Consider the following 144,179-nt stretch of genomic DNA (forward strand, 5'->3'; position numbering starts at 1 on the left):
TATTTGGTAGGCTCTGAGCCATAGCCTTTGTCATTGCAGGATCTTGATAAATGATAATTAGTTTTGGGTTGTTGCCAATCATGGTCTTCTACAACAACTTAAATAACCAAACAAAAAATTCAATTTTTTCATCACTTAAGGATGCACATAAATAGGACTATTTGATCATAATTGTTAATCCCAACCAATGGTGCAAGTATCATACTATACTGATTAGTATTGTAAGTTGTATCAAATACAATTACATCACCATAACATCCATAAGGTCTTTTAGAAACAAAATCAGCCTAAAAAAATGCTCTAGTTAACAATCATCATCTGTATCTATTTCGAAAATGAATGATGGATCCCTTTCTTACTCTGTTAGAAAATATTCTTTCAATAGTTTTGTATCTTGTCCTGTCATTTTATTACGCAACTTAGTTTTATGGTTATAGATATCCTTCTTTATACATCCAATATTCTCTACACCTCCAATTTGAAATTCAAGAATGCTTACTTGTCGGTGAGTTATTACATTTACTAGTAAAATCTAATGCGTTAGTATTTTTTGGCTTCAAAAACACTACGATATGACCTCAAAAAATATACTCTTTCAGGGGTTGCTAATAGATGACTATGTTCTAGAATAAATACAATGATGACATATTTCCCCAATTTTGATTTGAACACAGCAAGTTTTGCCCTACAATTTTCTCTTACTATCCCTCGATACTTTTTTTTTCCATCAACTTTTTTATAAGATACTCTGAAAAGACCCACCCCGGGAACCTTCCCAGGATCCCTCGGGTGGCCCCGCCTAGTGAAATCCCACTGGACAATCCTTAGAGAATATCCAATGGAATCTCATATTAAAACGTGGACAACAAACACAAGCGATAACAATAATACCTCAATATGTATATAAAAAAAAAATGAATAAATCCACAATAGCATAAAGTCTACAACCGGCCTACTGTACTATAGGCCATAACTACACGCATAAGTACCATGGTCTCTACTGAGTCCCATATCTAAAATCAGAGCATTCTAAGAGTATCAACGAAGTCCAGGAGTACAAATAAGTAATAAATAAATCTAAAAGATAACAGTAGATAAAGGAAAGATAAATACGGCTGCTGTTGTGAAAGGAACAAAACGATAAGCTGAGCGCGAAGTAGACTGCTACTAGCTGCCTGGGCCTAGGGGAACGAATTTAAAACAATAAAACGTAAGATAAAGAAATCTCAGTGAGTGGCATAGTATAATAGAAAAATAATAATTTATTTCTGAAAAATCTTTCTCTCAAGACCTCTCGTTCCACTCGTTTGAAAAGTTTTCCGTTTAAAAATCATTTCACAAAACCCAAACTTGTATCCCGATTTACTATATCATAAAACCGATACTCAAATATAAAATGGACGATCATTGTAATATTATAAAATGTCTCAAATCAAGATATAAATATTTGAGCATAAAATATAATAAATACAGTTCCACCAAATAAATATGAAAATGCAGAAATCACCACAATGTTTGTAAATCAACAATATGTTCAAACGTACACAATGTACCAAACGATGTACCAATCTGTAACCCGTGAGAGACACCCATCTCATGACCCTCAATATACGAAAGGTGCCGTGGAAATATCAATTAATTGTCGGGACGTACCCAACCTCACGGTCCGTGGCAATAATAAACCGTTGGATGATACCAATCTCATGGCACCGTGGTAATAATAATAAACTGTCGGATATACCCGACCTTACAGTCTATGGTAATAATAGATAACCGTTGGATGAAACTAACTTCATGGCACCGTGGTAAACCCAGCACGCTGTAATATAATACTGAACAAAACTCTGGTACTATACAGTACATCAATCTAAAATAACCGATACAGTATCCTACCGTATTATAAATTATAATTTAATATTCACGCTCAACCGCTTGTCTAAATATTTCAAAAAAACTTCAAATCATGATTTCTTACTAAAATAAGAAAATACCACAGTGAAATATATTCACTATAAACCGATTTTAAGCATCTAAAAATTTATAAAATATTTGAACATACTTAAAATCATACAATTTTTATTATGCTTTCTCATATCGATTAATTTCCAAAGTGATTTAAAACCTCAATTCAAATACCAAAATATTTAAATACCACAAGTTCATTCATGAAATCATTAGAATTGCCAAACGTTTAAAATATTGACAAAAGTCATATAAAATTATAACACATATACGTAAAAGCAGATCTTCATGTATCCATAGAATGAACATTCAAATCAAACGATAGGTATAAGTAAAATACTCAAACCACATATATATATTATACTATATACCCAAAACATTTTTAAAACTAATAACCACTCACAGTACTGTAGATGCTCACGCCTGCTCCTCTACAAGATCGCCTCCAGGCTCAACTCGAGTGCCTGTAATATAATAAAATATTTCTTAGGCTCCAAACAACTAAACCAGAGACACTTGTATAGCCCAAATATCTCAAGATGATTTACAGTACTACAAAATTGCATAAATTGGACACCAGACAGTCTAATTATACCGCGTGTCCTTAGGACCCGGTACCTAAAATTGGAAATTTTCACCCGAAGCCTAATATTTCAAAATCGAACCACTTAATGGGTCCTAATAATATCCAATTTTACTAATTCAACTCCAATTTTAACTAATTTGACTTATTTTGTCCAAATATAGTCCCCAACTTATCCGAAAATTAACTAATTGACCCAAAAATGGAAAAATTATCAAACGACCTCCAAAATTCACAAACTTTATATTGATGGAAAGCCCAAGAGACAAGGAACCTACTAGTATGCTCACCTTGGTCCAAAGTTTCCTCCGGCGGCCGGAAAATACTATTAAAGCATTGGTCGAATTTTCTATTGTTGGATCTTTCAAACGGTGAGGAATCTAGACAAAATAACCACGGAAATGAGCTCAGAGGGGTCGAAATTAGTGGAAAAGGTGCATGGGTTGGCCTGAAACGGCCAAGAAATGAGAAAATCCGGCCACCCACTTCGCCGGACGTTGCGGATTCGCCGGCCCGATCTGGGCGCGTCCAGCTCACCTTCAAGTGACCTTTCTAGTTGGATGGCACGTGTAAGTGGTGTTTGGCCGGAAATGGACAAAACGGCGGTGACCTGGTTCGACGGTAAACGGGTCGAAACGATCCAGTTCGGACCCACGGGTCTGAGGAGAGAATTTATTGGGTTTTAGGGAAGAAATTGGTATTTTGGGCTTTATTTCTTGTTTGACATGCTTACCTAGGCTTATATAAAGCCTTGGGTCACTAACAAACAAAAACTGGGGACTGGCTTGGACACTGATTTAAAACTTATGTTTAAAATTTCTCAGAACCATAACTTTTTTATCTGTAACTCAGAATTTGGCGTGCCACCAGTCTATGAACTCTTATCGATGAGATCTACACAATAGTACCTCAGTCAAACCAAAAATATTGGCTATTGAAAAAGTCAACTTGAACTCATATATTGTTCACTTGGTCAAACTTGTTTAATCATATATATTTTTTTGTACGGGGTGTTACATACTCCTTCCTTATAACATACAAATTTTTTCATTATAACTTCATTGGTATCTTTACATCTCCTATTAGAACTACGTCGAACACTAAATCCCGCCTCGTTTGAATAGTTAATGTAAAACTAATGAATCACATCGATTGAATCAAACTTTAGTCTCACCTTTGGTTTGCAGTTTTCTGATACTTGGGGAATGTAAAGATCATCAATGGAATTCAAATATGACAGTAGTGATATGTTTTTTCAACTCCTATAGAATGATTAATTGCTTCTAACTCTTCATCATTTATGCTAACATCTAATACAATAAAATCAACATTACATTACTATCATATTCCACATGATATAATATACTTACATATAATACATATCATATAAAAAGGAGAAAGATATTTCAGAGTAAAAACTATTCTTTACTTTTAGTCCAAATTATGGAAATCAAGTTCTGGCTTAGGTCCTTAAAAAGAAAAGGTATTAAGTTCTCGAATACTAAATTTATTAGCCAATGGAGCTTTGAATGGCTATAAGATAAAATATTAATCAACCAAATATATTCTTAAATCTGATAAATTGAAAAAAGATAGAACTACAGAGCTAAATGCTAGATAAACAATTAAGCAAAAGATTTCATCAATATGCATAAATCAATAACCAAGATCAACCTCACACATCCACACTTTTGCTAACAAAGGTTCCAGTAAGTTCCGAACTTATAATGATCAAATTTGCTAACAAAAACTTCAATTAACAAGTATGAAGGACATTCAATTTTATTTACCAAAAGATTGCAAGAGAAATAACTTGTGATCACATTTTCCTTTATCCCCTATTTTCACTACCCTTATTTTTACTGAACTCGGCTACCATAGTTCAAAAAAACCAAGTGCAACCTTTTATATTTAATACAAGATCAAAGACCATATGTGGAAAAAGCTTAGCTATCCTTAAGTAGGACTAGTTCAAGACCAGACATACACATAATATTATATAACAAATCTCCTACCTCATAATTCAAGTTCTTCACAGCAAGGTAAAGCAAAACAAATAAAAAGACAAAGTTGTTGGGAATTAAATAAGTTCATTTGGTCTTATCTTACACGATAAGCACTACACTCCTACTAACATGACAAAGTACAAAAACCTAGGTTCAAATGTATGATATAATAAATAATTGATAATAATATCCAATTATGATTATTTTTCTTCTATAGCTTTCCATTCTAAATTAATTCTAACCTTTGTCACTGTAAAGTATAAAAAAATTCTTGAAAGGCAGTCTTATAGTGTATGTAAAAGTAAATTTGCCCTGTTCCAAATGGAAATTTTTCGCTAAATTTGCTGGAATTATTAAGAAAAAGTTTGTAAATTTACAATAATTACATTCACAATGACAAAGTAACATTTCAAAAAGTACGGCCATGGCATGTCAAGCAGTTCATCAAACAGGTATATGACAAAAACCAAAATAAAAATGATTGGGATGAACCTTCGCTTCCCGCTATTGGAGATGGATTCTTCCTCCGATGGGTTTTTCTCTATCAATGGTTTTTTTTTTTTTTTTTTTTCTTTTTCTCCTTTGATGGGTACTTCTCCATTGTCAATGAAGGCTCTCGATGATTGGTTTCGGACGAATGGGTTTCCTTTGACTTCTATTTGACATTGAATTCAGGAAGTGGGCGATGGTGTTTGGGATGCGAAGGAAAGGGAAGGGGAAGGAAGCTCGCGAAGTTTTGTTGGGAGAGAATTTCGAATTTGAAGAAGCTAATATGGACTGTTGATTAATCCAACGATAAAAATTTAAAAAATAAAAAAATAAATAAAAATAAAAAAGGCTTAAGAAGAAGCGCATTTTTTATCAACCTCTCAATGTAAATATATCATATAGCAAATTTCTAAGAGTATCCATGTAATATTTTATTTTTCATTGTTTAAATAAATTGAAAGTGTATTATAGTCTTTGCAATTTATTCTTACCCAGAGACTAAGGGCATTTATGGTATGGGCTTTAGTGAAATGTACCCTTTATTACGGGGTATTAGTGCGCTATAAAGAATACAACGAAGTTCAAAACAAACACAAAAGACAAGGTTAATATTAAATATATCCTAGAAATCAACAGGTTGCTATAAAATAAATTTTGTCTACATAAGTTTGCGAGAAGCATAATCACTGTACTTAAAGAATATATATATATATATATATAAATATACACCAAAAACAATGAAATTTTCATCCATATCTAAGCATCTCTGCATATTAAAAAAGTTAAGGGGACATATTGAGAAAAGAAGAAAGAAATAGCAAAAGAGATGCTAGTTTCTGTATTTTTTGGTGGGTGTTTGGTGTTGTTCTTATATGTTTATGAATACTTAATAATGAAGCCAAAAAGGCAAAGATCAAAGCTTGAGAAACAGGGAATCAGAGGGCCTTGCCCTTCAATTTTCTTGGGAAATATTCCAGAAATCAAGAATATCCATCTCAAGCTTCACTCAAAATCAACAGAAACGGCAATAGAGGCTCACCATGAACAAGAGCAAGAGCAACCCATTATTTCAAATAATATTTCCCATGATTGGCCTTCTACCATCTTCCCTCATCTCAAGCAGTGGCAAACTCAATATGGTACTCTCTCACTTTCTCTCTTTCTCTTCAGCTACTTGATCTCTGTTTTGTCATTTCTTACATAGCCATTTTTGTGTTTTTAGAATTTGAAGAGTTTTGTTTAGAGTTTTTACTTTTATTCTCCTTATCTATTTCCGTACAATAACATTGTTATTATTTTTACCGTGCAAAAACCTTTATTTTTTTTATTTGTGATGAAAAAAAGAAAAACAAAAAAACAAAAAAACAAAAACAGCAACAATTTATGGTCTATTCTTAGAGTTTTCACTTTTTTTTCATTTTTCTTTTTTCTTTTTTTTATTTTTTCCCAGAGAGAGAGAGAGAGAGTAGAGGAAGACAAAACACTGGGTGGTGAGGAATGAGAGGATAAAGATAGCTAAAGAGAGAGAAGAATTGATAAAGGTATGAGAAAATGGAAGTTTGAGGAAGACCTAGAGAAGATCATTTTTGTAAACCGAATAGACCTTTCACATTTTTTGCTTGTAAGGCTTAATCTTCTAGTAAATCAACTTGCAGGGTATGGTATTATAACTTCCAAAAAGAGGCATATTAGATAAAGAAAAACCACTAGTGGGGATCAAATATGAGCAAAGATCATATTGTAAAGTGGGTTGATATCAAAATTTGGTAAATAACTTGCTCTAAAACTAAGTTCCTAAACAGCAAACAGAAGAAAACTGAGAAATATTTACCCAAAAAAAAAAAAAAAACCGAGAAACAGTTGAAAGGACTTTAAGAAATCATGGTCATTATGCTGTTATTAAGGCATTTATACCACTCAGAGCAAGCTAGATGGCAAGGATAGGAAAAATAATTAATTAAATAAAGTCAACAAAAGTTGACTCATTGCCTTTGTTATTATAGGTTATAGAGATGAGCATGCTCATTCAGGTATTAATATTTATTATGTAACTGTGGGACAGGGCCAGTTTTCATGTATTCAACTGGAAGCATACAGATATTATGCATCACTGATGCAGAGATGGTGAAGGAAGTTAGCCTGTGCACATCGTTGAACTTAGGAAAGCCTTCTTATCTATCCAAGGATCGTGGACCGCTGTTGGGCCAGGGTATTTTAGCTACAAGTGGATCCATATGGGCTCATCAAAGGAAGATTATTGCTCCGGAGTTATACCTTGATAAGGTTAAGGTAAAATCTCCCTATGCTTAATGTTGTGAATCTTGTCAGTGGATGAAGATTGTGCTTGTTTTTGTATCTAATTTAAGCTAAAATCTTGTTTAAGAGCATGGTGAACCTAATGGTGGACTCTACAACATCATTACTAGAATCTTGGGAGAGCAGAATCAAAAGTGAGGGAGAAATTGCAGACATTAATATAGACCAAGATTTGAGAAGTTTGTCCGCCGATATTATCTCAAGAGCCTGTTTTGGTAGCAATTTTTCTCAAGGAAAACAAATTTTCTCAAAAATCAGGAACCTTCAGAAGGTCATGTCCAACCAAACCATCGGGGTTCCTGGATCAAGGTACTACTAAAAATCCTTTTATAATACATTTCAAAACATCATGCATGGAGTTTCTGTGTTAGACTCATTACTGTAATCATATTTTAGTGTTTTGTTATTTGTTTCACAGCATATATTTTGCTAACAACATTTGAATGAAGTAGACATACTTTTTATATGTTGTGCTGACAAACATAAGTATATAAAATCATATAGATACATGCCAAACAAGAGCAATAAGGAGATGTGGAGATTAGAGAAAGAGATAAAATCAATGATATTATCAGTGGTGAAACATCGAGTTGAAGCTTCTTATGAGAGGGACCTTTTACAAATGATACTGGAGAGTGCCAAAAATTACAGTGATGGCGATAGCCTAACTTTAGGAATAACTCGGGACAAGTTCATTGTGGATAACTGCAAGAACATATACTTTGCTGGCCATGAGACCACTGCCATTGCAGCGTCATGGAGTTTGATGCTTTTAGCTGCGAATCCAGAATGGCAAGATCGTGCTCGTGCTGAGGTGCTTGAAATCTGCAGAGATGGAGTTCCAAATGCTGATATGCTTCAAAGCATGAAAACAGTAGGCTCTATTCGTGACATCCAAATTCTTTGATTTATAAAGTTTATATTTCTTCATGTATACACCACCACCCAAAATGATGGTGAGTCTGTTCTGTCTTGAAATCCTCACAGCTTACCATGGTGATTCAAGAAACACTGAGGCTTTACCCACCAGCAGTGTTTGTAGGAAGGGAAGCCCTGGAGGATATGAAGCTCAAAAACATTTTGGTACCAAAAGGAGTGAACATTCAAATTCCAATCTCAATGTTGCATCAAAACCCCCATATATGGGGCCCTGATTCCCACAAGTACAATCCTGAGAGATTTCAGAATGGAGTTCTCGAAGCTTCCAAAATTCCTCATGCCTATATACCATTTGGACTCGGAAATCGTGTTTGTGCTGGCCAACACTTGGCCATGATAGAGCTGAAGGTGATTTTATCTCTTATACTATCAAAGTTTTGCTTTTCTCTGTCACCAGCATACCAACACTGCCCAGCTTTTAGGTTGGTTATTGAACCTAAAGATGGAGTTAGACTCCATATGAGAAGACTTCAACTTTGGTGAGAAAACTGACCAGACAGTTTGGAGCAGTAATCAGTATGTTATTGGATGTCCTTGTAGCTCATATAAATATGCTTTTTATTCTCCTTGCTTTGTCATGTAAACAACAAAAAATGGAAATTCACAATTACTGTCTTTGTTGGCTCTCATGCTTTATTTGTAGAGTTCATGCATTAAAAAAATAAAATAAAATACATAGGAAAGAATTAGATTATGTAAGGCTGATGGATCTGATGGATGCAAACGATGCTGATATGATAAAGTGTGCTTGTTAAGGAGTATTTGTTTTCGAGCTTTGCAAGGGAAATTCTAATTGCAGTATTATTTGGAAGACGCGTGTATAAAGTCAAATAAGCTTCATGTGCAAGAAACAAAAAACTCACCCATTGTAAAATAATCCTTCTTACACAATAGAAACTTGGGGCCGCTATAGGGCCCATGTATTCCATCTTCAGGTGGTCCAATTCGGGCCCATAAAAAAATGATCATTGCACCTATTAACTAATTGGAACTACTTTTAAGAAATAAAATAAAATATATGTGCTAAAACTTTTTTCCTTTTTTGTGCTAAAAATGTGCTTAAACACTTAATAACTCAATTTCACACTTTAAAAAAAAATAAATAAATGATCGGTTCAATAGAATACTTCAGGAGTAATTTTTCACAATTTATGAGCATAAGAGAGACAGTCAAATAATATTGAAAGAATTGAAAATCAATTTCTAATAATCAAAATTGTTAACCACCTCCAAATTAGAAGACTAGGTCAGTGTTTTAATTTATAACTCAATTGAGCAAATGTTTTTAAAATAAAAACATTCAATTTCAAAAATTAAAAGTGTTTCTTAACCCAAATGTTCCCTTTTAATTTTATTATATTGTCATTAATGGACTAATTTGCAAATTAAAATGACAATAACATTGCTAGTGGTAGAAGTTATATTACAATGTGGTAGGGAATGATTATGATTTCAGCTACTTGGCAAATTGATTTCTTGATAATCACATGATGAAATTACAAAAACAAAATAAATAAATAAACATAATACAAAGCAGCCAATCATTGGAGAAGAGTTGCTTCACATGAGATACTTTAAATCCACCGAAAGTTTCCTTTGTATGTTATTTATTTCATACTATGGGATTAAAAAAATGTTATATTTTGGACCTCAAACGATTAATTAAGAACCAGTTGAAATTAAAAACATTATTAACTGCACTAAATACAGCCAGGTAATCAATTAACTTAATTTGACAAATATTAAACCAGTTAAACAATATCTATGATGTCGACCTGACCATTATTGTGTTTTTTTATTGCTTCACAATTGAAATGCTCACTAATAAGAAAAAGTAAAAATTATTGAAGGAAGATGACAATTATTATATCCAACAACTATAGAGAAACAGGAAACGACCAAAAAGATACTATACAGTAAAAACAGAAAAGAGAGAGAGAGAGAGAGAGAGAGAGAGAGAGAGAGAATATTAATTTCCATATGACATAATAGTTTTTTTTTTTTTTTTTGTTTTTTTTTCCCTTTTTCTTTGCAATGCAAGTGAAGTAATAGTTAAATTAAAATATTTTGCTCTCATAATACTCTTTCACCAGATATATAGATCACAATAACTTAATTAATTAACACTTTTCGCTTAAGTTATTATAAACGAACTTATGTATTTTTTTTTTTCTCTCTCATAAGCTACGTTATATAAAATATCACAAAATTGTATTTTATTTATTTATTTTTTAAAAATTCATTGTACTACTATTGATGACATGGAACTGAATAAATTATAGTATATTTATATTTTATATTTTTGTATCAATTTTTATTTTGTCCTGACCGTCCCGAAATCCTGGCTTCATCCTGGGAACCCCCATAAAATGAATGTTCAATAAACTAATAACCTAATTTTAAATAATATATATATATATATATATGTATTTTTGGGTGTCAACTCAAGCTAGTGTACTATTATTTTATTTTATATATTTATTTACTTTTTACCTTGCTGGTGTGGTAAATTGAAAAATGATAAATGAAAAAAGGAAAAGTGTATTAAATTGAAAACCTCATTGGATGCATAATCACTATTTTTTTATAAAATTATTTAGAGCCCAATAAATCTATAAATTACTAATTGACTAGATATATATAAGAAATAGCACAAACATTCATAAAATATATTAAAGAACTTTATTTTAAGTCATAAATGTATTTTGGTCAAAAATAAATATTTATTTATCAATTGATTAATAAAATTATTTACTGATCAATAAAGAAACTACTATCTTAAAATAACAAATTTTTTGTTCCCAAAAATATTAGTTTATAGGATCTATGGTAATTCCCAAAAATTTTGGGCCATCAATGTTGAAGATTACACTATAAGCCCAATTAAAATAGGTAGCAAATAGACACCTAAATATATTAGTGAGCAAAGGGAGACAGAATCCTGATGCTCCAAAAAAATAAAAAAAATAAAAAAAAAATACTGAATCGACAATTTAAAAGTGTGGATATGAAAGATAAATCACTAAATCAACTTTGCTCATATAAATTTTAAGCTTGTCCATGTTCTGTCCAATATCAATTTTCATACACTTGAAAATAACAAAGGGCCAACATTTGGGCTTATGTGCACATAAGTTGGATATGCCTCAAGGGGAATTTGGTCCAATGCCCTTATTTTAAAGGGCTTAATGAAAAATACTCCTTTTTTTTTAAATCTTTTTTGTCTACCCACATTTTTTTCAATATTTCAACTCTACCCTTACCCTTTAAATCACTTACAATTTCTTTCTTCCTCTTACCAGTATCCCACCTATCACATTTCGTATCTAATTTCCCTCCCTCCCCCCCCCTCTCTCTCTCTCTCTCTCTCTCTTTATTTCTTATCTGTTTTTTTGTTATTTTATTTGATATTTCTTTTGCTCCATTCCATTTCCTTTTCCTTCTTCTCCACATGATTCTTTTCCCTCACTCTCTCTTTCTCTAGGATCCATTTCCCTCTTACAATAGGAGCTCTTAAATTCTTCCAGCAACTTCTTTCCTCTCCCGGCGACTTTTCTTTCTCATCTTCACGGCTTCGGTTATCTACAGAACTTATTAGTAGGGCAAACGGTGGTCGGAACCTATGCCATGTCAACACAACCCCTTTTTGCAATCTTCCCTCAAACCTATCCTCACTCACGATACGTGTTCTTAGGGAAGATAACAAACCAACCACAGCAGGTAAGCATTGCCCTTTCTCCTTTCATCCCTTTTCGACTTTTCTCGATTTAGAAATTCTGTTCTGGTTTATACTTTGAATGCATGAATAAGGAGATAGTATTATGTTTTAGAATTCCATCATTATCATTAAGCTGTTAAGTAGAGCATGTTTTTTGCCAATGGTTATATGGAAAGCTTTGGTGCGGCAGAGGTGAAGATTTTTCTTATGGAAGTTTAGCATGTCATTCTTTACAATGACCCACTAACAAATTTTTTCATCAAATGTTAAAAAGTTAACCAAGTCTTTTTTCATTAGTTTTCATTATATTATCACTTTGGACCTGGACTTCCAATTAATTTATGCTGGCCCTTCGGACCTGGACTTCGTCAGTGGATATGTTTCATAATAGGGTCCTATAGATTTGGTGGCTAATTTTCTTCTGTTCTAGTGTTTAATTGGCCAAATTTCATATTCATTATGTGCTCTTTTTTATATTTTCTTTTTAATGCTCATTCTTGATGTGATTTCTTGAACAAGCTATTGGTACTTCAAAGAGGCATAATGAATTAAAGAAATTGTTTTCCCTATAAAGTGGATACACTAGTCAAACAAAAGAAGAATTTGTGAAAGAACTAAAACTTTAAGCAGCCGTACAAGAAAATACATTTTTCATAACTATTATTATGATAATAAGTGTTATTTATTAAATCTGATTTCCATGTTCTGTGAGGTTTTTGTGTTCCTCAAAAGGTGTCATTTACATATATTCTATACAGGGGAAAGATGGGCGCATCACTTCACAGGTCTTCAAAAAGACAGGCAATACAATTAAAACCTCCATACCTTATGGTAAAAATTGTTTTCAAAATCTTTTTATTTTGCTTTTATCTTATGAATACACTTATTTATATGGTGAAAACTGACACTAACTTTTGTAGCTTGTGCATGTATGTTTCATTCTAATATAAAGAGAAATCTACCTCTTATTTTGTACATGTACTTTATCTTATTTTATGTTTCTCTTGGTTATTTATTAGCGTGCATTTCTTCCTCCATATTCGAAGTACAATTTGTTTGTAAGTTATGTCCTGTGTCCACTGTCTTCTTAGTGTTTACTCGTTGAAATTTATCTTTTAAGCATATCTTGATTTTGCAGCCCTTTTTTGACATGTTTCGATATGGAGGACCTATTGCATCTATGCATTTAGGTAGGTATGAGTTGCTTAATTTGTGTCCTCATTCTGATTGAATATTTCTGAATATTTAGTTTTACCTTTTTTCATTTCTTTGCCCTATTCTAGGCATGCTCTTGTTTCTTCAAAGATAAAGACTGCCAAGTAGAATGCTTGATACAATGTCTTGAAGTAACACATCAGAATACATTTTTCTAGTTGAGTTGTTGAAGAACTTTTTATTTTTCCTTTTTTACTTAATCATGCTTTTCTATTGTTTGATAATATTAATTTTAAAAGTCAAGATGTTCATCCTTTTTGTTGATTGATAATTTAAGTTTCTTCCAATGAGTTATGGGTGCATTGCACTTTATGTGATTAAAAATAACCTCAATACGTTGTCTTCCGAGGTTCCTACACAAGCTACTATAATTGGCTACTGCACAAAATATCATATGCATCATTGTGGTATATATTCATACAAATTCTTTGACATTAGCATGAAGGTTGAGTGAAATCCTTTAATGAGTACATAGAAGAAGGAATTAAGCAGATAACCTTGAAGAACTATACAAGAAAATTTATGTTGTTGTCTGTGCTGATCCCACGGTGAAGAAATCTGATAAGGAACCACCCAAGGGCACTATAAACGTTTATGGTACACTTCCCTATCACCTTTTTGATTAAAAATTCAAAACCCACCACTTATTGGTGGAACATTTTCTCAAAACTTTATAATTTTTTATTCCTATTTCATTTTTTGGTTGCAAACCCCATTTTACGTCATTTCCTTGTTTTTTTTTTTTTTTGTTTTTTTTATTGTGAGCAAAGACTAAAAGAACCAAAATAATGGTAATGAACATAGAAATGATAAAAATAAACAATAAGCATCCCACTTACTATTTCATTCTTGTTAAAACTATATGTTTTCTTAAAGCTTAAATTTTTGATGTTGATAATTATTTAATGTTAACTAGTCTTATGTTTGAATGTGCTTAACCTTATATAATGTTGTCTAGCAAAGAAAATATTTAGTTTAAATCCTAAGCCAATATCTACATATGTAATTTTGTCTAACATATATGTTGTACTTGGGAAGTGGAGTGAGAAAATGGAAGTGAGGAAAGTTGAAGCTAAAAAGTTGAAGCTCTGAAATTTGGCTTCTCATTCTAACGGGGAACTGGAGAAGTAATAGAACTCGACTACAAAAACTATTGTCAAATATTTGTTAAGGCTGTTGAGTGTTTGCACTAATGCCTTTTAATGTTTTCTCCAAAATAGTTTTGTCCTACAAAAAATTGGAATTCTGAAGCTGTTGTTAATTAGATTTTCTATATCTATTCTTCAAGTTTTTGAGTCCACTTTCAGCTATTCCTTTGGTAGCTTTAGTTGGATTTGGGCTCTATGAGTTAAGTTTTCCTGGGGTAGTGTTATTCTGCAGCATTAATCATGGTTTACGAAGTGAATTGTTTAGCGATATTGTTTTCAGTGTCTTTCTTTGAGTTCTAAGAATGAGTTTTTCGATTTAAAGTATTTGCATTCATACCGCTTCATAACACTTAATATCCAATGTAAATGCACTTTGTTTTTCCTTTATTTTTTTGTATCAGCATGCATTTTTCTTTCTATTTTTATTTATATTATTATTATTACTTTAATATCTTTTATTCAAGTAAATTATTCTTGTGTCAAAGAGATACTTCACAAATATTGTTCTCCATTTTCTTTGTTGATATTTTTTGTATTTATCCTCTTCTAATTTAGTCATTTCTCATACATGTTTATTGATTTAAACAGTCCATTGGGGCTTTCATTTATTGATTTAACTCAAACTCCAGTTATGATGTTGTGGAATCATTTCCCTCTGCACTTCATGTTAAAAGATGCAATGATAGGTTAACGTATGATAATAATAGAAAACTATGGGAGCTGTGCAAGGAAGACATTTTATATGAGTTCCTCGGTTTGGCTGCGAATCAATTATGCTTTTTGGAACTTAGCCACCACTATATTATCTATTGTATTGACAAATACACACACATTAAGGGGAAAAAAGCCAAGAAAAGATATTAGAAAATAGGCAAACTCACAATGAATGTAAAATAAGGTGTTCATATGAAAAAACGAGTAAACCAATTGAAATTGCACAAATAGATATCAACATTTACATGCACTTCAAAATTTAGATGTTGCTTTTCCTCATTTTATCATTAGCCAGACTAAAAAATTTAGATGTTCTGAATTTTGGAGGTCCATTTGGTTCCTATATTGGTCAAAGTAGTGCAATATTATTATTACCTATATTCTTCTTGTTCAGTTCATATTTGCTGACCTTCAAATTAAGGTCAACATTGAGTTCCTTTCATTGTTGTATATTTGTACATTCTACACACAGGGAGTTGGCATTTTGATCTCTGACTTGGTTGGAACTATTAATGGATCCTCATTATCTATATAACAATGTTCAAATTAATATCTATGCTTTAGCTTTCTACTTTATTTTACCGAACCACAGAATTTCCACCTTTATCTAAGAACCTTTTTTCTCCTGTGCACTTAATAACTAGTTTTTAGGATTTTAAAAATTAAGCAATTTATTTGTCACATGTTCTGAAACAGTGTTAAATTTTAAGAAATGCTCAATCCTCCCTGCTATTTGTTATGTGGGATGAACTTTTTTCTTTTTAGGGTGAAAGGAACTAGTGGAAGATTATTCACCCAATTTTATTTGTGTTGTCAGCATATTATGATATCATCAAGCTCTTCCACTTTAGGTTTCTATTCAAAATTGTAAGGACCACAAGGACCACAGCTGTTGTGGTTTGGATTATTGGTAGGTCCATGGTAGGAGCCACATTTGATGATTATTATCTTCTTGGGGACATATTAAATGTTTTATATGAGAAGTCTACTTGCTGTTGATGTTTTATGATATCTAAATATCCACAGTTATAGTCTTTAGTTAACTTTTAATGCTTTTATTATGTGATTACTGTGTTTAATATTATATTGGTTTTGTTATAATTTAGCAGTTTTTTTTCCTTGCATTAGAAGGCATGGTATGTTATAATTATCATGAGGAGGAAGGGCAATACTAGAGTTTGTAATGTTTTTGAGCTGTTTTGTTTGCAGACATGATTGAAGAATTAATCAACAAGGGGTATGAACGTTGAAATAACGCAGCTGCAATGCAAACTCTTGTTACTAATTGGTTGGAAAATATCATGCAAGAGTGCTCAAATAATGGCAGAGGCTTACGTGTTATTCCATTGAACTTATACGAGTTTCAAATTGTTGGCTATGGCATGTTCGTTTGAGTAGTCAACTTAGAAAATAAGACATGCTCATGCAAGGAATTCGACATTGATGGATTTCCTTGTGTCCATGCAATTGAAGCATGTAAGCATCGACATATTTCTCCATATATCCTTTGCTCAGTGCATTACTAAGTTGACTCACTCTGTGACGCATATTCGGAAACCATATATCCACTTGGAGATAAATGTCAGTGGCATGCTCGAGATGATGTCATAAACCAGCTTGTACTTCCACCTAAGATTGGCAAACAGTCAGGAAGACCAAGAAAGAAGAGAATTCAATCTCAAGGAGAGGAGCATCTTCAATATAGATGCAGGGTATGCAAACAGATTGGTCACAACAGCCGATCATGCTCGGCCGCCGTACCTCTTGATCGCACTACCAACCAACAGCACCATTCAACTGAAGGACCATAAATTGCTCTACGCTATATTAAGCCAATGGGGGCATGTTATGCGGTATTCATGTGTTAGGCAATGTAGTAGGGAATGCAATTAGTAGCTCAACCGCTAACATGTATTTTGGCATAATAGATGTTGGTTTTATGTGTTGCTTTGTTGGCAAAGTCATCCGTCGTATTGTGTTTTTAAAATATCATTCTGTGTTCAGGTTTTTATAGGTTTCTTACTGTTTCACGGATGCTATTACTACCCAATGGTAATTACCGATGCATCGTTGGTAATTGACATTTGTCCACCGTTGTAAAAAAATCACCACAATTCCATCCGACAACTTCAATCGTGTGTGTTTCCACCGAGAATATGCTAAATCTAGCTTTATTAATGATAATTGTTGACAAAGTAAGAGAAAAAATGACATTAATAAGTGAAAGCATTCAATTTGTAGTTGCTGGAAAAATTACCGTAGGTTTTATCGCTAATTACCGAAACCCCTATGGTAATCACATTTTACCAATTTTTTTGCCCCCACAAGTCCCCTAATGTGTGTTATATGCACAAACATGCAAAATATACATTTTTCAATCATCTTAAAGAGAAAAAACCCCAAAAATTCTGAAAAAGTTCTCAAATTGGGAAAAAAACTTGATCACCGTAAGGCCTTCGGTAAATACCGATGAAACCTACGGTAATCAGTTTAAACTTGCTGGAAAAATTACCGACGATTTCATCGGTAATTACCGAAGGCCCTACAATAATCATATTTGACAACTTTTTTGGCCCCCATAAGTCCCTTAATGTGTGTTAAATGCAACAACATGCAAAATATACATTTTTCAATGATACCAAGGAGAAAAAACCCAAAACGTTATGAAAAAGTTCTCAAATTGGCAAAAAAACTTGATTACCGTAGGGCCTTCGGCAATTACCAATGAAACCTACGGTAATCAGTTTAAACTTGCTGGAAAAATTACCGACAATTTCATCGGTAATTATCGAAGGCCCTACAGTAATCACATTTGACAACTTTTTTGGCCCCCACAAGTCCCTTAATGTGTGTTAAATGAAAAAAATGCAAAATATACTTTCTTCAATGATCCTAAGGAAAAAAAACCCCAAAAATTCTGAAAAAGTTCTCAAATTGGCAAAAAAACTTGATTACCATAGGGCCTTCGGTAGTTACCGATGAAACCTACGGTAATCAGTTTAAACTTGCTCGAAAAATTATCGATGATTTCATCGGTAATTACCGAAGGCCCTACAGTAATCACATTTGACTACTTTTTTGGCCCCCACAAGTCCCTTAATGTGTGTTAAATGCAACAACATGCAAAATATACATTTTTCAATGATACCAAGAAGAAATAACCCCAAACGTTATGAAAATGTTCTCAAATTGGCAAAAAAACTTGATTACCGTAGGGCCTTCGGTAATTACCAATGAAACCTACGGTAACCAGTTTAAACTTACTGGAAAAATTAACGACGATTTCATCGGTAATTACCGAAGGCCCTACAGTAATCACATTTGACAACTTTTTTGGCCCCCACAAGTCTCCTAATGTGTGTTAAATGCAAAAACATGTAAAATATATATTCTTCAATGATTCTAAGGAGAAAAAAGCCCAAACGTTAGGAAAAAGTTTTCAAATTGGCAAAAAAACTTGATTACCATAGGGCCTTCGGTAATTACCGATGAAACCAACGGTAATCAGTTTAAACTTGCTGGAAAAATTACCGACGATTTCATTGGTAATTACCGAAGGCCCTACAGTAATCACATTTGACAACTTTTTTGGCCCCCACAAGTCCCTTAATGTGTGTTAAATGCAAAAACATGCAAAATATACTTTCTTTAATGATCCTAAGGAGAAAAAATCCCAAAAATTCTGAAAAAGTTCTCAAATTGGCAAAAAAACTTGATTACCATAGGGCCTTCGGTAGTTACCGATGAAACCTACGGTAATCAGTTTAAACTTGCTAGAAACATTACCGACGATTTCATCGGTAATTACCGAAGGCCCTACAGTAATCACATTTGACAACTTTTTTGGCCCCCACAAGTCCCTTAATGTGTGTTAAATGCAACAACATACAAAATATACATTTTTCAATGATACCAAGAAGAAAAAACCCGAAACGTTATGAAAAAGTTCTCAAATTGGCAAAACAACTTGATTACCGTAGGGCCTTCGGTAATTACCGATGAAACCTACAGTAATCAGTTTAAACTTGCTGGAAAAATTACCGATGATTTCATCAATAATTACCGAAGGCCCTACAGTAATCACATTTGACAACTTTTTTGGCTCCCACAAGTCTCCTAATGTGTGTTAAATGCAAAAACATGTAAAATATATATTCTTCAATGATTCTAAGGAGAAAAAACACCAATCGTTAGGAAAAAGTTTTCAAATTGGGAAAAAAACTTGATTACCATAGGGCTTTCGGTAATTACCGATGAAACCTACGGTAATCAGTTTAAACTTGCTAGAAAAATTACCGACGATTTCATCAGTAATTACCAAAGGCCCTACAGTAATCACATTTGACAACTTTTTTGGCCCCCACAAGTCCCTTAATGTGTGTTAAATGCAGCAACATGCAAAATATACATTTTTCAATGATACCAAGAAGAAAAAACCCCAAATGTTATGAAAAAGTTCTCAAATTGGCAAAAAACTTGATTACCGTAGGGCCTTCGGTAATTACCGATGAAACCTACGATAATAGATTTATACTTTCTGGAAATATTACCGATGGTTTCATTGGTAATTATCGAAGGCCTTACGGTAATTAAGTATTTTTTGCCAATTTGCGAACTTTTTCCTAACGTTTGGGATTTTTTCTTCTTGGTATCTTTGAAAAATGTATATTTTGCATGTTGTTGCATTTAACATTCATTAAGGGACTTGTGGGGGCCAAAAAAGTTGTCAAATGTGATTACTATAGGGCCTGCGGTAATTACCGATGAAATCGTCGGTAATTTTTCCAGCAAGTTTAAACTAATTACCGTAGATTTCATCGGTAATTACCGAAGGCACTACGGTAATCAAGTTTTTTTGCCAATTTGAAAACTTTTTCCTAACGTTTGGGGTTTTTTTCTCCTTAGAATCATTGAAGAATATATATTTTGTATTTAACACACATTAGGAGACTTGTGGGGGCCAAAAAAGTTGTCAAATGTGATTACTGTAGGGCCTTCAGTAATTACCGATGAAATCTTCGGTAAATTGTCTAGCTAGTTTAAAAGGATTACCGTAGGTTTCATCCGTAATTACCCAAGGCCCTATGGTAATCAAGTGTTTTTTTACCAATTTGAGAACTTTTTCCTAACGTTTGGGATTTTTTCTCCTTAGAATCATTGAAGAACGTATATTTTGCATGTTGTTGCATTTGACTCTCATTAGGGGACTTTTGGGGGCCAAAAATTTGATAAAATGCGATTAACACTGGGGTTTCGGTAATTACCGATGAAACCTACGGTAATCAAATCTTTTTGCCAATTTGAGAACTTTTTCCAAACTTTTGGAGTTTTTTCTGTTTAGGGTCAGTGATGAATGTATATTTTGCATGTTGTTGTTGGAAACACCCATTAGTGGACTCTTTGGAGTCAAAAAATATGTGAATTGATGTTACCGAAAGCGTATCGGTAATCATCTTTGCTTGAATTTTTATCACTACCAAGGGTCTTCTTTTCTCTTATTTTGTCAACAGTTATCATTACTAAAGCTAGATTCTGCATATTAAGATACCGTTAATATAGGATGTTATAATATTAAACATACAATCTACATTGAAAATTTATTAAAGTACAAGTCAACAGCATATTTTTTTCTAAACAAGCTAATGTCTTCCGGGCCAAATAAAAGGTTCTCCTCACTGCTCTTGTATTCAATAAATTTCAAAGCGAAGACGCCACAATCACCCCTACAGAATAGCATTAATGAAAACCAACCACGTGAATTTCCACACGTAAGCACAATTAAACAGCAACAATAGAAGTGGTTGGAAATGACAACACATTCATACCCATTGTCTTGGCAAGGTGCATCTTTGATCATGGTCATCGTGAATGGCTCTAGAGTGGGAAGCACTTCCGGATTCTTCTCGTAATATCCCCCTTACCTTAATAGGTAAGGCAGCATATACTTAAGGCATTTCGCATTGTCCAACTCTTTATTCTGGACATATTTATTTCCCATATTTGGATCGTATAAATCAATATGTCGAGCCTTCAAGTCCACACATGCTGCCAACCAATGGGCGCCTCCATTGTTGATAGGGATGTACACCTGAAAATTAGAACGTAACGTCATTATCCACAAATTGGGAAACTTAGTCAGAATTTTTTTAAATATATGGATAGACTTACATAATCACATCTCCACTACGGCATGCTAAGTTTGGGTGACTTCCCACGCACATAGCTATGAAGTGTCGAATCACATGAATATGTGCTTCAAGATGCCTCCCATATGGGATAACGGCCTTTGATGGATGATTGTCAAATAATTAAATAGATACAATATAAAATGTCATCAATATAACATTCATGAATAAATACCGACAGATGTATTATCACTTACCGCACCAAACTACATAAATGAATATAAAACTTACCATCTCAGATGAGGAAGAGGAGAGTGGAACGTGCCCTGGAAGTTTGGTGGTTTTTTTCTCAGCTTTGGATTGTTGCCTAGTAGTTCATCAACGCTTAGAGTTGGGTGCTGATATGCTGCCACCGCGTCTCTTAGTTTGCATCTTCTTAACTCCCTTCTTCGATTGAGATCGCAAATTCCTTTTTGGTGCCATTATAAAATACAACCTATAAATGTAACTTGACAACATTAATAAATTTTTAACTACCTTTAGCCACATAGTCAACTATGTATGCATATATAAATAACCATAATCCTAAATTACGAATACATAATTTATATAATTCTAAACAATACAAAATAACCATTTCAATTTAAATTGCCAATGCTGCTCATTTTCATCTACATTTAAAATGTATATATATGTGTATATATATATAACTACGTATAAAAACTTAAAATAACATAAAATTTGATCAAACACATTTATTTATCCAACCAATTCCACATTTTTTATCACTTCCAAAATTAATTTATATCAGTTTTAATTTTTAAGCTTGTGCCAAACTATAAACCTTAATCAACTCCATATTTTTTTCTCCTTTTGAACCCCAAAACTCTTTATTAAAAAAAAAAAAAAAAGGGCTGACGTCATCGATTACTTCAGCAAAACGGCAAGTGGTCCGTTACACACGCACAAAAACGACACGTCGTTTATACTTAACGACATGTCATCTTACTAGGAGGACGTGTTATGGGCTGGCCGACCAAACGACATGTCGTTAGTAACAATGACACGTCGTTCACTTCTCCTTCAACCTCCAGCCGGTCGGCCTAAACCCATCCGAACCGGGTCTCGTACCCGAATTCCGACCCGGAATTTTCTCCCACCTCCGGCCACCGTTTCAGGCCAAACTGGTCCCATTTTTTTTGTCTCCTCATTTCCTATTGATACCCGGTGTCAATCTATCCTAAAACTTAGATTTTAATAACTTCCATATAAAAACCTTAATCTAACATAAATTTCAAATTTTTAACCCGTTTTAAACATCAATAAAGTGATTCACATTCCTAAACATATCACATTGTATTCAAAAAATGTTATATATTCTTAAAATTCCAAGTATTTGATGTAAATATGAAATCCACACAATATATACATCACACACGGCAATAAACAAAACAAAACAAAAAATTAACTGATGATGCTTATAAGTGGATTAAAAAATAGAAAAAAAAATAGATTTTTGTTTTTTAGTTGAAAAGTTAAAAGAGTTTTTTGTGATGTGGGATATGATGTGGGATGGGGTGAAGAAAAAAATTTTCATGGAAATAAATTGGAAATTAATGTAAAAGGATATGAATGTCTTTTAAAATTATTTTAAGATTATAATTGATATTAAAGGATAAAAAAAAAACAAATAAAAGAGGAGGGGTATATTTCGTTAACGCCTTGCCAAGGAGGGTAAAGGGCCAAATTCTCCTATGCCTCAATCATCTTAAAATTTTACGCTTGTTCTGTCCAATATCAATTTCCATTTACTTGTAATTGATAATTGGCCAACATTTAGACTACCATACACATAAGTTTGATATTCCTCAACCAGGTCATTTTTAACCATGTTCATGTTTTGTCTTTTCGAGCTCAACCTAACAGTAAGAGTGTAGGTGAGAATTCAATCCATCATTCCCAATTTATGAAATAAATAAATATATATAAATATATATATATATATATATATATATTTATAATATTGGTTATTTATCATCCAACACATCCATTAAAAATAAGAGTAAATATTAGAGTAGCATCTTTAAATTTGTTATTTTTTTAATACTATATTTTTATTATAAAAAATATCAATACAATCTCTTTACATTTTATTTTTATTTCAATATAAAATAATTTTTTTTAAAACTCTTATCGATAGAATTAGAATTTGACCCATTTATTATTATTATTATTTTTTACTTTGGTTTTTTCACTTCAATAACTGTTTTTATAAGAAATTAAAAATTTTAATTAAAAAAAACAAAAACACACACAAAAACACATATACATACTTATTTTAAAATTACTAAATCTTTAAAACACTGGTACTGAAATCTTTCTTCCCAATTTATTGAAAAAAATATCAAACTATATATAATAATCATGATAAACTTAAAGATTCAAACACAACTTCAAAAGTCGAACTTATCAATATTTAATACATTTGAAACTATTTCTTTTTTTTCCCCCTTAAAAAGGAAAAAATTGTTAATTATGGGTTTGATTAAATTATTCCATTCATTAGTTTTCATTATTTTTATTTTTTAAAATGAGTAAAAGAATTTAATTAAATTAAAAGTAAATTGATCAAATTCTAATTTCATTTTTAAAAATCTTAAAAAGTAATGCTATGTTGAAATGAAAATGAAATATAAAATGATTGGACTTTTATTTTTTATAATAAAAATATAGAACTGCAAAAATAGCAAAACATGGAGAGCTATAATGATATTTACCCTAAAACATAATGCTCCTGACCCAAATTTTGATTTTAATAACTTAATTAATTTGGCAAGTGACAAGATGATATATCAAAGTTTTCGCAACTAATTTGAAAAATGACATGACAATAAATTAAAGAGTAATGAGTACCATTTTTGTTTTACGAACTAATTTGGCAAATGATGGGATATTATTAAGGATAATGCTGCAGCCTACAGCTACCAATTTTGTTATTCTAAATGATTTTGGCAAAATTGAGGAAAAAAAAAAAAAAGATTTGGCTAAGGACAAAATAAGTATTCTATAGATGCCAATTTAAGAGTGATTTGGCAAACGACAAGATAATATATTACTAAAAATAAAAACCACGTTACTACCTACTTATTCGAATTTCTTATGCAACTAAATGTGAATAATTAAATCTTCAAAACAGATTACCGAAGCCTATTATAATTCAATAAAAAAAATAAAATCACATTACTAGTTATTCATATAGTAATATGTTTTTGGTTAATATTCAAATAGTATTATGCGGCATTGTATATTATACATATAATTATATATATATGTATATATACTTGTATCATTCCTGTATTAGAGAATATCTGATATTAATATGACAAATGCTTATCAACTGTTATATTATTAATTGTTATTTAAATGTAAATATAATTGTTTTAAGAAAAATTGGCAACTTTTAATATTATGTAAAAGTTTATTAACATTTATAACTTTAAAAGTTATAATTTAGTAAAATTAGAGATTTTCTAACTGAAAAAAATTTTGTATACATACGTGAAGTCGGTTTCATTTTCATATATTAAAATATTTTACAAATATCATATTGTCTATTAAATAGTAATGTATAATCATTGGAATATGTCTAATAAATTTACAACGTTTATCCATATTTGGATATATTTTTTAAATATCTAGAAACATTAAATACGCTCTCTATAAATTAGTACCTTTGTAAGAAAAAGAAAAGAAAAAAAAGCAAATATTTTAAACCATTAATAAATCATACTATTATAAAGTAATATTTATATTTCTTTAAATAGCAGCCGTTCTAAGGAAAGTAGCAACCGCACACAAACAGTCATCTTCTACTCTCCAGCTCCCTCCATTTTTGTCACACTCTTCCCCCAAAACTATGGCGACCACCACCGAAACCCAAATCCGATTCGGAATTCTGGGTTGCGCCGAGATCGCCCGGAAGATCTCTCGGGCCATAACTCTGGCTCCCAACGCCACTCTTTACGCCGTCGGTAGCCGTTCGCTGGAAAAAGCCAAAGCCTTTGCCTCCAACAACAATTTCCCTCCCAACGCAAAAGTTTACGGCTCCTACGAAGAAGTTCTCGAAGACCCAGATGTTGACGCCGTCTATATTCCTTTGCCGACCAGCCTCCATATCCGGTGGGCTGTTCTAGCCGCCCAGAAGAAGAAGCACATACTACTTGAGAAACCCGTGGGTTTGAACGTGGCGGAGTTCGATCCCATCATCGATGCTTGTGAGTCTAATGGAGTTCAGATTATGGACGGGACTATGTGGATGCACCATCCTAGAACCGCAAGTATGAAGAAGTTTCTCTCTGATCTTCACCTTTTTGGTCAGCTCAAATCGGTACCTTTTTTTCTCCAATTCTTCTAAAATATGTGACTTTTTTTTTTTTGAAAAAAAAAACTAATAAATAAATAACTTAGTTTTATCCAATGTGGATAATGTTGTCAAAAACTATGTGAAACTTGATCAGAATTATATTTTAGTAATTTGTGGTGAGCAAGATGCCCAACAATTTGGGAAAAGAAAATAGTTGTTAAAAAGTTGTTACATTTTACAATTCTTCTAGACTAACCATGCCCAAATGATTTTTTTTTTTTTTTTTTCCCCTCTTCCCTGTAATGAATGTTTGCACTTAATACATACATTTCCAAGTGAAATCTGGTAAAATTACTGTTATCTCTGCAATTTTTGCTAATTTTTCAGTTAATATTCATTTGCATTGAAGTAAATAGCATTGGGAAAAGTAGCAAAATGAATTTTTTACTCAAGCTTTTTATTTGATTTTTTTTTTTTTGGGAGCTGATTACATGTATGCAAAAAGGGGTTATGTTTATCTTGTTATTAGAATTAAAGAAAAAATTTGTTTTGAGTGCAGATGTTTGAATTGTTATATTAACCTTTTGACTTTGAGGATGAATTTTTATGTAATATGACTCTCTTTGACAAGACTACTTTGTTTATCTACAATAATTTACTGTAAATGGTGGTGCGATTATTCTTGCTTTAGTATTTCTGCAAGTAGCTTTTTGGTTAGTTGCAATTTTTATATAATGTTTTCTTCTGATTATGGTGCTTTGATTTATAATTCCTTGTATTATTTTTTAAGGGATTTGAATATTAAACAATTATTTGCAAGGGCAAGGTACCTAGTTGAAATGATTGAAATGTGATGAGAGTAAAGTTACATAACAAGTAGCTGGGATACTTGATGTATTAGCAGAGAAGTAAAAGAGGGAAAAGAAGAGGGAAGAGAGAGAAATAGACGGATGAGATGAGAGATAACGCACCAGTAGGGTCAGAACTAGATGAGAGAGAGAGAAAAAGAGGGGGGGAAGACCTTAGGGAAGAAATAGTAAGTATTTTTTTCAATAATCAAACAACAATCCCTATCTATAATAAAAAGAAATAAAATAAATAAAACTAAGTCAAATGTAATCCTAATAATGGTCTATAAGTGTAAATTCTTAAAATCTTGTCTGCACTAGTCGCCATCTTTAGTTATTTTATCTATAGAAAAGTGTTATAGATCACTAAAGGTGCATGGACGGATGGAAGCCTTGCATTACAATTGGCTATGTAAATTTAATTTGGAACGGGAACAACATTCAATTACGAATGGAAAATTTTTTCTTATTCATACGTATTGCTTCTTTTGGATGATGCCATAATCTCGACGTTCTTGCAAGGAATTGATAAATTCATCTTAGAAGGGAAACCTTTGAAATATAGTGACATGTAGTTTAGATTTGTGATGGTGTACTGATTGTTTTTTCATGAAATTTTGACAATCTCACGTTTGATTTGGATGGTTCTAAAGATAATCTCTTATGGTTGCCACAGATACAGACATGCTTTACTTTTGCTGTTGATGATGATTTTCTAAAGAATGATATCCGTGTAAAGCCTGATCTCGATGGCCTTGGTGCCCTTGGTGATGAAGGATGGTATTGTATCAGGGCAATCCTGTGGGCTGCCGACTATGAACTTCCTAAGACGGTAATAGCCTTACGTGGAGCTGCTCTTAATGAAGCAGGGGTCATTTTATCTTGTGGGGCATCATTACATTGGGATGATGGGAAAGTAGCAACCTTCCACTGCTCTTTCTTATCACATTTGACAATGGATATCACTGCAATTGGGACAAAGGGAACCTTGCATGTCAACGATTTTATCATCCCTTTCCAAGAGCACGAGTCCTCATTTTCTTTAGCTTCAAAATCTTGGTTCGATGAACTCGTAACCAGTTGGGATCCAACACCAAGTAAGCAGATCGTTACCACAGACCTCCCTCAAGAAGCTATGATGGTGAAAGAGTTTTCTCGTTTGGTAGGAGAGATTAAGAAAGGCTCGAAACCTGAGAAAAAATGGCCAACAATCAGTAGGAAGACACAACTGGTGCTCGATGCAGTCAAGGCATCGGTTGAAAAAGGTTACGAGCCTGTTGAGATTTGATGTTGATTATGGCCTCTCTGATTGGTCTTCTCAATGTATTCAGGTGTTTGCTGTGAAATAAGGCGTGCTTTCTCTTTCTTTTATGAATAAAAGATGCTCCATTCTGTTTTATGCTTCATTTATTATACTTATCCGAGTGTATGGTGTCTGCTAAGGACATAAGTATTTGGATATATCCCACTTTTATCCTAAATTTTTATGATCCTATATTTCTGTTTATTGGGTCAAGGTAAACTATATGTTTTTTATAGGCAGTAAGAGTGGACAAAATCCAAACCAAGTCGTTGAAAGCAACGTGGATCAGACAGATGAAACTGATCTATCCAAATTGTTTTTTATGTGTCTTATATTTGGTGTGTAATTAAACTAATTTTTGTTAATGATCTATTGTAAATAAAATGTCAAATTTATATACAAACTAATTGTAAATTTATATAAAAACTAATTGTCTCTCAACACAACTTGCTGGACGCTTGCAATGGCGTTTCGGAAGGAGCCGCTGACAACACTTGAGGGATCTAATTCTTCGAAAATGACCTGCTTTTTCTGTTAAAAGTGGTCATAATATTTCAAGCTTCTCTAAAAAGATTTCATCGTTGTGAGGCAAGAATAAATTATGGCTATCCATTAGCATAAAAGATGTTCTCGTGGATTCTTGCTAAATATATATATATATATATATATATGTGTGTGTGTGTCTCTGTGTGTGTGTGTGTGTGTGTGTGTGTACATAAACACTTTTTTCTTTTTTCTGTTGGCGAGGGCAGTGAATTAACTCCATATTTTGACACTTTTTTTTTATGGTGAAAAATATTTTTACCCATTCGGTTTAGTGAGAGAAAAAAAAAAAAAAATGAAAAGGAGCCTCTAACATGAACTTTCTTTTTTGATAAGAGCATAATTCATTGCAGAAAACGCACAAAAGCCTCCAAAGGAGGAGAATTACAAACCTAAGCTGGAGTTAAGCATCTCAAACATCTCAAATTCCAATACATTCACGATATCCTTTGGAAGAGAGTCAAAACAGAAGTTTTCTAAATCAAAAACACAGCTTATCATTAAGGGTCTTGTTGGCCACACGGTCTGCCAAACTGTTAGCCTTCCTAAATTCCAAAATGGTTTCCAGTTATTATCAGAAAACAAAACGAAGAAGAATAAGATCATATTTGGTATCCCATCCTGAGGGGTCTTCAAGGCTCATGATATTCTCGACCACCAAGGCTAAATCTGACGTCCATTCCCACTTCCATTCAGCTGCTTCACTCGCCGCCCATAACACAGCTTTTAGTTTCGCTTCCAACGGAGAAGTACAACTAATATATTTTGAAGCTAGAAAGAGGAGCTTTCCTCTCTAGTCCTTAACTGCAAAAGCAATGCCAGCCTAACCATTGGAGAAAGCTGCATCCGTATTGATCTTCCACCAAGCTTTAGGGGTAGCTTCCAATATTCCTTAGATTTAGGAATTGCATCCTTAGGATCATCAGTTGTTGCCATGAACTCCTCCATCATACGATTGAGATGAATAACTTCATCATGGGAGGACCCAGCACCTGAATATAAATTTTCATTTATGCATTTCCACGCAAAATATATCAAGGAAGATATAAAGATTGTTATCTCTCTACTATTCAAATCTTGGAAGCAAGCCTCAGGTTTAGGATTGACGCAGAAATCTACTAGGTCTTTGATATTTGACATCGTCCAGCAATCGAGTTTACATCTGCATTTGCTAGCAAAGGCAAATATTCTAGTGCTATGACAGTCGTTGAAAATATGGAGAGCCGTTTCTTCTTCAGCACTGCATATCATGCAATTGCGATCCCCTTTTCCAATTCTATTGGTTAATAAATCGCAAGTGGGAATGATATTGGATAAAACTCTCCAAAGAAATGGTTTCTAAAGCTTCTTCCACATTCCATTTCCATCGCTTGCTAGAGAGATTCTGGCCATTAAATCATAGCAGCTTTTAACTGAAACTTTTCTTTCTTTGTTTTCTAGCCAAATGAGTTTGTCCTTGCACTGAATATGAAGCCACTCCATGCTCAAAATGGCTTCTGCCGACTCTGCATCACATAATTGTCGGATTACTTACTCCTTCCATGAAGGTTACTAACATCCTAGATTTCATAAACTTTTCTCCAAAAAGGAGTGACTATTCTCTCGCTACAGGACATTTATTGGGAAGCCCAAGTAGTCAAGGGTCTTTCCACATATCTACAGATAAGTCATCCCCAATTCGAAAGCAAGCACCTGTCCGCAAGATATTCCTAGACTTAACAATCCTTTTCCAAACTCAAGAAGCCCCTCTTTTCAGTTTATAGCCAAAAAAGGTTTCATTTTGAAGGTACTTTGCTTTCATCTTCCTCGTCCATAAGCAATCTTCTCCACTAGCTAATTTCTAACATAGTTTAGCTAGCATGGCCAAGTTCATGTCCTTGAGCTTCTGAAAACCAAGGCCAACCATATCCTTGGGTTTGCATATATCTTTCCAAGCCTTTAAAGCAAGGTAACATGAGGCATTTGGCTTAGTCTCCCATTAGAATCTGTGAACCAAACCATCTAACATTTTGGCCAACACTTTGCTTAATCTTCCGGTTATAATTTTGGCTACGATCTTGTAAACAAAATTGCAAAGTCTGATAGGTCTTAACTGATTAAAAATCTGTGACTGATTTATCTTAGGGATAAGGACTATGAATGTCTCGTTGGCATTACGAGGGATTCTCTTTGTTCTGAAGCATTCCTGAGTAAACTTTACTACTTTGTCTTATGTTGTTCTCCAGTAGCTGCAGAAGAAAATTCCTAAGAAACCGTCTGGTTCAGGACTCTTCAATAGGTGTAAACTCCAGACAGCATCTTTGACCTCCTCCATAGATAGGATTCTCATCAGCTCTGAGTACTCTTCTTTAGTAATATAACTATTTCCTAATTTTTTAAAAGGCTCTGAAATACAAGGATGGTTAGATTTGTATAAAATTTGAAAATGCTGAATAAAATAATGGCTTATTTGATTGATTCCGTGTAGCCATTTCTGGTCATCCTTAATAGCCAGAATGATGTTTCTTCTTCTCCTATTTAACAAGCTGGAGTGGAAGAACTTCATATTCTTGTTTCCTTCCTTCAGCCTAGGTTTAAAAATCAATATCGATGGGAAGATATTGAGAGTTTAAAATATAAAAATTTCTATGGAAATATTGAAAAATATCAAATATCGATAAATAATTTATAAAAAATGATGAAAATTTGTTTTAAAAAACAGAAACTTTTATTGAAACTTTAGAGTTAGTTTATTTAATCCATCAATTATATTTAATCCATCAATTATAAAATTGATTATAAAATTTGCTAAAATATTGATATTTAATCCATCAATTATAAAATTGATTATAAAACTTACTAAAATATTGAATAGATGTTATATTCTTCTCAATGAATTAATTTATAATAAACATTAATAATCATAGATGAATTATTATTAATAAAAATATATCAATATATATATATATATATGATAAAATTATTTATTAAGTAAAATTTATAAAACAATTATTACAATTACATTGTAGTTCATAAATATCATCTTAATACCACATAGAACTTCTAGGTGGTTGAAAATTATCGGTTTCTTTCTCATTTTGATTTTGAGATGTGAAATGTGAGAAGTACTTATGAAAAGATATATCTTCCTAATAATTTTGCATATAATTATTAATATGTCAACCATATGGATTTTGCATTATTGATTGACTATGTACATAACTACTACTCTCTGATGGTTGAGTTTGAGATGGTACCCATGAGTTATTACTTGATGACATTCCATAAATATCCATTGAATAAGGGTTATGAAAATTACTTCCAACACTCATAAAAATTCATGAAAATCGAATCTTCTTCTTGTTGTGACATCTCTATTATAGATTTTTCTTTACGTATATAGTCTTTTCCAACAGCATCGAATCCTTGACCTGCATTTTTACTTCCACGATCTTCATCTTGTGTTGCATGTGTGTAATATTGTTCACCAGTAAATGGATTTAATCCAACTTCTCGACTTGGTGATTCCCTTTAGCCACTACCTCTTCAAATCTATTCCAAATAAATAAATAAATAAATAAATACTTGTGAATTGTCAGGAATTTTTTATTTTTCAATCAAACATTATTATTTCACATGTATATATTTCATCATCTATTTATCCACATTTGTGAAATAAATAATCCCGATAATAAGATTTTCCAAGTTCAAAAATATAATCCACAATCTTTATATTTTGGCTTTATTGATATTCAATAAGTAGAACTTATTAATGTTATTCAATTCAATTTATTCTATTTTGCTTATATCACTAAATATATAAAAAGTAATTAAGAGGTAAAAGAATTATCAACGAAATTAATTTGATAAATTTTTTTACTAAATATCAATAATATTTATGAATTTTTTTAAAAAAAAATTAAAGAACTCCCTAGATATTTCGAAATTTCAATGGAAATTTCATAAATTTTCATGGAAATTATAGATTTTTTAACCAAATTGTTAAGAATTTGATGTGGATATTTAATGAAAATTTCCATGACAAAATTTCAGAAATTTCAATAGATATTATGGAAGTTCTATTCATTTCCATTTCGAACCTAAATTTTATTTCGATCCGTTCAAAAAATGGAAATATCAATTAAATTTCGAGAAAATATCGGATATTTTAAACTTTGCCTTCAGCCAAATTTCTGTAGATTTTTATCTAAGAATAAATTCCCATTTAGCTCAATAAAGTCTCAGACTATCCAAAATCACATTTTCCTTTGCTAGATTCCTTTTATCTTGTTGTTGCATGGATCTCATTTCTAGTTCTAGATCTTTTATTTCCTTATTAGCAAACCCGAAATAGTCCTATTCTAGATCCTCAAAGCTTTTGATGTTTCTGCCAGGCTTCTTTTTTGGATGTGATTATCCATACCTAGGTGCCAATCTGCATTACAAGCTTTCTCCATTACGTAAAAGCTTAACTTATTTGATGTTCATGCCTTCAAAAATCTAAATGGTCTCCTCATATTCCTGTTTTCACCTTCCGTCCGAATTAGAATAAGATAATTGTAACAGCCCAGACCACTTGCATGTGATATTGTCCTCTTTGGGTCTAAAAAATCATCTTACAATCCAGCCCTCAAGGTTTTAAAAGGCCTCGCAAGGGAAAGGTATCCACACCCACTTAAATGGTATGCTTTGTTCTCCTTTCCAACTGATGTGGGACTTCACAATCCTCTCCCCTTGGGGCTCAACATCCTCGCTGGCACACCGATCTGGGTACTGGCTCTGATACCATCTGTAACAGCCCAGACCACCCGCATGCGATATTGTCCTCTTTAGGCCTAGAGAATCCTCTTACAACTCAGCTCTCAAGGTTTTAAAAGGCCTCACAAGGAAAAGGTATCCACACCCACTTATATGGCATGCTTCATTCTCCTTTCCAACTGATGTGGGACTTCACACAATGGTCTGATTCTTCGAACTATAAATGTTCCACCATTGCTTGCTAATTACCCTTCAGCTAATCTTTGTTCACCACCGCTCTACCTAATTTTTTTTTTTTTTATGAGAGCTTGCCCTCCCTATCGATTATCCCATGTAAATCGTCCTCTAACAAAGCCCAAATCAATTTCCACCACTTCTTGTATAAATTGTTTCAGAAATAGTTTCCTTTTCCATATTTGACGTCCTCCAAATTTCTCTGAGCTATCAACAATTTCATTAAGGTCTTTAATTAGTATTCATGGCTTATTCAGGTTAAAGACTATGTTGGTAATGTGATTCCAAAAAGCCTTCTTATCACCATAATAAAGAGGGCCATGGCATGCCAGTAAGCTTCAACAATCTCGACGTCGTAGTAGCCTAGGCTTATACAAATTTGCTTTAGCCAATTCCTACCTCCTTTCATTTCACATAAAAAGACATAAGATGGGTTATGTCTTTTAATAAAACTTTTTAGAACATTGATAACTTCTGGTTGACTTAGACCTCTACAATTCCATGAAAGAATCTTCATAGCTCTGAGGGGTGGCATGATTAGGTCTGCCTCCTCTGCATAATGAAAATCTAGGTGTCGTTTAGAGGAAAAGCTCGTCTCCCCTTCTCTGTTTCTGTGGATCTTCCTTCTGGCTTCTATTTTCCAAGACCACTGTCGATTAAGTCTTCTATCTTGAATTTGGGTACTTCTCCTATTAGTAGGTGTTAAAGTGAAATTCCCCATTATTTCCTCTCCATCTCTTTGGAATGATTCATCTGATGCTTCCTGTGGGAATCCAATCTCTCCTTTGTCCTCGCCATTCTCTCCTTGGGAAACTGTTGATGTTATGTTTTGTTCCGAGTGAATCTTGTTAAAAGGTGTCTCACTTAAAAATCCTTGTTCTGTAATCTCTGTAGGGTTGTTAATCCTTGATCTGGTTTCCCAATCATGGGCTTCTTCAATTTTACAAAATCCTTTAGGAGCTCCCATTAGGTCTATTCAAGGAAGAAAATATCGATGAATTTACCGAAATATCACCGAAATTATCGGGTGCGCCATCCATCGACTCCAATAGAGGGGGGGAAGAAATTTTTGTCGGCCGTTTCGTGGAAACATCACCGGTGTCATGCAATTTCATCATTGTCAGAATAAATTGGTGGAAATATCGGAAAACTTATGGAAATTTGATGGATATTGGAGGAAACTTATGGAAATCCAATGAAATTTGATGGCTACCTCTATTTCTCATCTCTTCCGATCTTTCCCAAGAATCCCAACCAGTGTATTCCTCTGCAAAATTGGCCCACAATACAGTGACAAAATTGGTCCACATCAACAGCCATAGCAGTGGCGCCGGTGACCAACAATTGCTCCGGCCTGAAGATCCCCTTCCATATTCTGATATTCCCTTTCAAATTTAGGCAAAAACCCATGTAAAAATTTCAATACCCAAGTAAGAAAATGATATTAATTTTCATACCTTTTTGGTGTTTAGCTTAGACGATTTACAAAGAGAGAGAGAGCTACTGCTGTGGGCCTATGGCTATGGCGATCGATCTCGTGAACCGCCACTGCTGTAGCCATAGCGATCGATCCCCCATTTCCTCCTATTTTTCTAATTAATTTTTTTAACAAAATTCTTTATTATTTAAATTATTTGGTTTTGAGAATTAATTTCTAAATAATACTTGGATTTGGAGAAAGATTAAAATTTGGTTTGATGATGCAGTGTAGAGGAGGTTATGGTGGAGCTCGAGCCAATTAATTGCAGTAACCATTGAGAAGAAGATTGAAAGAATGAGAAAGTAGTTAGTCTGTCTGTTGGTCCAGAAAAAAATTACTGGGAATCTTTGCAGATTTTGTTTTTTCATGACATATTCTGCGATTTCTGAAGCTCTATCACAATTCACATGTTAATAGTAATAATAATTTAAAATCTTTTTCACGGATTTACAGTAATTAAAATATAGATTTCTTCTCGATATAGACTGAAAAGAAAAAACCATGAGGGAATAGAGCTATAAGGGGGAGAAATGATAAAGTACAATCATAATGAATTGAAAAAGAATTTCTTTGTGTTTTTTTAAAATATTTTATTATAACTTTGTACATTCAAAAATTTAAAATGTACATACATCACGTGAGAAAAAAAATATTTCTATCGATTTGTGAGATAAAGAGATGTTTGTACTGTTGTTTTATTCTTTTATAAAAACATGATATTCATTTGTTCATCACTCTTGCAAAATTTTATTTTTAAGTTTTGAATCCTCTCTCCTCAATATCAAAATTGTGTAGAGAAAGTGACTTTGAAAGTATCAAAAAATTAGAAAATAACGAAGGCTTTGTTTTCGGTGAAGGCGATTAGTTTTCAACATCTTTTTATTTACTTATTTCATATTTTATATTTATGAAAAAAATAACTTTTGGAGGATTCAAGATAGAAAGAAAATCTCAACTCACAGTTTCTAGACCTTCAAAAGTAAGTATTTTAATGACAAATATTGTAAAAATTTTATTTACTATTTAATATAGAACTAATTTTGTTTTACAAAATAATATATGATGTAATTATTAGTTTTGATATATATTAATATTTTAACATTTATTAATATTTAAATTATTAATTTGAATATGTGTATTAGTTATTAATGGTAGAAATATGATGCTTAAATTGGATGTATAGCAATGTATTAGGTATTATTATTATTATTGTTATTATTGTTATCATTGTTATTGTTATTATTTTTATTCTTCTTATTACTGTTATTATTCTTATTATTATTAATTTTTTCTCATTCTTATTATTATTATTATTATTATTGCTATTGTTATTATTGTTACTATTATTTTTTTATTATTATTCTTATTATTGTTAATTTTTTTTCTTATTCTTGTTATTATTATTGTTACTATTGTTAATTTTTTCTTGTTCTTGTTATTATTATTATTGTTATTATTGTGATTATTATTTTTGTTTTTGTTATTAAGATTATTATTATGATTATTGTTATCATTATTTTTTATATTATTATTATCATTATTATTGTTATTGTTATTATTATTTTTGTTTTTGTTACTATTATTGTTATTATTATTATTCTTATCATTATTGTTATTATTATTTTTATTATTGTTATTACTATTATTGTTATTATTATTTTTGTTTTTATTATTATTATTGTTGTTTTTGTTTTTGTTACTATTATTGTTATTATTATTATTCATATCATTATTGTTGTTGTTATTATTATTATTTATTTTTTCTTATTGTTGTTACTATTATTATTCTTATTCTTATTGTTATTGTTAGTTTTGTTATTATTATTATTATTATTATTACTGTTATAATTATTATTTTTGTTATACTTACTATTGTTGTTGTTGTTGTTATTATTATTATTATTATTGTTATTCTTATCCTTATTATTATTATTATTATTTTATTTTATTTTTTATTATTATTATTGTTGTTTTTATTGTTATTATTATTTTTGTTTTTGTTACTATTATTGTTATTATTATTATTCTTATCATTATTTTTATTATTCTTATTAGTGTTATTATTATTTATTTTTTCTTATTCTTGTTGCTATTATTATTATTCTTATTATTATTGTTATTATTTTTATTATTGTTATTTTTATTATATTGTTATAATTATTATTGTTATTATTGTTATTGTTATTATTAATAATAATTGTTGTTATTGTTATTCTTATCCTTTTTATTATTATTATTATTATTACTACTATTGTTATTATACTCTTTATTATTATTATTGTCGTTATGATTCTTATTATTGTTATTATTATTGTTATTGTTATTATTATTCTTACTATTGTTATTATTATTGTTGTTATTGTTATTACTATTATTCTTGTTGTTGTTATTATTATGAGAAATTAACTTAGTAATTATTTATGATTATTAAGAAAAAAAAATGGAAAGTGGTAGTGGAAGAGTAGATCCAGCTTGGTCATATTGTATTTCAATTGAAGTTAACAAATATGGTATAATTTGTAAATATTGTAATCATAAAATGCAAAGTGGTGGAATAACAAGATTAGATTATCATTTATCACATTCTAATCCAAAAAATAATATCAAAAAATGCCCGAATGTACTTCCAGGAGTGAAGAAAGAGATTTATAATTCTTTCAAGAAGAAAGAACATGCAAAATTGAAAATAAAAAGGCAATCGAAGAATATATTCATCATGAGTTGTGAGGTAATTTAGCTTCATCTCGAAGTAATTGTGATGATGATGATGTATGTATATATCCAGCTGATATGCATCCTAATAAAAGAGACTCATATAAAGCTACATTATATGCATCTAAACATGACAGATGGAAAAAAGAACAAAGAAGAAATTTTTTTAACCCTAAAGGTCAAAGATCAGGATCTTCTAGAGAGGATGGTAGTCAGCCATATGTTTAGTTCCGTGTGCAACAAATGTAAGGGAGTCCATTCATAGACAACAATCTCAAAAATTTCTTCCAGTTACACCTTCATTATATAAGTTATCCGGAGCAAACATATAAAAGAAGTATTGACAAAAGGTGCTATCAAAGAAACATTAGGAAGACTAGTAGCAAAGTTCTTTATTTATGACAATGTTCTACCTGCAAAGTAAAAATCACACTGTTTCAAAAATATGATCGTTGGTGCTCAACAGACAGGTATGGAAGTTGAAATTCCATCTACCATATAAAATTAAAGGAAAGTATATAGATATGGAGTATAAAGATATGCAAAAACATATTGAAAAGTTTTTAAAAAAAAGTAGAAGGCATATGGTTGTATAATTATGTGCGATAGATGGACATGACCAACTAAATTGTCCATATTGAATTTTATGGTTTATTACAAAGGATCATCTGTGTTTCTTAAGTCAATTGATGCCTCAGATAAAATCAAAAACCATAAGTACATATATAAGCTTTTGGAGGATGTTATCTATGAACTGGGCAAGAGCACTGTTGTGCAAGTAGTCACGGATAATGATTCTGTGTTTGTAAAGGCTGGTAAAAAGTTGATGCAAAATTACAACTTATACTGGACACCATGTGCTGCACACTGTATTGATCTTATATTTGAAGATATAAAAAAGTACGAGAGTATTGTAAGGGCCATTCAGTGTGCAAGAATAATAACCAATTATATTTATAATCATAATTGGTTACTTTTTTTAATGCGAGATATATGTAAAGGAGATATAGTGCGATCTAGAAAAACAAGATTTGCAATCATTTATATTGCTTTTAGTCTCCTTAAGAAGAAATCTTCTCTAAAACGAGTATTTATGAGTGATGCTTGGGTTGAGTATCAATTGAGTCAAACAGAAGCAGGTAAAGAAGTGGAAAAACTTATTTTTGACAATAATTTTTGGGATTCTGTTGCTCACGTTGTTAATATATATAAGCTATTATATACTATTTTGCAAATTGTTGATACTGAGTTTATACCTACGATGCCAATATTGTATAATTGTTTTCAAAAAATGAGATATGCAATCAACAACCAAAGAGGAACTCAGTGGGTTATGAACATCATAAATCATCGATGGGATAATATACTTTCTCATACTCTCCATATGACTGGTAATTTTATCTCAATTACTTACTCTTAATTGTTATTTTATCAAATAATTTATATATGAGATTTAATTTTTAAAAATTTTTGCAGCATACTTTCTGAATCAACGATTCCAATATAAAGAAGGCATTGGTGCTAATCCAGATCTTATACAAGCTGTTTATGATGTTTTTGCAGTGTTAGATCCAAATTCGGATCGTATATCTCAATTTGAAAATGAAGTAAGATGTATTATTTTTTTAATCAAACTAACATATTAATAAAGTTTCTTATAATTGTTTTGAAATTACATGTAGATAATATGTTTTAGAGATGCACGGAAAGGGTTTAGTGATAATGCAGCAGTTGCGGTCCGAGCAGAAATGGTACCTGGTATGTGCATTTGAGTATAATTATTAATTATACTTGAAAAATCATTTTTAGAATATTTGTTATTCTTATTAACATTTAATATATACAGCTGAATGGTGGACAATGTACGGGAATATCACTCCAATACTTAAAAAATTGGCAATGCGTATTTTGTTACAAACTATATCATCATCTGCATGTGAGCGTAATTGGAGCACATTTGCTATGATACACACAAAACAACAAAATAAGCTTGTATAAAAAAAAACTTCAAAAAGTAGTTTTTTGCTATTATAATATGAAATTGTGGATTCATGATATGGAATTAACAGATCAACAGCAATTATATTCGGATTATTTGGATCTTCTTGAAATTAGAGCTGACCCTGGTGAAGATGAAGATAATCCTATTATCCAATGGATTAAGAATTCACATTTAGATGATGATGAAGGTAATCCAGATCCTCAAGTTGCAATGCATGCTTGACAATTAGGGATAAATATTGATAATGTTATTGCTGAAGAAGTTATGAGCAGTGATAATGGAGGTAATAATTCATTTGAAGTAGTGACAAGGCCTTCGGCTAAGTGATTTAGTCCTACTTTAGAAACATTTGGTGACAGTTATGCTCAATCAGATGAGTATAAGGATGAAGATGATGATGATGATGATGATATTGTTGATCTTAATGATGACGACAATGATAATGATGATGATGATGATGGAGATAATGGTTATGGTAGCGATGGAAGAGGAGGATATAATATAGGTGGAGATAAGGGTGGAATATTTTATCGAGAACCAAGCCAACAACCATTAAGTCCATTTACTGGTGAGGATCAATACACACATGCCACACAAGATTTTGATCATGGGGCTCAAACAGCATGTACTGGTTCAAGAAGGCACTTTGGAATTTCCATAATGAATCAACTTGATGAAGATTGTCTTTCTAACTATTTGGATACAATGAGTTTAAGTACACAAGTTAGTTCTCAATATGAAAATTCAGAAATTCCAATTGTGTATCCAAGTGGTCAAACAAGGTCACATAATCCTTATGATGATTATGGTATTGTATCTTTAATTATCCCATGTCTCAAAATGAATGCTATACTCCTCCTTGGGTAAATCCACATTACCCTATACTTGGACTGTTGGTTGGAATTGATAGAGAAAAATATGCTTGGCATATCCACAATTACATGAAAAATTTCTTTAATATGATGAGTTGGAATGCCTATTGTTATACTCGCGAAACATCTGGATATGATTATCAATTTGAAGCATCAAGGAGTTATTTTTGGTATTGACGATGTATTATGAAATATGTTTGATAATTTCATGTATGTTAATATTATTTGTTAAATTTTCTATATTTTGGTGATAATAAACATTATATTTTCTCTACTTACAATAATTTTTAATATTTATGGACTATGTTATTATCTTTGTATTCTAATTATTGTATTTTTTTATATTGTTTTACTGTAATAATTATCTCATATGTAAAAATTTGTATTCTAAATTAAATATTTATAGTTTCTGTAATTTTGTCGACATTTCCATAAAATCTTATCATTAACATTTATGTCGATACCGATATTTTCATCACTGAGTCTATTAAAATTGGGCTTTTGTGGGCCATCACAATATTTTCCTTTTCTGCAATTTTTTTTGCTTCCTGAAGCCCTTTTCACTAACGGGTGGCCCAAATCAATTATTTCCATTAAGTTTGGGTTTATCTGGCCCATTTCTCTTTTTTCTCATGCTTTTGGGGCTGCTATAGTTTAGATAATATTTGCGGCCTAATTAGCCAAGCTGACTATATTAAATGTGGGGTTTTCAAGTTCCTTTTCAAAGTATAGATCCTGCCTTTTAAGCGTGAGGCTCAAATGGTTCTAATTCTAGGCACATCTCTTTGACATTCCTATATTTAGCTTCCAAATTTCTCTAACATGAACTTTCTTGATAATAATACATAATTGAAAGAAAAGTTAATATTTATGTCTTTCTATTGGCTAATGTCAAGAAGATTTCTATGAATAATACAATAAAAACAAATATATATTTATATATATATACCTTATTAGATTCCTAGCCCAAAAATAAAAATAAAAAAACCTTTAGTACAGGAGTGTATAGAAAGAGTAATGCTACACGAGCTAACAATAATAATGTTATGGGCTCAAATTTGTTTACCCTTTTGATTTAATATTTTATATATTTTTTTCAACTATTAATATACCAACTGACTTGTTAAATAAGTTTTTAAACAAAGTTAGTGGTAAAGCTTACCAGTTACATACTAATATGGAAACAGCCTAATGATAAAATAACGGTTTTCTTTAATAATAATTTGAGTTTGAATTTTCACAACTCTAAAATCTCCCACATAATCGGCATTTTGGTCAGCTAACTGTTATAAAATTCTTTAAAATATTATAAAAGGGGGCCAAACCTCTAGTAGAATTACCTACCACCATAAACCGACAAATATTTACTATATATGCTCTCGGTTTCCACTTCAATGCCATTGACAACCGTTTGGTGGACAAGGCAAAGGCTTTTTCTTCAAAATTTGTTTATTAAAATTTGAGTAATGCTAATGTTTAGATATTAAACAATAAGACAGTTTGTTAATGATTAACAAAATAATATTATTTAAAATAATAATGATAATATGATCAAATTGTTTATTAAATTATTTTACCAAATAATATTTCATATCATTCAATAAATATTTTTTCATAAACAATTTGATATCTTGATTTACTGAATATAAGATTATAAAAAATGAATCTCATGAAACAATATAACATCATTTGGCATCTAAGATTTGGCATATCTAACATTACTATATGTTAGGTCTAAAATATTGATGATTTTATGCCATATTTATAACTTAATATTTGTTAGTTTGTATTAATTTGTTACGAAAAAATACTTAATTATGTATTTTTCTTAATCTAGGTGAAGGAGAAAGACTGTCAAGAAAACAACCATAAAAATGGATTTCCTGTATTGAATTATTGTGGGAAGCAAGTTTTGAGCTCGAACGGACCAAGTATTTAAAAGATTCCAAGAAGATTTTTTAAAGATTCTATAAAAATTCTGTCGGGAATTTCATGTGGAAGTGGATGTCATATGAATTCTCATGATCTGACGATTTCAAGTATCACATTATTTTCGGATTTAGAGGTGTGAGTAAAAAGTTATCGTCATTTAAAGTTTGAAATTTATAAAATGAATATTTTAGTTAAATCTTTACCATTGATTAAAAGAAGGGATCAAAACAATTCAAGGGCCAAGATTAGAATAAGTGGCAATAACTGATTAATTTATCATTAATGAGGCATATGTCATGTCACATGCTTCATTAAAGGTAAATTAGACGAATTAACTATTTTTTTTAGAAGGAATTCGAGAAAAAAAAAGTATTAGGGAATAAGTAATATCAAGTTTTCTTTTTATATATGAAATTCATCCTACCCTCTTGCTGGCTTAAAAAGGTATATTGTAAGAGTTTTACATTGAAAATAAAGAGAGAAAAAGGTTCCCAAGATCCTATATATATAGTCCCCACCACATTGAAATAATATATATAAATTTATAGAGTTATTTAAGAGCTTTCAGGAGACTTAAATAAAAACAAACCAAATTTTGAAGTTTCTTAAGTTCTCCTAAGGGTTCTAGGGTTTTAAAGTTTTAGAGTTTTTGGAGATTAATTGGAGAGCTTGGAAAATGCATAGACGTGGGCTTGCTTGGAGAAAAAGGCCATGACTTGGAGAGCTTTTGAAGGATTTCTTCACTAGTTTTTATTTTCTTCTCTTATCTCTTTAATTGTGAACCTTGTTGTTTTTAATAATTATGAATGTTAAATTTATTTTTGCCATCAACTAATTTTCATAGTTAGGGCTATGATGTAGCCCTAACTATGAAAGTTTAATTACTTTAATATATATTGAATTTTATTAAATTAGTAAAATATTTTGTTAATAAATCATTGATATGCTTAATGCATTCATAGGCTGGAAGGAATGAGTGATTTTAATAATATTTGAGTTTGGAAAATGATAATATTATGGATCTATAAAGATTTACATGAATACATAATTGATTGAAAAATAGTTATGTCTCATGCCATATTATTTGCTTAATCTATGCTTAATGAATTTGCATTATTTAATTTATAGGCCGGAAAGAATAAATTAGGTTATGTGAATATTATTAATTGTGAGTGACAACTATTTTTAATTAATTTTGTGATTAAGTATGGTTAATAAAATTCACATATTTAAGTAACTAAATTGGAATATTTAGTGGTAAAATCAAATGCTCTAGTATTCATAATTATTAATTTTACTCTCTCTTTACTTAAAATTGATCTAATTTTAATTAATTACTTTTGTTTAATTTAATTTATTTATTTTCAATTGTAATCTTAATTTTATTTTGAAATCTTTGCAATGGTTATATAACTAATGGGATAAAATCATAGGAAGAAAAAAAAAAAAAAAAAAAAGAGTAACCAAGAAAGAAAAAAAAAATGCGTTGAATATAGTAAGTATTTAAGTTGAGGTTGGGGGTAGGGGTGGGCAAAGATTGGGTGGGTTCGGTTTTGGACCGAAATACAACCTAATCTATACATATCGGTTTTTCTAATTTAGAATTCAAACCAAACCATTAAAATATTAAATCCAAACCAAACGAAACCATTTATGATCGGTTTGGTTTGGATTGGTTGATCGGTTTGAAACTTACTAATTTATAAATATATAATATAAATAAAAAAATTTTCAAATATAAAATATAAATAATAAATTATAATTATCCAAACATAAAATACAATTAGAATAATAGAACATAGTGTATAATGGAAAATAAAGAAGAAAATGTAGCAAATGATACACATCATGCACTTATTAAGTAGCAAACATTAATGTCATCATCTCACTCCTATAAAATCAAATTAAAATTGTTAGAACAAATAATGTAAAATAATACATTCATCAAAATTCATTCACTCAAAAATCAATGCATAATTCTTTTTTTTTTTTAACCTTAAAACTTTGGTAAATCATAAGTCAATCAACGTTGACAGATTCACTAATTTTAGTTGATTCTGTAAGCTCTATAAACATCAAAACAATAAAATTAGCAATAAATTATATTTAAACATTTATATATATATATATATATATATAAATAACAATTAGATACAATATATGTAGATATATATATATATATATATATGACGGGGATGTAATATATATATATATATATATATTATGGTGATGGACTGGTGGTGGGCGTCAATAGAGGTAAATGTTTAGTTTAGTGTTACAACTTATAATTCGATTTGAAATTTGGGATATGCGAATGTAAAAGAAAAATATATATATATATTAAAAATCAATATATAAAAATGGAAAAAAAAATTTAAAAATTAATATATAAAAACGAAAAAAAATATATTAAAATTAATATATAAAAATGAAAAAAATAAAAAATATATAATTTTTTAGTTATATAATATATTATTTGGATTGGATTAAATTTATATTTCAAATACATAACCAATCCAATCCATACAATTTATAATATTTTGAACCCAATCCAATTCAAATGATGTAAAAATTCAATCGAAACCTGAATTGAATAAATAGTTTGGATTGGATTTTGCCTGTTTCCAATTGGGAGAGCATCGTAGAATGAAATCATGGTGGGACTATCGTGCGGTGTGCGTGGAAGGAGAAGGAGAAAGCAAAAGAGCCTGAAGAGATATAATCTCCACCATTGACTTTCTAAAAGGCAAGAGAGAGAACGAGAGAGTGGGGTTGGGTTTTGAAGGGACAAGTCTCTCGAAGGGGAATATTAGCATTTTTTTTCTTTTTTTATTTATTATTATATATGGACTCATCGTTATCATGTATTAAAACTATATATATTCATAATATTTCAACTATATATATATATATATATATGTATTTATAATATTTCAACGATCGGTGATAAATACACTTATTGTTTTTATTAATGTATTATTTTTTTTAAAAAAAAATTTATCAACAAATTTTAAATTTAGAGTTTAAAACCTTAATAATTATTATTAATTAAATTATCTTAAAAAACTTTTTATTTTTTTAATAAAGTATTTATTATTTGTGATTCGAAATCACGCTTTCATAGACATAAATAAGGATATTCAACTACTGAAACTAACCACTTTGTTGTAACGATCTTGAGTAACTTATTAATCAATTACATGACAAAACAAATAATTAACCCTTGGATGGTTATGTATAATGGAATTAAATCCTAATCATGTATGGTCCACTTGATATTTTGATAGGTTATAAAATATATGAAAAAAAAAGTTAATTACACTGCACACCTTCGAGTTTTCCTTTTATTATAACCGAATACTTTCGTGTTTATCATAATTACATTCGCATTCCTTCTGACAAAACTTCATACATAAAAGTATACTTTCTCTTGTATGTGGCAATTAAAATTTTTTTAATTTGAAAATGTTGAAGCCCAATGGATAGTAAGTACAAAAATAATTACCAATTTTTAAAGGCACCTCTTGGAATGTTTAAAACATAAATAACGAGAGTGTAACGGCTAGAAAATGACATGCACACCCCCTGTTACTTGGGAAATATCAAAATTGATGAATCATCAATTCAATAGTTGTAATGATAGTGTAAAAAACTGTTATCAGTTCAATAGTTGTAATGGCATTTCAATAAATTTTCAAGTGTAACAAAATATATTTCAAAGTGTCACTAACAGTCGAGACAAAGAAACGAAATTTGTGAAGAAAATTTCAAAAAAAATAAACCCTAACCATTTTCAACAACGGCCAAAACAAACCCTAACCCATTTTTGCACATGAACTCTCAAAAGAAATTCGTGAAGAAAATTTCAAAAAAAATAAACCCTAACCTATTTTCAACAACAGACAGAACAAACCCTATCCCATTTTCAAAAAAAAACTAACCAAATTTTTGCGCATGAACTCTAAAACCAAATTTCTGAAGAAATTTTCAAACAAAAAGAAAAAAAAAAAAAAAAAACCCTAACCCATTTTTAATCATTGCCAGAGAAAAACCTTACCTATTTTCGGGAAGAAACATAACAACAAAAATAAAATGAGATAAAGAAAAACCCTCACCTTCGTTAGTTTTCTCGATTCTTTCTCTCTCTTGCGTTCTACCCTCTCCGATCATCTCTATACCGGATTATCGATGGAAATCGCTTCCTTATTTCCTCCAAAATTACTCTACATACTGTTGAGTTCAATTTTTATGATTTTACCAAACATCTGATGTATGGAATGACAGTGGTAGAGTTTTAGAGATCATAATTGTGTCAAATGACTATTATGCCCCTTCTTCGTCAACTTTAATACTAATGTGGTAACGGCAGAGATTGATTTACAATTATCATATACATCAAGATATCGAATGATAATTAAAAAAAATTTTAAAAATATACAGTGTAATTAATCCAATAAAAAAATATTACCGATCAATACATTGTCCTCGTCCACGTACGTGGCATATAAGCACGTTATATTTTTGGTGCTTGTTATCCTCGTTAAACAATTCATATTTTTTTTAACCATAATCACATGCCCTTTCTCCTGCAGCGAATGATGCTATTGATTGCTACTCTAGTTGAATTTGTGCCCTATAAATTTGGTGGTCCATAGTTACACACACACACACACAGTATCATTCTATAAAATAAAATTATTTTTGGTGGTACGATGCTATTGATTGCCACTCTGAATCACACCCTATAAATTTGGTGGTCCACACGCACACACACACAGTATCATTCTATAAAATAAAATTATTTTTGTCTTCAGTTAATAAATTATTTAAATTTATATTTGTAAGATGAGCATTAATTTTTTTTTCTTATTATTAGTGAATATTATTAATGAATTCTTATTTATGTGTTAATTAATAATTAATTATATCTAAATCAACTTTAAGGTTTATAAAATTAAAATATTACATGAAAAATGAAGTACTAGTTAGCAGTTGACATATAAAATGAAAAGAGAAATTATTAAATTGATGCACCATGGTATCACCTTCCCTTCTTAGCAGTGAAGTCTAAAAACAAAAAAAACAAAAAAAAAAACCAAAAAAAAAAAAAAAATGGCGAACCAAACTGAAATCCGGTTCGGCATCCTGGGCTGCGCCAATATAGCCAGGAAGCTCTCTCGGGCCATAACTCTAGCTCCGAACGCCACACTCGCCGCCGTCGGCAGCCGGTCACTTGAAAAGGCCAAAGCCTTTGCATCAGCCAACAACTTCCCTCCCAACGCCAAGATTTACGGCTCCTATGAAGAAGTTCTCGACGATGAAGACGTCGACGCCGTCTATGTTCCGTTGCCGACTGGTCTTCATCTCCGGTGGGCCGTTCACGCCGCCAAGAAGAAGAAGCACATACTTCTTGAGAAGCCGGTCAGCTTGAATGTGGCCGAGTTCGATGCCATCGTTGATGCCTGCGAATCCAATGGAGTGCAGATCATGGACGCTACCATGTGGATGCACCACCCAAGGACCGCTCAAATGAAAGACTTCCTCTCCGATACTGACCGTTTTGGCCACCTCAAAATGGTAATTCAATTTCCAATCCCATATTTCTAAAATTGTTAATTAATTATAATTGATTACACTTTTTTTTTTCTTTTATTCAAAATTATAATAATCTAAAATATGTCTAAATTATTTATTTATTTATTTATTTTTACTGTCCTATATAATTTGAACTTTTCATTTTCACAATTGAGGCTCAAAGAAATATATATTCATAATTCAATTAATATGGCCATCCACTTGTAAGACAAATAATATAACACATTAATTACACAAGACCAAACAGGAAAGGGACTTTTATTATTATTATTTGTAATTTTTGTTTTTTGGACTTTTTCTTTTGGTAAATTTTGGTTTTTTGGACTTGAAACATATATAATACTGAAGGATTTTTTAATATATATACATTAAATTTCTCACAAAGGACGAGGAGATTAAAATAAATAAAATGTTTTTGTAAAATTTAAAAAAAAAAAAAAGTAAAAGAAGAGAGAGAAAATTTATGTAATATTAGATGAAGGAAATCAGAAGGGTATAATACAATGCATGCGATCCTTCAGCAAAAACCAATTGCAGCAAAACATTGATTATATTAAAATGAAAATAGACAATTCATACACATATATATTTTAACATAAGCAAAAAAATCCTTTGGATTCGGACTTGGTAGTCTTTAGATATGAAATTGTATGAAGCTGCATATATGATGTGATAATTTTTATGTCTAAAGACTATCATGACATGCAATTTTTGCATAAGTACATTGTACTCCTCGAGTACTGATTTTTTTTTTTTTTTTTTTTTGGGTTAATTTCTAAATCAACCTTTCAGATGAACACATACTTCTGCTACGCCGGGGACGAAGAATTTCTCAAAAAAGACATACGTGTGAAGCCGGAACTCGACGGTCTGGGTGCCTTAGGCGATGCAGGGTGGTACTGCATCAGGGCGATCCTGTGGGCAGCAGACTACCAACTACCAAACAAAGTGAAAGCATTGCGTGGTGCCGTTCACAACGATAAAGGGGTGATTCTATCATGCGGCTCATCTTTACATTGGGAAGATGGAAAAGTGGCAACTTTCCATTGCTCTTTCTTGTCCCATTTGACCATGGACATCACCGCCATAGGAACCAAAGGAACTTTCTATCTCAAAGATTTCGTCATCCCTTTTGACCAAAAGGAAGCCAATTACTTTTCCAACTCCCAGTTTTGGGTCAATGATATTTCTTGTTGGGTCCCCACGCCCAAAAACCAGGTTCTTGATCTTCCTCAAGAAGCTCTCATGGTGAAAGAGTTCTCTCGTTTGGTCGGGGAGATTAAGAATGGAGGCTCCAAGCCCGAGACAAAATGGCCCATCATCAGCCGGAAGACACAGCTTGTTGTGGATGCTGTTAAGGCATCCATTGACAAAGGTTTTGAGACTGTTGAGCTTTGAATATTGAAGCATGTATGTGTGTCAATGGACTAGAAGGACCAATGGCATAGCTCACTCTGTTGCTAAGTGGGCTCTGAATAATAGCTGCTATGGTCCTGTAGACCTTTCTTGTTTGCCTGATTCCCTTTTTTATCTTTTGATCCAGGATTGTGAGCCTGAGGCAACAACCTGAATCGGATCTCTTTTCAGCCCTTCCTTTTGGTTTCTTATGAATCCCTTGTTTTCAGCCCCCCCAAAAAAAAAAAAAAAAAGACTACTTTGACATGCTTTTCTTTCTCTGGAATAAAAGATTTTTTGTTCGTGTTGTATTGTTAAATTATGCAGATGTTTTAGACCCTTTTAAAATAATTTGGATATTTTTGTTTTCTTCTTACTTCTTGTTTTAAACAACTTACTTGGCAAAAGTTTTTTGAAACGCATCGCTACGACAAGTTTAATCTATAGTGGCAAACTCTTAGCAACAAATGTTATTGTAATTGAAGGATATGTAGTTGTTTTTAACTCGATAGTTTGTCACTATAGTCTCATTATATCAACTATATACTTACCCAAACAACAAAAAAATAAAAGTAAAAATACTATGTGCTATGTCATGCCTGATCCTTTGCCATTGCCATCATCGAAGGTTTACAAAAAGGAAGAGGAAGAATAAGGGTGCCTACCTAATTGGTTGAGTGGGCATGCAAAGGTAAAAGCTTATATATCATACATATTATACGTACATATTTTATTATTCAATATTTTGTATGAATTATATATTTTAATTTTTTTATAACTTATGTATAGAATTCTCTTGTCAAAATATTTGATGAAATTTACATATAAATTAATTAAACGTAAATATAATTAAAGATACACTACTACTTCAAAATACATATATATTTAATTTTAATTGGATATGTTGAACTCCACGTTTTGATAAAGGAATACCAACTTATATATATATATATATATATATATGAAATATGTTATCATAAATATGTTATTATAAAAGAAAATTGCACAAATTATACAAATTTAATGCAGAAAGCAAAGTGGAGGGTCCGCAAGAGGTATTGCCATAACAATTGTCATGGAGAGCTAAAACCTGCCCTGGCAATAACGCCAAATATATTTTTCCTACCCATGGAACCATGCTTATGTAACTTCAGCGGTCATTAATAATACCAATATGTCGCCAAAATTCTATCACCAATAAAAATATTTCTATCAATAAATAAAATTTTATCCTCTCAAATAAAAAATTGACATCTTATTTAAAATGTCAATTAATATATTTTTACATATTCTCTCTTTCAAGCCTTTTCCTTAAATTTTCACTCTTAATTAATTGTACTAACGAATCAAACTTTCTATGTCAATACAAAACACCGAGGCTCTACCTCATTAAAATTTTAAAACAACCCTGTAGTATTCGTTTATATATATATATATATATATATTTATTTATTTATTTATTTATTATGTATGCAATTGATTGCCCTTCTTCTCTATTATTTTTTCTACTGTACGGCACTGCACCATTAAAGCTTCTTTCTCTATTTTTCTGTCTCCTATACGGCACTGCAGCAATTTCTTTTCCTATTTTTCTTTCTACTGTGGCACTGCAGCACTGCAGCAACCATCAAAGCACTGCAGCAAGTCTCTATCATCCTACCTATTATTCAAAAAAAAAAGAAAAAAAAAAAAGAAAGAGAAAGAAGAAAGAAAGAAAGAAAGAAGGTGCCTTCTCTATTTATCATAATTTGATACTTCATCGGTAATTTTTTATTTCAAGTGATTATTACTCTCTTCAACATTCTTGAGGTCACTTGTATATACTTTTTTTTTTTTTTGAATCATCATTGTATATACTTTTTACTTTTTAACAATATGAAGTTTTCGGACAGTACGTATTTCCTACATGGAAATGCTTATAGCTTTTTCATACCTAAAGGGGAATGGACATGGGGACAATAGGGCTCCTCTCGATCTACTATCCACTCGTCGAATCGTTCCAAAATACATTAAGACAATTAATTAATGTAATAATGTACACAAGTTTATATATATATATATAGATAATTTAATTTCAAAGCAGAAACATAAATGAAATATCTTGGCATTTCTTTCTTTATCTTTTTACGACAATGTTTAACATTTTTGATATTTTATTCATTTTTTTTTCTTTATTTAAAAAAAGTGCTAGGGTAAATCTTTAGGATGTGATTAAAAAAACAATAACAATAGTGGGTAAGTGACAGTTAGATCGTAACCGATAGTCGATAAGTAAACTAGTTAAACGACCATCAAATTAAATTTCAACACAACAACAACAACAACAACAACAACAACATAATATCATAATATTGGAAGATGGTTTTAGAAATCAAATACGTAATTGATAAAAAATGTCTAGGAGAAGCAAAGCAAACCATTGTCGACCAATTGCTTGAGCCATGTTCATCAACACAATCAAGCTAAAAATCGTATAGAGATGGCCACCAAACATCTTATTGAAACCTAATAAAAGAAAATAGAAAACAAAAACTCAGCTAACTTTTAATCAATGTGCTGAATTGTAGCTCTTCAAAGAGCTTCGAGACCTTTGGCAAACAAAGAAGCAAAAATTTCCATTTCTTGCTTCGGAAGAACCAATTCAATCTGAACTCCTCCTTTGGAAGTTTTGCTATCAGAAATACCAATAGTCTCTGCCATACTCAGCGAAGCCATCATTACCTTCCTTGGCTTTTCCCACCCAAAATCAACACCGTAAACATTGAACCGGTGCGACCCGGCTAGACTGAAAGTGACCTGAATTTCATGATTCTCTGCATCGCTGCTGCTGGTGGTTGGTTGCCCTTTGAAAAGTCCATTTTCATCCAATTTCCTTATTTCTTCACTGATTGCTGCAACTGCAGAGCTTAGTCCATTTTCCCCTAATAAGCTTTCTTTGTCAGCGGCCACCACGCTGCCTGATATGCAATTCCCAAAGTATGTTGCCGGAAGTGGAGGTTCCAACCGAGATCGGAAATCGGCGGCGAAACCCAGAAACGATTTCTTTCCCTTGGTAGTTTCCAAAGATTTGAGCAGGCAAATCCAAATATAGCCACATGTTAGCGAAAAGGTCGATACACGAATTGGATGTTGGGAGGATGATTCATCTTCCCAACAAAAATCAATAAAATATTTTGAAAAATAAAATATAAAATTATTATTTTAGAGATATATATATATATATACATATATATTAATTTTTTTTAACAAAAATCAATAAAAATAAATAAAATATTCATTCATTTTTGTTTAACAAAATTTAAAAAATAGATAGTATTTTTTATAATTTTTATTTTATTTTTAAATCTTATTTATTTATCTAATATGATAAAAAAAAATTTAAATAAACAAAATCGAACCAAAAATGTTCTTCGTAAAAATAATCATAATAATAACAAAAGTTCATTAAGTTATGAGCTATAGTCTGTTGAACAAAAATAATAATAAATAAAATAAAATAATAATCTACTCTCCCACCCTCGTTAATAGTAGAGAAGGGTTTCACCAGCCAAAGGGACATGAAAACCACAATTTTTACATATAAAATTTGGTGCTCATGTTGCTTATATTGGCCATTTCATATGTTTTACACCAAAACCCATATATTCTTGTCTCTTACGAGGGATTTTTCCATGAATCTTTTTTTAATTTTTGTTTACATTATTTTATTGGGTTTTTAACGTCAATTGCTCATGAATTGTAAAAAATAAATAAATAAATAAAATATCATCAATACTTGGTTTCAGCTAGCTACCACCCACACCAGACAAGAAATAGTCAATACCATCAAACACTATCGGCTTCCACTCTCTGTAAATCCCCTCCTCCATACTTCCCACCACAAAATCAAAAATGGCAACCGAAACCGAAATCGGGTTTGGAATCCTCGGCTGCGCTAATATCATCAACAACAAGACCTCTATGCCCATAAAATTGGTCCAAAACGCCGCCGTTTATGCCGTGGGTTTGCATATTTTTTTTAAAAAAAGACAAAGTTTTTTTTTTTTTCCCCATTAAATATTAGTCTATACCATATCACAATGAATCAGCTTTGAAAAAGACTTAATTTCCCATTATATATTATTTTGCACACCACTCTAATTCTCCTAATTTTATGTGGTACAGGCGTCTCTTATTGATCACCAATCTATTCTCTCACGCTCATAAAATATTAGAAAAAAGTTTCACCATTCATCAAAAACAAATGAGAAGGGTTTCACCAAACTCTCCCACGTGGCAGATAAGGATGTGAAAACTACAAATTTTGTACATAAAAAATTTGTTGCTTGTCTTCCTCGTTAGTCCACTTCATATGCATTAATTTAAAACCAATTTTTTTTTTAATTTCTTTTATTTTATTTTACATTTTATTTTTGGTTTTTTATATGACCATGTGCTAAGAGGCTATTTTATTTCATATCAAGTGGCCTTAAAAAATATATATATATATATATATATAATACATTAATTTCATGTACCATTAAATGTGTCATACTAGATAGATAATACACTGTTAAATTAGAGGCTCATTCTAATTTGTATATCATGAGGTCAATCTGATTAATATGATGAGGCTTGGTAGATATGATAAAAGGTTAATTGTATATAATATACATAAAATTTTATTTTACTCTTGTTGCTTATCTTATGTTGGAATTAGTTCTTGATTTTTTGTCTCCAAAATTCTATCCTTTTCTGTTCCATTAATAAAAAATAGACATGTATTTTCACATTTTCACATTGATAACTGTTGAAATACTATTTATTCCAAAATGAGAGGTGGATTTTCATTGATAACTGTTGAAACACCATTTATTCTAAAATGAGAGGTTTATTCTAAAATGAGAGGTGAATTTTCATTTCATTTATATTTTTCTCTAACACTCTTTTTCATATGTAGGCTCCATTTTTTTTTTGGACTTTTTTGAATTCTTACATGTGTTTTTAATTTTTTGGAAAGATTTATTGAATTTTAAACCCAGAAACTTTGAATCTCTAACTTTGATATCATGTTGAAATATTATTTATTTCAAAAGCTTAAACTGATGGAAAATGAACTTTCATTTCATTTATATTTTTTTTTAACATTCTCTTTCATATGTAAGTCTCCTTTTCATTTTGCATTAATTATAACAAGGAATAAAATTTTTCATGTAAATGCTAAACACCAACAAATCCCACCTTACTAAAATTGGAAAAGAAACCGTATGAATGCAAAACATCACCGAGGCCCACCTCATAAAAATTTTAAACACTATCGGCTTCCACTGTCTGTAAGTCCCCACCTCGCTGCGCTAATATCATCAACAAGGCCTCTACGGCCATAAAATTGGTCCAAAACGCCACTGTTTATGCCGTGGGCAGCTGTTCGCATTCAAAATAAGAAGAAAAAAAAGAAAAAAGAAAAAAAAAAGGGGTTCTTCAACTCATTAAATATCCCATTAAATATTAGTCTATACCATATCACACACTATCAGCTTTGAAGAAGACTAAGTTGTTCAACTCATTAAATTTCCCATTATCACTCTCATGTTATGTGGTACAGGCATGACTCTTATTGATCGCCAATCTATTCTCTCACACACATAAAATATTCGAAAAAAGTTTCACCATTCATCAAAAAACAAATGAGAAGAGTTTCACCAACCACGTGGCAGATAAGGACGTCAAAACTACAAATTTTGTACATAAAAATTTTGTTGCTTGTGTTCCTCGTTAGGCCACTTCATATGCATCAATTTAAAACCAAATTTTTTTATTTCTTTTATTTTATTTTACATTTTATTTTTTGGTTTTTTAATGTCAACTGTTATGAATTATATATATATATATATATATATTTCTTTTTTAAATAGATTTTATTTTAGCTACCTACCACCACGCCAAGACAAGTATTAGTCTATACCATATCACACACTATCAGCTTCCACTACTCCATAATTCCACCAAAAAATAAAATAAAATAAAATGGCGACCGAAACCGAAATCCGGTTCGGAATCCTCGGTTGTGCCGATATAGCCAACAAGGTCTCCGGGGCGATAAAACTGGCACAAAACGCCACCGTTTATGCCGTGGGCAGCCGTTCGCTTGAGAAAGCCAAGGCCTTCTCTGCCGCAAACAGCTTGGGTCCCAACGTCAAGACTTACGGATCGTACGAGGAAGTTCTCGACGATCCCGATGTCGACGCCGTCTACATTCCGTTGCCGTGCGGCTTGCATCTCCGGTGGGCCGTTCTCGCTGCTCAGAAGAAGAAACACATACTGCTTGAGAAGCCGGTGAGTTTGAATGTGGCGGAGTTCGATGCCATTGTTGATGCTTGCGAATCCAATGGAGTACAGATCATGGACGGTACCATGTGGATGCACCATCCCAGGACCGCTGCCATGAGAGAATTCCTCTCCGATGCTCACCGTTTTGGTGACCTCAAATTGGTACATTTGCCTTCTAATTTCCCCATCTCTTCTAATTTCACAGAGAAAAAAAGAAATGGTTTTTATGTTTTTTTTTTTTGTAAAAAAAAGATAGAGTGATAAAAGTTTAAATATTTATTATTAAAGTTTTTTTTTTTTTTTAAACAATTTTGAAGGAGGGAATTGAAATAGGAATGGACCTATTTTGACATTACAAGTAATCAGGAACGATCCATGATGACATTGATGGTTATTAATTGGTTTAATTTAAATTATATTGGACTTTAACCGGTTTATGAAAATGTTATGTTAGAATAGATTTCACTGCAAATTATCTCAAATAACCTTTTTTTTTTTTTTGGTTATAATAAAGATCATGATATTTTCTTGAAATTTATAGCCAGTGGAGTGGCAATGGTCGAATATTCGGACTGTTTTGCTATTGACACGCATGTTTGTGCATATACATGTTTGTGCATATATGTATATAGAATAGTTATACGTGCGGAACACATTAAAATGTTTACACGTTTTATTATGTATTCTGTGTACATATATATAATAAAATCGATGCATTTTAAAAAAAAAAAATACTTTTGATGTGATTCACATGTCACAAAATTTCTATATATATATATATATATATATATGAGGCTCAATTTCAATTCTAAAATGGGCAGATTTATAACGCAATTCCAATTACAAAATGGATGGGCATATTTTACACTAGTTGGCCACCCTCTTTTCTATTTCCTTATGTAACACCGATAAACAAACCTAGTCTAGTTATAAATAAATAAATTAAAAAAAAAATCAAATGAAATTCTACGAACAACCAAAAATCCTGAAACTTAATTTGTTTGTGTTAATTTTCACTTTAGCTAAGATTTGATCATAAAACCATCAAAATTACAAAGGAAAAACAAAATATATAGTAGTAGTAATAGTGATTTTGTTTTTTCAAAAATATTTTTGACACTCTCTCTCTCAAAGTTGATCTGAATTTATTACAATACACACAGATACACACATGCTTTTCCCTTGCCTGTGGTGAAGATTTTCTCAAGAACAACATCCGCGTAAAACCAGGACTCGATGGTCTAGGTGCTCTCGGCGATGCAGGATGGTATTGCATAAGAGGAATCCTTTGGGCTGCAAACTATGAGCTGCCTAAAACAGTCATAGCCTCGGAAGGTGCTGTGCTCAACGAAGATGGTGTAATTTTATCATGTTCCGCATCTTTGCATTTCCAAGATGGCAAAATTGCAACATTCTACTGCTCTTTCTTATCGTATTTGGCCATGAAAATCACTGCCATCGGAACCAAAGGGACGTTGGACGCAAACGATTTCGTCGTCCCTTTCGGCGATAAGCCTCATTTCACTACGGCTACAAAATGTTGGTTCAACGATGTTCATACGGCTTGGGAACCCAAACCTATTCAGCATCCCATCGGCTCTGATGATCTTCCTCAAGAGGCGAGGATGGTTACCGAGTTTTCGCGGTTGGTCAGAGAGATTAAGAAAGGTTCGAAACCGGAGAAGAAATGGCCGATGATTAGTAGGAAGACACAGTTGGTAATTGATGCTGTCAAAGCTTCCATTGAAAATGGTTTCCAGCCTGTGGAGCTTTGATTAATTGCTGTTAACGAATAAACTAGTGTTTTGTTAATTTCACTTTCTTGTTTTCTGAACAATTTAAAAGGTTCTCATTTGTGTGTTTTACTAATAAATGCCAAGTTTATATGTAGATATATATTTATCCATTGTTCTTTGAAAACAGTTTCTAAAAACAAATTGTTTTATAACTCTGAGAACATCAAACATTTTAAAGGTTGTTTTGGACAACTACAACAACTATAACAAGTATCAATTAGTAATAAGCTATCAAACAATATACTAATTAATGTTAAGGAAAAGAAATTACAAAAATGAAAACAAAGATTATAGCCTCAATATATTGATTAATGTCCTGTAGATAGGCTGCCTCGCTAATCAATGATATTGAACAAAAATATCTATTATTTCCCCATTGCTAGGGGGAAAAAAAAAAAAAATCCATCAGTTTCCAATCTTCTTAAACTTCAAAACATGCGCATCTAAAATGAATCTAAAATGAAATTTAATAAAGAAACTACAATATTTTCATCGTATTAACCGAAAATACTGAAATCATAATTATTGACCATGAGCATGAGCATGAACCCGAAAAGATTTATATATATATATATATATAGCATGACTTAAGCAAATAACTATTGAGAATTACAAAATTAAGATTTAAAATATGAAAATAAAGTTACAACTTATAATATAAAAACCCTACGAATAATGCTAAGCAGCCAATACACCCATATAGCTAGATTCAAACGAACAGTTTTTTTTATTTTATATATATATATATATATATATATATTTTTAATCCAAACTAAACGTTGTTTTATATAAGCTAGTTAGCTATAGCTACATGCATTCATTCATGTCGAGGTTATTTCTTGAAACATTTGGAGTGTCCTCCTTGCACTCAGCGACATCTATATTTATAACATTTTTCCGACCACTCTCCTCCTCAGCCATCTCCTCCTTCTTGGGCACAGTGACGGTCAGAACTCCGTTCTCCAACCCGCACTTGATTGCGTCCAAATCCACATTATCAGGTAGCCGGAACCGTCTGACGAAGCTGCCACATTGCCTCTCAACGCGGTGCCACCGGTCAGTCTTGTCCTTCTTCTCCTTGCTTCTCTCCCCGCTTATCTGGAGTATGTTCCCGTCTTCCACTTGCACTTTCAGGTCTTCTTTCTTCACCCCTGTAATAACCACTATTATTGTTGTGATTTTTACTCCAAAACTGTAACTTCCCTAGTATACTTGCAACCATTTCACACGGTGGTGATACTATGACGCATAGCCCTACCGTACACCCTATTGCAGCCGATTCCTTCTTTTTCTTCATGTTAGAGTTAGAGAATTCATGAGCTTAATTATAGGAAAGATAAAAGAAAATTGGATTACAGCGATTTCATCCAAACCTAGGCAAAACCAAAATCTATAAGTATATTTTCAATAATTTTATTACCGAATCAAAATTACCTATAAATAGATTTGTCAACTTGAATATATATATATATATATATTATTTTGAAATTAATTAATCAAATTTAGTTGATATAGATGGTAATGAATGATTGATGATAAATCCGATATTATTATAATTTCTGAATCAAGGATTGAATTGTGAAAATTGAAAAAAAGTTTGGCACTAGAAAATGTAATTTTTGCACAAGGAGAGAGAGTATTGGATTAGTTGAGAAATTGGTTAAAAAAGGGGGGCAAAACCGGGAAGATCGGCACGAAAGATGTGAGCGGTGTCGTTTTCACGCCAGTCCACGTTGGCAGTAGCGATAGTAGTGGTGGTCTCGTCACGATGATGACCTTGACCCGAGCTTGATTGTCCTCCGTGTCGTAAGATGAATGGGTCCCACATACTGTAAACGTCGTCGTTCCATCCTCCTTGGTTCCCTCCATACCACGGTCCTAAGGATGCCATTAACTATGATTTTTGGGTTTCAACCCCTTCTTTATTTTTTTTATTTTTTCTCTACTTGAAATTGGATATTGTTTTTGGAGATCGACCTTTTAATGGAAGCTAGCTCGGTGGAGGTATTCCTATGAGTTGGTTTGGGTGTCACGGTTTGTGTCTGCCACGTGGGAGTCATTGTGACACGACTGCTATTAGAATGACACTTGGTCAATTTGGTGATGCCACGTGATTTTCTATTTTCTATATATATATATATATAAACCACAAGCTTGGTGTCCTTGTCTACCGCTAAAATGTGACACTTGTCATTTTTAATTTTTAAGTTTTTTACCTTCTATCAACGATCAAGAAATATATGTAAAATCTTGTTATAATGGACAATATCGTTTGAAATTGGATTATATCCGTATTTTATTTACATTTTTAGAAATTTGGGATAAATATAGAAGTACCTATCAGATTTTAAATAAATCATTTAAATTTTTAAAATAGTTTAAATTTATCTTTATTCTTTTATTAAAGTTAAATTACTTTTGAATTCCGCTTGTTTCTTTTTTTTTTTTTTCCCAAACAATTATTTTATAGATTTCAATTTTTTTCCTTTATTTTTAATTAAATTTTATTTAAACTATGTAATAATTTTAATTACATGAATCTTTTTTAAATAATTTGTATATTTGAAACTAAATATAATTGAAAATTTATAAATATATATTTTTTGTTAAAAAATAATATATTTAATTAAATATATTTGACAAATTATCACTTGGTTAAAAAAAAAATTATATGATGTAAACTAAAAAAATTATCACATAGTTTAAATTGCCAACTAATAACATATGTTATTATTATTTATTTTTTAACATAATAACATGTGTTATTAACAAATATTTTTGATAAATATTTTTATACTTCTAGCACTACAGGTCTAATAAACTATTTACGATATCTTACAAGAAGTCCTCTTCATACATAAGTTTTCATGCAGAGGTTTATTTTTGTAATTAAAAAAAAAATTAAGCTCTAATTCGCTTATCCTTTGTAAGGAAGTCTAGTGGCATTGTCTACCCTTTCCATATATCATGAGATCTTGGTTTAAATTACGGAATGATAGAAAAAAAAAATCCAAATTAAAAAGGAAAATTAGAAAGTTTTTTGTGTGCTCAAATAGCGTGTGACCTCACACTGATGCAGAAATATGGAATTAAAATCGAAATACGGTAAATATGTTAAATTAACAGAATTACCATATAATCCTCTTATAAAAAGGCAATTTCCTTAATTATTTACGTTATTTGAATTGGTTTAGAATTAATTACAACGTCCAAAAAAACTAATATAAAAGCAGGAATGAGAGTTTAAAATCCAAAATATCATAGAAGAGATAAAAGAAGAAGACAAGATAAAAACATAAGCATAATGGTTTCTCTGACAAAGTGCTTCTTCTTGGTGTTTCTTGGCCTTGTTGCTTTGCTAATTTTCAACTCAGGTAACAACTTATTGGAGGGAATTATTATTATTATTATTATTATATATTCTATTCTCTTTATATATATATATATATATATTCTCTTCTATAATATTGTTGCTCTTATGATTTTTTTATATTATTATAATTATACAATTTAATTCTTTTATTCTTTTTTTGTTTGAATAAATAATTTTGTTTGCAGGAGATGCATCAGCAGAAATAGCACCATGCACAACCTTAGTAAGTCAAGGACCATGTTCGGCATTTCCTGACTGCAACCAATATTGCCTTGAAAATTCAGGGGCTAAATGTGGTGGAGAATGTGCTCCGATTCGTCCTGGATCTACCAACACTTTTTGCTTTTGCAAATTCTGATGATCGATTAGGGCTTCAAATTAAGTTCAGACACATTTTATTTTATTTTTTCTTTTTCTTTTTCTTTTTTTCTGAAATCATACCGAGAGATATCTATGTTGAGTCTCATGGTTTGTCCTTGAATAAAATTCTTGATGTTGTTTTCTAATGAAAACTGACAAATTTTTACCACATGGCTAACAATGGTATTTTTTTGTTAGATTTATACATATAATATATATATATATATATAGATATAAATATATAACAATTTTACCACTACAATATTCTAATAAAATTATTTTACAGATTCAAATGTATCATTTAAAGGATATGTGGATATTGTTAAGTGGATATTGTTATTATTATTATTATTTTGTTAAACAAAACTAGAATAGTCTAATTTAATTGAATAAGACTTAGAAATAGTTCAATCCAATTTATTCTAATAAAACAAATAGGTTTCAATTTATTTATTTTTGTGAAAACATTTTGGATAATAATTTAAGGTTGAATTTCTTTATCTTTAATTAAAAAGAAGAAAAAAGGGTAGCTAATTTTTTTAAGAGAATAAAAAAATGCCAATTTATTTATTGGAGAAATTTAAGAGATCACATCATTGTTGGGACCAATACCATATTAGAAAGATTTGTTGCAACTAGAACGCGCGATACCATATTAGAAAGATTTGTTGCAACTAGAACGCGCGCGCACACACACACACACAAACACACACACACATATATATATATATACCACTTGTCACGGATTTGTTTTTTATCCCTTCAAGCCGTACAGCCTTAGTTGCTATTCCGACCCTTTGTTGCAACTAAGTAAACCTTTTGCTCACTAAAAGAGAAAGCTAAGCAAAGAAAGCTAGAGCACAAAGAGAGTTTGGGAGAATGAAAGTATATTGTTTAAAAGAGAGCTTTAAGTGTAGCTTGGATTCTTGACTCCTTGGATGGTTTGGCCAAATGAGGCCTCCACCTATTTATAGGCATACAAAGTCTAATCCTACGGCTATAATTGCTTTAATCCTACGGTGGAGAATGGGTGTCTAGATCCTTCCCACCTCCTTTACAAAAATATCTAAAGAAGCATATAGAAATGGGTAGTCCTTTCCATTTTACCACGTACTCATGACTCGGATGGTTGTCCCTTCCACGAACTATTCGATTGGCTAATATGCTATCCACATCCTTGTCATAAGTGTTGTAGACACCTATTGGTGCTTGCTTGGACTCCTCTCTTGTATGGTTTTCCTCATCCTTGTAGTATTTAGAGCACAATGTCTTCATCAGAGGTTGTGGTTGAAGAAGCAAGAGGAAGGAAGGTCATCCCCGAAGCTGCAAGGAAGGGACGTGGGCGTTCAAAGTCGAAGGACGTTCTCACCGCCATGGAGACCAAAGTGGTCAAGATGGAGTTGGCCGTTGCTGACATATTGGAGCGGCTTGATCGTGTGGAGCAAGGTATGTATATATATATATATATATATATATATAGTAATTTTACGATATAAACTATTTGCATACGGATCATATTAAAAATTAATATTTATTAAAAAAAATATCAATTTTTGTACAGTTTTTACCGTAAAATATTTCTATATAAATATATATTTATTTTTTTTGTTGTTGAGGGACTTCAACATTTCCGAGAGAAACTAGTGTGTATGCTATATCCTAAAATAAAAATTATTACGCTTACCCTTATCAGAGAGTGATATGGCTAATTATGACTAACTCCCTACATTTAAGATTTCTAAGGGATGCTTAATTAATTTAATTAGTTATATGATGATGGTGTATATGTATTAATTTTCAATGCAATTATTCTTTTCTTTTTTTTTGTTTTTTTTTTCTCTTACAACTATCATAAATTTGAAATATTAACACTAATAAATAAAATTAAAATTAAAAATGAAGCAATTGATGTGATATAATTGCTTAAAAAAGAAAGAGAGAGAGAGAGAGAGAGAGAGAGAGAGAGAGAGAGAGAGAGAGAGAGAGAGACAGAGAGAGAGACAGACAGACAGACAGACATAATTAGCATAAGTGAAATGCTCTCTCATATCTGAAATTTTGAGTTCAAATCACGTAATGATCAAAATTAAAAAAAGAAAAAGAAAAAGAAATAGAACATAAGAAAATAATAAAAAAAGAGCGGATAATTTTTCAAGTAATTAACCTTAAATTTAAAACTCTAATTTGCTCAAAAAGCCTATAAGACAAATGATATTTGCTTAGCAATTTGAAACTTACTGTAAATAATAAATAAAATAACTTTATTATAAATAATAAATAAATAACAAATAAATAACGGAACAATAAATAAAAACTTGTTATAACATATTAAATCTATAATGGTAAAATAATTAATAGTATTATATTATAATTTTAAATAGACATCGCACAATATAATCCTTCACGCAATTTCTCTAAGTACTTTATTTGAATTGATTTAAAATCGATTATAATGTCCAAAAAGATTAAAATAAATATAGGAATGAGTGTTTCATTATTATTATTGGTGGGCATTATTAGTTATTATCATTATTATTATTATCATCTTAAGGATGTGCATATTTTATTTTTAAAATTTTTGAAATTTTGATCATTCACCATATTAAACTGTCAAAGCAAGAATGTGAACCCCTCATTTCACTCACACAAGCCAACAAAGCAGTTTAGCCTTTTTTTTTTTTCTTTTTTTTTTTTTGGTTTTAATACTTTTTTTCCCTCACTTTTCTTATTTTTACTCATCTCTTTTTTTTTTTTAATTGAAAAACATCTCTTACTTATTTAAAGTCATAATTACCTATCGTACTTATAACATTTATCTATACATTTTTAGCAATATAATATTCATTAATCACAATTTTTAAAAGTAACAATTATTTGCAATTACAATGATTTAATAAAATTAGTTAGTATGTGTTTAAAGTCATAATTTATTTCCTGTAAATTATTTTCCTTTTTTGCTTTATGTGTATATATATATATATATATATTTATAATGTATTAATTATGAATGTGAAATCATTCCAAAATATGGAAACTATATTCTTCTTAAAAAATAGAAATGAAAAATAAAAAGCAAATCTATTTAGTTTTGTAAATAATATAATTAGTGGAACTAAATGCAATAAACATAGAAAAAGTTACCATATACATATATCTATTAACAAATCATTTTGGTCCTTGATTGAACACATGAAAGATGAATAAGCATTGAAAAATTTTGAGTAGCTATGTTCATGATTTTGACATTGTTTCATCTAATTCATTTAATAGAAATTCCATCTAATTGATTCAATAAAAAACATGAATTATTAAAAATCTTGAAACATAAAACCTACCCCTATATATAATATACTTTCAAAAAAAGTAAAGCATCAATATATAATGGGACTCCCCCTGAAAAAAATTCCTATGTCTGCCACTGCTTAATAATTTTTTAAATTTATATTATATTTTATTATTATTTTACAATTGTATAATTTAATTCTGTATGCACAACAGAAAGACCACCATGCACAACCTTGGTAACTCAAGGACCATTTTATCAGTGCAACGAATATTACCTTGAAAATTCAGGGAGTAAGTTGGTGGAGAATGTGCTCCTAATCCTCCTGGATCTACCATCACTTTTTGCTTTTGTAAATTCTGATGATCGATTAAGGCTTCAAAGTTCAGATACTTTTTTTTTTTTTTTTTGGTTAAATCATACAGACATATCTATGTTGAGTCCCATGGTTTGTGCTTGAATAAAATTATTGATGTTGTTTTATAATAACAATTAACTTGAGTAGATTTTTACCATTAAGCTTTTAGTAGTATTTTTTAATTATATATATACATATATTATATATGTATCTATGTATATATGTTAAATTTACTAAAGAACATCAACATTTTCTTTTTTGGACGTATATTTGTTAAATTGGGAGAGGAATATATTTAAAGAAGTTCTTCTTAAGAAATTTCATGTGGAATCTAGGAGCTCTTGACTTGGGATTGTTGGAGGCAAACATAAGAGAGAGACTAGATAGAGTCTTGGTTAGCCCCGAAGGGCGAATCCTTTATGGACGAGCAGGAGTTATTCATTTATTGGCCACTAGATCGGATCATGCCCCCATACTTCTTTGTTCAATCTTGGATCACGAGAAAGCGTTGAGACCATTCAGATTCCTGGAGGTTTGGACTCACGATCCATCTTGTGAGCTAGTGATTAATGAGGCATGGTTGGAGGCTCAAAGGAATGGCAGAAGGACTTCACTAACTGCCAAGTTATTTTGCACCGTAAAGGCCTTAAAGAGTTGGACCAGAAAAGTCTTCAAATTCTATCAATCCAAAATCAAGTCTTTAGAAGAGCAAATTGGTTTCTTTCAAAGTTTGGAGCCTTCAGAGTTTATTATAGAGCAAGAGGCCAATCTGCAAAGGGAGTTAGATGAGTGGCAATATAAGCTTGAGCTCTTATGGAGATAGAAATCTAGAGAACTTTGGTTGTAGGCAAGAGATAGAAACTCAAAATTCTTTCACACTTCTACGTTGACAGAAGATTATTCATTGCAGTCCTTAAGAATGATATTGGAGAATGGTTGATAAACAGAGAAGCCATAGTGAGTTATCTAGTTGATAAGTTTTCCAACCTATTCAAAGAAGGAGTAATGCAGTGTCAACAATTGGATGATCTTATATAGGCAACGATTTCCAGAGATGAGAATGACACCATTGCTGCTATTCCTTCTGACGTGAAGATTCTAGAAGTAATCAAAATGATGAATCCGATCAAAACTCCTGGGCTAGATGGAATGCCAACCTTGTTTTTTCAACGATATTGAAACATTGTTGGGAGTGATGTTTTGAAAACTGTGTAGAATGCCTTTACGTTTGATTTAATCTCGACTACCCTTAATAGAACCTTTATTGTACTGGTCCCCAAGATGTTTCAAGTTTCTCAGTTCAATCATTTTTTGCCAATAAGTCTGTGCAAGATGGTGTATAAAGTTATATCTAAAATTTTGGCCCTTCGAATTTGGCCCCTGTTGCCAAAACTCATATCCCCTAATCAGGTTGCGTTCACTCCTGGAAGATAGATTGGGGAAAACTTGATCCTTGTCAACAAAATTGTCCACACTATGAAGAAGAAAAAAGGGACTAATGGTCTAGTTGGAATTAAAATTGACTTGTATAAAGCCTATAATTGAGTAGATTAGGGAATGCTTAATGAAATGCTTATCAGGTATGGTTTCTTTGCCAAAGTAGTAGGTTTACTGAGTCAATGTTACTCGATTGATAACGTTACAATCTTGCTTAGTGGAAGTGCCTGTGAAAACGTGAAAATGGAGAGAGGCATTCTTCAGGGAGATCCAATTTTGCCATATTTGTTTATTTTGTTCCTAGAATTATCGTCTAGAATGCTTCACAAATTAGAGTTGGAAGGGAAAGTGTATGGGATTAAGATAGGGAGGAACTACCTGCCCATATCGCATTTATTCTTTGTAGATAATATTATGGTTTCCTGTCGCTCCAACAGGGAAAAAGTTAGAGAAGTGGGGAAGTGCTTGCAACAATTCTATAGATGGATTGGTCAACTGGTTAACAACTCAAAATCTAGATTTTTTTTTTTTTTTTCAGAGAATGTGCTTGGGAAGATCAAAGCTGATATTACAAATATTCTTAATTTAAAGGAACTGTCTAGGGATGCCAAGTATTTGGGCAACCCCTTTTTTCTCGGGAAAAATAATATGAAAGATTATGAGGAGATCCAAGAACGGGTGGAAGCTAGACTCAGGGGGTGGAGGGCTATCTTTTCTCACTAGGAGGCATATTTGTCCTAGTTAAATCAGTGGTTACCACAATGCCTATGTATGCTATGTATGCTTGTAAGCTTCCCAAGAGTTGGTGTAGGAATATTAATAAATTGGCCAGTAAATTCTTATGGAAGTGGCGAGAGGATAAAAGAAGGTCATTCTTTCCTGTATCTTGGAAGAGAGTCTGTAGATCAAAGTTTGTTGGAGGTCTGAGAATTAAGAAGCTAGATGATGTTAATAGCGCACTACTTTGTAAATTAGGTTGATCATTGGCAAATAATTTTGACCTGCCTTGGGTGAGGGCACTAAAAGCCAAATATTTTCCTTCATCAACCTTCATGACATGTGAGAGGAAAAAATCAAGCTCATGGATATGGAAAGGACTCCTTAGTATCAGATCAGCATTGGCCAAAGGACTCTATTTTAAGGTTGGAAAAGGAAATTCCATAAACTATTGGGAGGACCCTTGAATCCCAAACAATCCAAATTTTTTACCAACCCCAAACCACAAAATTTAGATTGTATCCAGTATGGTATGGTGGAATCCTTAATGCTACTGAATGGTGAATGGAATACTCCTCTATTGGACTAGCTCTTTGACAAGGATATTATGAGCAACATTTCCAAAATATTTTGGGCAAATGATCTATTAAAGGATGAACTAATTTAGACTGGTAATCCTTCTAATAAATTTAGCGTAAGGTCTGTGTATAGATTTCTAAACCCGGCTGCATCTGACAGGAAATAATGGCATTTCCTTTGGACTAGCAACATCCATGATAGGCTAAAATTCTTCTTCTGGAGACTGACATCTCGAAGTCTATCTGTCAGTGTAGCTATGATCTGTCTGAATTAGAATGTGGAAGATCCCAATTGCCCTCATGACTGTGACTGTATTGAAAATGAAATCCATCTATTCTTTCGGTGGAATTGGCTAGAGCCCTTTGGCTGGCATCTCCTTGGAGCATTAGATGGAATGATGAACTGTCAGATAGCCTGGAATCTTATTTTAATCTATTATTAAATCTAGTAGACAAGCTTCTAGTTCATCCCAGTGATGAAAGTAATTTTTCCCTGTTTGCAGTTTTGATTTTAAATGCAACTTGGGAGGTGAGGAATAAACTACTATTTGAAGGGGTAAGATGCTGCCTTGAGGAACAAGTAAAGTTGTTGTATAGCAAATTTAATGAATTTCTAGCTTTTTTTACCACACCGATTGGCTCCCATAGAACCAAGCAAATGGTCACCACCTCTTGGTGTAGCCCCCATTTGGAACCATTAAAATTAACACTGATGCATCTGTAGGAAAAAGGGTATGCGGGGCTTGGATTAGTTGTTAGAAACCATAATGGCAGAGTGCTAAAAATCCAAGCTTTTCAGGAAAGAATTGGTAATCCAGAAGCTGCTAAAGCAGCTGGCTCCATAAGGCAATCATTCTAGCACTTGAAGAAGGATTTACTAATTTATGTTGCGAAAGTGATGCCAAAACAGTTATCCAAAGTGTGAAGGATCTAGAAGGGTCTCCTCGCCACTGGTCTGCAATAGGTTTTATTTGGAAAATCTAGGAATTGCTCCCCTGCTTTGAATCAATCTCTTTTCATTGGACACCAAGGCAAAACAATAGATTGGCTCATCTAGTTTCTCGTTGGGGACTTGTAAATGAAAATCTAGGTTTTGTGTCTCCTTCTACCATTTCTAATCATTTTGTTTCTATTATGAACTAGAAAAGTGGTATGATTACTATGCCCTGATTCAATGGCAATATATTGGTTTGTATGTTTGCTCCTTTTGGTTTTTATAATACCCTCTTTTATAGTTAAAAAGTTTTTTTACAATTCTAAAATAACTGTATACAGTATTTTAGGAACTCTATACAGTATCATTTTTTTCACACTACTATTTAAATATATGAAAAAATATAAAATATCTTTTTATAATATTTTTAATACTTAAAATACCCATAATTCATCCAATTTTAACTAAGTCAAAAAATATATTTTTTAGTTCAAATTGTTTACAAAACAAACACCACTTCATGAAAGCTTTTCACCATGCTTTGTGACGAAATTGATAGTCATGAAAATTTCATAAAAGTTTCTTTCTAGTTAGAACATTTTTAGATAATAGAAAAATATATTCATTGGATTGTTCGGTCTCAAAATTATAAACGTCTCTAATGACATTCAGTCATATACTTCTGAACATATTTAAAATGTTTATCTCTTAAGATATCCAGTAGCATATTTTTAAAAATATTTGAGATATTTAGTTTCATACTTCTAAACATATCTAAAAATGTTTGATCGTATATTTCCAAATATATTTAAAATATTCAGATATATATTTTTGAACACGTTTGAAATGTTTAATTATATATTTTTGAACACAAATATGCTTAATTAGTAAATATACTTAATAATAATTTTAAATGAGATTAAAAATATAAATTTATATGAAACTGTATAAAATTTACTTGACAGTGCAACTAAAATTTCTCATATATATAATATATTTTTTTAATCTTCAAGCCAAATGAAATATGCTAATTAATTCAATTAATGAGATTGTTTCAATTGGTGTTTTTTTCACATTTATTCCGATAACAGCACTCTCCCTCCTTTTGGATTATAATTATTATAATGATAAAAAAAACTCTAATAGATAAAAATAAAGGAAGCGCCTCTGATTTGATATGCAACCCTCTTATATGCAAAAACTTGGATTCAAATAAGCTAATGATCCCAAAAAACATTAAAAAAAAAAAAAAAAAAAGGAGAGCAGAGGTAATTCCTTGATGAATTAACCTAAAATTGTACACAAATAATTTGCCCAAAAACGTATAAGACAAATGATCTTTGCTTGGCAATTTGTATTGCTTCGTCATTATCAATGAATCCTCCTTAAAAGGAACATTAGCAACTGATTTGGGTCCTTAATGATCCCGTACTGGTCTATACCATGTTAATTTGTTGATGCTATAGTTATAAAGTTGTTTAGTTAGTAATGACATATCATTTTTTTTATTGTATTGAGTGTTAATTTTTTATATTGAAAAATCTAATAAAGAAGTGAATATTTTAAAGTTTGCAATTAAATTTTGACGTAAAATATGAGTTTTATTATATACTATCGTTAGATAATTCATTGATAAATATCTAGATTAAAAATGTATATATGCAAATCTAGTATATATTAATATTTCAACCATTAAAATAAAAATAATATTATAAATTCCCAATAACCTCCTGATTAATAAATATTACTATTGATTTATACTTAATCATATTTATTTTTTAAAAGAGTTTATTTACTCATATTATCAAAATGTAAAATGATTTTGGATTTTGGGAATTTAGATGAGATTAGTGTAGTGTATATTTTAGTCAGCAATGCAAAATGGATTTTTGTCCAAACACCAATGCAACAATCAGCACCACAAAAATTCAGACAAATTTTTTTTTTTTTAATTTAATTTTGTTTTATTATTTTGTTAACGACACAGAAAAAGAGACGTTATTTTAGAAATAACTCGTCAAACGAAGAAGCGAGCAAATACAGCACGACAAATCGTTTCCAAAGAATCTGAAAGAATTCCAGTTAAGCCGTACGTTCTCTCCGTTTTTCTCTTCATCGTCTCGATTCCGAAGCCCCCAATCCCATGCCAATACTCCTTCTTCTTCCTTCTTCTTGTTCTTCTTCAACTTCGTTTCCTTCGTTTCCCTCAGCCATTCACAAATTATCCAAACGCAGCTTCCAACCACAATCTCTGCCTTCTCTTATCCCTACCACCTCTCGCCTGCGTCGCCGCTCATTTTCCTCCCTTCGGTGCGCCACGCGCCGGGAAGATGTAGACGTCGATGCCTTCACGGAGAAATCCGGCTACCTCTTCGAGCTCAGCTCCTCCGACGCCGACTCTTTGGCCGACTACGACGCCTCCAAAATCGCCGCCATTTACAGGCGGAAGCCTTTCCTTGTTGTTCGCCGGCTGTTCCAAACTGGAACTACTTTCGGGAAATGGTTCGCGCTTCGCTACGTTGATAGACTCATGGAACGCTCCGACCAGATGTTCCAGGTTAAAATAATAATAATAATAATAAATTAAAAAAATAAAAATGTTAGTTTATGAGTTTTTTTATTTTTTTATTTTTTATGATTTATTGTTGAGCAACAAGCTGAGGAGGAAGATTCTGTTTTGGATTTTGATCAGGTTAGAGCTGCAGAACTTCGGAAAATATTGGTGGAACTAGGCCCGGTAAGTCTCAGACTGAATTATATATCTGAAATATTGTTTATTTATTTTCTGAAAATATATATGTGAAATTAATATATTATGTACAATATTATATAATTAGAGAAGTTAGCATAATATTATCAGGTAAAGAAAAAGAAAAAGTTTAGTACCAAAGGGCAATTATATAATTAAAAACGTTACTACAGTTTAGGGATTAACCAAGCAAATAATCCTTTTTCTTTTTGTTTTCTTTGATATATATATATATATATATATATACACATATATTGTTTGTAGTTTCTTCTACAAGTTTTAAGTATCCTGGTAATTGTGTTTGTAGGCATATATCAAAATTGCTCAGGCAATCTCATCTCGAGCTGTAAGTTGATTGAGGCTCTGGCTCTGCACTGTTGTTTTGTTTAGTTACTATTTTATTAATTATTACTTGTAGTATTAAATAATATTATGTTAGGGAGTAAATAGAAGACTCTAGTCTCAAATGGTCACTTATGTGAGACCTTTTTGTAGGATTTGATACCACCGTCGTATTTGGATGAACTTTCACTATTGCAAGATCGAATATCTCCATTTTCCAATGAAATTGCTTTCAATACAATAGAAGTAGAACTTGGCTTAGCAATAGATGAGCTTTTCTCAGAGATTTCTCCTCAGCCTATTGCTGCAGCATCCCTGGGGCAGGTTTGTGTTCACATGTGCTCTTGATCTTACACATTTTATATTTATGCAGTTTATCTAACATTCTGTGGCTGTGCCCAAATTCATGTCAAGTCTCTCTCTAATGTTAGGTTTATCAAGCTAGGCTTCGCCGCAGTGGAAAGGTTGTTGCCGTCAAAGTGCAAAGGCCAGGAGTACGAGCTGCTATATCACTAGACATATTAATTTTGCGTTTTCTAGCAGGAGTAGCTAAGAAAGCAGGAAAATTGAACACTGATCTTCAGGTATTGTTGCGAAATGTAACCAGGCTTATCATTTCACCAAAATTTCTGTTACACTGGAAATGAGGATAGAAATATTTGCATCCTTCTGGTGACATGATAAGGCATTAATCGTGTTGTCCATTGTACTTTGGGTCTAGTGGTGAATGCTAAAATCCTATTAGTGTAACAGAGACATATTTATGTGTGTGGGGTAGGACAAATAATAGAAAGAGAAGGAGGAGATATAATTTGAATAAAGGAGAAGAGAGAAGAAGTGTATGTGGTGTATGATTGTGTGCTGCATGTTGTTGAATTATTTCTAACATCAAATTAGATGGTCACATATTGTACCTTTATATGCAGGCAGTTGTTGATGAATGGGCATCAAGTCTTTTTCGGGTATGTATGGATTTCCTTGTGCTTTTCTTCGTCTTCTTATTTTTTTGTGTTTTTGTTGTTCTGGCTTTTTTTCCAAGCATATGTTAAAACTGAAACAAAACTGAAAGATGAAGTGAAAAGATTTAATTATGGACATTTAGAGAAGTTCTCTTTCACTCTCATCATTGTGTTGCAATATCCTATACTTACTCATAATTAGAATCAAAATATTGGTGTCTTTGTTTTTCTTCATGCGATGGCAAAATTTGGAATGATAGCTTTTGAAATCTTTATGCCAAAAAAACTGCTTAGTTATTTGCATTCATTTCTAACGCATTCTTTTCCTCCCTTCCTACCAAATAACATTGAGTCTGTTATTCGATAATGTTTTTAATAGCGATTCCTTAACCTTGTGAAGAAGATTCACATTAAATATTACAATTCAAGGGTGTAGACAGCCTTTACCAAAAAACAAAAAGGTCATACAGAGTTAATCTACAATGCAAAATCACTTACAAGATTGTTGTTAATTAACTTCATGATTTTTAAATCAATTATATCAAATATGATCAATTATTTCCTTTTCATTTTTCTCTTTCAGCTCTTATATATGTATGTTTATTCATGTATACAATACAATAAAAGAGCATGATAAGTTGATAACTATGTGGCCTTTTGGATTTTGTGCTTTGTCGCTTGTGGATGTAGGTCAGTTGACCAAACCACATTAAATTTGTGTTCATCTCTTCGGCTTGCTTATTTGTCATGTTAAAACAACTTGAATGAGGTATATTCTTAGTGCTTTAAATTGAATACAGGTAAATCACATTGAATGCAGGAGATGGATTACAGGAGAGAAGCAAAAAATGGTCTAAAGTTTAGGTAAGATAAGATTGAAAGGATTCTGTGAATTAACGAATTTTCTTGATTTTCATTACCATCTTTATCTGTATGGTTTTGTGATTCCTTTTGAGAGCCTGTCCCAACTTTTTCATTTCTGATTTTATTATATAGGAATAAAAATCAATTATTTAAATTTAAATTGTTTTGTTATCAAAAAGCTTTTTGATTAGAAGATTTAAGATTGTTAGTTGCCCTTTTAAACTTTAGGGTTTCTTTTATTTTCTAACAGCATTGGAGATTGTAATGGACAGTTGTTGATGAATAACATTTGAGTTTTCTCAATTTTTACCTCAATTTCTTGGTATTCTATTTAATCACAAGATTATTGAGACCCTTGTTATTCTTTGAGTATTGTCTTTGTCTTTCTCATAACTTCCTGCTACGTCAGTTTCTCTTCCTCTTGCTTGTAAATTTGCTTCCTTCCTTTCTTCACAATTAAAAGATTATTTACCAAAATCCATTTGAAAGTGATGGTGATGTAATTCAACATCTCTTAATTATGCTATTAGGTAGGCTTACATGTAGAAGGGGTGTTGACGATAGTATATGTTGTCTTAGCTTGATATTGCATAGCCTAGCTCCTAATAGCTTTATGGGATAAATGGCAACACAACATGGTATTAAAGCCCCATTATCTAAATGTTTGATGTGAGATGGGATTATAATGTTTAATGGTTAACTTAATATGTTTAATTGAGCCTACCTCTTACCATTTTAAACTTTTGCGAACAATGGTAACTTAACATGTGACCTAGCTAGTCTTGTATTTGAATCAGTAATCTCCATTTCCATATGACGCAATAAGTATCAATATTTGAAAAGTAACAAACATGAATAACCAAATAAAGATATTGTACTTTATATTTGTAGTCAATATACAGCTGCTTGATCATTTAATTCTAACTTAAAAAACAATTTTTTTATTTTTGACCATGTAAGTCTTTAATTCTAGTCCCTCAACATTGGGATTCTTTGCCTTATTTTCTGGTTGTTCTAATTCTTTATCCTATCTATTTTATAAATTTCTGTTATTTATCATGTTAAATGTTTCATACTGAAATTAATCTTTCTATGGATGTTTGAACTATGACCCACTATGGGCTAGAGCAGACAGCTATATGGCAATCTACCTGATGTTGTGGTGCCTGAAATGCATATGGAGTACACGACTCGTCAAGTCCTTATTATGGATTGGGTAGAGGTAATTGGTATTTATCCTTGTGGAACATTCATTTCTGCTTTCAATACAATTTAGTAGGTAGAACAGCATCCATTGAATGATTGGCTAACGGATTTGCAAAACGCAATTTGAGATTCTTTCTTGTAACCAACTAAAAGGATAAGTTAGAAATTTTGTAAAAAGATCCTTTGGATATGCTGGGCATTGGCAGTCATGCATACAACTGTCAACTGCTATGCTACATATATGCTCCTATATGTAGTAACTTTTTACAGGTTGCACTTTAATACTCTTAATAATATTATAATATAAAGGATGGTAGAAGTTGTTCTCTCTAAAATATGTTTCTTGGTTTGATTTTTTTGAATATGCAATGGATATATTGCTTATTATTATTATTTTTAATGTCACTGTAGGGAAAAAAGCTGTCAGAAATGAAGGATCTTTACTTGGTTGAGGTCAATCTCAAACTACTTGCAATGATGCATTTCTTGGAAATTATTTGTTATAGATTTGATTGTTTGATGTGCTTTCTAACTGAGATATCTGCTTGGTGTTGGGACAGGTAGGGGTTTACTGCTCCTTCAACCAACTTCTGGAATATGGGTTCTACCATGCAGATCCACACCCTGGAAACCTTCTTCGTACAAATGATGGGAAACTTGCTTATCTAGGTATTCTTGTGTAGCTACTTCTGTTCTGTTCAGAGGTGGAGGGATAGAATCCAAGACAGATGAAGACTTTTGGGATATGAGAATTGTAAAGATAACAGCAGTCCCAAAAGCCTAAGATACCATTTTAAGTTACCATCAAAACAAAATGTTTAAGCTCGTAGGAAGTGAACCTGACTACACATATTCAAGACTACACAGCAGCACACACTTAAGGTTATTGTTTTCTTTTTGACATAAAAAGAAAAATAATGAAAAGGAAATTCAAATGCTAAATTGTTTACCTATGATATCCTTGATTTGTTCATCCTTTGGTGTGTGTACTTTTTATTTTCTTTTCATTTCCAAGTTGAAAGTGGTTTAGGATGTCACTTCTCCAGGGTTGTGCTTTTTTAGGTTTTCTGCTTGTTGATGTTGAGTTTTATTTATAGTGTATTTGTGTGTGCCACATCTTATATAGGCGTAGAATTGTCCCTATATGTTTGTAATTCCATTTTAATTGTGTTTATGGTTTTGAAAAGTTTGCAAATGACAGGTATTATCTTCTAGATAGTGTATATTATTGGTATCTCATAAAGTCCTCTAATAAAATGACACATAGATGCTACCATGTTACAAATATCCTTTAAATCAAATTATTATTTACTTCTAGTAAGTTACCACAGTTCAAAAGCTTAAGCTGATAGATAGTAGGCTTATCTTGTATATGAAACTTATAAAATTTACAAAGGACTAAGATTAGGTCTTACATGTGCAAAACAATTAATTAACACAAATGGAATTAGTAAGATTCGAACGCAATACCTAGATAAGTAGGTTAATATCAAGTTAATTACCCATCTCAAAATCGTAAGCTGATAAGAAATAGGGTCAACTATTTATATCGAGCTAACAAGAAAATGACTCCTCTGTCAATCTTTCATAAATTGGTAAGGAATTAGGGCTTATCTCTTGAGTGTTCTATGAAAGCCTTCAAACCTGGGATTGTTGGACAGATTACTTGAATCTTCTGTATTAATATACATTTATGTAGCATGCAGAATTAACTTCTTATATCTTGCACCCACAGATTTTGGTATGATGGGTGAATTTAAACAAGAATTCCGTGATGGGTTCATTGAAGCTTGTCTCCATCTTGTAAATCGTGATTTCGATGCATTGTCTAAGGACTTTGTCACACTTGGGTATTGTGTTTCCTCATCTACCCTACAATGTCTGAGAAGTCTGCTCATTGACATCGGTATTTACTTGGCTTGCTTTTTGACAAAAACTTCAGGCTTCTTCCACCAACTGCGGATAAAGAAGCTGTAACAAAGGCTTTGACAGGTTTTACATGAAGCCTTGGATTTTGACTTCCTTCTTTTGAGAGTATCCTTTTGCTGTTTGTAGTGACATGTACATTTTTTGCCTGTAGGTGTCTTCCAAAATGCTGTTGCCAAAGGAGTTCGCAATATTAGTTTTGGAGACCTTTTAGGCGATTTAGGAATCACCATGTAAAGCTGTTCTCTTTTTACACTTTGATCTATATAACGAATGTATGTTATATATTTATGTTGGTGTTGATGCAGTATTCTACCTCGCTTTTTTAATTTTTCTTTGTGGTAAATGTGTATCTTGCTGTGTCAAGATAAAATGCTGGTATTGTATTGGATGTAATGCATCAAAGTGGTAAATGCTAGTATTGCAATATTGACTGAACACATTTTAATAACGTGATAAGCAAAAAATGAACTTATGGAATATAAGATAATGAAAATAGCAATATAAGGCACAGATTATGGTTATTTCTTTAGAGCTACCATTTGCTGACTTTTATCTTTTCAGTTTGTAAGCGGGTTCCTGAAATCTACTCATACTGTCACTAAAATTGTTCAGTCTCAAGCTTTATTTGATATTGTTCTCAATGAGTCGTTTGATAGTGTTTCCATTTGTTTCTGCAGGTATAAGTTCAAGTTTAGAATACCTTCATATTTTTCTCTTGTCATTCGAAGGTAGTCATATGTTTCTGATAAATCCAATGGATCTTTTGTAGTCCTAAATTACCAATCATAATGTCTAATCTCTAAGCTTATGAAAATTGTTAGCAACATTTGTCAGCCCTTCTTTTAGCATTATTTGCTAGAATTATTTACTTGAAATTATTGTTGTCCATTTTGTGATTCTCAGTCTTGCTGTATTGGAGGGAATTGCAGTCAGTCTTAATCCAGATTATAAAGTTTTGGGTAGTACATATCCATGGATTGCTAGAAAAGTACTAACTGATAGCTCGCCCAAGCTGAAATCGTCATTGCAATCGCTTCTTTATAAGGCAAAATCATGACTACGTTTCTTTAAATGTTTTTTCCTCTTTTATTATGCGAGTTTCATAGTGTAATCATTTTGAGTTTGTTTTGATAATTTTGAATCTGTTTGTGTATTTATACTTTCTTATACAAAGATCTTGAGTCCTAGTTCATGTTTCTTCAGGAAGGTGTTTTCAGAATTGATCGTCTTGAATCTCTTCTACAAGAGGTGGGATTTTCCTTCCTTTCTTTCTATCTAATATTATTTTCCTATTGTCACTTTTGACTTGCACATCAACATTTACTGTTTATAATTAGGTAATATGTCCTTTGGCCTTCTGTAGCTATTGCTTCTTGTTTTTGTAAAAGCTCTTCCATAAATTTACTTATGTAGTTTGTTTTATTTTTAAGTACCTTATTGCTTAAGAGTGGCTGTTGTTGAAGTTTTGAAACAAGTTTCTTAGGACTGAAATGGGCATTCATTCTTGGATTCTATTGTGCGCTTTTGGCATTGTCAATTGATATGTTACAAAGAGTCAGTTCTACCCATAGCCTGCCCTTTTTTGATGTTGGAATTATTTTATGAAAATTGTTCTAGTCATAACCCCTTTTGTGTTGGGAGCTGGAGCATCATTGTGGAGCGATTTTTTTTTTTTTTTTTTTTCACCTTTCTTTATTTTGTAACATCAAGTAGAGTAGTAAATATGACAGTTGGCCGTGGTTGACTTACATTACAACTCATATTGACCAAGGTTGTATCTCCTTTGATCAACGGTGTAATTGACAATGGTCAAAGATCCTTTTCTGGCATGAAATCTAGCATTCTATGACCTAACTCAAAAAAAATTATTGAAAAACTGAATTAGGGTTCAGCCATGTTCACAAGGAATGCTGATATAAGTTTATTATTTCTTACCATCCGTGGTTACAGGGATTTCTCTTCCTCGAAGCTATGTTTTAGTTTGTGCCATCTCATTAGCTATGGTTCTATACACTCTTGAACTCAGCCAGAAGAAAAGTTTTGTGCTTTTCTTGTTAAAAGATTAAAGAGCACAAGAATTGAAAATGTAGTTTGGACTGCTGATGATTTTTTATTATAGATAATTCGTGCAAACTACTTACTTGATGCCAACTTAGATTGGAAGCTATAGACACTTGATATAGCTTAAAAGGAAGACTAGTTTTGTATTTTGGAGGGGGGATATAGTAGTAAAGCCTTTTAAAGAGTATTTGGTTTCTTGGTAAAGTTTTTGTTGAAGGTAAACCTAAAGGGGGTTTGCGGTGAGTAAGTTGAAAGAAAAATAGTGCCTTTCTAGGCAAATATTTGTGGAGATTCCTTTGAAGGAGGGATCCTTATAGTATTAGATTCATATACATAGAACTTCCTCTTAACTATTAATCTTATTGTATATGGTAACTTAACAAGAAGATATCGAAGCCTGCACGTCTAACTGTTCTTTTGTTGAAAGTTTTCTAGAAATATTAAGTAGAAGGGTAGAAAGCAAATTGTCCATGCATTAGTCATTTATGATAGTTAGAGCCTAACTATATACCCGTAGGTAAAGGAAGATTTGAAATTCTGTAAGAGAAGGTTAACATGCTGCAGATGGCAAGGCTAATTCTTTAAACAGATATACCACATCCTTCAACAAAAATAGTGTTGAGTAATACTGGAGAACCATTGTTTTATTTTAGTTTTTGTCTGTGTTTATGTGACCTTTGAATATTCCTTGATGACTTATTATATATTTCCCACTTTCCTGTTGTATTAGATAGTCTGGATAACCAATTTTCTGATGCTTACCTTGTCTCTTGCTTTCTTGTCATAGCCTATCACTTCCATGTATTAAGAATTCCTATTTACTCTTATGGCAGTCACTTCGCGCCAGAACTGAGAGGGCCTTGGTTAGTAAGCAAGATGGAGATGCTAATTCCAGGGTGGTTATGAAGCAAATGCTCTCCTTTATGTTAACTGACAAGGTATGGATTTACACGTGTATGTATAACTTTGTATATGTTGACCATATCATGAAATTAACCTTATATCTTCGATTTTTCAATGATGAAAAATTTCAGGGTGCATTTGTGAGGGATATACTTCTTCAAGAGTTTGCTAAGGTAGAATCATTGTAAACACAATAGACAAATATTAGTAGGAGTCTAACTTGAGTGCACATAAGTACAACCAATTCACGAAATTGCGTTTTATATTGCTAATGATATTGCCTCGCTATGTTATCACTTTTTTTCTCCTTTCTTTTTTCTTTTTCTCTCTCTCTTTCACTACATTAAATTTCCCTCTGCCACTGCTTACAGGGATTGGATGCGTTTGGGCTGGCGACCTTGGATTCTGTATCGTCTATGGCTTTTGCAGGCTTACCCTTCCTTGGTACATTGTCGTTCACAACAATGACTGATGAAGACAAAAACAACTTGAGGACCTTGTATCGCCTTATTCTTTTGTTCTCGAAGCTTCAAAGCAGTGAAAACTCCAGCAGGGTAAGAGCTTAAACTTGTTTTACTGCTCTTAAACTTGTTTTACATTGTGATTATATGGAAAGGTGGAGTGAGAGGGAAGAAAGACATGAAACTTGATTTAGTTTTTGAGTTAATCAAAGTGTGCTTTAATAGTCACAGGAAAAAAATAAAAAATAAAAAATAAAAATAAATAAAAAAGAAAAATAAAAGGAATGTTTTAATGTTTTCCTGGAGCAGCTTTTCAAACTCTTTTGATGTGTGGAATTATCATTAACTAGCTTGTTGTTAATCCTAAATCAATAAAACGTTGATGCTTTAAATGACTGCAAATCGTTTGTAGGACTATGATTTAAGTTTCTATCAATCAGCTGTCATAGATTGATAAGTAGCTTGAGTCAAGGTGATAAATAGCTTGTTTTGAGAATGGTGTTGCCAGTTCTTTGTCCGCTTGTAAGTTATCTTATGGGTTAAAAGATTGTAGTGTAGATGGTCTATGTTTTTTGACAGCTGCTAATAAGTTTTGTTGATTTTATATGAAATACTTGGGATCAACTTGAAAACCCACTATGTTTTTATGGGTTTAACAGATTGATTTGCGACGTGGAACCCATAGAGCCCTATAGTTCTCTAAGCCAGTCCAATAAAGGAGAACAAAATCAATAAGATAATATGTTAAAACTGGTTCCTTTGATAGTCCAGTTTGCAATGACTCTGTTCAAGGCGTGGTGCTTAAATCCCCCTCCCAATTTATCACCCAAAATAAAAAAAATAAAAAGAAGAAGAAGAAGTTAAAACTGACATCTAATTAATTATACTACCTGATAAGAGTGGAAGGTCTATTAAGCTTGAAACTGAAATTTAGTTGATTTGTCCAATTGTCATGTTATGTGGATATCTTTATCTGCTTTGCCTGAAATATCATCTGCTGTGGGGGTGAATTGCATTGAATACATAATATTTTTTTCATTCAGCTTACAGAATTTTAATTAAGCTCATGCCGTCAAAATGGCTTATAATCTTTTATGCCACAGTTAAAACTAATTTATCTCCTATTTTCTTGTAGGGAGGTAGGGAGGTTATTCCGCAGATCAATCAGACAACAAACATAGAGGAAGTATCATTGGTATTTAATCGACTAGCCTCTGTTGAAGAAATTCTACCTATACTTTCTGTAATTCCTGAGGTAAAAATCATATTATATTTTAATGCAGATCAATGTTTTTATATTCTAATTCATGCACACGACAAACATTTATTTGTGCATACGTATTTGAACTCGAATGCTAGAATGATAACTGTAGTACTAAAATACTATTTATGAATCACTGTGTGTAAATGTAATTATGGGTCATTTTAGTTATGCTCCGTTCTTTGTATCAAAAGTGACATGTTGAACTGTGAAGCTTCTTTCGCCATAATTCACATTCATTATTCCAATCTAACTGAAACTCCCCAAATATTCACTCTGTGTTCATAGCATTTCGTGAAGTTTCTGTTTAATTGCATCTATATAAGAAGCCTCTCTTGTCGTTTCCTCTTCAATATTCTTGCTGATTAAGAAACCTCTTAATTTGGCAGCTCCCACCAGAATCACAACAGCAGTTACTTACTCTGCCAGCTGATTTGTCCGGACGGTTAATTTCCCGTGTTGCTGCAAGAACTATTCGAAGAATCATTTTGTGAGGGATAAATGTAATTTAGAAGCCAGTAAATGCAGCTACTTTTTGGATCTCCCTGCCTGTTCCCAATTTACACAATATCTCAGGACACAAATAGGTTCCATCTTTCATTTTTAACATTGAGAAAGGATTTTTCTTCTATAAAATGCATTTTTATTTTCTGGTCCTCATTCAGTTTCCTTAATAGTTGGAATTATCGAACTGTTTACAGTCTTATAACAGTGCCAGATATCAGAAACTGTCCAGAATTTGCATCTATTACTAATACCTGAATTGGCTTGCTGTCCTACTCAAGCTTTAATATAGCAAATTTTTATCATGTTCCTGGCTGCGTTTTTTTAAAAAAAAAAAAAAATTAACGCTAAAAGAATGGAGTGATTGATTTTGTTTTTTCTTCCCCTGCTTGACAATAAACCTCCTGAAGGACTGGTTTCAAGTTGCAGGAGCCTTAGAAAATCTGAGTTAGGAATCAGGCTGAATATTGAACTGTCTAATCAATCTTCTAGTCAAATATGAGAGGGGGAGGAAAAGTAAAAATAAAAATAAAAATCCTTATTTCGGAAATTGGAACCGCAAGAAGAAAGAATTGAGGGGGAAAGAAAAGGATTTATTTTACTTTTTATTTTCGGTATACTTCATGGTAATACAACAACAATAATTATAAAATAATTGATAGGCATGGAGCACGTAGATTCTATCATATCAAGTTTGATGCAGAGTGCTACAAAAAGAGAATGTAACAACACAAAATACAAGCATATTAGGAACATATTTACGTGGCAAATGGGAAAAAAAAAAAAATCTCAATTAATGAATTAATTTTAAAAAGGGATAAATGACCTTTAGAATAACCTTTAGGACTTGTTACGTCATTAAATTCTCAATAAATCAAAATCTTTTATATAAAATCGAAATAACTCCAATCAAATGACACTTTTATCCAGGACCTTGACAAAAATTAATAGTACAAGATCGTTTTGTAACCGGTGATATGGACCTCGATTTTCACCAACTTATATGGCCAAACCCACATGCTTAATAACATAAATGATGGCCTGATGTAAGAGAAATCTGCAGTCTCGTTTTATTTTATCTCACACAAATAAGACATTGTAGGAGTCAAAAAAGGATAAACAAAAGATGATTTCCCAAAGTGATGATTCTAAGAAAAATCCTATGAGAAGAAATTTTAAATGTCACAACAAAGAAGTGGATCGCACAAAATTTTCCTATTCCTCTAACCCATTTATCCGACTACGCTAATCACATACTCGTAAACACTAAAATGAACACAATGGTGCTCATATTTCAGATCCTTATTTGGATCATTTCTTAACATTAATTTTACAAGCAATTGGAATGGATTGAAAGAATAGTAAGCTTCGTTCTTCCAAAGAACAGATTGAAGCCTGCAACGCTGTACGTTGGGTTGTTTTCTGACCGACTAAAGAATGTTCTTGCGTGACTACATGCTAAGATGGCTGAATCTGCTCCCGCCGAAGCATCTTTTGGAGCTGTAACACTTCTTCTTGTTGTGCTGGTGGCAGTGAACTCAACTGCTCAGGTGTTAGGCTCAGAACTTGTTGCAGTAGGGTAGACTCCACGTCCAATGGAGGCTGCGGCTGAAGAGAAACAACGATATCAAATTAAATGTCAAGGACTATAACAGAATTCTTGATTCCAGTATGGAAAATAAATACATAAATAAAAATAACAAATTAACTCTACTGTACTGTAATAATGTTAAAAGGATAATTATTCTTTTGCCTTTGGAAATAAAGATAGATTGAAAACTAAAAATACATTTTTGAAAATATACAGGTCTGCGGCATCTAATATGCAAACTCAGATTAGGATACAAAAGTGGACCAATCAACTTATTTTCGACATACTCGTTTTATGCACACCTTTAAACCGTAATTCATCATTTATGTTGAGTTTAAACTATTCAATTTTAATACTTAAAAGTTCTAAAAGCATCTGATGGTACCAATCATTGTTCCTTCAGTAATGCATGCTATCTTCTTACACACAAAACTTTCACAAGTAAAAGCACCATACCTCATTGTCCTTGCCATGCACAATTTCAACTTTCTGGCAAAGTTAATAACAGTATATTCTAGAATGCAGCATCAGTAAGGATCTAGTTTGTAATCATTTAAAGCTTCCAAATAGGACATCAGAACTAAACAATATGACATGGTGATGGCAGCCCGATAAACGGGTAACAAATTCATAAAATTTCATAAATGCAAATAAAAATAGTCACAGAGCTTCAAATTCAATTTTTTGAAAATGCATAACATAAACAAGTAGTCATTTCAGAATACCTTAACATATACATAAATCTCATATCCCCTTGCAAGATGCAGAACCACAAAAATGCATTTCTAATTTATTGAGATGGGCAAGAATAATACTATAAGCCAGACCAATAGTAGAAAGAAAGGATGGAAAGGATTTTAAACCCATGTTTACGGAACTAGTTATGTAAAGAACAAAAGATAAATAACTTGAAGGGTTGATTATAAAATTCACCCCTCGACTTTAGTGCAAACTTCAATTTCGTCGTCAAACTTTTTCTTTTCTTTCTGAGATGTTGACTTTAACCAATCAGTAGTACCAACTAAATTCTTGTTTGCAAGTTCTGTTAATTTTAACAAAATAAATAAGAGAAAAAATTCATAACCAAATATCATTATAATGTGACTCATCGATACAATAAGTAAACTATTTCTTTTTTCATGTTTTTTAAGTTATCTTTTTTCTGTTTGGTCAAAATAAACTTCAAGCAATCCTTTAGTATTATTAGTTAAAATTCATTTATTAGTTCGAAACTTATAATTAGGAGATAAATGTCAAAAGGAGTTAAATCTCGATGAAATTCCTCAACACAAGAACCTAATTGTTAGGTCAGAGATCAGGGTTAACATTGTTTTCTCTAAATTAATAAATAATAAAAATATTGAATACCAATTTGAAATTTACACCAAAGGTAAGATATTAAGGATATATAAATATATTGAAAAATCATCTCAAGACAAAATGCAAAACAGAGAGAGAATGCAAAGGGCACCGAAAGATAAGATAGAATATTCATCAACACTCACTCCAGAATATTGTGATAGAATATTCATCAACACTCACTCCAGAATATCGTTCTGCTTTCTTTTTTTTTTTCTATTTGTTATTTTACTTGAAGCCACTATAGCCATGTTATTTCAAACTGATTTATTTTCATAAATGCTTAAGAGTAATGAAAATTGGGAACATATTACTCAAGATGGTAGATGCATGGACCTTCATATGTATTAGATATGCAAATATTAGTAGTTAGAATTTTCCTACAATTAACTCTAAGGTTATATTATATTTAATTAACCTAAATTTAGTCAAATTTTTAAACATCAAAGTAAGAATTAATGAGAGCTTACTTAGTTATTATGTTCTTGCAATGTAGAAATACTTGAAGATATAATTGCCATCGAAATCACAAAGTTAATATCAAGGGAAGTTTCTATGAGAAGCACTATTGGGAACATATTACCTGAGATATTTGCTTTTCAGAATGCACTTCTTCTGGCTTAGGAGCAGTGTTTCCAGGCAATGAGCCAGTTCCAAATACTTGGGACGTTGCAGCTCCATTAACATTAGACACATTCAAATTTGCCCCTGAGTAAGAGGAGTTCCTTCCATCATCCAGCTTTCTCATTTTTGCAGGGTGATTAATCGATTGCAAAGGATCAGAAACCATGCTTGTTTGCTTAGCTAACCCCAGAGGCATATTTGGATGTGTGTTAATTCTGTGGGCCCAAGTTGTATTTTCAGCAACTTGAGCTGGCCTATCGGCATCCCTGTTAATTGTTTGCAAAATACCTGATGATATTGAGGGGCCAGGCTGTTATAATAAATGTAGTTAGACAAATCTAATTATATTAAAAGCAACTAAAAAATGAAAAAAAAAAAAAAAAATCACTAAAACCACCTAAGGAGCACAGGAGGAAGTTTCTCATCATCGCTACAGTATATTTTGTTTAGATTTTATCGTTCTCAGCTCAAAACCAAAAGAAAAGTTTTAACCAATTTTAGCTCAACAAATATAAAGAACTAACAAAATAAAGAGTGAGAAGAATTTTCTCAGCTTATCTACCCCTTGATATTTTGCCTATGGAAATTAATATTTTGTTCCTTTCCAACACTTCCCTCTTTCTCAGTCTAAGGTAGACAACCAATAAATATATTAAAATAAATTCTAAAGTAGACACCAAATTGACAAAAGCAGGATTTTCTGCCCTAAGAGATCTTTTAAGCTCAAAAGCATAATTTATCTTAACCAGCCTAGGAACAGATGACCAGAAAGAATTTATTGTCAACCATACCAATATGTACATAAGAACTAGAAAAATTTTGCACCTGATATCCTGCATCTGACAAAGTAGGACGAGGTACAAGAGAAGATTTCAAGGTGGCATTTGTATGAACCATCTGAGAACTGAGCCCCAAATTTACAGTTCCCACCTGGCCTGGGTATTTTGGTAAATGGGGCATTTGCTGGTTCGAAGAAGAGGCATTTGCCACCTGAATTTGTGGCCGAACGGACAAACTGCTTGTTGACTGAGGCTGTATGGGAGGAAGAGTTGAAACCACAGACTGCCCTGACAATGTGGCTGGTTGTAAAGCATGGTGATTTGCATGTATTGGAAGCTGAATTTGAGGCTGCATAGGAGGTTGTGGAGATGCAGAAAACTGATTATGAACCAAAGAATTTTGAGGCACAGTAGAAACTTGACTTTCTTGTAATTTGGGCATCAAACCAGACTGCAGTTTACTCTGTGCTGGAGGGGGTAGCCCAGGATGAATTTGAACAGCAGACAGTTGACCTGGCCGCCCATCATGTAGTGGAGGCTGTGAGGATCGACCCGAAGCTTGCCTAATATTCGGCATCTGCAACTGCAAATTTTAAAAAGAGAAGTCCTTATCAATTAGAGGCCCTAAGACAAGTGGTGATTGGTAACCGACAAAACATCAATTAGAGATCACAAAACAAACCATCTGTGGCGACACCATTCCTAGCATGATCTGCGCCTGTGGATGAAAAAAAAATTAACTTTACACTATGGAACATAAATATATAATTCAGCAGGAACTTTCAAACTGAGGGATAAATCTTTTAAAGGTGGCCAATTAGATCAGGATGATGTTCAGTTAAAATAACTGTTATGGTATTACATATACGGTAAGCGTTTTGAGAATTTTGAGCTAATAACAAAAAGGTGAGAGGAGATTGGAGGTGGATTCAGGCCAGAAACTGTCAATAAACTAATAAACTTAATGGATATGGTATTAACAGTTCATGTCATGCATGGTGTGGGTGATATAAGTTCTTAAACACGTTTGGTTTCCTCAAAAAGAACCTTACAAGCATCTAGAATCGTTTTCTCAAAATGAAACTTACAGTGACATTTTGTCCCAAAAAGAAATTGCGGAAAACAGTCATTGCAAAGCTGTCGTAAGATCTAACAAAGTTAGGACTGAAAACACGGACAGAATGGCATTTATACGTACTCTAACCTTCATCAATTCTTAATGAAGGAAAGAGGGAGTAACGAAGAGCTTTTATGATTAGAAGGTAAAAAAAAAAAAAAAAAAAATGCAGTACTATCCCATCTCATATTCAAATAACTTCAACTTTGTTTAAGAAGAATAAGTGAATGAAAGGTCAAGAGAACTTAACAATTTGTACAGATATGAAAATCCTGCACAAATCAAATCCAAAGACAGGACCTCTTAAGATATGAACAAGAATTCATTAATTTATTATAATGGGACAACGGAAAAGCCTTTTCTGAGGAAAAAAGTATATATACATAAAGGATACACGTATAGGAATATACAAGCCTAATTTCAAAGTAATAGACAGCATTGAACAATTAATGGTACCACAGAGAAAACTAATTGGACATACACCAAAAAGAGGGGAAATACCTGAAAAAGTGCTTTTGGCAACTGTGGCTTATCAAGCAATAGCTGACGAGCTAGTTCCTTATTTTGCGTAGCCATTGCCTGTCATAAGAAAACATGAAAAATACCATACAAATATAATTATTCATATTAAAAAATAAACTTAGCTCAGTTGCTAACCTTGAGCTCAGACATTATTTCATTTAGCTGACTTCTAGACATTTTGGCCAGATGTAGAGTTAAAGGGTCATTTGCCAATGCAGACTGACCCTGCAAGCCAATTTGATTTGACTGCTGAACACCACCTAGAGCTCCTGCCATGACAGCTGCAGCAGTTATTGCTATATGAAGTCCGATTGGCTGATGCTGACCAGATTCCCCATGAGTCGCTGGGCCACCCACTTGTTTTTGAGGGTCTTTGATTTATACATAAGAAATCATATATTGTTTCAGGTATTTTGGAGAGATGATAATTCAAACAGAAATGAAACAAGAAGATAGAGAACAAATAAAACTAACCAACATTTGCAGAAAGTCCAGGTCCACCCCGTCCCTGTGTGAGAAGGAAAGGAAAATGTTTAAGCTTATGATAACAAGACATTTTAGAAGCTACAATGCATGCAAGCCACAAGATATAGTATTCAGCTCAAGGTAGACGAAAAGAATTAAACATAATTTTTAAGATCCATGTAACTTCCTCCCTATACATTACTAATAAGTAAAAAGGACCAAATAAAGCAAATTAATTTACAGCAGTGATCACGTGACTTCAAGAAAATTAGAAAAGCGAAGAGTAATGAGGTAGATAAATAGTACATTTCTTACCTGGTCTCGAGTTCTATCAGCACCTTTATCATTTTCGGCAAAGTCAACCCTTAGCTGCCGGCCATTGATCTCATAACCCTGAAGGTTACGCCGAGCACTTAGCGCCGTCTCTTCATCCTTATATTCACAAAATCCATAACCTTTTGGCTTTCCAGTCTCCCTATCAATAACTAATCTGCAGATGACAGAAAATTTCAAGTAAAGTTCTTTCCAAACCACCTAGAGTTTGATCCATTTCTGGATTATCCAATAATTGACACACATAACCTTTACAACTTGAGCATATAAGAATTACATTTATTTTCTCATGCATCCAACCATTTATTCTGATGGCCAATGAGAGAAGTATAACGAAATCTTTGAATTCAGTTTTCTTTCAAAGAAAGGAGAGAGAGAGAGAGAGAGAGACCCAATTTAAAACTAAGAACAAGGTAGGTAATTTTTCAATCACCCTTCAAAAAATTAAAGTTGCATAAAAATAATTTCTCGGCTACCAAACAGAATAAAAAAAAAAAAAAAAAAGGGAACCAAACTAAAAAAGAAAAAATTATAAAACTTTAGGGTTTTCATGAAGAATAGTTTAAACTTGGAAAACTGACCTGAAAGATACAACAGGCCCAACCTCCTGGCAGATTTCTATAAGCTGCTCCTCGGTGGCATCATATGGTATATTTCCAACTGCCAACACAAATCAAAAAGAACAAAATTAAATTAAAACAAAATAAAGAATAGCCCAGAAACCAAAACCAAATTTTATAAAACACCAGAAAAACTTCAAATCAGAATCCCCAAATTCCTTTCAAAAAAATAAAATAAAGTAAAACCCTATTTAGCCAATACCATAAAAAAGAAAAGCTCGAGGTTAAAAAAAAAAAAAAAAAAATCCGAACTAACGCCGGCATCACAATAAGCACAAAGATTCAAATTTTGAGAGAGACAGAGAAAGTACCAAAAACGCAACGGTGCTGAGAAGAGGCCATATAAAATCAAGAGGATGAGAAGAAGAAGAAGGTGAAGCACTGCTTCATCTTCTTCCTCCTTTGCATCCTTCTCTTTATTACTCTACTTTCTACTTCTTCTTCCTCCTCCTCCTTTCTTCCAAATAACCACTGCTATTCCACTAACTCTCTATTTATATTTTTCTATAGACACAAACAGTAAACAGAGAAATAGAGCTACAGGGAGAGAAAAAAACAAAAAAGTTTGTATCTTTATTTTCCTTCTGAAATTCCGAATTTGAGAGAAAACCACTAACGCTGAAGAAGAAGAAGAAGAAGAAGAAGGGGTTCGCTTCCTCGCTCGCACGCTATTATAGAAAACAGAAAGAAAAAAATAAATAAAATACAAAGACAATTTTAGTGTTTTCGAATTTTTTTTTTTTTTTAATTTCTTTGCCTTTAGGTAATGTTGGAAAGCCTAATTTAATAAATCCCAGTAGGATCTCAGGATTCATTTTCACCGTTGGATCACACTCGATTACTCCTGACCGTTGAAGTCAGTTTACCAGTAACCCTTTATTTTATTTTATAAAGTGGGTTACTATAATATAATTTCTAAAGAATATCTAGAACCCATAAAATCACATCATAGGTCTCCATTTCTTTACCTTTGATTTTTTTTTTTTTAATAATAATCATAATCCCTAAAAAAATAAAATAAAATAACTTTCTTCTTGCTTCCTGTGTATATGTTTGTATAATGTATTTCGCATTTTCAATCTTTAAAAAAAAAAAAAAATTATTTTTTGTTTTCCTTTTATTGAAATGTGTTTCTATTTTCATAAATTATAAATAGTTCATTTCCCTCTTTTTAGAATTTGAAAAATAAATATATAGGTTGATTAAAGATTTAATTATAGAATCAGTTTTGAGTTGTGTCAGTTTTAGTGTATTCCAAAGCATCAAAAACAAAAATTTTAATTAGAAACGGTAAGAGATTTAAAAACATTTTTGCATTTTTATAAGATGGTTAAGCACACATTTTTTTCACATTGTATTTTTATGATAAATTCAAATTTGTTTCCACTGGATTTTATTATTTGAATTTATGATTAGGGTATTTTGATTTAGGTTTAAAATATTCTTTTAATAATTTTTTAAAAGTTAAAATAAAAAATTTGAACAATTTTTCAGTCATTATTCAAACAGTTCATATTTAATCACTTGAAACTTTATTTTCTCCCAGATTTAAGTGAGGAAAGAGGGTTCCAAAAACTTCATTGACAGCCACAACAAGGTTTTTACTAGCTTTCAGAGTTAGAGATATTACAAATCAAATCCAAACACTTTTTGTTTCATCACTTTCATTATAAATTGACATTTCAAGTTTTTGTGTGTTTTCTTTGTAAATTTTTCATTGGATTTCTTTGTTTATAATGTTTCCATTTAGTAAAAGAAACTCATATGTATTTTCTTCCTTTAGATTTTTCTAAAAACACTTCCTTACCAAATACTAGTTGATTATTTTTGAAATTTGTTGCAACAAAAGCTTGGAGGTGGATTTCTCATGCGAGGAAGATCATGAAACAATTGTTGTGGAGTCATCATTACAAGAAAGAGTCATTGCAACAGTTTGGAAGTGCAACTATTCCACATTATGATAGAAAATTGGATCAACCATTATCATAGTGAATAAAAATGCTAGATACCATTGCTTATATCTAGCATGTGTGTCCCTTTGTATGATTTTTCTCTATTTTAATGGATATAGATTAGTGATGGTGGCTAAAACTTCCCTCAACATAAATGTCTATGTTAATTTTTACTTTTCTATATTTACTATTTTCAATATTATTGGTTAGAAGGATTGAGTTTCTGAATTCTCCTATGCTTGTTAAATATGATATAAAGTAGGTTTAAGCTCTTACATGTTCTTTTTTGAATACACTCACAAAAAAAAGGGCAAAATTTATGAAAATACTTATTTAATCCTATTCTAGACATTTTTCGATTAAATTTTCATTTACAAAATCATGAAAAGCAAAATTATTTTTACATTTGGCTTTATTTCAAAATTGTGCCTTTATTTTTAATTATTTCAATTGAGTGCCTCTATTTTACATTTGGCTTCAATCCAGGTAAATTGGCAATTGAAATATTTACTTAACTAACTTGCCTCCAACCTCCTCCAATACCAAAAATTGACGTCTCTGCATTTTAGAGAGAGAAAATTGCCCCAAAAAAATAATAATTAAAGAATGGTAGGAAGGAGAGGGGAATTGAGAGGGAGACATGTCTCCAACCTCCAAACTTCATTGTTTTTTATATTTTAGAGAGAGAAAAATGCAGAGAAGAAAAAACCAAAAAAGAGAGAGAGAGAGAGAGAGAGAAGGAGAAGATCCCATAGAGTGAAAAAGATATGAAAAGACAAGGGGGGCTTTCAGTATCTAGTGTCTTTGAAGCAAAAATTACTGGGTACAACAGCAATTATAACTTAGATAAAGTTGATATGATAAACAAATTAGCTTTCTAAGCAAATCAAATTCAACATAAAGTGGTATTTAACTATTGCACATCTTTCCATGGACGTAGAAAAAGAAGAAAATTATGGATATAATATGTATAATCATTGTATAACATTACATTTTTTGGATACAGTTTAGCACATCATACAAAAGCTGCATAAAATAGCCTTATATAGTATTAATGCAAACCAATGTTTGGTAACTTTTGAGCTAAAAAAACATTGATACGGGACTCATATATAATACCATCTTCCCTTAACTATTTAAGCCCAAGGGATATGGATTTTAGCTATCCAAAAAAACCTCCCCAGTACCAACTGGACTCCACATCTATTTCACGCCCAAACTAACCTTTTTTTACCCCTCTTTGTCGTCTATGTATCCACCATCCACAAATTCAAGCTTTTTTTTTTTTTTTTTTTATTTTAATTTTTGCATCCACAAATTCAAGCTCCTTTGTTCTTAATTTTAATTTTTGTTTTTGTTTTTTCTCATTCATTTTCTTATTTGGCTTCTCACTCACTTCCTTTTTTTACCCAAATAAACACTTTTCTATTTCTTTTGCTGATTTATTATGTTGTTATTAGTTTGCAGTATATTTTTGTCCAACTTTATTTGTAAAAATTGATTCTTTTCTAATTCTTTTTTATACATTATATTTTTATCATAAAATGGATCAATCATAAACGATTCCATTGTGTCATGAATGAAGTCTTCTTTCTAATATTTTACCGACGTTTTAAAATAGTTTATTTTATAAATATTGCATTTACAAATATTATTTGCTGTTAATTTTTGTACAATTATAATCTAAAAGTATTTGGTTAAATACTGTTTATCGTTTTTATGTAATTTAATTTTTGATAATTTATTTAATATTGTAATAGACAAAAATATATATAAATATATTTTTATTATATAGTTCTGCAATAAATACAGTATAATAATAATAATAATAATAATAATATAATACAAATAAATACAATACAAGTTAATATAATTCTACCAGCTTTTCTATCTATAGATAACCTTTTCCCCCAATTTGGTTAAGCTTTTAACCAAAACATAAACAATTTAAAAGTAAAGCGTCAAACCACAAATTGTTTTGTCTTCAAAATTGCTTCCTTATGGGTTTGTTTATCTCTACTGGTGTCTGAGACCGTCCTACGAAGAAGAGCAATGTAGAATTTTTCTATCCTCAAATCGAATTGGTACAGAGCAAGTTTTCAGCTGCAAACGAATTAACCAAAATAAAAAATAAAAAATAGATAGTTACAATTTTATTTGTTTATATATGTCTATGTGTGAACTCTTAAATCTTTTTTTTTTTAATATTGTTTAAAAAATATTAAAAATCATTCTTTTTTTTTTTTTTTTAATATTGTTTATATGTGAACTCTTAAATCTTTCTTATAGAAATCAACTGCATCACTGGAAATTTCACCACATCACCTTAATGAGATAGTGTTTAGATTATAGCAAGCTTAGGTAACCATCAAGCTACGAGAAAATCGTTTATTTATTTGTTTATATTTTTTTTAAAAAAAAGGTTATGAGAAAATATAAAATTTTATTTAGACCTCCCTATTTTATCTAAATTACACTTAGATCTACATTTTAAAAAAATTATTATTAATCTTTTACTTGTCAATTTTTACCAACTATTTTTAAATGGTTGGAGGACAAATTTATATTTTTACAATATTATTTAATCATAAATTATCAATTGTTAATCAGTGTAGAGACAAAAATTATATTTAAATTCTTTCATATTATTAACTTTTCAACTTTTGGATATTTTTTCCCCTTCAAATTTTACATGATAATTCTATTGACTTGTAAATAATATACAAACTAAGACAATAATCTTTGTGAATTTTATAAAAACAATATCATTGATTCAACGGAAGCGCATATGATTATTTTTCCGTGAAATAAGCACACACTTTATGAGCATAGAGGTGAAAGGTTAAAATAATGTAGGTCTGCTCACAAATAGTCATATAAACCATGACAGCCTACGATTTCATATACTTTTTTTGGCTGAGAAAAAACCTACCATTTCATATACTTTTTTTTTGGCTGAAAAAAGCCCTACTATTTCATATACTAAGATGCATCTCTATTAACATTAATATAAACTTCATCCTTTACATTCAGAATTCAATTAGAAAATTGAAATAACTGACATGTTTTCATTTTCTGACCACCTCACTAATACCATTGGGTCAAAAATTTGTAGCAAAAGCCCACCATCCCCATTCACATATTTCAAGCAGGGATACTTCTTCCCCATAATCTCATAGTACCAATTAAAACCCATAAAATAGCAAAAACTGCCACAAGAACTGGAAACAAAATGAAACCCCTTTTACTGACTGCCTTTCTCACAGTTTCAGCATTATTACCTGCAACATCATTTGTGTTTCTAGCATTTATTCTCATCCTGCTAAAGCTAGACATCCGTCCAAAAGCACGATTCACCAATGCATTCTCAGCAGCAGAAGCAGGAGTAGTAGGTATTGACTCCACAAAGGCCCATAAAGCCGAAGAGAGCCGACTCGTAGCAGCGCCATTATTGCTAGTTTGATTTTTATTTGCTTCTGCTTGATAATTTGACGAATCACATACCACACCTAAAAACGATCAGAACTTACAATATTAGAAACTGCCTACCTTATCATACAGTCTTTAAAAAGAGAATTTCCAGTTTTCCAGTAAGGAAATATGAACACAAAATTAGAACAGTAGTTCCAATCATTGAAATCAATCACACATGAGAGGAATACTTGATATAAGAGCTTTTGAAGCTGGCTCAAATCCCTATTCCACATAGGTCTTTTGCCACCTCCACAGCTGTGAAGACCGGCGTGAAAGCCAGCAACAATGTCCAAATCAAAACACTGCTCAGTAAATATTGTCATTCGCAGCTGTTTAAAAAGCAGTGCAATGAAACTGCACAGATTAAAGTACCTGAAGAGGGATTTGACAGAGAACCATAATTTACTTCTGCAGAAGTATAGTTATTTATCCCCTGATCATGTGCCCACAGCTGATTGTCAATCTGAGCTGAACCATCTGGATAGAACTGATTGTTGATTTGGTCTACACCATCTGGATACAGCTGGTTGTTAATATGACCACTGTCTGAATATATCTGATTGTAAATTGGGTCTAAGCCTTCTGGATACATCTGATTATTAACCAGGCTTGCACCAGCTGCATTGGCTTGTAACTGATAACCAAATTGAGTCACCATATTCTGTTCAAGGGAATTTACATATGGCTGTGAAATTGTTGCCTGGTCAGTTGGCTCCATTTCATTCAGAAACATGCCTGCATCCTGAAACAGGTCAAGCTCACTTAATCCGTCGGTCTCATCAAACCGCAAGTTACCAAGGGATTGATCTGAGTTTGCAAAATTGGGTTCAGGACCGAGTAGATCATCCATCTCCAAGAAATCCTCTTCAGGTAGTATGAGAGGCTGCTCCTGTTCATGAATGTTAGGAGCAGATGTGACCTCAGATACCTCATGTGATTGCAATTGGGAGACAGCAGACTCAGTGACATCGAAGCTGGCCTGCAAATTACACTGCTGAACATTGGACTGCACAGGTTCTGGCAGGACAATATCTCTGGAAGATGGATCCACCAAAGTACTTTGAGTTTCTTGTTCACTCATAACCTACAAGATTAAATTCATAAAGTAAGTTTCTGAACAATATAAAGCTAAAAAAGTTTCTGAACTATATAAAGCTAAAAAAGTTTCTGAACTATATAAAGCTAAAAACAACAGGAATAGTCTATGGTACCAGTAACAAAAACTGTAAAAACTGTAACCACAAATAGTTTATACTTGATTAAGTGCTTTGATGATCATCCTTAAAAGTAATGAAAATTTAAGCGTGGAACTATACATATACCAAATAAGTAAAAGATGACACTCATGAAAGGGAAGATTATACAATTTTCACAGGTCACACAATCATCCTAATAAGTTCTTTTTAAGTTTAAAACGTATCCTTCAACCTATCCAACAAGGTGACTCCCATTTCGGTCATTTTTAACTAGTCTAGAAAAACATTGCTTAACAACTCAGACTATATACCTCAGGAACCTGCTAAGATCAGGGAATTCAGTTCATTCTGAGTTTGTTAGACCATTCCAGATATTCAAAAGCCAACATACCACAATACAAACATATTCCAGATATTCAAAAGCCGACATACCACAACACAAACATTCTTGTAATCAATAACAAGAGGAAGATATTAAGGAAAATCACAACTGCTGGAGAAAGAGAGAGCAGATAAATAACAAACCTGAGAAAGGGTATAAGTGTAAGCATTGTTGTGAGGCAGGTCAAGCGGGACTTCAGCAATCTGTTTGAAGAATTGCTCAAGATCATTCGAAGGAGGGATTTGTCTTTCAACTCTCACATCACCGTTTGAAATAAACTCTCGGTCTTTATTAACTGGATCATTCAGAGTTATAGGACTGTTAAAATTTGGGCATTCATCGTCAGCCCAATCTTCTTCTCTGAAGGGTGCTCCATATTGCTCGCCATTTTTAGGGCCAGGTCCACTTTTTTTGAAGGCCTTGTAAAGTGCATAATATTCCTAGAAAACAGAGAGTGAAGGAGAAAAGTTAATAGAGGAAAGATATAATAATATGGAATACTAATTAAAATAAGCCACTCAAGTTGATACCTTTACATTCTGGCATCTCTTGAACTCTTCCTCATCCAAAGTGTATTCATGCATTACCCAGTCAGTACGCTCACCACTAGGTGCACGTCCTTTGTAGAAAACTAAGGTCTTCTTCACCCCAACAGGGCGAGAATTGCATATTATACTACGATCTTTTCCTGTAGCTTTCCAGTAGCCATGTCTGGTTGCCCTATTTGACCTTGCCCCATTAGGGTACTTCCTATCTCTAGGACTGAAAAAGAACCATTGCCTATCTCCACTTCTCAATTTGGATAAACCTGCATATCATTTTGACTTTCCCTTGTAAGAAGACCGATATACAATATAAAAAATGCACGCCAAAAAGAAAAAAAATAAATAAATGAAACAAGAAGAATCACATATGAGTAAAAATTTTGAAAATCTGTTGGACCTTTCATGCAATCTTATAGCAGTCCAAATTAAACAAACAGATGAAAATAACTGTCCTTACAAACAATGAAGAATTTATATACATCACAGCAAGAACCCAAGACGAATTCTGAACAACAGAAAGATGATGCTAATTTACAACAATCAAAATCCTACGTCAACCTAAACCTACACGTCTTGAAGTTGAAGACAAGCCAACATTTTACTATGCTGAACCAAGATAATAACACAAATATATCATACGTAAACAATTTTATTTTCTTATATGTAAACAGTCAACTAACAGACGAACTCCAAACATCCAGCAACTGCAGTTCAGTTAAGACCAAACTAAAGCTTCCATAAACAATCCATTCCACCAAAAAAGACCAAATTGCATAAAAAATTAATCCTACATAAGAATCCCAATCAAGAAGCACAAAACCAAAACAAAATTCCGAACCAAACGCAAATAATCAAAATTAAACCTAACCAAAACTAAATCAAATATCCATCTGAAACCAAGGACCAAACAAAATTTCTAATCAACCAAAACCTAGAATCAATCCATACTACTTACCCAACATGGGTCAGAATCATTAAAACAAAAATCAAAAGTGGAATAATATCAAAATCTAAACAATAAAACCATGATTTAACAATCATACACCAGTTCCTTACACTAAAATCCAAACGCAAGCAATCAAACAAACAAACCACCGACTTGGTAACACAAAACACCCATAAGCAAATAAACAAATCCAATTTCACCGCAACTACTCAATTTTCGCACTTTCCAAACAACCCAACAACAGTAAAAACACATCATAACCACAAAACGCGAAACAAACCCAAAATTACCCAGATAACAAAAAGATCAGAAAACGTATAAAACAAAAAATCCAGCCATGAGAAAAAGTTCTTAAAAAAAAAAAACAAAAACAAAAGGAAGAAAAAAACCCATACCAGGCAATTCCTCAGGGTCCCACTTGTAGACATCAGTCTCGGCGATGATGTCAATCTTCAACCTCTTCCCACAGATCTTCTTCTTCAAATAATAGAGAACCAATTCTTCGTCGGTGGGATGGAATCGAAACCCCGGAGGCCACACCTGATTGTCGCAGAAACCCCCCACGGAAGCGTCCGATGAAACCATCGACCAAGAGAATTTTTCTCACTCAAAAAGAAAAACCCACAAAAAAAAAAAAGGATAAATAAACAAATAATCCAAAAACTCAAAATAAAACCCTCTTCAAAGAAGTGTTTCAAGAAAAAACAATTTTGATCGGAAATAGAAAGAAGAACAGCTACATAATAGGATTAGAATTTTCAGCAAAAGGGTTCGACCAAACCCTCAAAAGAGAGATCAGATAAAAAGAGAGAGAGGGCTTGGAGGGTTTTTGGTCAAAGATGAAGAAAATGTTTGGTGGTGGCTGAGAACAAATGAGATAGAGAGGCTTTTGTCAACAGAAAGTGTTTGCGTCGAAACTTCCTTGCACAAGGGGAAACCTTTTTGGTGAGAGTAGTAGTCGAGTGTGTGAGTAACTATTTAGTTTACTGTGGGACTGATTAGCTTTTTTTGTACTTGACTCAACCACTGACCGTTAAAATGTTGTGTCCTTTTGATCATCCAATTAGAAGAGGTTTCAGGATGAGTACTACTGTACTCGATTACTGTTTTTTACTTTTTTTTTACGTTGTATTATTTATATATATATATATATATATATCTCAAAAAGTTTTCATTTTGTTTGTTTCCTATGTACTATAATTTTAATTATTAATTAATTTTTTAACAATGACCGGATAAAAATACATAAATAAATAAAAAGTTTGATTTTTTTTTTAAATTATAGATTGTAAATCATTTTTATTTCTTAATTTTCTTGTTTTGATATTAGCAAATTTTATTTCGACAGGAAAAAAAGTATTTGCAATTCAGAACATTTTAGTTTTATCATATATTAACTAATTTTGAACAACCAATGAAAAGAGGATTTAAATTTTTTTTTGGTTAAAATTTTCTTTCATATTTAATTATATTGCCTAAAGTCGAAAAATTTTTATATTAAAATTTTGTTTAATTAGTCATGAATTTAGAATATATTTGTCAAAAATTTATAATTTAAAAAAATATATATTTTAATCATAAAATAAATAAATAAATAAATTTATTTATTTATTTTATTTTGAAAATTAAAAAGAAAGATTTCATCACAAAACTTTGAATCTAGAACTTGGGTTGTCGAAGTCCATATTTTATCATACATAATTTGTTTTTACTTTTTCTAATGCTTCAATCTTAAGATTAGTTTTTAATTCAAATTTGATACAAATTTATTTTTATTGGATATCAATTAGAATATATTTTTATTTATTAATAGATTTTTGGCTCATCCAACCTATTATAGTGACTACTTATCAGAATTCAAACCCAAAAAATACATATATCATCATCAAATTAACCAAACTCTGTACGGACGCAATATATTGCGCGAGCATTATAAACATTTTTTGAGGGAAAAAAAAAAAAGAGTATTATAAACATTCTTTGCTCACATTTTCTATCCTCGCATAAAATTATGCTTTTAAAAGTCAAAAATACAAAAATAAAAATTAAAAAAGAATTATGCTTTGGGGACCATTCTAATATTTTAATCGAGCTGAAAAGGAAATCATGTTGGCTCAATACGTGCCATGCACATGACGTGATTGACTTTTCCATTCGGAGTGTTCACACTATAAAATATATATTTTTTCGTTATTTTATTTATTTACTGGATTGAAATAATTGAATTTAATCTTAAAATCAATTGCATAGTCACTTTCTCTTCTTCTTTTTTTCTTTTTTTTTTTTTTTTTTTTTTTTTTTTTGTTTGGTGAATCGACAGCACAAACCAATTCAAAACTCAACCTAATGAAGCAAAGGTGTTGAATTTACAGATTTGATGGGATTGTTGACCGTGTTGGTTTTATTTTTTTGACCAAAATTGATTTAATTATATTATCAATACTATTTATTGCGCATTTTATTTTAAATAGATATTTTAGTTGATTAGTGGGCTGTTTTATTGGATAAAAGGTTAGAAAGTGTCCTCCCTAGGCAAACCAATGTTTTAGCTTATTGGGTAAGCATGATGGAGCCTTGTCAATCTAAATTTAGAACTAGTGTCCACTTTTAGTTTGTCTGATCCTTTTGTATCTACAATGAAATGAATTAGGAAAGTGATTTGTTAACTATGGCTTGATTCATTGACAACTTGCTTGTTGTATGTTGGCCCTTTTGGTTACTAACATCCCCTTTTTCAGCTTAAAAAAAGAAAGGTTGGAAAGTGTCCTTATCATTGTTATTTCTTTTTTGACCTTAACAGTATCACTCGGTTCTAGAGAGAATATTTGGACCTTGTGATTAATAGAGTATTTTTAGTATTTTTTTTCTTTGTTTGTGTTTGGTGAAAACAAAATAAGAAATGATCTTTGGGAGATTTGAAAAATTAAAATAAAAAGAAAAATATATTTATCATCATTAATGGCAATTATAGTAGAGAATTTAGTATATATAGTTTCATTATTAATTTATATTTTTATCCTCATTTAAAATGACTATTAAAGATATTTAATAACTAAACATTTTTAAATAATCTTTTTATACAATCTCATTATTTCTTTTAAATAATATGTAACATATATTTTTTCTTGTCTAACTTATACTCCATTTATAAACTAAAATAACAGATACAACAACTATTTACAAATTATGGAAATCCAAAAATATGAAACAATAAAATGTATTTAGTTTTTTTTTTTTTTTTTTTTGTGATGATTCCTTTAGTTTGTATTTTTTTTTTCTATTTCTTACCAACGACTAGGTCGAAACAACGCATATTTGATTTTGGTATACTGAAATTTGTCTTTTAATTGGAAGTTTCGAACCAAACATTTATAATTGTTTAGAAGTGTCCATCTGGACATTCTTAACATGTTTGGCTTTTATCCATCGAAGATTGTATATACCAGCATTCATTCTCATGCGGTGCACAATATGGTATGTGCAATCATAATAGATGATTTTAAAAATAATCTATAATATATAATTATTAATTATGTTTGAAAACTTATTTAAAAATTTTATTGTTAATAAGTATATTTGAATTTTTTTTTTCAATCTGTACTATAAAAATAAATTAAAAACTAAAAATTTAACCTCTATATATGATATTATTCAATTATAAAATTCAAATTTAAAAATATTTACCCATATAATTTTTTCCATATATGAAAATTTACCTATCTAATTTTCTCCATCTCTTGAATTTGAATTCAAATTCAACTATATTTTTTTATTCCTTAAAAATAATTAATTTCCATATATGAAATACTCATAATATTATTTAATTATTATTTTTGATGTTATTATTATTATTACTACTATTATTATCATCATCATTATTATTATTATTATTATTATTATGATGTATCCTATAAATACAATTTTACCTTATAAAGTAATTATTTTTAAAATTTAAATTAAAAAATATTTACCAATTTAATTTTTTCCATATATAAAATACAAATTCAAATTTAAATTCCAATGTATTTATATAATTTAATTCAATTTCAAATATAATTATATAATATTTTCGAGATATTAAAATTCAAATTCAAATATATTTTTTGATTTTCTGTAAATAATTAATTTCTCTATATTAAATCATCATTACCATATATGTTCGTTTGTACATTATAACACAGATCAACATCAAATTATATATAATTTATGTTGTGTGGTATATATTTATTTCAATATTAGATATAATTTGATTATGATCTATATTTAATGTGTATGACAATATTCATTATAATAAAATTTTAATGTATAATATTACAAATATATATTTATTGTTGTTCAAAATTTATTTTAAAACAAAAATTGATTTATATATATATTTGGATGCAACTATAAAGGGCAAATTTTTTTTTATACTTTTTCAATCAATTATCTAATATTATAATAACAAAAATATATATTTTTAAATACAATCAATAAAGGTAAAAAATTTCATTCTTTTAAATACTTGTTATATTTGGTACTGACTGATTAATATTTTAATAGAATCAATTTAAATTTAAATTCAAATTCAAATATATTTTTTTGATTTCTTAAAAATAATTAATTTTCATATACTAAATGCTCATAATATAATTTATTTATTTATTATTTTTATTATTATTTATCCTATAAACATATTTTTCCTCATAAAATAAATTACTTATGGAATTCAAATTAAAAAATGTTTACCTATTTAATTTTTTCCAGCTATAAAATTCTAATTCTAATTTAAATTCAGATATATTTATATAATTTAATTTATGGTGTGTTGTATATATTTTATTTTAATATTATATATAATTTATTATGTTCTAATTTAATGTGCATGATAATATTCATTATAGTAAAATTTTATATGTATAATATTATAAATATATATTTATTTATTTCAAATAAAAGTTGGTTTTATATATATTTGGGTACAACTATAAAAGGTAATTTTTTTTTATTTTTCAATTAATTATCTAATATTATAATAATAAAAATATATATTTTTAAATACAATAAAAAAAGATAAAAAAATTTCATACTTTTAAATAGTTGTTCTATTTGGTAATGATTGATTAATATTTTGATAGGATCATAAATAATAAAAAAAAGGGGATGATTTTTTGTTGATGATTTTTGAGGAAATTTAAAATGATAATATGCTGATACATAGCATTCACTCTTCTTTTTTTTATATATTATATAGATATACAGATATTAAGTACTGTACATTAGGAAATATGTCAATTTTTTTTTAATCATTGATGCTTTACATCTAATTGAATACAAAAAATATGCAAGATGAAAAATATATAGATAATGAAAAAATTAGATTAGAATCTCTTGTTGATTACACCAATACATTTACAACAGATAGGGTAATCTTTTCTTTTTTTTTTTTTTTGCACATTTATATGTAATTTTTAATGTTCATATAAATTTTAATGCTTTTATACTTGATATTCTATAGGTTTTTACAAGAAGGGAGTTGCTCATTAACTGGGCAAGGGACACAGAAAAAAATGGTATAGGGATTGTGATTAAAATATCTACTAAAGGTGGTGATGGAAGAAATCTAAGATTATTTATTATTTAAGAGAGAAGTGGTTTTTATAGACCTTTTGCAAAAGTTAAATACGAACCAAAGTGAAAGAGATATAAGGTAATTGGAACCAAGAAGTGAAATTGTCCATTTACTTTGAAAGGATGTAAATTGACTAGCAATGATGATTAGAGTTTGCGAATTGTTTGAGGGGTTTATAATCATCCAGCAGCCCAACATCTTGAAAGACATTCATTTGTTGGAAAGCTTACTAAGTAAGAAATTAATATTTTGGTTGATATAACCAAAAGTTAAGTTAAACCAAAAGAGATATTAATTACATTAAACAGGAGGGATGAAAATAATATTAGTACAATAAAGACCATTTATAATGCTTGACATAAGGGTAAGGTAATTGAGAAGGCTGAGAAATTGCAAATGTAACAATTATTAAGCAAGTTGTCTGAGCATGATTATGTTAAGTAGCATTGACGTAATGAAGAAATAGAGTCTGTTACAGACTTGTTTTGAGTGCATCCTTTAGGAATTACTTTATTGTGAGTTTTTTCTAGAGTGCTGATAATGGATTGCACATATAAAACAAATAGGTATTATTTGCCTGTGTTAGAAATAATTTGTGTGACATCTACTGAGCTAACATTTTCCAGTTACTTTTTTATATCTTCAATTTGAACGTGAGGATAACTACATATGGGCATTGAAAAAATTGAAAAATTTAATGCATGAATATGTTTTTCCAAATGTTATTGTGACAAATAGAGAAATAGCTTTAATGAATGCCATCTAGAAAGTTTTTCCTACTGTAATTCATCTTCTTTATAGATGATATATATAAAAACATATATTCACTTAATGTAAGAATATGTTTGAAAAGGGCGCTGGGAAGCATTCATTTCTAATTGGAGTGTGCTTGTGCCTTATTCCACTGAAGAACAATATTAGCAACATTTGTAGTCATAAAAAATATATTTTTTCTAAATATATGAAGGCAGTTGAATATGTTAAGAAAGCATGGTTGAAGAAGTACAAAGAAAAATTTGTATCAGCATGGACTAACAAAGTTATGCATTTGGAAAATGTGACAACCAATAGGTGAATGTTTTGTTAATGCATGTATTTTTTTATTTTTATGTTTGCTAAAAGTTAATGCATGTATGTTGATATTATTATATTTATGATGCACTTACACTATTGTATTTGAATATTAATTAGAGTAGAGTTTGCTCATGTAAAACTAAAAAGACAACTAGGTTACCCTCAAGGAGATTTTGAGCAATAATGGAATAAGATTTATGCATCGCTAAAACTTTAACATACAACTATAAAAGGTTATCTTGAGAAGAGTTTGAATGTTGTGCAACATCATTTCAAGCCTGCAATACTTAAAGAGTTAAAATGATTTATTGTAATAAGTGCAATGAATACAATCTTTGAAGAATCTAATCGGGCAAACTAAAAAGACAACTAGGTTTGTACTGAGGAGATTTTGAGCAATAATGAAATAAGATTCATGCATTTCTAAAGCTTTAACATACAGCCATAAAAGCTTCTCTTGAGAAAAGTTTGAATGTTGTGCAACATCATTTCAAACCTGCAATATTTAAAGGGTATAAATGATTTATTGCAATGAGTACAATGAATACAATCTTTGAAGAGTCTAATCGGGTAGATCTTATTGGTCCAAATATACATCTATATGGTTTCATGTATAGTCACACATGAGATTGTAGAATACAAACCTGAAAGTCAAACTATTTCTTTCTCATGTGTAGATCCTCATTGGAAGAAACTTGATTTTATGGTTTCACTCGAAGATATGGCATCAAGTGTGAGCTGTACAACTGAAGTAAATACGTTTATTCATAAGTTCAATGAAAATGATACTATTGGAAGAATGCATTTACTTAGAAAGTTTAAAGAAATATTAAATCTAGAATGCACTTCTCTTAGTGAACTCAATGTTAAGATGACTTCATGAGGTCAACCTACGGTAAAATTGGATATTTCAACTCGCCATAATCCATCTAGCTTTGAATATGTAGAATATGGATAAGGTAGTCATTCACCACAATTTTAGCAAAGCGTTTTTTCTGTCAAGCCACCAAAAGCACTGATAGCACCAAAAGCTCTAATAGAGAAAGTGCATCAAACACTCATGGCCATATATCAATCATATATGCAATCATTTCTAGATGAGTTAAGACTTTACTTTGCAGATGTGCAAGATGTTGCTGCTAATGACAAATGTGGTTTTAGAGCCATTACTGGATTGATGAATATAGGTAACGATAAATGGGATCAAGTAAGGAGAGACTTGATAGATAAGTTGAAGTCTAATATAAAGGAGTATGTTACTTTATATTAAATTAGTGATAGAGCAGAAGATTATATTCATATTTTATCATATTTTGAGAGCAATCTAAGTTTCAATCAATGGATGACAATGCCAGATATGGGCCATTTGATAGCTTTCAAAAATGATTCGATCTTAATAAATATATCTAAAACAATGTCTTATTTTTCTTCCTCTTCGTTCAAAAACACCACATATGGATCGTCGTACAATTATCTTTATTGGATTTGTTAATGATAATCATTTTGTCAAGGTATTGTAATTTTTTTTAATAATATTTTTTTAATTTAGTTATATTAATATTTATGTTGATAATATTTTTTATACCTTTTCGTTGTTGTAGTTGTTCATGGTACCAGGATGTTCTATGCCGTGAATTGCTGATAAATGATTTAAACATTGTCAAATATGTGCCCAAGGATGGAAAATACCATATACACTGTAAATAAAAGCTATTAAAGACTTAATTTTAGATAATGTGGCCACTCAGGAGATAATAGATTTAGACAGTCTATAGTTTTAAACAAATTAGTTTGTGATTATACACTAAATGCAATCTTAAAATGATCTTTTTGTACTTTTATTTTGTATTATTGTTATAAGTGATGACAATTGTAGATTTGCATTTTTATCTCTAAATAAAATTAGGACATTCACTAATTCAGTTCAAAATTGAATATCTCTAAATTTAATTCAAACATTTGCAATTGAACAGCTTTAATATGTTCAAAAGTATACAACTGAACATTTTAAAATTGTATAAAAGTTTACAACGAACCATCTAAAAATATATTCATGTGGAATTGCATGATCAGAAGTATACAACTAAACAAACTGACAAGGTTAAGAAGTCTACAACCAAACTTCTGAAAATTTATACTGAAGTTTATGATCGAATGCTCCAAAATAATAAGTTATAATTTTGAAGATGTTTAAAAATATACAACTAAACAACTTTAATATGTTCAGAAGCTATAACCAAACATATTCAGTTGTACAATAGTTTATAATTGAACCATCCAAAAATATAATCTTGGAATTGTTGGATTAGACAAATTCTAACATTTTCAAAAATATACAACTGAACATACTTCAAAATAATAAATTTATGAATGGACGCTCTAAAGTGATAATTTACAACTTTAAATATGTTCAGAAGTGCATGAATGAACGACTTTAAATCAGTTTAGAAGCTTTCAACCGAACAACTTCAAAATTTTACAAAAGTTATAGTTGAACCGTCTAAAAGTATATTTTACAAAAAAGTTATGGAATTGTTAGATTGAACAAATTCAAATATTTCAAATATGTTCATAAGTTCATGATCGAACATCTTGAATATGTACATAAATTTACGATTGAACATTCCAAAATAATAAGTTAGAACTTTCAAGATGTTCAGAAATATATAATTAAACAATTTTGAAGAAGTTTGAAAGTACAAGATTGAGAATTTAAATATGTTTAGAAGTTTAGAATCGAATATTTTACCCAAAAAAAATAAAAATTTAGAAAATAGTACAGGACTGAACTACTTCTAGATGTTCAGAAGTACACGATTGAACATTTACAAAATTGTTCAGAAGTATACTACCAAGCATCTTATAAAGATATATTCATCGTATGAAAATTGTTACAACAAATGTTAAAGCTACATCTAAAATACTTAAATATATATATATATATATATATATATATTCGACTAAATACAAAGTACTTAAATTATCCAATTACATCATTCAGACTAATCCTATCACATCAAAAGCTCAATTACAATTACATATAGAGTTATATCTTAATATAGCTAATCTTTTTTTCTCCTCCTCCTACAATAGTTACTAAGAGGGGTCGAATTTTCTTTATGAGTATAGTTAGAATGCACTCTATCTGTGGGTGCGTTGGAAGTTTCACCAATATGTTGACCTCGTAACAGGTCATCAATTTGTACTACTTAATCGAAAGACACATTAGCTGATAGTGAACAACCCTGTTGGACTATGGCATCATCCACAGATAACGCTCGTGAGATACCTTGCACAAAAATATAAGTAATGAGTAAATTATAATATATGACATAATTTATAACTTTCAAAAATATTATTAACAAATGCAATTCCTAATTGACAATCATCATGAAAAGCACGTAAATGGATTCCTAAATTGTAATCACATTTATGTTCCAGATTTAGTACCCTGACATGTGATATGCGCTAAAACCAATCTATGTATCCTGGTACACAATCATATGGATGTACTACTCTAGCACCACATCGTTCAAAAGAAAGTACATGACTATCCTATCTCTCCCAATATTGATAAAAAAAGCTATATTGTACATTATCACCCACCAATGCATCCTCGATTGGCACAAACTAGGAGAAATGGTGTTGGAGGAATTATTTGCACTTTGCCAAATTGGCGAGTACTATTTCTGGGTTATATAGCTCAATGATATTTATGCATTTCAAATAGCCAGTATAATAAGAAAATTGAGGTGCAGAGTGTGTATAAGGACTCCATATGACCTATTAAATAATCAAAAACCAAATTATAATAAAAGAAATATGTATAAGTATGTACTTAATTTAAAAATATAATTAATAACTTCACCTCATTGTTGTTTAGTACATTTGCCTCACGCATAACATGTAAATGATCCATAAAGGATCCAGAATCTCTACGAGGGATCTAATGAAACATACGAGCTTGACCTTTCACAAAATTCACATTGCAAAAGGTCTGGAAAATGGAACATGCTCATAACCCAAACCTAAGTGGAACAAAAATAAAATTAATATGCTGCAAATAAGAATTTCTAACTATGCAAACCATACATACTACCAAATGCAAATAAATAAGTAATTTATCAAATACCTCAAGTAGTGTCAAATATCCAGCAATTTGTCGAACCCCATACCTACTAGCAAAACCCAATTGGCGATATAAAAATACTAAAGTTATAGCTCCCTATGCATAAGAGTGGACATTATCAAGATCAATTAATAAACTAAGTTATACAACTGGTACTCTTGTTCCATTTTTATCACTAAATATTGTGCATTCTAATAGATATAATAGATAAGCCCTAGCAGCAAAAATTGTATAAATTCTTCATAATCTGAATGTGAAACCTTCATGAATTTATTTTTCAACCAGTCTAGTCTAATTGATTGCCTTAAAAAAGTTTGTAACTCTGCATAAGCCTCATCTCTGTTAGCTCATAATCCATCAATTAAAAGTGCTTCTACCTCTTGAGATAATAATATAGGGCATGATACAGATCGACCAACAATAGAAATTTGAAGAATGGTACTAGCATCATCTAGTGTAAATATCATCTCACCAAAAAAGAGATAGAAATTGTTAGTTTTAGGTTGCCGTCTCTCAACAAAAGCATATATAACTACTCGAATAATAAAATGATACAATGATTTTACCAATGTTAAAAGACCTGAGTGACTAACTATGTTTCTCCATTTAGCATTTGGAGCTGTCTCATCCCAAATCCATTTAGCAACCTTAAGTGCATGATTCAAACATTTAAGAGGAGGACATTCCTATATAAAAATATATAAGTATGTTAGCTTTTCCAATACAAACTTTAATAAAGAAAAAATAAATCAAACTAAAGTGAACAAAATCTTACATATTTTTCCCATATTGTTACAGCTATATATATGATTTTTAAAGCTCTTAAGAATTGATGGATCTTCTGGACCACCTAGGAATGGTCCATTCAAATTCGATTACTCAAGATTTGCATTTTCTTTCTTTATATTTTTTGTCATTAATTCAGCACCAATATTTACTACATTAAATTCTCCGAATCAAATTTGTTAGAAACTTCATTTTCTATATTTGCATTTGGCATCATAACAAATTCCCTCCATAAGTTTTTGCCATATCTAAATAAAATTAATTGAAAAAAAAAAAGCTCAGAAATTTTGATAAATTATATATAAATTAGCATGTTAAACTATACATATATATGTATGCAAATTAGTCCAATATTATATTTCACTATATATTAAGTAATATGCGGCATGTGCTGAATGTGATTAAATGTAAATATGACGATCATAAAAATTAATAAAAGCAACAAACATTGGAATAACAAAGTTTTTCACAACTAGCTTTTAGAAATTGATCGGATACTCTGCTTGCATTACACAAAGAAATATATTTAGATGTGTTATATATTTATGTCTATTTGATCAGTTGTCAACCCATAACAAAAATAACTTTTCTTCTAAATATGTATATATGACACATAGAAAATTGATTTCCCAAAAGAAAACCATTGTTTAAATAATTTTCATTACAAATGAACAAGGTAATGTACATGCATAGCTTATATGTTTGACTAACCAGTGTTAAACATATTTATAATTGTAATACAAATTGTTTAAATGGAAAAAATTTCAAAATTACTTGGGGTTTGCCAAAATTGGGATAGTATTAGTTTCTTTCGTCCAAACACATGCTGCCTGAAATCACAATCTCAACTATTAGTTTCCTTTCACCCAAAGAACTCTATTATTCTTAAATTTTAAATTTTCTGCATTACCTTTTTCAGCAATGTTTTTCTCCGAGAAAAAAAAAATGAAAAAGAGGTATATGATGCTTTGCCAAAGATGGGATTATGATGAATAGCGATTCAAGTTTGATATTTTCTAATCAAACTCAGTTCACATTTTCACAAAATCAAAAGCTTCTTAATGTCTCCTAATCTTGCTTTCCCTTTGGTTCAAAACCAAGAAAATTTAATTTTTAAACAGAGAGAATAAGGGTGAAAGAGACCGACAATATTTTCTTTTTAAGATAGTTTTAACTTTTAGTGTTTTTTTGAAGAAATTAGAGAGAGACTAAAATAACAAAACTTTTTGGTCTTGAAAAGTGTGGTGGTCATGTCAATTGCTAGCTATCCTCCATTGACCATGATGGTTGGTTTTTTTTCTTTAAAATAAATAACACTTCATGCCATTAAAAAAATAATAAAAAATAAAAACATAAAGGGGATGAAAACCAACCTCAATTCAAAATGAGAAAGAAGAAAATAAGAGTAGTTTAATAAAATTAATTTTTATAGGACTATATAATTAGTTTAGAATTGTAAAAAGAATTTTTATTTGTAAAAGATATATAATTTTGGGATAATATGAATTAGAGGTATTTTAGGTATTAAAAAAATATTGTATTAAGAAATTTTTTTTATTCATTTAAATAATACTGCATAAAGAATGTAATAGAACTATATAGAATCATTTTGAAATGGTATAAAGAAATGTTCTTATTAGTAGGATTTATATGATAATTTAAATGATTTTTATTAAAAAATTATTTTTAAGGTTTTTAGTATAAAAATAATAAAATTAAATATCTCAATTAAAATTTATCATATAAATTGGTGATTGCTACCAATAATGATAAATAACAAGATTCAAATAAAAAATAAAAATATTTGAATTTGGAATCATTATGCAAAAGAACAGGAATTTTACCATTACATTGTGTAAAAATGGAGCCAAAAAATGATCTTTGGGGAGCATATAATTTTTTTAAATATTAATAATAAAAATTATTTTAACTTGCATATACAAACATTATACAATATTTATTATTTATATTAAATAAATATTGTTTGAAGGCTGAACAGAAAATAAATAGAATTTCAACAAAATGATACATTAATAACACAAAAAAAGAAACAATCTGTTAAGTGAATTTTGCAAGAATAATTGTGGGGTCCTTTAATTTTCTACAGTTGGATAAATCTTGTTTTCAAATATTTATTGTAGTTATATATTATTTTTAATTGATAATTAAAGAATATAACATACTCAAAGAAACTATATATATAATATAGAAAATACAGCAAAACTGTAAACACTTTTTATTTAATTTGTAGTTTACTATCCAATTTTCATGAAAGAACTAAATTATTTTAATAAAAAAATAGTTAACTTATAAATATCCTTACATTATTTAAGGTATTTAACTAATTCTTTTAAGAAAATGCTATGTAATACAAAAATAAAATAATTTCAAGAACTTTGAGATCATGGTCAAATGAGATTATTTTAGCTGATATGTTTTTACATCCATATTTGTAAGAACATGGACTCTAACCACCAAGGAAAATTGGACGAATTATTGTAAATGATTAAAAAAAAACAAAAAAACAAAAAAACAAAAGGGAAAGGAAGAGTATTTTGGAGTCATGGCCCAACTAGACCATTGCACAACTAAGCCATGGTAGAAATGCAACGTAATGAGCATAGGATGCCAAAAAAAAAAGAAAAAAAGAAAAAAAGCAAGCATAAGTGGCAAATGCAGAGTTTAAATGGCATAAATGTTAAAAAAAAAAAAAGACATTTTTTATTTAATGGGAAAAAGAAAAAAAGTTAAAAAAAGAAAAAAAAACTGTTGGAATATGTTAGAAAAATTTTCAACAATCTGTTATCTTCTAAATATGCAGGGATGCCACTTTAAACCTGTAAGAATTCAACAAAAGAAAAAGTTAAACTACTTAGACGATTGTATTGATTATTGAAAAATAAAGTATTCTACAAAAGTTCAATTATTTTAATGATTAGAAAACTTTTAAAAGTAAAATTTCAATTAAGAACGACTAAAAACAATTGACTAATTATAGTAAATTGTAGTAAGAATAAACTAAGTAGTCTAGAGTCTTAGAGTTTATATAGAGATGTGTTTTAAAAGTCAATGAGGCTCATATTTATATATGTAGAATACTTCAAGTCGCTTCATGTGTTTCTGATGTGGAACTTTCATACCTAGAAGCTCGAAAAGCCAACTTGAATAATCGTGGAACTTCGTCCCTTCAAACTACTTCCAAAGCTCATAACTTATTCCGCATTGAGCTAGCTTGACAAACTTCCTTTCTAGTATGTCCATATGACATATAATCCTTGTCCTCTTGAATCTTCCAATGAAGTTCTCCACAGATTCTCCTTCCATCTGACGCCAACATAGCACGTCGACCATGGAAATCTTCGGCTCCATTTTGTACAGTTGCTTATAGAATTTTTGTTCTAATTCCTGCCACATATAAATTGAATTTGGCTTGGCTGTAGCTTTACAGTGGACTAATTCTCTTCACTTGAAAATAATGTGAATTCAGGAAATCTGAATCCCTTTAAGAATTCTATCCGGTTAATAGTTTCAGGGTAGGGCCTTCTTTAAGATAGTTAACCAATTATTTTGAATATAGGGCCAATGATCTCCTAAATTATGGTCTCAATGGCTTCCCTATCCATGCAATGATCGTTGTTCATCCAATTCTAGACATTATGTCCATGTTTCCATGTTGGGTCATGGTAGTTGGACTGATAATGCTTATCTTCATTATGGCCATATGAAAAGTGTTGGCCATATTGTGATACGAACCTAGGACGACCTGCTCCTAAACCCTTATTATATTAGTCCAGATCTAATTATATTTAAGTTCTAATGGTCACCTTGACCCCTAACCATCTAATGATTAGAAATCTTGGTATATAATAAAGATGCCACAATAGGTGATGGAAGGGCTATTGATAAGTCAAACTAAAACACTCATTCACTAATAGTGTTTTAGGTGTTTAAAAGAGCAAAGAGAATTCAATCTCACAAATAATTTTTTGTATAAAATTCGAACTTGATTTTTCATTGAAAATAAGCCTTTAAATAGGCTTTCAATGAGTAAAATAAAACCCCAAAAGGATTAGGAAATTTCGGCCAATATAGAATCCAATTAGAAAATTGCCTAATTTCACATCCTTTTCTAATCTAATTTGGATTAATTAATTTCCTTCTTTTGAATCAGGAATTAATTAATTTACAATGAAAATAATAAAATAATAAATTTCCTAAACTTATTTTTCCAGCAAATAAATAAATAAAAACCAAAAGTAAAGGTAATTTCCTAAAACAAAAAGTAGAAATCAAATTAGAAAACTAGAATACTAGCTTTTTGACTAAGTTGACTTTGACAAATCTTTGATCAATTTGAGCTTCAAATCAGCTTCTATATGCTTTGTAGGATGCCAAATAAGATTATTATAGAGTTCCACACGTTTCCCTTGCTTGGAGGAAAGAGAAAAAGCCAACTCAGCAAAATACAGTAAAGCTAGCAAATAATACAACCAAAACCGGCCATTTTCTTTCTCATGCGCACACCACTTGAATGACCAGCAAAGCTTCGATCTTGACCAGTTCCCATGACTTCTTAGTGATATCAAGTGAATTCAAGAATATTTGAACCCATTTCTCGCTGGCCGAAATCCATAAATGCACCAAAACCGCTACTCGGGTCTGTATCGGCTTTCACCACTTGTATGCTCAAAACAGGCATTGTATCTTTGGGTATGGACAGCCCTTTTAAGAATGAATTACCCCCTGGATAAAGGCATCAAGGTTTTCCTTAAACTTCTTAGCTTGAGCCCTAGTGATTGGCTTGGTTTTCATCCATATCGAGTCAGCACCCTAGTAGATTGTTGGTTGTGCGGCCTCGGGCGGATTCGCATCATTCCCCTCCTCTTGAAAAGGATTTGTCCTCAAATCAAGATCTTCACCTGCAGAAAAAAGAGATCAATCAGCAACATTAAATGTGGCATTAACATTATACTCACCTAATAAATAAAGTTTGTAAGTATTCTCGTTAATCCGCTTCAAAATTTGAAAAAGTTCATCCACACGCGGCATAAGCTTTAACTTTCTATGTTTTGGAAACTTCTCCTTTTATGAGTGCAACCAAATAAAATCTCCTGGGTCAAACACTATCATAAAAAAAAAATCTAAAAATACATGCTCATTATGAAAAAAATTATACTTTTTAGAGTTAGCAAATAATCTCTTCCTAATTTTCAAATTTCCATAAAGTTAAGCTCTCAACAAGGCAGATAAAGTTCTATACAACAAAAGCATTTTTAAGTAAGTATCTTTATAATTCATGACCAAGAATGGTTTCTTACTCAAAATGGCTTTATTAACATCCACAAAACTCAAATAAATATTTTTATTTTTCCTTTCTTTTCTTTTTTTCCTTTCTCACTCACGGTTTCATTGAATTTTGCATTAATCTTGGCTTTTTCTAAAAGTTTCTCATTCTTAGGTTTGTTAAAATTTTTCCACTCAACCTAGATTTTAGAGGACTTACCTTGGACAGCAAGCTCACCTTTCCCCTCTTGAATGGATGGTGGAACCGTTGGTGCCATACTAGCCTTCTTTTTTAGCCTCGGCTTCCCTCCTTTGTTGCATTTGTAGTTGGTCTCTAAAAACCTCTTTCGAGGTCAATGACTCCATCTTGACCTTCTTACCTTTAAATCTAAAAACAATACAATTCTCTCGACCATAATGAATAGCATTTTTATCAAACTGCCATGGTTTACCTAATAAAATATGTCCGGCATGCATAGGTACAACATCATACAACACAACATCCACATATTTATCAATGCTGAATTTTACTTTGGCTTGCTTATTTACTCTCATCTCTCCATTATCATTAAGCCATTGTAATCTATATGGTTCTGGATGTTTAATAGTTTGTAAGCCTAATTTATCAACTACCATGCTATTAATTACATTTGTACAACTCCCACTATCAATTATCATACTACAAATCTTACCTTGAATTTCACATTGGGTGTGGAAAATGTTCTTTCTTTGAATTTGGTCCTCATCTTTGTACATGGTTAGAACCATCCTTGCTACTAAACTCAAATCAGCCCTAAATGCCTTGAGAGTTTCAGATTCATCATGCCTATCATCTCCAACTTCTTCACCATCAATTTCGGTTTCAGCATCACTTTCTTCACTTTCGGATTCTAGTTCGCCATTACCTTTTAGCACCATGATCCTCCTATTCGGGCATTGACTAGCAATGTGTCCTCTTCCCTAGCACTTAAAACATACAACATCATGAGTTCTAGAAGGTTTAGGATCAGATTTTATCTCATTCTTTGGTGCTTGGACAGATTCGGCTTTGGACTCCCTTTTTGGCCGATTTGAACTTTCTTCACCTAGTTTCGGTATTGCTTCTCCAAGAACTTGGATTTGACCTCCCGCTATTTGTAACTCCTCCAAACCATGAGCTTACATCCCTCCTCTTGAATTGATGCTCTAATTTAATAGCCAAATGCAACATCTCCTCCAATTCCACATATTATTGCAATTCTAGTTTATTGGCTATTTCACAAGTCAAACCACTAAGAAACCTTACCATGGTTGCTTCTCTACCTTCATTTATACTTAACCTCATCATAAACATCTCCATCTCTTTGTAATAATCCTCCATGGACCTAGTTCCTTGAGATAAAGATTGAAGTCTTTGATGCAGCAACCTATGATAGTGTGATAGTACAAAACGTTTCCTCATGGCCCCTTTCATTTGTCTCCATGTAGTGATCAAGTCATCACCAACTCACCTTCGGTTGTTTTGTTCATTGGTCCACCATTGAAGTGCATAATGACCAAATTCCATTGCTACCAATTTCAACTTCTTAGCTTCCGAATAGTTGTGGCAATCGAAGATCATCTCCATACGCTCTTCCTATTCCAAGTTAGCCTCTGGATCACTTTTCCCCATGAAAGGTGGCATGTTTACCTTGATATTTCCAAGATCACCATATACCTTTTCTCTCCTATGCCTCCCACAACCTAGCCTATCTTGGACAGTAAGTGTTTCATCCATTCCTTCCTCGAAATCATCTCCAAAATTTTCCTCTTCAAACTCCTCTCTAGGTCGTCCATGGCTTCCTCGACGTTGATGGAACTTTTGCCTCAAATTCAGTTCATCATGAGATGTTTCTATTCTTTCCATCCTTTGATTTATGTGGTCAAATTGAGCATTCATCGCTGCAATTGTTCCAAAACAGCCCTCATGTCCATTTGCTCACCACTCCCCGTAGCTCGGGAATTACCATGGAATCCTACGAATTCTTCTTTATTAATTCTTAGTGGTAAATCTCCTCTACTCAACCCTGAATCTGCCATGTTAGTATAAATAATGTAAAATAAAATAAATTCTCACCAAAAATCACTCCTTCACGTGTTTCACTTAATCAAGGTCTCGACACTCGTGTTTTCACACTAGTTTCAGCTTTTACCCTCTTTTAAGCTAACATACTCTTTCCTTTTTCCACTCAATGAATTATCTCAAAGTTCTAATTAAAATGCCCATAAAATAGCAATTAGATCACAAGTATGTTTTAATTAAACTTATCAACAAAACAGTAGCAAAAAGAAAGCAATATCGAATGATTTAACAAAACCTAGTTTTCGCCTTTTCTAGGAAAATTAACAAGGAAAATTTTGGAATTTTTAAGAACTGGACCAGATGGTAAGTAAGTAAAGAGTCAAGAATAAAAGTTTAGAAAAAGAATTCCAAACACGAACAAGAATCAATTCTAACAAAAATAAGGAATACTGTTGGTTGTTGTTTTTGTAATTCAAGTTTTATGTATCAAATCCTTTATCAATTTTAATCCAATATTTTAGTACCCAAAATTTAAAAATCCAGCAGAAAATTAAATCTCCAGCAACTCAAAATATCACAAATCAAATCTTCAACTCAAACAAATTCCCAAACTCAAATTTCAACAAACCGAATTTTTTTTTTTTTATATTCGACTTTTCTTTTTTTCTTTTTTTCATTGAATATCAAATACAACTCCAGTAACAAAAATTAGCAACCAAATAGCAAAATCTCACCAAACCCGTAGCCTCCAACAAGAAAACAAATGTGCATTTTTTTTTTCCTTTAATTCCGCAAACCCTTCTTCTTTATTTATTTATTTTTTTTACTGACAGATTATAAACAACTGTAGTAGCAAGGATCAACATCAAAAATTGCAATTCTAAAGCCACAAATTCGCCAAAAATGAGACCACTCTTCAAACAAAAACAAATTGTACAATTTTAGGTTTTTTATGCAATATGCTTTCAAAACTCTCTCTTTTTTTTTTTTTTTTTTGATATATGAATGCAAATAATTTAATACTAAAACAACAAAGAAAAATCAACGATAACCAAATTAACAAGAACAATGATGAAAAACAACCAACAAACTAGGAAACAAAAATACAGTATAACTAGGAAAGCCTAATTTAACTAGGAATGAATTTTTTTATTTATTTATTTTTTTTAAATATGCAGAACATGTATGATGATAGAACCAACCTTAACCTAATGCTAAAATTGCAGATTAACACAAAAACAAATAATCTAAACCCATATTATATTAGCCCGGATCTAATTATGTTCAAGTTCTAATGGTCACCTTGACCCCTAACCAACCTGTGATTAGAAACCTTGGTATATAATGAAGATGCCACAATAGGTGATGGAAAGTCTATTGATAAGTTAAACTAAAACACTAATTCACTAATGGGGTTTGCGGTGTTCAAAAGAACAAAGAGAATTCAATCTCACAAATAATTTTCTGTATAAAATTCAAGCTTGATTTCTCATTGAAAATAAGCCTTTAAATAGGCATTGAATGAACAAAATAAAACCCTAAAAGGATTAGGAAATTTCGGTCAACATAGAATCCAATTATGAAATTGTCTAATTTCACACTCTTTTCTAATCTAATTTAGGTTAATTAATTCCCTTATTTTGAATTAGGAATTAATTAATTTACAATGAAAATAATAAAATAATAAATTTCCTAAACTTATTTTTCCAGCAAATAAATAAATAAAAACCAAAAGTAAAGGTAATTTCCTAAAACGAAAAGTAGAAATTAAATTAGGAAACTAGAATACTAGCTTTTTGACTAAGTTGACTTTGACGAATCTTTGACCAATTTGAGCTCCAAATCAGCTTCTATATACTTTGCAGGATGTGAAATAAGATTATTATAGAGTCCCACACATTGCCCTTGCTTGGAGGAAAGAGAAAAAGCTAACTCAGCAAAATACAGTAAAGCTAGCAAATAATACAGCCAAAACTGACCGTTTTCTTTCTCATGCACACACCACTTAAATAACCAGCAAAGATTTGGTCTTGATCAGTTCCCATGACTTCTTAGTGACATCAAGTGAATTCAAGAAGATTTGAACCATTTCCCTCTGGCTGGAATCCATAAATGCACCAAAATAGCTATCCGGGTCCGTATCGGCTTTCACCACTTGTATACTCAAAACAAGCATTGTATCTTCGGGTATGGACAGCCCTTTTAAGAATGAATTACCTCCTGGATAAAGGCAGCAAGGTTTTCCTTAAACCTCTTAGCTTGAGCCCTAGTGATAGGTTTAGTCTTCATCCGTATTGGGTCAGCACCCCAGCAGATTGTCAGTTGTGCGGCCTCGGGCGGATTCGCATCATACTGCCTAGTATACCACCCACCGTAACCTTGATCCCAGATGGATAGGAAAACATAGGGATGAAAGTTTGCTTTTCTTCTATGAACATTACGTGCTACCTGAAGAGCTTGTACAATGTAATCTTCTCGCCCATCTCTGATGCCCTAACGTTGGTCCCCAGTCAACCTTTTGAAATGAATTAGGTTCCAGGCTCGTAAGGGAATAAAAGATTAGAATTGCTGTTCTGGCATGACCATCCTTCCTTCATTTTTGTTCGTCCTAGCTGGAATGGTGGTGCATCTATCTTTGACATGTTGCCTTCAGGTATGGCCAAAAAGGCCTGCATCAGTTTTTCCTAGCTACTGATTGGCTTTGCATCACTTATTAAGGCTTGAGTGACATGTAATTTTTGATGTAACAAATCCATAATGCCTTCTATCATTCGTTGTTGGGTTTCCTAGAATGCTTCCATTTTTCTTGAACCTTCTTTCAGGTCCTGGGATAGCTTACGAATCGACTCCTAGGTGGATATCTCTATTAGGTCTTGAGTTTTATTGGCTTATTCTTCCTTATAGCTATCATGAGTATTAAATTCTTGAGACATTGATTGAGTTTGTACCATTGTTCTCGGTTGAAATCATTTTGTTCCACTGGTTGTGCCAAAAAGATATATTGGAAATTTTTTAACAATTTGTTGTTTGTTAGGTTTGCAGGCGTATCACTTTAAACTTGTAACAATTTAAAGAAACATATATGCCAATTAAATCAAACTACTCAGATAATTGTATTGATTATTGAAGAACAAAATAATCTACAAAGGTTCATTTGTCTTAATGATTAAAGGACTTTTAAAAATAAAACTTCAACTAAGAACAACTAAGAACAATTTACTAATTAAAGTAAATTTTTAATGAAAATAAACTAAAATTTTTTAATGAAAATAAACTAAACACTCTAGGGTCTTATAGTTGTATGTAGGGATGCGTGTTTAAAGCTAATGAAGCTCATATTTTTATGTGTAGAAAACTTTGCATTGCTTCATGCGCTTCTGATGTAGGATTTTACAAATTCTAGCATTAAAATTTCAATTTATACATGTGCAAATCATAAGACCTTTTAATTTCTAATCAATGTAGGACTAATGCCAATTAATTAATCTTCCAAAAATAATATTTTAATAAATTAAAAATATAAATTTAAAAAATTAATATTATGGCCTAAACAAAAAGTATAATAAGTAGTTAAAAGGTCGAGTTATACATCTCCAATATGCCCGATTCTAAAGCTCATATTAATTTATTGATAAATAAAGAGAAAATTGCAAAATTATATAAACCAACTCTTAAGTTTTATTTTTTTTTATATTAATATAGGATAATTTTTTATAATATTAATAGATATTATTATTATTTTTCTTGGAATAGTGCAATAGCATTTAAGAATAATATTATAATAATTGTATAGATTTGTTTTAGAGCTTATTAAAGACACAAAAAATAGCAAGTGAAAAGAATGTAGAAACATTGAGAGCGAAGGAAATGAAAATAGATTGCGAGTACAAAATTAAGCTGGCAATTTTCTAAGGAATGGTGCACAATTTTGAGAAAATGTGTTTAGGTAATACATAACATTTTTTTTTTTAGTATTATTATTATTTTGTTTGCTTTGGCATATGGACAAAAATGTTGTTCTCTCGGTAAAACCGACTATAACAATCACCAAAGGTTGCCAAATATTTAAATTTCACTCAATGCAATAAAATCGGGAACTAGTTGAGATGAGATTAGCCACATTAGAATATGTTCGTGCATATAAGGAAGCATTGAGAAAAGCATACATAAGTGCTCATTAAATATACAATGCTTGAGGAATAAAGTTTAGTGTGAGTTGTGGAAAATCAATTCCTTATTTGGTATAAGGGATGGAAGAAAGGGAAAATAAATAATGCTAAGATCCTCCTCCTAACAACCTAAAGATAATTCGGTGTCTCATAACCACATTCCCCTCAAAATGCATTCTTGTAACCCATTGCAGCCCCTCTGTGGGACCTAATGTAGTTTGTTAGTGTAAGAGTCCATTTAGTCTTTGATGATCAATTCGTTGTTTCATGTCCACAAACTTATCCCAGCTTAATTAAGTTCTAATATAATTTATAAGAATTTATTGGTCTAGATCTCTTCTAAAAGTATTAGCTAAGCTGCTTTTGAGATGTAGAGTCCAAAGTTATACATGTATAGAGTGTAATTTGTGAGTAGGCAAGTGTTATTGCCACAGGAAGAAAAGTCTTCTCAATGGAAATTAATGCCTTTTTTTGTTAACTGCCCATTTACCCCTATACTATAAGAACAAAGTGATATTTCTTTCTTATTTCCCCGGCCAATTTTTTTTCCTTTTGGATTTCTTCTCTGGCTCAATTAACTATTCAAAAATATCCAATTGCCTTTTTTCTTTTTCACCCACCATTGAGTCTAGTTTCAGCATGACAAAAGTTGCATAAATATTGATTTTTCAGTTGAGTCATTGTTTTATTGTTTTGTGCTGCATCTCAACCAAAAAAAAAAAAAAAAAGAAAAAAAAAAAAAAGTAAAGAAAAGATCTTACCTTCATTTTCCTCTAATTACAAAGATACTAATCAGAAAAGCAAGGCAACAAAAATTTCCCATCCATTTATACACATGTACATTTGTAATACGTTTAAACTTAGCCAAATATACTTTATTAAAACAAGGAGGTAACATTTGATTTTTCGAGAGTGCTTCAATACATTGAAACATAATGCAATTAATAAAATTAAATACCAACATAGATAAGATTTCAACAAAAATTGCAATACCAAAAGTGAAAGGAATAATAAGTGGTAGCTTGATTATAATTACCAAAAACCAGCAACAACTACTCAAGAACAGAAAATGACTCCCCATTGGATAGATGGAAAAGTTACTCTCATCTTATGAAACACACCAAAACCCCACTAAATTTTAATGCTTCATCAAATTCAAGGCTACGATGATTGGAAATAAAATTAAATAGACTGAAAAGCACACTAATAAATAAAGCAACCAATTAAATAACTTCCAAAACACAGGCAAGATTGAGACCCTAATCACAAAGTGAGGATATAAAAGAGCAAAAGCTATGAGATAAAAAGAGAATATACTTCAAAGACCCTCCGGGAATTCTGAGAGACCTGCCCTGCTATAATCACTTATTGTATTATCATATAGTTTTTATTGTATTTTAATACCACAGTACGTGGGAAAAGAAGTTGGAAAATTAAAATAACCAATCACCTTTTCTAATAGGAAAAGGGTAAAATTGATAGTTACAAAAATATGACAATAAATGCCGTGGATGGGAGGTTTTATCCATGGCAATATCCTGAACCTTGTGAGTGATATAGGACTTTAAAATTTCTAATGAGATCTCTAATAGGATGTAAAATGTACGAAACATAACATTCTTAATGAGATCACTTATTACTTATAACATGACTTATAAGCAATATAAACATTGTTTTTAAAAATTCCTTTGAAAGGCTAATGTGTAGAATGGATATCAAGTTCATGTAATATTGAGATTGTCAATCTAAATGTCTATTCCGAACATCTTTTTTTCTTTTTTCTTTTTAATTATTTATAAATTTTTCTCTTTTTATATCTCAAATTCACAATTTAACGTAGATGCAAAACATATTATCAACTTGTTTAGTCATGTTTTTTGTTTTTAGTTTTTAAAATATTATTTTAAAAATAAAAAAATAAGTTGTTTTTATTTATTTTTTAAAAACAATGATGTTTGGTCAATAATGTTTGAAAACAGCTTTTAAAATTAAAACAGAAAATTAAAAAAAAATATTTTAATATTTTCTAATTTTTTTTAAATTTATTTTCTAAAACTGTTTTTGAAAACTGATGGCTATAAAAGTAATTTTTTGTTTTAGAAATAGTTTTCTATTTTATAGAATAGAAAACTGTTTTAAAATTTAATGGCCAAGTATGCCCTTAATTTCTATTTTTTCTTCTTCAATGCTCAAAAGGATAATAAAAAATGCTATCCCTAATGTGCCCTTTATATATATATATATATAAACAAATAGAATAAACTTTGTGCTAATAATGTTTTTATTTTTTTCTTGTTCTTTTTGGAAATTAGGTATGAACAATGTTTGATATCTCTCGAAAGTATTATATTCTATGGGTGTGCGAACATTGTTGTTCCCATAAGTAAGGAGGCAGCTCATCATGGCATTACATAAAATCCAATCCCAACTCCACCATGTGTTTGTTTAGACTATTAGAAAAATCAATCACTAATTCTAATTAGTTAATGACAATTACACCTAAAACCACCAATAGTTTTAATTTAATTAATGCATTTTTTTTCTTTTCCAAAATAATTAATGCATTTTTTATTTTTTATTTTGGTTTTTAGAACATCTCCAATAAAGATGTAGATTGTGAAAATAGATATAATATATAAATATAGACATTATTTTAAAAATATTGCTATTCGATGATAATATTTAAGATGTATGTTAAGTTAATATAGCTTAAATATTGTCAAAATGAAAGTCTACTTATGTCAAACATTGTAAAATTTTTTAAAAGGTAATTTTTTAAAAAAAATGTTAATTTGTTAAAGAAAGAAAGAAAGAAATAATATATAAAATTAATTAATAATTATAAATAAATTTTCTACATATTACCAATAAATAACAATTTTAAAATTGACTAAGATGAATTTTTATGCTATGTATATAGTAATTTACATTTATCATTGTAAATGTTTTCAAGAGTAACAAATTCAAACTAAACTATCTAAAGTGGAAAATATGGACTTTAATCTTTGCTAGTGGACTATGGTGGAGGGACCAATTTAGTAGATAATGATTACTTATTTATTTTTATTTATTTGCTAATGTTTTTAAACAAAGTAGAATCATTATTTATTGTGGACAATCATGTAGACAGAAAAAATAATACAAAAGTTCTGAAATTTAATTCACCATTTGTTTGATGGACAATGTAATTAGATGACTTTTGTGATTATAGCTAAAAATAAGAATCGGAGACTGTAACTATAATGTTTATAAAATTTGCTAGAAAAATATTTGAGAGTAAAATGAAAAAAAAAAAAGGTAAAAGAAGAAAAAAATTAAAGAAATATTAGTATAATAACCCCTTTAAGAAAGCTACAAAAACCGCCTACATTTTTTTTTTCTAAATTACAATCTATTTAATTTTTTTTTATTTTTATGATTTAAATTCATATTTTTATAAATAAAAATACTTCAAAATTTTGACAGCAACGCGAAAAGAAGAGGGCTCAAAACTGATCAACGCCCGCCTTTAAGGAAAAACAAAAAAAAAAAAAAGGTGGTCAACGCCCCACAAATAGCGCGGCCCCACAAGGTTCTGACTATACCCGGACAATCGGACGATGGTCAGCACACCAAGGGACTATGTCCCCATGTTAATCGGGCGGTAGAGATCAAACCGAAAAAGGTACAGAAGAATGTTTGGGACCCACTTTTGTCTCCTTCCAAATTACTCGAAACCGGGAATTTCTCCAAACCATTTAAACCTCAAAAGTATATAAAACCCCACACCTTTCGAACTTTAAATCTGGAAATAGCAAAAAAAAATACGTGGCATTAAAATAATTCAAAACTCTCTTTTTTTCGAGACCATTATATATAAGTAGGGAAAAAAAAAAATATAACGGAGAGAAGAAAATTTAATCGTTCATTTTCTTGTCTCCCAAACAAGATCGTTCTCTACGCATAACCTTTAAATTGAATCCTCAGAGAACCTCACGAGAAAAAGAAAAAGACAAAAAAAAAATTGTTTATGTTTGATCCAATAAGGCCTTAGATCTGAACGGGAAAACTCATCTTCTTCTCCCGTAAGTCAATTTCTCTTCTGCATTGTTTCTATTTGAATTTTTCGATTTACTAGTTTTTCTCGTCGCATTGTTTTTATTTTTATTTTTTTGGTGTTTGATTCTTGAAGATAGGAAATGAGAAAAAAATAATTGAAAATTTTGGAATTTCCGGTTCTACATTGTCGATTATTGGGGATTTTCTGTTCGTTTTGAGTGAAATAAGTAAAGAGATTTTATATTTTATTTATTTATTTTTTCCCTTTTTCAGGATTCAGAGAATGCAAATTCCAGTTATGGATCTCAAACAGTAATGCAGCTTGCAGTTTTGGATTTTTTGTTGTTTTGAGTTCAATTAAGCATTCATTGAATCGAGAAAAAAGAAAAAAGAAAAAGAAGAAGTTGGATATAAAAATGGTTTTCTGGGAAGAGTATGCGAGTGATGAAGCAATGGGGACTTTTGCCCCAATCGTGGTCTATTGGTTGTATGCTGGGCTTTATGAGCTGTTGCCTCCGTTGGATGGCTATCGCTTGCATACAAGAAAAGAGGAGAAGGTGAAGAATTCTGTGCCACTAGCTTCGGTGATTAAGGGCGTTTTGCTACAGCAGTTTTTTCAGGCCACCGTTGCTCATGGGCTCTTCTTGGTTAGTAGTTTCAATATAATTTATCATATTTCGTTGAAAATGTGATCCATTCTCATATAAATGCCTTTTTATGTGGCAAGGGAAATTTTTATTAAGTTGCTGTTCTAAGAATCTTTACCGACTCAATGGATATGTGCTCGAAAACAGCCATGAGTAATCTTTAGGTCTCTAACAACAAATAAAATGAAAATGATAGATATTAAGGGTTGGTATTGATTCCTAAGATGTCAAATGGAAAATGCATATATGATTAATCAGACAAAACTTAAAAGAAAAGATGATTAAACAAAATAATTGATGTATTGTTTATCTTAGAAAATCCCAGACTTGTAGACCATATAGAATTCGGAATATGGAAGAAAATATCAAATTTCTAGTCTATTAGGATGCAAAATTATGAAAAGCACTCTCAAACTGTTAGATAAAGTAGGATGCAAAGTAAGAAGAAACTTCTGTAAGATATTATCAAAATTTATTCTTTTGATATAGAGAGGAAATAATTTTTGAATTGGGTCCATAAATGAGAAGAAGCTAATGATTTATTGGAAATATCGGTGTCTTGAATCTCATTGTCTAAAACCAAGTGCCTTATATGGTTGTTGGCAGGGCCACTCTAGCCAGAGTACTTACCATGACATAATGGTGTATATTACGCTCTAATATGATTGTTAGGGTCCAATTAGAGCCTAGTGGCTGCAGCCTGCGGTAGACTAGATTCATAATCTGGTTTTTGCCTATGATGCATGATGAGAATATGTCCAGTGTTTCAATAATATCAATACAACCAGAGTCTGCCTTTGAATAATGCAAGATTCTCTTTCTGTGACCGAGGACAATAGGTGATGTTTGATGCATTAAGGAGATTGATTTTACTATGTTGGTAGCTTTATTTCCACTTATGTGGCATTTTATGCATTTCAGCTGATGATTTGTTATTTGAGCTTTAGTCATTCTTCATGTGTGATCACAAATTCACAATACTTGGATCATCAGGATTACAGCCAAAACGTTGATTAAATTAGTGCCTGTACTTTCAACCTGTTTCCATCCTTCATCAAAAGTTAAATTCTGTTTTGACTTGTTCTGTTGACATTGGTTCAAATTTATGTTATACTTCTATCAACTATACGATTGAGAGATATCAATATACAGCTTGTGTAAGAAACTCTAATTGACTTTATTGTTCATTGCTTCTTGTTAATACTAAACTTAACTCAGTTAAGCCTTATACCCAACTAATTGAAGTCACTTAGATAAACCTTTTGTTTGCCCTTTACAGAATGTAGATTAAAATCAGTGAGGTGGTTTTCTTTGTATTTCATAAGAATGTTAACAACATATACAAAATTTGTGGTTCAAGTTAAGTCAGTGGTGGGATTCCTTGTATGCTATTTTACATTTTGTTGGTTTTGTACAATACGTTTTGTTGGTAAGGTGTACTAGTAAAAGCATTTCACTCTTTTTACAAGGTTTGTACTGTATTCATAAGGAATGGGATGAGGGAAGAGATGTCAGCACGAGATAGGATATGGACATAATGTGCTATTCATTACTTAATTATAGGGGGTCTTTTATGTTCATTGGCTATTTCTTACTTTATGTTCATTATGGTACTTATTATTGCGTATTAAGGTTTTCTTATTAGTTTATTCCTATGGGTTTGTTATGTCCTTTCTGGTGGTTTTATTTTCTTATTTCCTATTTGTGACTACTTCTAGAATAGGCCTTATTCTTAGTTTCTCAGATTTGATATTGAATTGATAGTACAAATTGAAATTCTATTTCGTTCTCTCTTATCCCTAATTCTTGCCCTATCTTTCCCTGCTTCCTATTCTTCTCCTTTTCTTCCTCTCTCTTGCTACTTGCTTCGCTCCTTTTTCTTTTTCACTTTGGTCATCCGTGAGTTTTGGACTGTTTAGTGTTTTGGATCTTTTCTGGCTACAAATTTTGTGGATAAGATTTATTAGCTGGGTTTTTTGAAGTGGGCTGGCTTGCTGGATCAATATTGACCAATACCTAGGACTCCCAATGCTAAAGCAATTGGAAATTTGGCTTTGTACAAAATAAACTTTAAAATTTCGGTTATGTCAATTAAATTCTAGGTTTACAAATAAGAAAGCCAGTCTTGTGTTAACAATCAAATTCTATAAGTAGACTTTTACATTTGAAAATGCATATACAAGCTTTCTTTTTTTTTTTTTTTTTTTTTTTTTTTGGAGGTGAAAAATAAGTGTTCGTGCTGCTGGTGGTTGGTTATTTGTTGAAATAGATCCTAAGGACTCAATTAATATGTTGAATACCATATTCAAACGAGTGAACTTGAGGAGATGCTTTGAATTATAGGATTATTTGTCATAAGAAAAAGAATTTATAAAACAATAAAAACATTACTAGGCACGAAAGATGAACTAGCTGTCAAACCTCACATGAACTAGCTGTCAAACCTCACACTTTCCAATCCCTTTGAATACAAACTCTAGAACTTTCTTCAAAGGTCAGTGAGACTGATGTCCATAAAAAACATGCAACTCCATTTCTCTTCCAGAAAATAACAAGATCCTCTTCTTTTTGTTAATTTTAAGTATTTTTACATTTAGATTATGTTTAATGGAAACTCAGGTAGTGTTTTGTTCATGGACGAACCTTTATTTAGATGAACTGTTCAACTTTGGTTTATTGAAAGAAAAATTTTGTTGTAAATTTCAAAGCTATTTATCATGAAAAAAATGAGACTACAGTTTTTAGACTTGTTGGATTGGTGCAAGATGGATTCAGTAGCTTTACTATCTTATTGGAGGTTTACCTGCTTTATAATTGGAGAATTAGAGGCTTAGTGCGATTAGATCAATGTACTATGAATTTTTTTTTGTTTTTTTCTACCGTATTTCTGATTTGCACATTATTGTACAGTTCACATCGATGACCAATGCATCAGGAATCACAGTTCAGCCCTCCATTCCTGTCCAGATTGTGCAGTTTATTATTGCAATGCTTGTTATGGACACATGGCAGTACTTTGTGCATCGGTACATGCATCAAAACAAATTTTTGTATCGCCATATCCATTCGCAACATCACAAGCTTGTTGTCCCATATGCAGTTGGAGCCCTTTATAATCACCCTCTTGAGGGGCTGTTGCTTGACACTGTGGGTGGGGCCATATCTTTTCTAGTCTCAGGGATGACTGCGAGAACTGCAGTTTATTTCTTCTGCTTTGCTGTCATTAAAACTGTCGATGATCATTGTGGACTTTGGTTACCTGGTAATATCTTTCATACGTTATTCCAGAATAACACCGCTTATCATGATATCCATCATCAACTGCAAGGTTTGAAGTATAATTATTCTCAACCGTTTTTCCCAATATGGGATAAGCTCCTCGGAACTCACATGCCTTTCAATCTTGTGAAGAGACCTGAAGGGGGTTTTGAAGCAAAGCCGATCAAAAATTGGTCGCAGAATTAAGACTTTTCTGTGTTCCGAGAATTAAGCTCCTCGGAACTCACATGCCTTCCATGCTCACTCTTCATACATGGAAGTTATTTATCTTAGGTTGCAGTCATTCATTCAAAACCGAACTCAGATTTCTTTGCATGAGGTTTGTGTCTAGGCTGGATTGATTAATGCTCATTCCTTCTTTCGTTGTTTGACAATGTATTATGTGGGATTGGTTTTGTCAATTTCACCGGTCTCCATGATGTGCATTGTAGCTCTTGGTTCCGGGTTGACTGTTGTGTAACATATTAGTTTCTTGGTCATTTGACAGTGAGATTTGGTGCCTGTTAAAGTTGCTATACTTGCACTTGTATGTTGCTCTAGAGGATTGGTAGTGTTTTTGTAGTAAGGAATTTTTCTTTTCTTTTTTGGTCTTCGTTTTCTTTTGTGCTTTTCATTTTCTTTACCAAGTAAACAGCTTAATTCAATGAAAGAACAATCACAGCAAAACGTCCAAACAAAATCAAGACATGAAAACAAAAATGAAAACATAAATTAATAAGAAAAAGAAATAAAAAAAGATATAGATAAAGGCTTTATACAAGATAAGTTTTCCTGTTTATTGATGGTTATTATATGACTCATTTTACAATTAGGCTCCGATTTTAAAAATTCTTCAAACTTAAATAAGGAGGCAATAAAAGTCAATTTCGTGCTGTTCAAAATGACTCACTTTGGTATATAGGAAGTGATGAATTATTATATAGAAGTTAAAAAGGTAGGTTCATCCACTGAAATTGGCCGCTTGCATTTCTTTAGCCTAATTTATTCTTTAGAAGACAGCTTGACGAGAAAACAACATTTTTTTTAATAATAATTTTGGATTTGAATTTTCTATTTTATTATAAAAAATATTGAGCAAATATATTAGCACATTCTCATAACATGTCAAAAAGAGAAAAAAGGAGTTATCTTCCAGTTTTCAAACATTCTATTGCTTTTTTGTAGAAACATTTCATTATAATAAAAGTAAAACTAAGCTTCTTATTTGTAGTACTAGTACATATGTCACAGACTATTAATTCTAAAGCTAAAGATATTACTTAAAATTTATATCAATCCTTACAGAATAACTTAATATACTTAACATAACCTACATCTTAGGAATAAAATAAATAAATACATGAATGCATATTATGAGATTTTCTTATTATGTACAATAATATAATTACTGTAGTTTATAGAGTCTTATTTATATTAAATTGTTTCTTTTCCTATCTTTTATAGCGTTAAATTTTGATAAATTTTTAAGCTAAAGGTTTATCCACGTAACTCATACATAAATTGGTTATAATGAAAGGGTTGCATCCATTAATATGATAATGCACATTGTACAAATTAAAAATTAATTACGGTTAATCAATTGTAAATTTAACAGTTATCCACATATTGAAAATAAACTATTAAATATTGAAAAACTTGTTACTAATTTCCATGAATTTGTCATCTTAAGCTATAGATCTCAACCACATCTATATGGTCGTTGAAGTATTTCTCAATTTTGACTACCTTGCAATCTTTGTTTTAGGTACCACATATGTTGAAAGCGACAATCATAGAGTTATCGTTTCTAGAAAAAAAATTATTTAGAATTTGTTAGTTTTGTTCTAATTACAGTTAGATTTTATATTTTTAAAAAATTATCATTTAGATCTAATTTAGTAATTTTTATTTGTTAATTTTAATAGTTAAAAGTCATAAATAAGAATCATGTATCTATTAATTTAATCTATTTAACCATAAAATATTAATTTTTAACTTTTTATGATTTTTAACTGTAAAATTTAATTGGAAAAAGGATAAACAAATTTATTTTAATAGATATAGAAAATTAAAGGTTGATTAATAATGATGTTGTAAACGTGAGATCTAAGAGTAATTATAATAAAATTAAAGAGATTTAAATGAAATTTACCTTTTATTATTATTATTATTATTTTGTTTTTTATTTTTCATTTTGTTTTTTACATTTGAAAGATATGTTGATACATGTTTAAATTTAACAGACCCAAATACTTTATTTATTTTCTTGAATTTCATTTACTCCTTATATTTAGCTCTAATTACACTTAAACCCCACATGTTTTAAAAATTCTTCATTAATTTCCTTTTAATTTTTCATATTTACCAAAGCATGTCAAATTGTTAAATTTCACATGGCAAGACTGAGGATCAAATCCTTTGATTATGAAATGTCGATTTTGCCCTTTATCAACGTAATGGACTTATTTACCCTTTCATAAAAAGTTTTAAACTATATTTACTTCCCTTAGTTTAAGATAATTTTCAATTTATTTTTGGTTTAATTTTCAATTTAACACGGTAACGTTTAATTTCAAATACATGAATAAAAATATTGTATGTAAAATAACAAAATTATATAAAAAATTTGACTGTTGGATACATTATTAATTTGACTTTTTTCTTTAAAAACTTGACTATTATTTTTTTTCAAATTTTTTTACATATTTGACAATTGGAAACATTATTAATTTTCTTTTTTAATTTGACATTAATTTTTTTTTCAATTTGATCAATTTGACCTTTGGAAAGAACAATTTGACTGTTAGTTTCCAACAATCGTATTTTTGAAATCAGATTTTATTTTAAAAAATTATTTAATAAATAATATGTTATTCGACGGTTGATCTCTTTTTTTGTTTGAAAAATATTTTACTTTTTTATTTAGGAAAAGAAAAAAAATAAGGTAAATAAGATTTTATTTTTTTATTTAATAAAAAGATCAGATTTGAAAGAATTAAAAGTAATATTCTAATTTTTTCTAATTTGAAAATCGGGTTATAACTTTTTATTTAATAATATTCATTTTAAAATTATCTTCAAGGAGATAAAGGATAGTTTAAAACTTTATACAAAAGGGTAAATAAATCTATTTCGATTAATAAATGCAAAATCGACATTTCATTTGTCAAAAGTTTTAATGGTTATTTTGTCGTGTGATGTTTAATGAATTGGCTATAATTGGAGGTGAAAACCAATGAAATAATAATATTAGTGACCAAAATTTTGATTTATAAATTTAGTGAGTAAAGGATTATCCAAAAACTAAAGAGAGATTAATGATAGATTTTTTATAAAAATGAAGTTTAAATGTAATTAGGACAAAATCTAAGAGGTAAATGGCATTTGCTCAAAAAAATAAATAAGTTAACAAACATAGACAAACATTAAAGAAAAACAAACAAAAAGAATCCGACTTTATTAAAGTCATCACAGAGGTCCCGTGCCCTAACTAATGTACAAGCAGGGAAGCAAATATCGTCGAGACGGTGGAAATGTCGGCGACAGTTTCCGTTGTCGACCCCGTCCGACACCGACCACGCCGGGGGGGTGGGGGATAAGAAGTTTCTTGCATGCGTGTCGTCGACTTGTCGCCGGAATCGATGGAAGTCGACAGAATCGTCCATTGTCGGTGAAGATTTCGGGTTTTGGGTGGATAAGGTGGAAAAATCAGCCGGTTGTCAATGGGAGAAGGTGGAAATTTGTGGGATATGTCTGCCGGACTGGTTGGGTGTGTTTGTGTTGATTTGTGTGTGTTTGGTTTGTGGTAATTGGCCGGAAGGGAGAAGAACTGAAGGGGGGAATAAATGGGGGGATACACAGAGAGAAGAGAAGAGAAGAGAAAGAGGAGAGTGCCATTGGGAATTTTGTTGTTGTTGTTGTTTCTTTTTTTTTTTTTTTTTTTTGGTTATTGGCTTGAAAAAAAAAAATGAAACCGTGATGTAAGGGTTGAGATCGGCCGAGAATGGAGAAGTTTGAAGAGATGGTCAGCCGAGAAGAGAGAAGAGGGGAAAGAGAGGGCCGACCGGAAGGGAGAACTGAAGGGGGGAAGAGATGGGGGGATACACAGAGAGAAGAGAAGAGAAGGGAGAGGGCCGAAATTGGGAATTTTGTTTTTGTTTTTTTTTGTTTTTTTTTTTTTTGGTTGTTATTGGCTTAAAAAAAAAAAGTGAATGAGAGGGTGAGAGCCGAAATTGAGGAAATAAAATGTGAATGATAATGCATGAATGAATGTGCAGAAATGATTGATTGTTTGATTTTTTTTTTCAAAATATTAATCAAGTAGGATATCAAAAGTATAGGAAAAAAATTTGAAATGAAAAAAATAATAAGTTTACAACTGTAAATTCACATGTTCGATTGAAAAAGTAAAATGATGGAAAGAAAAAATTACGAGAAAATTGCAAAAACAAATAATACAATGAGAGAATTGCGGGGAGAAATAATAAAATAAAATTATTATAGGCAAGTACGTTGCTGTCTTTTTTGTTTTCTTTTTAACTTTAAAAGTACAAACTTTCACGAGACAACTTATATTTTAGTGCTTTATAATTTTGAATAGGTAAGGAAATGAGTGTAGTATAAAAATGTGTGTATAGCACCTCAGCCATATTTTGATGTTTTGAATCCTTCTGTTTCAGCATAAATCATAGAGAAAGTAAAAATAAAGTTTCAGAAAAATAAAATTGAGTGCACGCGAAGTTTTCACTGAAGTAATTAGTTTTTAATCTTCTTTTCTTTTTTTATTCAACATTTATATTTATAAAAGGAAGAACTTTTGGAAGATCCACGTTAGAAAAAAAGTCTCAATTCACAATTTCTTGATCCTCAAAAGTAAGCATTTTAATAACAAATATTGTTAAAATTGTGTTTATTATTTAACAATTTCTAATTATTATTGTTATTATTCTTATTATTATCATTATTGTTATTAATATTGTTATTATTGTTGATGTTATTATTATTATTAATGTAGTCATTATTATTTCTATTATTAATGTTGTCATTATTGTTGTTTATTATTATTATTAATATTATTATTATTGTAATTCTTCTTCTAATTATTATTATTATTATACTTGTTATCGTTATTATTATTAATGTTGTTATTATTATTATTAATATTTTTATTATTGTTGTTTATTAATATTGTTATTATTGTTATTTTTATTATTATTGAAATTATTATTACTTTTATTATTTTTTTACTTGTTATTATTATTATTATTATTTTTCTTATTCTTATTGTTGTTCTTGATATTATTATTAACTTAATAATTATGTATGATTATTAAAAGAAAAAATGGAAAGTAGTAACGGAAATGCAGATCCAGCTTGATCACATTGTATTCCAATTGAAGGTAACAAGTATGGTACAATTTGCAAATATTGTAACCATAAAATGCAAAGTGGTGGAATAACAAGATTAAAGTATCATTTAGCACATTCTAATCCAAAAAATAATGTCAAAAAGTGCCCCAATGTACCTCCAGAACTGAAGAAAAAGATTTACCATTATTTAAGGAAGAAAGAACATGCAAAATTGAAAAAAAAGACAATGGAGGAAGATATTGGTAATGAATTACGGGGTAACTTAGCTCCATCTCGGAGTAATTATGATGATGGTGATGATGATGATGATGATAATGATGATATATGTATATATCCAGCAGATATGCATCCTAATGAAAGAGACTCATATAAAGCTACAGTCCATGCATCTAAACAAGACAGATGGGAAAAAGAACAAGGAAGAAACTTTGTTAACCCTAGAGGTCAAGGATCAAGATCTTCTCGAAAGGGTGGTAGTTAACCATGTGCTCAATTTCGTCGTGCAACAAGTGTAAGGGAGCCCATTCGTAGACAACAATCTCAACAATTTTCTTCAATTGCACTTGCACATTCGTTATATAAGTCATCCGGTGCAAAACAAAAAAATATAAAAAATGTATTGACAAAAGGTGGTATGAAAAACACATTAGGAAGACTAGTAGCAAAGTTCTTTATTTATGATAATGTCCCACCTGCAAAGGCAAAATTGCACCATTTCAAAAACATGATCGTTGGTGCTCAACAATCAGGTATGGAAGTTCAAATTCCATCTCCATATGAAATTAAGGAAAAATATCTAGACATGGAATATAAAGAGATGCAACAGCATATTGAAAAGCTTAAAGAAAGCTGGAAGACATATGGTTTGTACAATTATGTGCGATGGATGGATAGGACCAACTAAGCTGTCCATATTGAATTTTATGGTCTATTGCAAAGGGTCATCAGTGCTTCTTAAGTCAGTTGATGCCTCAGATAAAATAAAAAACTGTAAGTATATATACAAATTTTTGGAGAATGTTATCAATGAAGTGGGCAAGAACAATGTTGTGCAAGTAGTCACGGATAACGGTTCTGCATTCATAAAGGCTGGTAAGAAATTGATGACACAGTACAACTTGTATTTGGACACCATGTGCTGTGTACTGTATTGATCTTATATTTGAGGATATTGGAAAGCATGAAAGTATTGCAAGGATCATTCAGCGTGCAAGAATGATAACCAATTATATTTATAATCATAATTGGTTACTTTCTTTAATGCGAGATATATGTAAAAGAGACATCGTTTGACCAGGAGCAACAAGGTTTGCAACAAACTATATTGCTTTAAATAGTCTCCTTAAAAAGAAAGCTTCTCTAAAACAAATTTTTACAAGCGATGCATGGGCTGAGCATCAATTGAGTCGAACAAAAGCAGGTAAAGAAGTGGAGAAACTTATCCTTGATAATTATTTTTGGGATTCTATTACTCACGTTGTTAATTTATATGGGCCATTATATAATATTTTGCGAATTATTGATGCTGAGTTCATATCTACGATGCCAATATTGTATGATTGTTTTCAAAAAATGAGATATGCAATCAATAACCAAAGAAGAATTCAGTGGGTTATGGGCATCATAAATGCTCGATGGGACAATAAACTTTCTCATCCTCTCCATATGGCTGGTAATTTTATGTCAATTACTTATTATTAATTAATATTTGTCTTATAATTTATATATTAGATTTAATTATTATTATTATTTTGTAGCATACTTTCTGAATCCACGGTTCCAGTATAAAGAAGGAATTGACATTGATTCAGACCTTGTATAAGCTGTTCATGATGTTTTTGCAGCATTATATCCAAATTCGGATCGTATATCTCAATTTGGAAATGAAGTAAGATTTTGTTTATTATTTTTTTTAACTAACATAGTAATAATGTTTTTTATAATTTTTTTCATTTTTACATATAGATAATATGCTTGAGAGATGCACAAAAAGGGTTTAGTGATTGTGCAGCAATTGCCGCCCAAGCGGAAATGATACCTGGTATGTGCATTTCAATTACTTGTTATAAAAAAATGTGCTTAATATCAAAAATTTTATTAATATTTAAAATTTTTTTAAAATTTAATATATTTTGATTTATAATGTTGAAATATACAGCTGAATGGTGGATAATGTATGGTAATAGCACCCCAACGCTCAGAAAATTGGCAATTCGTATTTTGTCACAAACTGTATCATCATCCACATGCGAGCGTAATTGGAGCACCTTCGCTTTAATACACACCAAACAACGAAATAGGCTCGCATATGAAAAACTTCATAAATTGGTTTTTTGCTACTATAATATGAAATTGCGGATACGTGATATGGAATTAACAAATCAACTGCAATTAGATTCTAATTATTTAGATCTTCTTGAAATTTGAGCTGACCCTGGTGAAGGTGAAGATAATCCTATTATCCAATGGGTTAAGAATTCACACTTAGATGATGATGAAGGCAATCCAGATCCTCAAGTCGCAATGCATGCTTCACAATTAGGGATAAATGTTGAGAATGTTATTGCCGAAAAGTTATGAGTAGTGATAGTGGAGGAAATTATTCGTTTGAAGTAGTGACAAGGCCTTCAACTAGACGATTTAGTCCTCGTGTAGAAACATTTGGTGGTGGTTATTCTCAACCAAATGAATATAAGGATGAAGATGATGATGATGTTGTTGATCTTGATGATGATGATGATGATGATGATGATGGTGGTGGTGGTGGTGGTGGTGGGAATAGAGGAAGAGGATATAATATAGGTGGAGGTGGGAGTGGAACATACCATCGAGAACCAAGCCAACAACCATTACCATTTACTGGTGAAGGTCAATATACTCATGCAACACAGGATTTTTATCATGGAGCTCGGACAGCAGACACTGGTTCAGGAAGGCACTATGGCACTTCGATGATGAATCAACATGATGAAGATTATCTTTCTAACTCTTTGGATGCAATGAGTTTAAATACACAAGTTAATTCTCAATCTAGAAATTCTGAGATTCCAATTGTGTATCCAATTGGTCAAATGAGCTCACATAATCTTCACAGAGATTACGATGTTGATATCTTCAATCATCCCATGTCTCAAAATGAATGTTATACTCCTCATTGGATAAATCCACACTATCCTCCACTTGGACAATTGTTTGGGATTGATAGAGAAAGATATACTTGATACATCCACAATTACATGGAAAATTTCTCTAATATGATGAGTTGGAATGCCTATTGTTATACACGTAAAACATCAAGATATGATCATCAATTTGAAGAACCAAGGAATTCTTTTTGGTATTAATAATGTATTAGGGATTATATTTGAGAATTTCTTGTATTTTACTATTATTTGTTAAATTTTCTATATTTTAGTGTAAATTAACTTTATATTTTATTCACTTATAAATAATTTGTTATATTTATAGAATATTTTATGATTATTGTATACTAATTATTGTATTTTTATATAATTTTATTATATTAATTATCTCATATATAAAAAATTGTATTCTAAATTAAAAATTTACAGTTTTCGTAACTTTATCGATATTTCCATCGATATCGACATTTCCATCGATATTTCCGTAAAATCATACCCCTGACATTTCCATCAACATCGATATTTTCTTCACTGTGCACAAGAATGATTTATGTAAATTATTTATTTATTTATTTTTTAAAATGATAAATGTACGAGCTGAGAATATAGAATATATATTCATCCTATGAAATTGACCGGTAACATAATAGCATTGTTTGGAGTACATATGGTGGTGGTCTTGTGGCCTATTGAGTGATCAAACAATGCGGCAATGCCTTATGCATGCATGCATGTATAAAAGTGTCCAAATGGTGTCTACTAGTATTGAACTACATATTGCCATCCATCTATGGCTGCCACATTATGTAACACTTCCAAGTTAATGTTGACTCGATGTCATTTAATATATGTAAATATATATATATACACATATATATTTATTTCTCAAAATGCATGCTAAAAAGCATGAAGATCTTTTCATTTATTAGAAAGGCTTTCTTAACCTATCAACTAACGTTAATTTATATGGTATATCATTCATATCTACATTTAAAAAGTTGTAAACTTGAAATACGAGATGAAAGGAAATAGTTATAAATTATATATAAAGAAAGCTTTCTTGGACATGAAAAAAGCTATACTCAAAATCAAATTAGAAAAGTTGCATATTAATATTAATATCATTTTGCATTAGAAAGCTTTAAAACATTGGTCTGTGTAGTAAAATATGTACGAACTTTAACATAGAAATAACCAATTGCATAGATTCGCATATCAAAATACCACAAATATTAGATATAGAAGCATCCACTATAACAACAAAAATTGGCGACTTACTAGGTTTAATTCATTGCTACAATTCTCTTTCTTCCTTTTTCAACTTTGTTAATTAAGCGTTGAAAATATTCTTTTTATGAAATTATGAATATTCTAATACAAAATAATATATATTCCAATTGTTCTTGTCCATATGCATATAGAATTAACTAGTCTTTCTCTTCCCATTAGACAATCCATCTTCTCCCTTTCACTGTTACAAATTTGTCACCTTCCAAAACAATATTACAAATTAAGCTAAACATAGAGACAGAAAGAGAAAAAAGAGAGATTAATCAAATGATGGATAGGCAGAGAAGTGTCAAAGTTTTGATGCTTCCATGGTTGACTCATGGTCATATATCACCATTACTAGAGCTAGCCAAGAAGCTCACTAAGAGAAACTTTCAAACATATTTCTATTCCACACATGTAAATCCCACTTCAATCAAATCAAAACTCTCCTCAAAGTATTACTCTTCCATAAAGCTAGAGGAGTTACATTTACTATCTCTACCTAAGCCTCCTCCTCACTACCATTCCACAAAAGGCTCCCCACTAAATCTCATGCCAACCCTTAAAAAAGCCTTTTACATGTCAAGCCCTAGCTGCTTCTTTATCCTTTCCACCATAAAACCTAACCTCATCTATGATTTTCTTCAGCCATGGGTACCATAGCTTGCTTCTTCTATGAGCATTCCTATTGTTACCCTTTTGAGTACCAGAGCTGCCACGATGATGATGGATTGCGAGAATCTATCTTTCTGATTCTATAGAAATGAAGTTCCTCCGAATGAGCACTTAGATAGGAATCATTGACAACATTTGTTTCCTTTGGAAGTAACCAAGGAAGAGATGGAGGAGATAGGTTATGGTTTAGAACTTAGCAAGGTGAATTTTCTATGGGGTTGTGAGTTTCCCTTTAGGACAAAAAATGGAGTTTAAAGAAGCCTTACCAAAAGGGTTCTTAGAAAGGGTTGGATGGAAAGGAATGATGGTTAAAGATTGGGCTCCACAAATGAAGATATGAGGGCATTAGAGCATAGGCGGGTTTGTGAGTCATTGTGGATGGAGTTCTCTAATGGAGAGCTTGGAATTTGGTGTTCCACTCATAGCAATACCAATGCAACTAGACTAATCAATAAATTCTAAACTAGTGGAGGGGATTGGTGTTGGTTTGGAGGTTAAGAGGGACAAAATTGGAAGGATTGAGAGGGAATGTTTGGCCAAAGTGATAAGAGAAATGGTGGTTGAGAAATCCAGGCAGGATATAGCAAAAAAAGCAAGAGAAATGAGTGATATAATAAGAGAGAGAGAAGAAGAGATGGATAATGTGGTAGAATTGGCAAAACATTTTGGAATATAATTAACCATGTTTTCCATACATTCAATAATATTATTGCAATGATAAATGTTAAGTTTTGTTTAATTATATAACTATTAGCCTTTTTTTTTTTAAACAATTGATTTATACAAGCATATGATGCCTTTTTATTTTGTTTTCTTGGAGCTTGTTATGGGCACATAGCTGTACTTTGATGTATCACTAACTGCAACAAAACAAATTTTTGTATCTCCATATCAATTCGCAACACTATAAGCTTGTTGTCCTGTATGCAGTTTAAGCCCTTTATAATCACCCTCTTGAGGTGCTTTTGCTTGACACTTTGGGTGGGACATATCTTTTTTAGTCTCAAGGATGACTGCAAAGACCGCAATTTATTTCTTCAGCTTTGCAGTCATTTAAACTGCCAATGATCATTGTGTACTTTGGTTATCTAGTAATATCTTTCATAGTTTATTCTAGAATTACACTACTTATCATGATATCCATCATCAATTGGAGTATAATCATTTTTAGCCATTTTTGTTAATATGGGATAAACTCTTTGGAATTCATGCATTTCAATCTCTGAAGAGATTTCAAGGTGGTTTTTAATTGAATTCGATCAATAAGTAGTTGTGTAATTAAAGTTTTATGTGCATTAGTTCATGCTCACACTTCATTCATGGGAATTATTTATCTGAGGTTGCAGTCATTCATTTAAAACCAAACTCAGATTTCTTCACGTGAGGTTTATGTTTAATCATTATTACTATTAGTATCCACCTTATTATGTCACATATGATATGAATGCCTAATCATTATTTCCTACCAAGACAATGAAAAGAACATTTAAATTAGCAATAATGAAGAAACTGAGTTTTTAATTTGATACCATCGATTTCAAAGCCAAATATAATCCAATCCTTACAAATTCAATCCTTAAATAATAAAATTAACATAACATAACCTATATCTATGGGGAATAAAATGAATCTATGAATGCATTTTATGAGATTTTCTTATTATTTTCCATATCAATAATATAATTACGTATGTGTAGCTTATATGGTTTTATACATATATATATATATATAAACTGTTTCTATATATAGATCCCTCCAAGGCTTTAGGTTAACCCATCATTTTTATATTTGTTATAGCACTAAATTTTGATGAATTGTAAAACCACAAGTTATCCACATGGTACAATTAAACTCATATACATGAATTGGTTATTAAAAAAAAAAAAAAACAAAAGTTGGTATCCAAAATATTACTATGATGATCCACATGGTGCAATCAATTACAAACACATATAGCATTAAAAATTAGTAACAGTTAACCAATTGTAAATTTAACAATTATCCACATATTGGAAACAAACTATTTAATATTGGAAAACTCGTTATTAAAATCTATGAATTTGTGCCTGTGAGCTGCACACTTTAGGTACAGAGTATATGCCTCAGCCACAAATATATGCTTTTTAGATCTTGAGTAGTGAGACATACACCTCATAAATATAGTTATATATATATATATATATATAGATAGATAGATATTTTGTTTTTGCTCATTCGTTTTTTCATTGTTTAACAATGTATTACATCGCTTGGTTTTGTTAATTTCACTGATATACATATGTGCATTGTATCTTTTGGTTCCAGGTTGTCTATTGTGTAGCATATTAGTTTGTTAGTTTTGTGACAGTGAGATTTTGGACTTGTTGTGGCTATTGTACTTGCACTTATATTTTGTTTTAGAGGATGAGGAGTGTTTTTGTAGTATGATATATATATATATATATATATATTTTGCTAGGGAAACAAATTTAATTCTGTTAAGGAACAATCAGAATCAAATGTTTAGACAATACAAAATATGATAGTGAGGCCATTAAGTAGGTGACTTTCATTATAAAATACAATGAATATTTACTTTATACTAAAAATTTCCAAGCAAAATTACAAATCTTTATTTTTTTGCACATCTATATTTGCGATAGATGGAGCGATGGCCATTATTGATACCCTGAGAGTGAAGGCCATTAGTGCTGAATTTCCCATATCCAAAGAGTTTTCAAAGATAGAAGACAATCCGGTAAGCATTCATTTTATTGCTTTGGACAGTTTGATAACTTAAGCTTTTCCACATTTGAGAAACTCCATAACCTTCTTCTTCGTTGCCTTTAACTTCCACCATTCCCTCCACTACGTCATTCTCGAAAGTTCTAAGCCTTTTAACAACTTGCATTGTATAGTGATCATAGAAGGAGAAAGAAAGGAACCATCATCGTAAAATTCATCGCCTATCCTCTCCAATGAATTAAAATTATTAATGATAAGTGTTCTAAGGAATGTAGCTGTCCAGTGTAGGTAAATGAGCTTAAAATTAAGAGATATAGTATGTTAGGGAAAAATTGGGGTCTTCCCAATTCATTAGGATCTTAGGATTGATGGCAACGAGAAATCAATGAACAATATACCAAAGCACACACACAAAAACAATAGAAAAAATAAAAGAAAAGACAAGAAATTTTTAATATGGTTCGGTGATCAATGAGATCCTTACTTTACGGAGCACACTCTTTCAAAATCCACTATCAAAATAGGAGATTTTACAAAGATAGTGAAGAAGTCTCTCTTATGCTCTTTCGTTGTCTCTCTCTTTCTCTCTCTAAATTTCTCAAACTCACAATATCACATAATGAAGTTAGGGCTCAATATAACCCATTTAAACAAGAAAAACACAACAAAAGCACCAAAACTAATAAAAAACCATCATCGCGATGCTTTTAAGACTTTTCTACATTGCTGCAATGCTACGACACTAAGTCTCGGGTTTGAGAGCTTTTTATGATCGTTTTGATGCTGTAGCATGATTTGTACGGTGCTTTAACACTGCAAGGCAATGGCTTTAGCTGATAGGGCTGCAGCCTTAGCCCTACAGGTATGACTCCATCTAATAAGGTCGCAGCCCAATGCTACTGACCAGTAGCTACATATCGTTGTCACTTTTCCTTGCTTAAACTTTTCTTCGATCATTAGATGCAAGTCTTCACATAAAAAATATCCCTTTTAAAGATTGAAATCGAATCTCCTACCTTAATGACTAGTGAATGCATGTGCGCTCATCTATGGTCCTTAATCTCAAAGACCAACTGAAACTGGGCATAACTATAGTTTCTCTACAGTTACTGGCTTGGTCAACATAAATTAGGGATTCTTGCTTCCTTATTTCACAATTACCAGCACCTTATCTTTAAGCAAATATTTGATGAAGTGGTAATAGACATCAATATGTTTAGTTCGTGCATAGTATGCTGAGTTCTTGGCCAATTGTATTGCATTCTGGCTATCATTATACAAAGCATACTCCTCTTAGTGGAATCCCAACTCTGACAATAAGTCCTACAACCATATCATCTCCTTGCTGGCTCTGTCATTGTCACATATTCTACTTCATTTGTAAACAATATCATAATCCTTTGTAACTGAGATACCCAACAGAGGGCAGTCCCACCTAGAAAAAACACATAAGCTGTAGTGCTCTTCTTATTTTCTACATTATCAACATAGTTTGCATCTACATAACCAGCATAATCTGCATCTACACAACCATATAGCTTTAGCTCACTGGTTCTAAAGCATAGACATTTCTTAATGGTACCCCACAAGTATCTAAATATCCATCTCACAGCTTTCCTATGTTATTTATCTGGATTTGACATGTATCTACTAATAGTTCCGACTACATGAGCTATATTGGGTCTCGTATCACCATGGCATACATTAGACTTCCAACGGCTGTAGCATAGAGAATCTTAACCATGTAGTCTAATTTCTCAATTGTATTTGGACTCTGTTATTTGGATAACCTGAAATGATTAGCCAATGGCACTTTGATAGGTTTATCATCAGTCATTACAAACCTTTCCAATATCTTTTGAATGTACTCTTATTGAGAAAGCTTCAGAATGCCATTCTTCCTATCTCTGCTAATCCTTATGCCAAGTATCTTCTTGGTCTCTCCCAAATCTTTCATCTCAAATCTACTTGACAATTGCTTTTTCAACTTGCTGATTTCACGAAGATCTGAACCAATAACCAACATGTCATTAACATAGAGAAATATAATAAGAGTTTTACTAGTTCTCTTAAAATAGCAAGAATGATCTGTGTTGCACTTGCAGTACCCATTCTCTTTCATGAAGCCATCAAACTTTTTGTACAAGTATATAGGGGCATGCTTCAAGTCGTACATACTCTTTTCTATTTGTATACTAGATTTTCTTTGCTTTTAACTGCAAATCCTTCTAGCTGTTGCATGTATATCTCCTTCTTTAAGTCTACATGGATAAATACTTTTTTCACATCTGCTGCTCCATATAAAGATCCTTAGTTGCAGTAATACTCAAAATTGAGGAGAGAATATATCAATGCAGTCTATCCCCTGATTTTACTGAAAGCCCTTTATCAGCAACTTGGCCTATATCTTTTGAATCATTATGTTTCTCCTTTAAGTGA

General features: G+C 31.1%; 10 protein-coding genes and 2 long non-coding RNA genes across 15 annotated transcripts; 7 read left to right on the forward strand and 5 right to left on the reverse strand.

Annotated features, from left to right (window-relative positions):
• Positions 1 to 907: 907 nt before the first annotated feature.
• Positions 908 to 5,360, reverse strand: LOC132803874 (uncharacterized). The gene is made up of 3 exons (XR_009639120.1): positions 5,044 to 5,360; positions 2,366 to 2,426; positions 908 to 1,181 (listed from the first exon to the last, which is right to left on the reverse strand). It is a non-coding gene; the product is annotated as an uncharacterized LOC132803874 (long non-coding RNA).
• Positions 5,361 to 5,774: 414 nt separating this feature from the next.
• LOC107421371 (cytochrome P450 714C2-like) lies at positions 5,775 to 8,934 on the forward strand. Its single transcript, XM_016030600.4, has 5 exons — positions 5,775 to 6,179; positions 7,103 to 7,329; positions 7,424 to 7,665; positions 7,861 to 8,230; positions 8,344 to 8,934. The coding sequence occupies exons 1-5, from the start codon at positions 5,867 to 5,869 to the stop codon at positions 8,776 to 8,778; spliced, it is 1,587 nt and encodes a 528-aa protein (XP_015886086.3). The 5' UTR covers positions 5,775 to 5,866; the 3' UTR covers positions 8,779 to 8,934.
• Positions 8,935 to 11,641: 2,707 nt separating this feature from the next.
• LOC112491925 (uncharacterized) lies at positions 11,642 to 17,274 on the forward strand. The gene is made up of 3 exons (XR_007241379.2): positions 11,642 to 12,015; positions 12,772 to 12,844; positions 16,300 to 17,274. It is a non-coding gene; the product is annotated as an uncharacterized LOC112491925 (long non-coding RNA).
• A 7,755-nt stretch (positions 17,275 to 25,029) lies between these two features.
• On the forward strand, positions 25,030 to 27,933 carry LOC132803854 (uncharacterized oxidoreductase At4g09670). Its single transcript, XM_060817624.1, has 2 exons — positions 25,030 to 25,602; positions 27,103 to 27,933. Exons 1-2 carry the CDS (start codon positions 25,132 to 25,134, stop codon positions 27,712 to 27,714), a joined length of 1,083 nt encoding a protein of 360 aa, XP_060673607.1. The 5' UTR covers positions 25,030 to 25,131; the 3' UTR covers positions 27,715 to 27,933.
• Positions 27,934 to 47,264: 19,331 nt separating this feature from the next.
• LOC107421372 (uncharacterized oxidoreductase At4g09670) lies at positions 47,265 to 49,465 on the forward strand. Its single transcript, XM_048476585.2, has 2 exons — positions 47,265 to 47,818; positions 48,629 to 49,465. The coding sequence occupies exons 1-2, from the start codon at positions 47,354 to 47,356 to the stop codon at positions 49,232 to 49,234; spliced, it is 1,071 nt and encodes a 356-aa protein (XP_048332542.2). The 5' UTR covers positions 47,265 to 47,353; the 3' UTR covers positions 49,235 to 49,465.
• A 2,337-nt stretch (positions 49,466 to 51,802) lies between these two features.
• LOC107421373 (anthocyanin 5-aromatic acyltransferase-like) lies at positions 51,803 to 53,199 on the reverse strand. Its single transcript, XM_060817314.1, has 2 exons — positions 53,025 to 53,199; positions 51,803 to 52,377 (listed from the first exon to the last, which is right to left on the reverse strand). The coding sequence occupies exons 1-2, from the start codon at positions 53,197 to 53,199 to the stop codon at positions 51,803 to 51,805; spliced, it is 750 nt and encodes a 249-aa protein (XP_060673297.1).
• Positions 53,200 to 55,158: 1,959 nt separating this feature from the next.
• On the forward strand, positions 55,159 to 57,432 carry LOC107421381 (uncharacterized oxidoreductase At4g09670). Its single transcript, XM_016030610.4, has 2 exons — positions 55,159 to 55,702; positions 56,704 to 57,432. Exons 1-2 carry the CDS (start codon positions 55,238 to 55,240, stop codon positions 57,313 to 57,315), a joined length of 1,077 nt encoding a protein of 358 aa, XP_015886096.3. The 5' UTR covers positions 55,159 to 55,237; the 3' UTR covers positions 57,316 to 57,432.
• A 448-nt stretch (positions 57,433 to 57,880) lies between these two features.
• On the reverse strand, positions 57,881 to 59,283 carry LOC125422841 (16.9 kDa class I heat shock protein 1). The gene is made up of 2 exons (XM_048475049.2): positions 59,017 to 59,283; positions 57,881 to 58,487 (listed from the first exon to the last, which is right to left on the reverse strand). The coding sequence occupies exons 1-2, from the start codon at positions 59,225 to 59,227 to the stop codon at positions 58,144 to 58,146; spliced, it is 555 nt and encodes a 184-aa protein (XP_048331006.2). The 5' UTR covers positions 59,228 to 59,283; the 3' UTR covers positions 57,881 to 58,143.
• Positions 59,284 to 70,336: 11,053 nt separating this feature from the next.
• LOC107421390 (uncharacterized aarF domain-containing protein kinase At1g71810, chloroplastic) lies at positions 70,337 to 81,771 on the forward strand. 3 transcript variants are annotated; one of them, XM_016030619.4, is made up of 21 exons: positions 70,341 to 70,933; positions 71,069 to 71,113; positions 71,433 to 71,471; positions 71,621 to 71,791; positions 71,899 to 72,051; positions 72,394 to 72,429; positions 73,247 to 73,290; positions 74,422 to 74,512; positions 74,908 to 74,949; positions 75,057 to 75,165; positions 76,232 to 76,346; positions 76,439 to 76,488; positions 76,577 to 76,655; positions 77,103 to 77,153; positions 77,329 to 77,470; positions 77,629 to 77,673; positions 79,320 to 79,424; positions 79,521 to 79,562; positions 79,761 to 79,943; positions 80,986 to 81,105; positions 81,501 to 81,771. In XM_016030619.4, exons 1-21 carry the CDS (start codon positions 70,520 to 70,522, stop codon positions 81,603 to 81,605), a joined length of 2,181 nt encoding a protein of 726 aa, XP_015886105.3. In that variant the 5' UTR covers positions 70,341 to 70,519; the 3' UTR covers positions 81,606 to 81,771. The 3 variants fall into 3 exon arrangements, with proteins under 3 accessions (XP_015886106.3, XP_048331566.2, XP_015886105.3); XM_016030620.4 differs by lacking the exon at positions 71,433 to 71,471 and having other exon boundaries at positions 70,337 to 70,933; XM_048475609.2 differs by lacking the exon at positions 77,103 to 77,153 and having other exon boundaries at positions 70,338 to 70,933.
• Positions 81,772 to 82,662: 891 nt separating this feature from the next.
• On the reverse strand, positions 82,663 to 89,765 carry LOC107421388 (cleavage stimulating factor 64). 2 transcript variants are annotated; one of them, XM_016030617.4, is made up of 10 exons: positions 89,337 to 89,765; positions 88,987 to 89,065; positions 88,388 to 88,562; positions 88,082 to 88,115; positions 87,743 to 87,978; positions 87,587 to 87,664; positions 86,651 to 86,686; positions 86,015 to 86,551; positions 85,149 to 85,499; positions 82,663 to 83,217 (listed from the first exon to the last, which is right to left on the reverse strand). In XM_016030617.4, the coding sequence occupies exons 1-10, from the start codon at positions 89,365 to 89,367 to the stop codon at positions 83,074 to 83,076; spliced, it is 1,701 nt and encodes a 566-aa protein (XP_015886103.3). In that variant the 5' UTR covers positions 89,368 to 89,765; the 3' UTR covers positions 82,663 to 83,073. The 2 variants fall into 2 exon arrangements, with proteins under 2 accessions (XP_015886103.3, XP_015886102.3); XM_016030616.4 differs by having other exon boundaries at positions 82,663 to 83,223; positions 89,337 to 89,764.
• A 4,185-nt stretch (positions 89,766 to 93,950) lies between these two features.
• On the reverse strand, positions 93,951 to 98,425 carry LOC107421385 (NAC domain-containing protein 17). Its single transcript, XM_016030614.4, has 5 exons — positions 97,916 to 98,425; positions 96,560 to 96,837; positions 96,173 to 96,469; positions 94,824 to 95,535; positions 93,951 to 94,486 (listed from the first exon to the last, which is right to left on the reverse strand). Exons 1-5 carry the CDS (start codon positions 98,103 to 98,105, stop codon positions 94,122 to 94,124), a joined length of 1,842 nt encoding a protein of 613 aa, XP_015886100.2. The 5' UTR covers positions 98,106 to 98,425; the 3' UTR covers positions 93,951 to 94,121.
• Positions 98,426 to 124,469: 26,044 nt separating this feature from the next.
• On the forward strand, positions 124,470 to 129,157 carry LOC107421380 (very-long-chain aldehyde decarbonylase GL1-9). The gene is made up of 3 exons (XM_048475088.2): positions 124,470 to 124,677; positions 124,925 to 125,298; positions 128,209 to 129,157. Exons 2-3 carry the CDS (start codon positions 125,068 to 125,070, stop codon positions 128,761 to 128,763), a joined length of 786 nt encoding a protein of 261 aa, XP_048331045.1. The 5' UTR covers positions 124,470 to 124,677; positions 124,925 to 125,067; the 3' UTR covers positions 128,764 to 129,157.
• Positions 129,158 to 144,179: the final 15,022 nt, after the last annotated feature.

This window comes from Ziziphus jujuba, chromosome 5 (assembly GCF_031755915.1).
Source record: "Ziziphus jujuba cultivar Dongzao chromosome 5, ASM3175591v1".
NCBI lineage: Eukaryota > Viridiplantae > Streptophyta > Magnoliopsida > Rosales > Rhamnaceae > Ziziphus > Ziziphus jujuba.

What these genes read in the sequence shown, in the direction of transcription:
- LOC107421371 (XM_016030600.4), top strand. Translation starts at nt 5,867, where the DNA reads ATGCTAGTTTCTGTATTTTTTGGTGGGTGTTTGGTGTTGTTCTTATAT. An exon ending in ATCGGGGTTCCTGGATCAAG is followed by an intron (nt 7,666 to 7,860) that starts GTACTACTAAAA and finishes AAAATCATATAG; the next exon opens with ATACATGCCAAACAAGAGCA. An exon ending in TGCTTCAAAGCATGAAAACA is followed by an intron (nt 8,231 to 8,343) that starts GTAGGCTCTATT and finishes AAATCCTCACAG; the next exon opens with CTTACCATGGTGATTCAAGA.
- LOC132803854 (XM_060817624.1), top strand. Translation starts at nt 25,132, where the DNA reads ATGGCGACCACCACCGAAACCCAAATCCGATTCGGAATTCTGGGTTGC. An exon ending in TTTTTGGTCAGCTCAAATCG is followed by an intron (nt 25,603 to 27,102) that starts GTACCTTTTTTT and finishes TGGTTGCCACAG; the next exon opens with ATACAGACATGCTTTACTTT.
- LOC107421372 (XM_048476585.2), top strand. Translation starts at nt 47,354, where the DNA reads ATGGCGAACCAAACTGAAATCCGGTTCGGCATCCTGGGCTGCGCCAAT. An exon ending in GTTTTGGCCACCTCAAAATG is followed by an intron (nt 47,819 to 48,628) that starts GTAATTCAATTT and finishes TCAACCTTTCAG; the next exon opens with ATGAACACATACTTCTGCTA.
- LOC107421373 (XM_060817314.1), bottom strand. Translation starts at nt 53,199, where the DNA reads ATGGGCATAGAGGTCTTGTTGTTGATGATATTAGCGCAGCCGAGGATT. An exon ending in TTTCTTGTCTGGTGTGGGTG is followed by an intron (nt 52,378 to 53,024) that starts GTAGCTAGCTGA and finishes TTTGTTGGGAAG; the next exon opens with ATGAATCATCCTCCCAACAT.
- LOC107421381 (XM_016030610.4), top strand. Translation starts at nt 55,238, where the DNA reads ATGGCGACCGAAACCGAAATCCGGTTCGGAATCCTCGGTTGTGCCGAT. An exon ending in GTTTTGGTGACCTCAAATTG is followed by an intron (nt 55,703 to 56,703) that starts GTACATTTGCCT and finishes CAATACACACAG; the next exon opens with ATACACACATGCTTTTCCCT.
- LOC125422841 (XM_048475049.2), bottom strand. Translation starts at nt 59,227, where the DNA reads ATGGCATCCTTAGGACCGTGGTATGGAGGGAACCAAGGAGGATGGAAC. An exon ending in CTTTCGTGCCGATCTTCCCG is followed by an intron (nt 58,488 to 59,016) that starts GTTTTGCCCCCC and finishes TGGTTATTACAG; the next exon opens with GGGTGAAGAAAGAAGACCTG.
- LOC107421390 (XM_016030619.4), top strand. Translation starts at nt 70,520, where the DNA reads ATGCCAATACTCCTTCTTCTTCCTTCTTCTTGTTCTTCTTCAACTTCG. An exon ending in TATTGGTGGAACTAGGCCCG is followed by an intron (nt 71,114 to 71,432) that starts GTAAGTCTCAGA and finishes TTGTGTTTGTAG; the next exon opens with GCATATATCAAAATTGCTCA. An exon ending in TTATTATGGATTGGGTAGAG is followed by an intron (nt 74,513 to 74,907) that starts GTAATTGGTATT and finishes ATGTCACTGTAG; the next exon opens with GGAAAAAAGCTGTCAGAAAT.
- LOC107421388 (XM_016030616.4), bottom strand. Translation starts at nt 89,367, where the DNA reads ATGGCCTCTTCTCAGCACCGTTGCGTTTTTG. An exon ending in AAATAATGTCTGAGCTCAAG is followed by an intron (nt 87,665 to 87,742) that starts GTTAGCAACTGA and finishes TTCTTATGACAG; the next exon opens with GCAATGGCTACGCAAAATAA. An exon ending in CTGAAAAGCAAATATCTCAG is followed by an intron (nt 83,224 to 85,148) that starts GTAATATGTTCC and finishes GTTTCTCTTCAG; the next exon opens with CCGCAGCCTCCATTGGACGT.
- LOC107421385 (XM_016030614.4), bottom strand. Translation starts at nt 98,105, where the DNA reads ATGGTTTCATCGGACGCTTCCGTGGGGGGTTTCTGCGACAATCAGGTG. An exon ending in AGAGATGCCAGAATGTAAAG is followed by an intron (nt 96,470 to 96,559) that starts GTATCAACTTGA and finishes TCTGTTTTCTAG; the next exon opens with GAATATTATGCACTTTACAA. An exon ending in TCTGTCAAATCCCTCTTCAG is followed by an intron (nt 94,487 to 94,823) that starts GTACTTTAATCT and finishes GATCGTTTTTAG; the next exon opens with GTGTGGTATGTGATTCGTCA.
- LOC107421380 (XM_048475088.2), top strand. Translation starts at nt 125,068, where the DNA reads ATGGTTTTCTGGGAAGAGTATGCGAGTGATGAAGCAATGGGGACTTTT. An exon ending in TTGCTCATGGGCTCTTCTTG is followed by an intron (nt 125,299 to 128,208) that starts GTTAGTAGTTTC and finishes ATTATTGTACAG; the next exon opens with TTCACATCGATGACCAATGC.